Here is a 144179-nt window from a genome sequence, read left to right on the forward strand (position 1 = left end):
GACTAGTGCCTTCCAGTCTTCAAACCCCAAAGCATTCCCTGCATACACAACATCAAACATGGCAGACCAAAGAGCTACAAAATACCAGAACTCCACCACCCATGAAATCCAAATTTAATCAGGAGGAAAACAAACTTGGCAAACCAAGTGTATGACAGCAAGTGTTCACTGAAGTCCCCCAAAGACCCAGCAAAAAGGCTCTGATAACTTAAGATAGTAAGATAAGAATGAACGTCTCTGAAGAATAGCATCACTAGATCATTATAATGCATTCTGAGATTTCATTTAGCATCTCAAAAGTAAATCTGTGATGAGTGGAATTACCATGCACTGTTATTGGTTACATGACCAAATCCAGTTGAACTAAACCTGCCATTGATGACAGTGCATGGTGATCTCATCCATCACGGGATTAAAGTCCTCATGTCTCCCAACAACACAAAAAGGTTTTACTGAACTCTAGTTTTAATTAAAGGGCATTTTTATGTTTCAAAGTGAAAACTTTACTGTCTGGAAATGTCCATGATGACAGGAAAGAAATTAACACACAAGAATAAATAAAATGTTAGTGTAGATAATCTACATACCTCTTCAGCTAACCTCATGATCAGAGAGCAAAGATGTATCAGCAGTATAGGAAAGAAGGTAAATCATATAAATAATTCAGTTATACCTTTATCAAAATAATACACTTTTATAAATGACATTTCTGTAAATTTCTGTAACATGTATGAACTATTTTTCTAATCACTAGTAATTTATTATTGTGGAGGCAAACAATGAGGTAGCTAACTTTAAAACTGCCTGCTCAGTAAATACAGGTACCAGACTAATTCAGATATGTACTGTTTTTCATTATTTTTCTGTTGTATTTCTCAGTTCTTGTTTGGTATACACTCACCTAAAGGATTATTAAGAACACCATACTAATACGGTGTTTGACCCCCTTTCGCCTTCAGAACTGCCTTAATTCTACGTGGCATTGATTCAACAAGGTGCTGAAAGCATTCTTTAGAAATGTTGGCCCATATTGATAGGATAGCATCTTGCAGTTGATGGAGATTTGTGGGATGCACATCCAGGGCACAAAGCTCCCATTCCACCACATCCCAAAGATGCTCTATTGGGTTGAGATCTGGTGACTGTGGGGGCCATTGTAGTACAGTGAACTCATTGTCATGTTCAAGAAACCAATTTGAAATGATTCGAGCTTTGTGACATGGTGCATTATCCTGCTGGAAGTAGCCATCAGAGGATGGGTACATGGTGGTCATAAAGGGATGGACATGGTCAGAAACAATGCTCAGGTAGGCCGTGGCATTTAAACGATGCCCAATTGGCACTAAGGGGCCTAAAGTGTGCCAAGAAAACATCCCCCACACCATTACACCACCACCACCAGCTTGCACAGTGGTAACAAGGCATGATGGATCCATGTTCTCATTCTGTTTATGCCAAATTCTGACTACCATTTGAATGTCTCAACAGAAATCAAGACTCATCAGACCAGGCAACATTTTTCCAGTCTTCAACTGTCGAATTTTGGTGAGCTCGTGCAAATGGTAGCCTCTTTTTCCTATTTGTAGTGGAGATGAGTGGTACCCGGTGGGGTCTTCTGCTGTTGTAGCCCATCCGCCTCAAGGTTGTGTGTGTTGTGGCTTCACAAATGCTTTGCTGCATACCTCGGTTGTAACGAGTTGTTATTTCAGTCAAAGTTGCTCTTCTATCAGCTTGAATCAGTCGGCCCATTCTCCTCTGACCTCTAGCATCAACAAGGCATTTTCGCCCACAGGACTGCCGCATACTGTACTGGATGTTTTTCCCTTTGCACACCATTCTTTGTAAACCCTAGAAATGGTTGTGCGTGAAAATCCCAGTAACTGAGCAGATTGTGAAATACTCAGACCGGCCCGTCTGGCACCAACAACCATGCCACGCTCAAAATTGCTTAAATCACCTTTCTTTCCCATTCTGACATTCAGTTTGGAGTTCAGGAGATTGTCTTGACCAGGACCACACCCCTAAATGCATTGAAGCAACTGCCATGTGATTGGTTGATTAGATAATTGCATTAATGAGAAATTGAACAGGTGTTCCTAATAATCCTTTAGGTGAGTGTAGCTAGCACCCAGCCATACTCTTTGTGCTCTGTCAAAGATCAATAAGCCCTTTTTTGATTACCCTTTGTCCAACTAAAAGAGTTCTCTACAGTCGTTTAAATGAGAAACTAAATGGAGATCTTGATTCACTCTGATCAAAATACCTTAAAGCCATATTCAGTAAAATGAAGGTACAGTAGTTGAATTACCCACCGTACAGTAATTTGTTAAAGGATCCTCTGTATTGTGATATATATATAATAATGAGGATGACGAAAATAATAATAATTATAATTATTATTAAAACAACTGGGATCCAGCAGCTACGCACAGGAAAACCCAATACCCAAACTCCCCAAGAAAAACTAAAAAGAAAAACTCAAATGGGAATACTTTTAAACACATTTCCTACTTTGCTACAGATTTAAATGTCAAATTATCTCATATACATAATATCGTATATTGTATTATATACATAATACGTTATCATAATAACGTATACTTTTTTATCACCATTTCGTTTAATTTTTGAAATCACATGTCCAGCGTGGCATATAAGGTGGGTCACTCTGTCGTGTTGCCGGTCAGAAATAAAATAATTTGACATGTTAAAAATTCTACAATAACAACACTTGTTAGCCAGCGAGTTCTCACGTACGCAGACACAATAGACCACGATTGACCTGCATAGGTGATATCGCTTGTCGCAACTTGAAAACTGTTGATAAAAGTTTTCTCGTTTCACTGCACTGCTTGTATTTGTGTTTGTTGGCAATACATCTGCCCTCTCCTGGTCTGGTGGAATATCACTGCTGTGTGCATGCACCCACCGCAACCATCCGTATCCGCAGCCAAACGCTGTATGAATACAAGCTGTCGGGCGCAGGGGCTTCGCTAGCCAGTCTCTACATTGGGTCCTGTGAATCCTAGGGATCTGTGGACTGCACAGGCGAAGAGCCATGAAGAACATCATGAAAGCTGCAGAAAAGGCTTCACGTTGGCTCTGGTTGAGGAGGGGGGATGCGTGGCGTAGTGTGCTACCGGGACACAAGTCGGGGCCTGATCACCCCCGGCTGGGTCACCCGGGTGAGGGTGTCTGATGTAAGACCCGAAACATCCCGTGACCCTGGTTACATCACTGAAGATGTGTCCAGGTTCTACTGCGAGGTGTATTTCAGTACTAACTTTTGTATTTGGATTTATGCCTACAGTATTTTTTGACCATGCAATGGCCAGTTGATAGATTTGAGAGGAATTTCTTTGCTTAAAGAGCTCAATGTGTTATTTATTATCGATTTTCTTCTTGAAATGTCAGTAATAAATTTATCTGGATAGTAAGACTTGATCTGTAGCGTTATTTATCAAAGTTCCTCCAGAACTCAGACAAAATGTGCTGGTCTTGAGCATAAAATTCCTGTCTGAAAATTAACCCGACTCCGTATCTGCAGGCAAGTACGATACAAGAGGATGCAGTGTCAGCGCGTGTCTGTATATTGAGGCTTTTGTGGAGACTTAAGGTTTAATTGTCTATTATTCATGGCTGATATTTTAGCCGAATTCCTCGGAAAAGTCATTTTTCAGCAGAAAATAAAAATCCCCGTAGAGACAGAAATGCAGCTTCCTTTCTCCAACGTTGACCGCCAGATGGCAGCAAAAACAATAAAAGGGATTATGTCCCTACGTCACTGGGAATTTCCAGCAAGGAAGTCGGGCTTTTTAACAAAACACTGAAGGAACATACTTTCCTACACTGCCCTATGCTGATAGAAGAAAAAAGGCTGTTGTTTTCCTAGCGCGACTTTCCGATATCTATTTAATAACTTATTTAGTCTGTTTTTTTTTCTTTAAAGCGAGAGCCGAAAAGTGACAAGCGCGGCGGCTTTGACGACACCGAGGGCGACCTTATAACTTCGCTGTTAGTTTGGAGCGCAGTTGTCATCCGATAAACCTGGACGGAGTGTGATCCGAAAAGAAGGTAAGGCCTGTCTTATCGGCCATCGGATATTTTTTTCCCCCCATTATGATCGATCCTTTCCCATCTGTGCTGTTCATGTGAGGCTAGAAAATAGGTAGAAAAACTGCCTGCTCTCCCCGTACCCTTGGCCTTTTCCCACACGAAATGCGTGTTTTGGTGTGTTTTTAAAGGAGGAAACAAAGTAACCGATGCGCTACTTTGCAAAACGGAAGTACGTTAAGGTAAACCAAAAGTAGTTAAGAACCCTGCTTAATTATCAGTCACGATGATCATCGGCTGCCCGCCCCTGTGTAAACATTACTGCACAATTTCAGTATATTTTTCATGTAATCACCTGCGCATACACCAATTGTGATTATGCTGGAGTGATTAAACGAAATGCCGTGTACACTTTTTAAGAACTTTAGTGACCCAATGAAGTATATTACTCGTGTGATAATTATTCCTTGCATAATGCATCAGCCGTTTCATCCGCGTTGCGCGTTGTTTTCCGCCAACTTACGTGGACGTTTTGTGTACATTTTAGTTGTTTGTTTAGACTCTGTAAAAGCTATCAAAAAAAGATCGCACTTCTTTTTCTTGATCCGTTTATCAGCTTTACATATAGTAAGTGGACCAGGTGTCCATGCATGACTCAAGTGTACTTAGTACATAATAAAGACGAATCTAATGGTGCGGACATGCGATTGGACGTGCTATCTGACAGCCTCGAGTTAAAATATTAATAAAAACCTTTTTTTGTTAGACATGGCCGAGGACGACCCCTACCTCCAAGAACAGGTAAACTCCACACAAAAGACCCCAAAAAATCAGTACGATGTAATCTGAGAGTCTAACATGTGAATCCTTATAATTGAAACTATATGCTTCTATCATTTACCACACACACACAGACGCTAATGGTTCAGTTTAATGAGGAATGAATGAGTTTCACAACACTTCACTGAATGTCTTAGAAATATTAATGTAATCAATACCATAATATCACAGAGGAGTGACATTATGGAGCTGGATGTTCTGCCCATGTCATACAAGTTTCCTTCAGGTTTCTCTTGTCCAAAGACATGGTGATTGGCTAATTAGGATAATTGTTGTCTCTAAATTGACTGTTTTGTTTGACTATGTGTGTGTGTGTGTGTGTGTGTGTGTCCTGCAATGGACTGGCCACCTATCCAGGGTGTACCTCAACTTTGTGCCCTGTGCAGCCTGGGAGACGGTCTTGTGAACCTAGAGAATGGATGGATGGATGGATGGGTGGAATATCAGTACCAGGAATACCACTGTGTGAATGTCAGGAAGTACACAAACAATGATGGATCCTGGGAGAGTTTGACGCTTAGACATCTGCGATCCACATTTTTAATGCTAAATGCTCGGTGTTAAAACAATGATGCTTTCTTGTGTCAATATCTTTGGCTGAGTCGTTTAATTACACTCACAGTTGGACCGATTCCCAGAGATGAGTACAGTCTTCTAGGGTTTGACAGCACAAATGAAAGTGATCTGTCCGTGGGCTCCCCTTCTGAATGCACCACTATAAATGTGCTCCTTTTCGCCCTTGTTTGCCTCGCTTGGTATAAGATCACAAGCAAAGGAATGCAGAACACACACCTGGTGAAATGGTAAAGTCACATCTATACCTTAGATCAAGATTTCAGTTGCATTTTTCATTAGCATTATGAGGTCTGAGAGCTGTTATTTGTCTGTCTCCCCCTCACCTCTCTGTAACTGGGGACTGTAATACTGACATCTCCACCTGTTGTTTTTTATTTTTAGTTTTTAGATATTGACCAGTTTCCACATTGGATGGGAGATGCCCTGAACAATTTCACTCCCATGTCACACACCAACTCATCTAGGATAGGTGAGTACAGCTCACTGGTCTGATGTCTGATTTTTTTTTAGCCTGGAATTGCAGCTTGGAGTTAATTCCTATGATGTATGGGTTTGAGTTTGAAGAACATGAACATTCTTGAACTTTTTTAGAAGTTCACACTTAGTGTCAGGTGAGACTGGAAAAAAAAGCTGAGTGACTGACTTATATTTGAAATTCTAAAATTAAGCTTAATTGTCTGTCTTTCTCGCCAAATTCAGTTTGTGCTACTGAATTTTGAACTTTATTCTCAGCTATAATATAAAATTTTAATGTGGGTGTGGATGATGTAACATAGTAAGTTCTTTACGTTGATATTTAAATACACCATTCCTTGCAATTTGTTTCCACTATGCAGAGCTAAGGCTTTGCCTGCTATGTTTTCAGTGGGCAAACGCGCGCGTACACACACGCACATGCACAGAGCAAACAAGAACTGTATGTATGACATTATTACACTATGACATCACAAAACTATGGGGAACCTATTTCGGTTACTCTCTGCCCCCTCCTACCCAGCTCTCACTTCTCTATTTTCCCCTCCTACTCCCTCCCTCGCATGTTCCCCAGCTTAAAAAAAAAGGGAGCCAGTCAATTAGATGAAGGATCAGTGGTTTAGGAAATTAGGAGAACCTGCATTCATAAACCAGATGGCAGTTCCTGCCACAGATTGGTGATCTTTCATTTGATTAAGCCAGGAGGGCAGTGACAGTATCCACTGTGATTTCTGAAGAAAGTGAAACGAGTAATTAAGACACAGTCTGCGACTGTGGGAAAGCCCATGTAAAGTCTGCATGCTTTTCACAGGTAAATCTGACACGGCCTTGAGATAAAGTGATCAGTGTTTTGTGGGCGCAGTAGCTGCGTGACTGGTTGGCTTGCTGAGGGTTACGGGCATGAGGGCCTTTATTGCAGCGTTCTTGGTGTGCGCACACTTCCTGTTAGGAGTTGCAATCCGGCCGAGTTGTTTTGAACACTTCCTGAATTGCCGCCTGCAGAAGGTGCTGGGTGTCATCGGGCCGGGCGAGTCTGCATCCTCTAATAACGGTGACAGCTTGTTGAGGCTCTCTATTACTTTGCCAGATGTGTTCAAAGTGTAGTCATTCCCTCACATTGCTGCGTTTGCCCTGAGATTTGAAAGTCCACACTTAGGTTGTTTCCAGGAGTATGTTTAACTACACCAGCAAGCACCTATGTAGTAAACACAGACATGCATGCTTTCATGACACTCAGTTCCCATTTCCTGCCCTGAGGGTTTTTAGCTGCAGGAATTTCCCGTCACCTCCGCCCGGGAAGATTTGTACAATTCCACCTTTCTTCAGAAATGTAATGCTGCTGTGTCTGGTTATGCACTTATGTACCAATGGCCTCTTAAGCCTTGTTGTAATTTTTCTTTATCGCAGCAGATGGACCTTTCCTTCAAATCATGGAGCAGCCGAAACAGGTATGCCGAGATGCATTTCAGTGTGGCATGTCTCTCTCATCACCTGTAGTCTTTGTATTATTCCATGAAGAAGATGCAATTTTTTTAGTTTGACTGCTTTTTTTGAAGCTTATGTTAGCATTAAGGAGATAATTAATGAACATGTGTACCCTGAAAAATGATTCTCATAAACACTGAGCTAAGGGGCTGCTCTCCTTTTTTCTACCCTTTGCCAAGATGGCGCTAATCCGTAGTGGTTATTTAACTAGAATGTTCTGCCCCCTACAGAGGGGTTTCCGTTTCCGCTATGGCTGTGAAGGGCCATCCCATGGGGGTCTCCCGGGGGCCTCCAGTGAGAGGAACAGGAGGTCCTACCCCCAAGTGAAGGTGAGTTTTCTAGTTGTTGATGTGCATTCTCTCCCTAGAGATACAAAATAGCTATCTGGCCTTGTTTGTTTGAGCTGCCTTTTGAGACAAGACTAATAAATTCATATTCTTGAATCTTTACTGATAGTGTACAACTATGCAGGTGGTGTGTGGCTCAGTGGGCTAAGCCTCTGTGCCTGTGATTAGAAGGTCACCGGTTCATGCCTGGCCTCAGCAGAATAGCCACATGTCCAGGTACCCTTGCTTGCTCTTGTCTCTGTGTGTCTCTTGGAGAGCAGGATGGGGTTTGTGAAAAGAGGATTCCCATGGGGATCAATAAGTTCTAACCTATTATTGATTCTATTGTAATCTGTCAGGGTCTGTATGATTACAGTTTGGATGTTCTTCCCATGTCTGCGGAATACCTCTCAGTATTTCGGTTGGTGTCTATAAATGGTCTATAGTGTGTGTGGGTTTGTGTGCTTTTACTGAAAGATGAATGAAAGTGTATTGGAAGGCCTTAGAATCCTAGTTCAAGGAGATAAGAATAAGTTAGTTTGAAAAAACCAGCTACTAGTAACAGTTATTTGGACTGTTATTGCAAAACCTGGATTGCAGGAAATATATCTTATTGTGATGGACTAAACTGGGGGAACTGGTTTGGCGTTATAACAGTACAGTAGGCCACTTTGCATATGATGAAAGGCTTTGAATATACATGTCTGCTTTTTATGCGTGGACAGTTTGGAGAATACACTGGAAAACTGACAACTGCCTTTTCAGGTCTTTGCACGTGCCTGTGTGTTTTTTTTAAACCTGTTTTAAAGATGTCTGACAGTTTCACACTTAAGAATAATGTAGTAAGGAGGAAAAAAGGACAAGCTGAATATGTACTAATTAGTAAAGAAGTCTCATTGATGCTGTTGCATTTTTTGATTGGTATACAGCTGGGAGAGGAATTAATGTTGGCATTTCAAGTGAGTGGGTGAAGTTCATGAAGTGATTAGATGTGGATTAGCTTTTTGAAGTAAAATATGAGAAATTCAATTGGGCATATATTTATATGGTAACTGGAAAGTGAAACTTACCTTTGTCATAACTTGTTGCATTTCTAGAAATTTTGTCCATTTATTAGAAATAGGAGTCACGTCATTATTTTGCTTGCTGTTTTGGGAATACCCCATTTTGGTTTCAAGCTTAAATTTTATTTTATCAGGCTGCAATTTCCATAGTAGTTGATTTTATTTATTTTATATAAAACATCCCTAATTTTCTCAGAAATCTGATTGTTAATGTGTTAGTGTTGTTGTTAATTATGGGCCACGGTCAGGCTTTCATAGACCAACACTTATACAAATTCTTTAACATACAAAATTTTCCAGTAAAAATTGCAGATGTCTAAAATTTGAGTAGGCTAGTTGGATCTAAGCAAATGTAAATGATTTCCCAGTACTTTAAAGATCAAGTAAAGACTCTTGACCCTTGAAGAATGCACCATGTGTTACTCAGCAGTACTGAGAAACCTGTCCTCTGAGAATTAGTTAAAATTTAAAGTTGAATAGCAGCCTGATCTGAAGAGGAAGATGGCTATGAGGGCTCTGAGGGCAGATAAGGAGGCATTTATTAGATGAATCTGTGAGCAGGTGACACACCATCTGTGGTTTAGTGACCCACGTCCTGCTTACAGAGGAATCTAAGCATTACGCACATCTGAATCTGTTCCTTGGAGACTTGCAGTCCGGATGGGTGATGGAATGGTCCTTACGGATGACACTGCAGTTGTGACCTGTTGGGCCAGCTACTTTAAGCAGTTGTTTAAAGCTGACCCTCCAGCTAGGACATTGGGCTGGTCCTCCAATCAGCTCACTGAGATTGCATGGGTGGTGAATCAGCTGGGAGTAGGGAAGGCCCCAGGGATCTGTAGTATCCAGGGTGAACTTCTCCAGGCTGGTGGTAAGGCTGTCCTCCTGGCATTGCAGGCAATCTTTGCTTCCCTTTGGGTGTCAGGCGTCATCCCAGCTGACTGGAAAATGGGACTTGTAGTCCTTATCTGGAAAGGGAAGGGTGATCGCCTGGATTGCGGTAACTAAAGGGGGATAACACTGCTTTCAGTACTGGGTAAGGTCCTTCCTAGGGTCATCCTTAACAGGGTCCGTGATCAGTCTGGTTTTACACCTAAGTAGTCTACCATCGACTATATTCTTGCACTTAGGGTTCTCATCAAGCACAAGCGCGAATATCGGCAGAAGTTCTTTGCAGCTTTTGTCGATTTTTCTAAAGCATTTGACTCAGTTGATCGAGTTGCCCTGTGAGACATCCTGAGACTTCGCTGGATCCCCCAGAAGTTGTTGGACGTCATGGCTGGCCTGTACACTGGTACTGTGAGTGCTGTCCAGAGTGGAGGGAGAACCTCCGCGTTCTGCCCAGTTGATTCTGGGGTTCTTGCTCCTACTTTGTTCAGTGCTTGCATGGACTGGGCAGTGTTGTGGGATCCAGCAGCTGTGGGGCATCCGTTGGTGAAGAAAGATTTAATGATCGTGGCTTTGCAGATGATGCTGTGATCTTAGCGGAGCTCTGTCTTAGCGGTGTCAATGGAGGTTCTGATCCGGGCTCTTTGAGTGAGGAGTCTGAGTGTCTGGGATTGCGAGTGTCCTGGAAAAAGACCAAGATCCAGGCATTTAATGACTTCTTAGGCACAGCCATCAGTAGTGTGTCTGTCTGCGGGGAGAATGTCGACCTTGTTGAGAGATTTACCTACTTCAGCAGCGACATTCAGGTCTCTGATGACTCTTCCTATGAAGTCAGCAGACGGATTGGGAAAGCATGGGGGGTCATGAGGTTGCTGGAAAGGGGTCTGGGGTGCTCCCAATTATCTTTGCAAGAGGACAAAGGTCTAAGTCTTTAGAGTCCTGGTGCTCCCACTCTTGCTGTATGGCTGTGAGACTTGGACGCTGTCCAGTTAGCTGAGACGAAGACTGGACTCCTTTGGTACTGTGTCTCTTCAGAGAATTTTTGGCTGCCACTGGTTTGACTTTGTGTCGAATGAGCGGTTGCTAGAGGAGTCCCGAATAAGGCACATTACCTGCATTGTGAGTGAGTGTCAGTTACGGCACTACGGCCATGTTGCGCGTTTCCCTGAGGGTGATCCTGCTTGTAGGATCCTCATTGCTGAGGTCCCGGGCGGCTGGACCAGGCCAAGGGGACGCCCACGTAACACCTGGCTGTGGCAGATGCTCATTTCCGGAGTGTGTCTGCCTAGGGGTCACCAGCCGGGATCCCAAGGAGTTTCACCATGTGGTGGGTGCAGCAACGTACTGGATCAGCGCATGTTCCTCAACCTGACCTGACCCGACCCTGACCATTGTTTTAACTTTGAGTTACAACGAAACTTTCTTCAAACCAATCATTTAGGTACATTTTCTCTCTTTTGCTCGTCACATTCTCTTGTAATTACTTACCTTTGACATTTCACTTTCTTAGAAAGAATCAGTGAAAATCAATTGGCCAGTATTTTCCAATAATAATTCTGCTTTATTGAGTCTTTATTTGATATTGACACCGTATTTGAGAGGGTTGAGCTGGAGGTAAGTTTTTGCTGTACTGCCTTTTGCTAAATGCCGCTTTGGGAATTTCCTCTTGTTACCGCTGCCTCTAACAGGAAGCGGCGAGTGAGGCGGATGGTTTCTCGACTCGGGGCGCCTCCAGGCTTGACATTTTGTGTTTGGGGTGTAACGAAGTCCTTTTCACCATGTCCTATGCGTCTCCCCACTATATTTCACATATGCATTTCTGGCTATTGTCAAACAGTGGATATGAGCGGAAATCCAAAGGGCCTCAACTGAAAAGTGCAAACTTGTAGTTATAGGATAGCCGTTTCTCTTGTGCTGATTTTAAGCTCTGTTATTTTATTGCATCAGCAGGTCATGGGCATGTCATTGGTTGTCTCACAACAAACCTTTAGTAGGAGCTTCTCTAATCAGACCTCTTCAGCATTGCATTTTGGGAAGTGAGAAGTCGTATAGGCTCTGTTCTATTTCATCTACCAAAAAGCATTGTTTTGATCTGTATCTAACAGCGTACATGGGGGAAGCTCTTTAGGCCAGGTGGTCATTCGCAAGAAGATTAAACAGCACTTTACAAAAGGTTTTCATGTAAGAGGAACATAAAGGAACCTCAAAGTGCATAGGCACTTTTGGTCACCACAGTGACGATTTTGAGGTTCTTGCAAAACAAATATTCAAACTTTATGTTCAGAAGCTTAGGAAGTCACGCTGTTTTCTAGCTTTACTGTCAAAGCTCTCTGCATGTAAAAGTAGGCATTGCTCTCTGGTTGTTCCTGGAGTTGTGGCAGCATGATGCTGTTCTCCAGGTTTGTTTAGATTTGGGGATGAGGGAGAGAGGGGGTGTTTAATAACCTAGTAACACTAAGTACTGGTGGTTTTTGGAGGGGCTTCCATTAAGAATGGGACCCTTATCAGCAATTAATTGAAGCCATTGAGATGATTGAAAGTCCTGAAAGTCTCCAAGTTTATGTGTCTGTATTTCAGATCTGTAACTACCAGGGGCCGGCCCGAGTGGTGGTGCAGCTGGTGACCTCCTCCTCAGAGCCCCATCTCCATGCCCACAGCTTGGTGGGTAAACAGTGTGAAAAGGGCATCTGCATTGCTGACCTGGCACCCAAAGACTCCAGCATCAGGTGATCTCCAGTTTGTCCTACTTTCTCCACCTGCGGATTGCTCACCAATCGCTAACTGTCCCGTATCCTTGCCTTGGTAATCATGCTGCAGTTTCCCTAATCTGGGGATACTCCATGTGACAAAGAAGAATGTGAGCAAGACACTGGAGGAGAGGATGACCGAAGCCTACAGGATGGGCTATAATTATGGAGTAGTCATCCACCCCGAGATCGACAACCAACAAGGCGAGGTCCGCGTCCCCAGGGAGCTCACAGGTCTGCCCACTCATGTCCGGCCATCTGAGTCAGCGTAGTGCTGGGGTGATGAACCTTCAGCCCAAGCTCTGGGTTTTTTCAGGGCACCCTTTTGTTTGTTGTTCCACCTTCTCCTTTGTGTCATCTGGTATGATCCCAAAGCTTAGGGTTGTATATGAATGTCATTCTCAGATTACCAGCGGCGGCTCATTGGCAGTGCAGCTGCATCCCAGGCCAAGGAGATGGACCTGAGTGTTGTGCGTCTCATGTTCACTGCTTTCCTGCCTGACAGCGACGGTGGCTACTCCCGTCGACTGGACCCTGTCATCTCCGACCCAATCTACGACAGCAGTGAGTGTCCCTACCTCCCATGGCTTGTCCCCAAACACAAACACCTGCCATGAGGCACCACAGAGCCAGTGAGCTCTCCCGCCACGGTTCATGAGGTTCTCTTTATACCCCAATTCCCCCGTGGTGGCTGTCCGGACCTCCGAGCTCCAAGTTTGTGGCAGGAAAGGAACTGTGTTGTGCACTAAGTAAGAAACAGCTATGGATGTCAGCCTTTGATATGAGATGCAGATAAATGAAACCACCATCAGTCCATGCATTGGCTTCCTTCCACCCTTCTATGCGTGCAAACACCTCCGCACCAAATTTCCTTTGCCGGATCTTCTTGCTTGAGGCCTAAACTGGGGCTCCACTTTCAATTTCATTTCCCTCTCCTCTTGCCCTCTCTTCTGGTAGCTTGCCCTCCTTCTCTTTCTTTTTCATGATTGCTTGACTGACCTTTAAACAAATGGTCTGTGTTTATTTTTACTTATTTTTTACTAAGTGCTGTGTTGGAAGAAATGTGCTTAGTAGATGTTGTGGACCAACTAAAGTTGGCAAGTCTTGTTTTGGCTTTGTGATGTTGTGTTATTTCTTTAGAAGATGCATTTGTGTTATTTCTGTTATGTGAGCATGCAGTGTTGTGAATTAGGACTTGCTGTATCTATACTGGGGAAAAAAGGTTTCTGAAACCCTACTTAATATCCATTTGCACAGTTCATCTTGTATTGTGCGTTGAAAGAAAAATTCTGGCTTGAGGTGAGAGCTAAAGAAGGTTAAGCTTTGGTTTTGTTAAGAACTATAGCTGTAAGCATACTATCGATCATGGTAGCCAACTTTAGTCAGCTGGCTGGAGTGAGACTTTCAATTTGAGACAAGTTAATATTATATAGGGTTTGCAAACTACCGCTATACTTTTGATGTAGCTAATTTTAGGTTTATAATGGAATAATATAGATTTGCTGTAAGGTTTCGTGCCAGAGCATGAAAGTCTGAAAGCCTGAGTATCATACCTGATGTGTGAGAGTTGGCGCCCCTGTTCTCAATGAACCAGTTAATCTAGATTGTTTTGGTAGGATGCCAAGCTGTCAACATGGATTTTAAGCTGCTTAAGATGTTGTTGAGAGGGGTGGACTGGCTCAAGATATTAGCTGTAACAAGTGTTCAGGGTGGGCTGAAAGATGTGAGGAACGTGGTGGTCTGATGAGAACCTCAAACATCCCCCTGTGTCTCTTTCACCTGGCAGAAGCCCCCAACGCCTCCAACCTGAAGATTGTGCGGATGGATCGCACGGCGGGCTGTGTGACGGGAGGCGAGGAGGTCTACCTGCTGTGCGACAAGGTGCAGAAAGGTGCGGGAACTTACACATGCAGTTGGTCCACTACAGTGTGGGCCCCTTTTTTAACACCTATTGTAAACTGAGCCTCCATTTATAATAGTTTGTTCTGACTGAGGTTGTGTGCCTTCATCTGGGTTCATGTCTGCAGAAATTAGATTTTAAGACCAGTTATTATCTTTTGTAAGTGAATCTGAGTGTTATATAACAGAGAAGCATCACATCTCCAGGTGACTGGATTTGTATACCTTGGAATTGTGCTGATGTGCACACCATGAGGGTCGAAGATTCCCTTAATAGTGACACGCTGAGAGTATGATGCGATTGGAGTGGTGGGGGCGGGGGGAAGGTGCTCTGTCTCACCCCCTGTAAAAGCCCTTGCCCTGCAGCCCTGGGAATTCCCCTTTGGTTTCATAAAAGTACACAGGAGATGAAACTCAGCACTGCTTTTTCTGCCAAGCGCTCGTGAGTGGGTGTGAATCGAAGAGGAGTTTTATCTTCAGCCGCGGAACTTTCTCCGCGCCAGACGGCGTGCCTCTGCAGGATGCTGTACAACAGGAAATCTCAGGCCCCCGTGCAGCCGAGGCTGACCATGCTTTTCCTCTGACCTGCATGGTGGCGGCTGATTGGAAGCCCAAGACTCCTCTTCTCAAATGAGAAGCGTCGCTGACCACACACTGTATGGCCAATCAGAGAGTGAGCCTCAACTTTTGTTGTCAGAGGCCCAGAAAATGTGACTAACCTGATGTGAGGTGTTTGCAAAGGCAGTGTCAGTGCGGCCAATATTGAAAAGCAGGCATGAGACCCTGGTTTGGCGAGATATTGTGGTATGAGATATGGCTTGCAGCAATATCTGCGTTAAATGTAGAAAAACCACAGAAACTAAGCAAACCGTTTTTTTTAAATTTAGTATTGATATGATGCAAAGGTGCCCCCCCCCCTGCCACCCCTGTGAAGTAATGGGTCTTCTCTTCTTCTGTCTTCTCTGACAGATGACATCCAGGTACGCTTCTATGAAGACAGCGATACAGGCAGGGTGTGGGAGGCTTTCGGGGACTTCTCCCCCACGGACGTCCATCGGCAGGTGAGTGGTACCCGTCATGAGGTTGTTGTCATTGGGCAGTCTAACCCATACTTATGCCTCATTGGTTTAACCCAATCCACTGACCAACGGTGATACCTTAGCAACAAGAACTTATCATTCTGCCTGTCTCATCAGCCCCTGCTCAAATGGCTCCTCTCTCAGCCCTGACTCAAACACTGATCACATACAGCAGTGATTCCCGACCCAGTCCTCAGCGACCCCCAGCCAGTCCACATTTTTGGTTCCTCCCAGCTTCCAGCCAATAAAGAACAAAAATATGGACTGTCTGGGCTTCCCCAAGTACTGGGTTAGGAAACACTGACATACGGGACATTAAACTATACCTCTGCAATGTTACCATCAGTTATCCATGTTATTCCGTAGTACAGGGCTGCTCATTCCTGCTCCTGGAGATCTACCATTCTGCAGAGCCTAGCTTCAGCATAGCTGTCTCTAATACTGAGGTGCTACTGAAGGGCCTGATTATCTGTATCAGGCGTGTTAAATTAGGGCTGTACCTAAGTTCTGCAGGCTGGTAGCTCTCCAGGAGCAGGATTGGGCTACTATTTTGTGATTTTATACAGTAGATGTATTGCTTAGCTCAAGCATAAAGCAACAGAACAATTGTAGCTTTTTTCCATGCTTCAGACCTTGGAGGTCCCAGAATGCTTAAGAAAAATTAACTGATATTAAAAACAAAGAACATGCATATTACAGTCCTGCAGAATATATTGATACGAATAATTGATACGATTTGGAATAATGAAATGGAATGTGTGATGTGTGATTTCTATACTGTTTTTCATGGTAAACAGCAAGTGGAGTATTATCAAGTAACAAGATTTCAGTCATCCGATCCATCTGAACATTCAATTCAGTGTATTTTTCTACAGTGCCTTACGCAATGCAGTTGCCCCAAGGCACTTAACAAGTGTTTGGCAATACATTATTAGTAGCAACATACTAAATGGTTTAGAAAGGAAAAAGGGGAAAAAAGCTAAACAGTACAGAGAAAAACAAACACCCCCCCGGACATATTGACGTTATCGATCCTTCTAATTTCAGGTTGCACACTGATAGCATAGTATAAGTCGGCCCCCTTCTCAGGCGTTTGGGTCTTTTGAATTTTCAGCCAGTTTCCAATGTGAAGTGATGTTTCTTGTACGAATATCTGTGCTCGCTCCAGTTCGCCATCGTGTTCAAGACCCCCAAATACCGTGACCTCAACCTGCAGAAGCCCATCTCAGTGTTCGTGCAGCTCAAGAGGAAGTCCGACAATGAGACGAGCGAGCCGAAGCCCTTCACCTACCACCCGCAGGTCATCGGTAAGCGTTCCTCCTTATTCCGTGGTACCAATGGGCCGTATCCCACTGTCCCATTCCCTCTGTTTTCCACATCTGCTGTGACCCTGAACTGCATAAGCAGCTCTTGGACCTCGTTTTCACCAACACGGAACTGGTGCTGGTGCCGGTGCTGGGTTGGTTCTGGCTTGGTGCCTTTTGAGAACCAGCCTGCGTTTCCACCGATGTCAAAAAAGAACGGAACAGAAATGTTACGTAGGCGGGACAGAAAGTAAAGCTTAATCTGTATTTTGTTTTTTGGATTTATTTTGCCGAACCAAAAAAAAAAAAGTTTTATGAGTATGACTCGCTGTGCCGTGTCTCTATTGGATGTAGCCACTTTAGTCTCCTCAAAGGCTCCCCGTCTGTGTGTGTGACTTTATTCTTGCTCAATGTTTTACCGCTGTCCTTTTAAGGATCACACAAGAAAAGAGTTTGCTAAAAACTAAACTTTTCAGTCCGCCTCATGATCTCTTTGCGACTCGAATACCACAATATTTTATTTATTCAACCTGCTACATATTTATATTTTAAATCTAGCCAGCAAATTGATCCTTCGTTTTTTACAGAATAATAAAAAAAAAAAAAACATGCAACATTGCATCATTTGTGTGTTTTGGTGCGAGTGAATATTTTACGTAAAATATCTTGTTTTCAACAAATACAATACATACTGTTTTATGCTATCTTATGACGTTTTGTCTCCGTAATGGCCTCCCTGTCTGTGTGTGTCAGTTTCTTCTCACTTGCTGTATTACTGCTGTCCTTGCAAGGATCGCCCAGTAATGCTGAAAACTGCTAAAAACTGAACTTTGCAATCCGCCTCATGATCTCTTCGCCACTCAAACACCACCATTTATTTGACCTGTGACATATTTGTACTTATTAAATCTGGCCAGCACATTGATCTTTCGTTTTTCGATGTAACCTTATTCCGCTAACAAGCTGGCAAGTTGTTTCACTGCCAGCACCAGTATTATTAGACTAACTATATCGGTTATGGATTGAATTTTCCCAAGTATATGGACGGTTTGGATTCCATAGCCTGTCCCACTTTCGTTGACATTATAGTGCCAAATTCTGAGCCCAACTTTTCTGTGGTGCTGTGCTGGAGCCTTCTTTATGGCCCAGGGCCATTCATTTGCTGTGGAAATGCATGGGAAAAAGTCCCAGATTGGGAAAATGTCCAGCATCAGCACCGGCACTGCATTGGTGGAAACAAGGCTTTGGATATCAGGGTGGATGGGGTTGGTGTCACCTAGTGCAGCAACCCGTGGTATCAACTCCCCCCAATCTACATCATCCCTTGCCAAACCATGCAGAATCCTTTTTTTTTCCCTTTTCCAAATGTTACTTGTAAATCATACTTCAGTGAATGTAATGGCAATAGTAGTGACATAATCAGCTAGCAAGATTAAAATTACGCAGTTTACATCTTTAAATTACAATACCATATGCACAACCTAAATCTCTAAATATATATGCGTTTACATAGTTTCATGTGGTTAAAGTGAAAATTAGGTAAGATCAGAATTTGAAGCAAAAACATTTAAGAACTACATCAAAATGATGTTCATTTGAACGTTTACCTTACTGTTACATTACATACATTAATGGATTAGGTTAGGTCAATAACGGCTCAAATAATGTAGAAGTTGAAGATAAATACATATGGAAATATTGTCATATATTATGTTATTGTCATAAATGAAGTAATACTATAAAACACACAAGTATTTCAACATTTAACAAACATCTCGACTATATCAGAAGTTTGCTTTCCTGGCCTTCAAACTTCTGAATCACTTCATCGAAATCAATGTCTTTTGCCAGCTCACTTTCCCCCACTTCATGTTTTAAACTATCAATTTCTCAATCTAGTTGTCAGTGTTAAATAGCCAGTAGTTGTTATCCATTTGAGTTTTTATTATCAATGTTAATCACAGCTTTAGTGCCGGCACTAGAACAAACAGACGGGCAACAAAGGGTATGTGGAGTGACCACGCATATAGGGCTGAGCGATATGCACCAAAACCATGCTTTGGTGTATTTTTGTGACGCTTGTGCAAACGTTGCGTGGCTTCAGTGGTTCATCGGCTGAAGGTACAGTACAGTACCGTATGTAGCTACTTTTATTAGTGTATAATTATTATTATGGACTGAATTATTAGTTTTCCGACTTACCTACAAATTTAAACTTGAACACAGACTCAGGAATCTGATCTCGTTTGTAACCTGGAGACTACAGAGTATCCTTCCCTGTTTGCAAATGTACAACTATTCAGTATCTTAGACATTTTCATTTTTCATTTATTTATTTATTTTTTACCTGTGAGCCTGTTGTCAATGTTTTAAAATGAAATGACCCTAAGTAACAATGACTCCTCAACTTTTGCCTTCATCAGCTTCCCTGTGTGACACTAACTGAATTGATTTGATTTTACCTATGGATTCTGGGAGTCACGTCTCTTGTGTTGTTTACACCCGGGAAGATACGCCTACTGTTAGTTTCTTTAATCTTTATAACCCTAATTTTAACACACAGTAAAAGTATATCAAGATAAAGGGTCATCCTATATCTATAAAATGTATTGATATACTGCAAAAGATATATTGCCTAGCCCAAGGCGAGGGTAAAAGTTATAGAATAGTATGTGATCTAGTTGCAAATTGTTTACATGTTTAAATATAAAACTTCTTAGATTATATGAATGCTAAATTTACAAAATAGTTTTGTAAAATCTTTTTACATTGAATTACAACATTATTAGTAACTGAGCAGAAAGTGGGGAAATTTGCCAGTTCAGGTATCAGTTAATACACAGTCATTTTGGTGTCACCCCCCGCCCGGTGTAACCTGGTGCAGTCCACACCCTCCGCACCCCCCTAGTGATGCCAGTACGGTGAGAGTAGGCAACGTATTTACAAGGACACCTGTTGGTCACTCAGCACAGACAATGAGGCTGAGAAAGCCCTCTGCAGGGTATTCAGAGTCTCAGGACACACACACACACACACACACACACACACAGGGCCTGTATGTGATTCAAACTCACAACGTTGATGGTGCGAGACCAGAAAGGTTTTTAAATTGATGCATCTCATTTTTTTTAGGACATTACTAAGAATCATGGTGGTTGCTGTGGTTTTTAGATGACAGATAAACATTTGGTACTTGTTGGTGCTGTGCCTTCATAAATGTCATTCTCCATCCACTCCATTCAGTACCATCCACTCTCTCTGCATAAAACTCCCTGATTGCTCTTCCTGTCCACATGTGCAGACAAAGAGGAGGTGCAGCGGAAGAGGCAGAAAACGCTGCCCAACTTCCAGGACTATGGACCCCCAGGCCCAGGAGGAAGCGGGGGCATGTATAGAGGTGGCGGGGGTGGCCCGGCCACCGGAGGGGGCCCTGGCACAGAAGGTATGTATATATTGAGGGGGCACTAGCGAATGTCATTTGGGAGTTACTTAATTGATCATCTAGTAGAAATTTAATATAAAGCAACATTTAAAGATAGTGGTCAGCTTTGAATCTCAGGGGATCAACCTGAAAAGATATGCAGACGTGTCACACTTGCCCTTGCATTGTAGGCCACTATTACCCAGGCTATGGCATGTATGGAGGCAGTGCCTATGGGGGCGGATACTCCTTCCCACATGGAAGCGGAGGGACGGGGATGAAGCACAGTGAGTCCCCTACTGGTGGAAGGAAGAAATGCAGGCGAGGGAGGGTGACTTCTCTAGGACTCCCTGGGAGGATGCTTGGTCCCTTAAAAATCTCTTGCTTTGTCAGATCTGTAACCAGGACTACAACACCATTAGGTATATTTTGTGTGCCAGAACATACAGGGAGACACACCCATTCCCGGTGTACTGACTGTCACCTCCTGAACATACAGGGAGACACACCCATTCCCGGTGTACTGACTGTCACCTCCTGAACATACTGGGAGACACACCCATTCCCGGTGTACTGACTGTCACCTCCTGAACATACTGGGAGACACACCCATTCCCGGTGTACTGACTGTCACCTCCTGAACATACTGGGAGACACACCCATTCCCGGTGTACTGACTGTCACCTCCTGAACATACAGGGAGACACACCCATTCCCGGTGTACTGACTGTCACCTCCTGAACATACTGGGAGACACACCCATTCCTGGTGTACTGACTGTCACCTCCTGAACATACAGGGAGACACACCCATTCCCGGTGTACTGACTGTCACCTCCTGAACATACTGGGAGACACACCCATTCCCGGTGTACTGACTGTCACCTCCTGAACATACAGGGAGACGCACCCATTCCCGGTGTACTGACTGTCACCTCCTGAACATACAGGGAGACGCACCCATTCCCGGTGTACTGACTGTCACCTCCTGAACATACAGGGAGACGCACCCATTCCCGGTGTACTGACTGTCACCTCCTGAACATACAGGGAGACACACCCATTCCCGGTGTACTGACTGTCACCTCCTGAACATACAGGGAGACACACCCATTCCTGGTGTACTGACTGTCACCTCCTGTGCCAGCCTCTCAGGGCCCCGGTGACTGTGACCTCCAGGATGAGGACATTGATGGTGACAGCAACCCTGTAGCCGGAGGAGAGGTGTGCCAGCGTCAGGCAGCTGAGGGTGAAACACTCGAGGCATCGTCCCCTGATCTGGGTCCATGTGATGCCTCACAAGGGAATGCGGGTGGTGAGTAACCCACAGAAAACATCCAGTTACCATAGTATTCTTTGCAGTATTTCTCAGTAAGAACAGTATCCCTTAGCTGAGGTCAGACGGTAGGGCACAAGGCACTATAGGGGCCATAGTAACATTGGTATATCCCCAGGGTTTGTAGTGGAAGACCAGTTGGTGGTGCTAGCGCAGAGGCAGGCTGAAGCCCTGTTCCAGTATGCTGCCAGCGGTGATGTCCGCATGCTACTGGCCCTGCAGCGCCCCCTGATGACCACCCAAGATGAGAACGGGGACACGTAAGCCACTCTCCATACTCAAACTTGTCCTCAGAGGGAATCTATTTATATTGTAATGATGGCTCATTGATCTAGGGGCATGATTCTCGCTTTGTGTACAAGAGGTGCTTGGTTCAAATCCCGAATGAGCCAATAGCTCAGTTGGTTAGTAGAGGATTAATTCTTGGACGGGTGGCGATATGTCACTCAGTCAGTTAGGATGCTGTTCCTTTGATCGGAAGGTTGCTGGTTCGAATCCCAGGGTCAGCAGAGTGATTTTACCAGTGGATCATTGAGTGAGATGCTTAACCCCCAATTTCTCCAGAGACTGTCTGACCCTGCTTTCTCAGTAGTGCGTCACTTTTTTGGTAATAAAAGGGATCATACTAATGGGAGAAATAAGGATTTAAAATACTTGGTGAGCAGGATTACCATACTAGTCTCAATGTGAAACAAAAATACAACCACTGAGGAATGACCTTGATTCTTAAAAAGAGAGGTTCAGTGACCACTACTCCATTAGCGGCTAACATTAGTCCCACCCATCTTCAGAAGTAATAGGGAGTCTGTGAAGTTAATGAATGTGATCATAAAGTTATGGTCTGGTAGTGAAGGGCTTCTCCCTCTGGCAGAGGTCTGCACTTGGGCGTGATCCACAGCCGGACGTGGGCAGTGCGCAGCTTGGCCCAGGTCATTTCCGCACTACCCGGGGAGGATGTGATCAACATGAGGAATGACCTATACCAGGTACCACATGCTTTCAGTGGGCAGAGGTTGTGGGGTCATATCCCAGAAAGAGCAGCAGCGTAGATCCCTTGGGTTGCTTTCCCCTTTCTCTCAGGGCAGCGTCAGTCATTGGACTTATGTCTTTCAGACACCCCTTCACTTGGCTGTCATTACCCAGCAAGAGGAGGCGGTGGAGGCGTTGCTGGAGGCCGGGGCAGATGCCAGCCTCACAGATCACCACGGAAACATGGCCTTGCACCTGGCCGCCCAGCAAGGTGACGGGAAGATCCTCGGGCTGCTCCTGCGGCACCCAGACTCGGCGAAGCTTGTCGATCAGCCCAACACTGCAGGTATGCACGGGGCGTGGCCTGCACACGGGGCGTGGCCTGCACACGGGGCGTGGCCTGCACACGGGGCGTGGCCTGCACACGGGGCGTGGCTTGCACACGGGGCGTGGCCTGCACACAGGGCGTGGCCTACACTTAAATAAAACACTCTGAACTAATTCCATGGTGTCCCCTCAGGGCTGTGTGCCATCCATCTGGCAGTGTTAGCGAACAGCCTGGCATCCCTGCGCCACCTGCTGGAGAGCGAGGCATCAGCCGACACACAGGAGCTAAGCAGTGGCCGCAGTGCACTGCACCTGACCGCTGAGCTGGACAATGTCTCGCTCGCTGGCTGCCTACTGCTAGAGGTGCCCAAGGCTGCGTTACGGGGAGGAGGGATGGAGGGGGTTGGCTTTGTGCAATCTGGGAAAGGTGGACAGTTCCCCATAGGGCGGTGTTACTCAACCCAGTCCTCAGGGATGCTGAGATGGCCCACATTTTTACTTCCTCCCAGCTCCCAGCACACCTGTACCAGGTATTCGGTATTCTTGTTTGGTTAAGTGCTGGCAGGGATCAAAAATGTGGGTCATCTAGGGGTCCCTGGGGACTGGATTGAGAAACACTGGAGATGCTGTGTAGTAGAGGCTAAACTAGCTTGGTGAATCTCCAAAACATCACTCACTTGGAGAGCCTTAATAAATGGACAAAAGCTTTTTTAGACACTTTGGGTGATAAGCTACCAGTAAAAAGTTATGGTGAGAGTAACCTCATAATTCCTGCCGTCTGCCCCACCTACAGGGCAATGCACATGTGGACTTGTGCACCTACAATGGCTCCACCCCCCTCCACATTGCTGCGGGGCGTGGCTCAGTCAAGCTGACTGCTCTCCTCATGGCTGCGGGTGAGTGCGCCACTAAAGCTCAGCCTAGCTACACTAATGCCCAGTTGACTCCTTAATAGCTGTTTGTTTGTAGTGTACAAGTGAGGCAAATAGCACATCACATTGGACCAAAGTGTCTGCTAAATGAAATAAATATAAAAGTATTTTCCATTTCACTTAAAAAGGCTTTATTTAAACAGACTGAATACCCATGCTGTGGGTGGGACCTAAGGGTGAGACCTGCTGATTCACGCCACTGGTGGATACAAGCTTATTGGCTATTCTGTCACTCTGAAATGTAGCACACAATCATGAGTAGTTCACCCTGCTAATGTCACTGGTTCCACCCCAATACCTCCTGGAACCGGATGTCTCTCCCTTCTCTCAGATATGCACGTTGACCAAAGTAGCGCTCGCTGAGGTAACCCGCCTTCCTTTTGGCGTCTAGGAGCAGACCCTCACAGGCAGAACTACGAGCCCCTGTACGACAGTGACGACGAGCAGAGCCCCAGCAAGGAGGATGAGGATGATGGTTACGTCCCAGGGACGAGCCCGTTTGACGTGGCGGCCAGCGCTGAGGTCGGTACTCCCAGGGAGTCATGACTCTGACAGCAGCCTTGTTTCCTCACACATTTTACAGTATTATCCTTCTTTAACGGCCTTAGGTGGAGTTACCACTTTACTAAAAATTCCTTTTAGAAATCAGTAAAGTTCCGCCAGAGGCCTTTAGATTTTTCATCAAAAGACAATCTTAAGCATCATTTTAAGATGTAGTGTTTTAATAGTTATTTATGACGTTTTTACCTTTTTGGTTCTTTATTCTAATACCCTTTTGTACTTTTGTTATGAATATAACTGCAGTTACTAGCATGGCATTAAGAATCAACATAATCAGTCAATCCCCACATATTTTGCCCCAGTAGCATCTGGTACCTCTTCCCCACAGGTATATGACATCCTGAACGGCAAGCAGTACCAACCAATCAGCATCCCGGCTGCTGTGCCCCTACAAGGTAAACTGGAATCGGCACGTTATGGGCTGCAGGGGGGGGGATTAAGGGATTAGCTGTCCTGAAATATAGGCCTAGGGCCACAGCACAGATGAGGGGCCCTGAGCTGCTTCAATGGTTAAACTTATAAATCTGCACAATCAATTCACCAGCACCCTGCTTAGCAAGTTTAACCACCGGCACCTTTAACATGCCGATCAGTGAATTACTGATTTTGCATTGCTTTTAATTCCCTCTCGTTTCTCTTCTGGCACAAAAAGTGGCTGTGGGGAGCCTCCTAGCCATGACAGCTAAGGGCCCCTCGAAGTTAACCTGCCCCTGATTGGCTGTGGTGCTACAGAAAATTGCTGGTGATCTCCACCATTCCTGTGGTTCTGCTGAATGTTATATTGAGCAGAATGAGCTGTTTCTGTATAGCACTGCAGCATTGTTCTGCTTGTGTGGTTTGAAGGTGTGGGGGTGGAGCTCGGTCTAATGCTCAAAACTGTGTCCTAAAGGGGACCTGAAGAGGCTGAGTGACGACACCAAGCAGGCACTGTGTCGTGCCCTGGAGCAGCCCACGCAGACCTGGGAGAGCCTGGCCCAAGCCCTGGGTCTGGGAGTGCTCAATACTGCCTTCCGCTTGAGTCCTTCCCCTGCACGCACGCTGCTGGACAGCTACGAGGTATGGAGTGCTCTCACTGCTATGCTCCGCCCCCCGCCCCGTCACAGCTGTCCTATCACCATGCTCCCACACACCACGCCCCCTGGTATCAAACACCCTTTCGAGGCTGTGCTGGTACTTTTTTGCTGGTTACTGCGCACATGGCTTGCATCTTTTGCTGTCGTCACCCAAGTTAAATTTCCAGTTATAGCTTTGCGTTCGCATTTGGAACCACGACAAACGGACGCATCTCAGTATTGTAGCATTGTAGCTGTCCATCACATATACATTACTGTATATACACCATACTACAAGTTACATATAGACCGTGAATCATCATGCGCTGGCAGTGCTGCCCATTCTCCTGCACCTGTTATGCTAACAAGTGGTACACCCCCAACATTCTTCTACGTCCGCTTTTAGGTATCTCTCGATCAGTGTATATTATTGACTGTGGACCTCAGATGTAAATGCGATCAAACGTTACTCAATCAGGCTTGACATAAGACTATATTTACCCTCTTAATCACCTCATTGATGTGACTTCTCTGTCCATGGTGGTATCGGTGTGTTGCTCACTTGTTCTCTGAAAATGACTGTTCCAGGTGGCTATATGAATATAAAAGTCCTCATATTTATTTGATCATTTGTGAGCCCACCAAAATGGAAATTGTGATTCTGTTTATAGGAAAATATGGCCTTTTATTTTCCACCTTTTTGAGATGCAAATGTGTGCTGTTGAAACTTGTCATTTGGGTATAGGGCCTGTCTTCATAGAAATGAATCATCTTTCGCAGATTTTGGCTCTCATATCTGCTGTGATGAGGTGATGTTTGTATGAGGCATTCAGACACAGAGTAATAACCACTTTTATGTTCTTGTATTGAAGCCTGAAGTTGCTGGAGAGTAAAATTCCCAGCCTTTTGATTGTCTGGCTTCTTGGCTTTTGTGCATCTTTCTGGCCTGATTTACATTAATTAATATGTCATGTCAGAAAATGGCTGCCTGTCCTCGTTATCCACCTGCCCAAAAACAAAGTGAATACTTTTGGAGGTACAGCCAGGGAGGTTTCTTTGCACCTGTCCCAGTCACTGATAAGTGCCCGGCCTCAGTCACATGTCCCTGGGATATTCGTGAACGTGTACCAGGCTGGTGAACGCTTACCCTCAGTGTACCTGCTAACAGGTGTCCGGTGGTACAGTGAAGGAGTTAGCAGGGGCCCTGAGACAGGTGGACAGCAGCAGTGCTCTGGACATCCTACAGAGGGCGCTGTGTGAAGACGCGCTGTGCTCACACTTGCAGGAGCAGACCTCAGGTAAAGCTACGTTGTGAGCCCTGACCGCTTGTCTGTTCTTTCAGCAAGGTTGATATTCCCCCGGTGAAAATCAAATTCCCCCACCCACATGCCAAAATGTGCGCTGTAACTCCACATGACTGATGAAAAAAAGGTCCATTATAATGTTAAAAGGTAATGACATCATTCCTCAGAAATGAACCTAAGCGTCATGTGGCTCCTTCCGTCTCCAACAATGAAGGTAGTATTCCCTGTCCAGTCAAGCACAGTTTTGGGTTTTCCTGGAGTTTTATGGCAGTGAAGTATCCGTCGGTGTGGTTGTTTTCTTTTTTAACTGTTAAGGTCAAATACCTTGCAGTGTTTTCTTGATAAGCAAAGCAGGGAATTCCCAGGGAAAAGGGTCAGAAACTGCAAGCTGACAGACATGAGCGCCAGTCAAATTCCCCTCAGAAAGTGGCCACTTCTGCTTTTAAATCCGTACAGTGAAAAGTTAGTGGAGGGTGTGCCGTTCCGTCTCTACCTCCCCCCCCTCCCGAAATGTTAAAGGGCTCAGCGCCATTTCCGGTTCTCCAAAGTGGAACCGAGAGCAAGTGAGAGTGCTTCACTCGTAACGTCTGACATTAAAAGGTTTCGTTACGTAACCCAATACAGAGGGTGGTTTCGTTACGTAATCAGATACTCAGTCGTCACAACTGGAAAACCGCGATGGGGGAACTTCTAAAGCTCTGTTTTCTTTGGGAATCAGTAGTTTTTGATACTAAAAAATCTCTTAGGTCTGAGTTTTTTCCAGTCTGGTGACACTGTAGCCATAAAAAGCCTCTGATTTACATTTCTATATGCGCTTTTAATAAAATATGGTGTGCAGCTTTGTAACTTTTCCATACCCAATATTTTTCTGTACCTAACTGTTACACAAAGACTATCTGTGGATAATACAGATTTTTCTGCTCTTGAACTTCTTTACAGTCCCTGCGGTTCCCCAGGGAACCCATGTGTTAGTTGTCCTGTTTCATTCACTTACTACGATAAACCATGTGACCATGTCACCCCCCCCCCCGCCCCACAGGTGCGCCCCAGTGTGTGCTCGGTGGGCCAGAGGAGAGCACTACGTGTGACAGCGGGGTGGAGACATCCTTCATGAAGTCGAGTCTCAGCCTGGTGGGCTCGCTGTGCGGCCCTCCTGGCTGCTCTGACAACCCTGCCCATTGGTGCATCACACAGGTTGAACTGTAATCGCTCCAAGCCCTGCAACCCAATTGCCACGTCCCCTACCACGGTCTCCTTGGCCTATCGGGGATCCCCGTGGCGTGACAGTTTCAGTGTCACAGACAGGTCTCCCTCAGACCAAAGAAACATGCAGATGTTATTTCACACACTTTGAGTTCTGTTTCGCCTAGAAGTGGCGGTCATTACTGACGTTTACTAAGTCGGCTGCAATATTGACACGTAAGCAGAAGTAGTAGAGAAATTCTTTCATGGTGTCAAACTTAGCTAAGAGAGAGACAGGGGGACATATGTCAGTCCCACACTCCACAGGAAGTCGTCATATGTTGAGTGCGTATCCATTCCTTCATGTTTAGTCAGGTACCTGACATTTAGGCCCCTGGAATAAAAGGATAGAATGGTTTCTTTTAAAGCTACTCTGTCTCAGCCATGTTTTGTATAAAACTCCAAAGAGGCTCAGAGACTGCTCTCAGGTTAGAGTAAATTGCTCCCCCCCCCCCTTGGGATTGTGATATTTTACATTCAGTATAATAGTGTGGGGTGGGGCTCAGCTATGAAGCAATGTAGTATCGGCAGCGATGGACCTGGTCACCAACCTTGATTGGTCATGAAAGACAAGGAGTCCTCCCATGTGGCCAGAGCACCACACCTCAAATGTCAATCCTTTTAAATATCACCTTTTTCCTAATGAAACAGACCTACTGCTGATTAAAGGCAGAAGGGCATAAACTCCTGTTTCACCAAGTGAATGTTTGCTACTATTATCCATTTTGTGCTTGTAATTGTGTGTCCCCTGGAGTCTGTCAATCCATTGTGAATCTTTGTTTTTCTTTGTGTAAAATTGCCTTTGTGCTCTTGTAGTTGCAACTGACTTTTAAAAGTAGTGTGGTGTTTAAAGATAAGGTACATTTACTTAAGCTACATATCCAGACTTAAATGCTTTCCACTTTGGAAATATGCAAATGAGTATGTAAATTAAGATGGCTGTACACTTGTCTCTGAGGAAACAAAACAGCGCAGTACAACTAAACGTTGAAGCATATTTATTGCAAAGTACTCTGTGTTGAATAGAGGTTTTCCAGAATTAGAAAAACATCAGCACCTTTGCTAAAGGGAAACCGTCCCTCATGCATGTCTGGAATGTTACTACTTACAGCACTTATGGTCCCTGTCATATAGAAATTTGATGTGCCCTGCACTAACAGCCAAATGTTTTATGTACCAAATTCATTTTGTTCTATATAAACTCGACTAAAAGCTACTTTATTTTGTTTGCTTTTATTTGGCATGACTGTAATACTTTTTATAATAAAATTTTGTAAAGTGCTTTGGACATTCATTACTATATTTTCCAGTCATTATCCACACCAGGCACATTGTAAAATTACTGCAGAATATGTACCACAAATTACTGGGGGATGCTTGTTGTGTACAATTGTTTCCCAACCGCTTGTTCCAAGGCAACATTTGATTTAGTTGCACAGACATTCATTCAGTATAAGGATTTCCCGATAAGACCAAGAAGGGAGTTCAATTTAAATGGATTAATTTCAAAGAAAATTGGCGAGATGATCATGGTGCACCACTTGTGGGGGTCAGTACACACCCCTCAGGGAGGAGACCGTCAGCACCTGGGAAAGCTGAGCAACGCTTGTGGGAGCCCAGGGGTAGAACTGCACTGACCGGCTCTTGGTGACCATTAAGAAACCATTCGAGTCAAATCGTCCGGGAATGTCACCCACGTCCAGCCACAGGAAGGGGGCGATGGCCGAGGTCTGGATGGTAACCGTGAAGGTGTTTCCGTCTTGCTGGACCTTTGTCTGGCAGAGAGCAGCGAAAGACACCCAATTCATTAGGAGAAATGGCTTGAATTTCCTGTAAATGAGACTTAAGGGAATCAGCCGTCGAATGTCGTAAAACAGTAATGCATGGAATTCTTAACAAAAACCAAAGATCCACATTACTGTGAGTTTCTATTTTCACTTTTACATGCTTTAAATAGATCTTACTAATACAACAGTTGTGCCATTAACCCTCAGGAGTCTGAGGCCTGTCAGCCACTTTCGGATTAGTCTGACATACCTTGACATTTTAAAATATTTCACCTCTCTAAAAAACATTTATCCCAAAGTGTTACATTTGCTTTTATTCAGACAAACTCGGCACCAATAATCTGAGACCACTTAGAATGTTATTCTATTTTTTGTTAAAATCAACTTTAAACATACTTTTCAAAAACCTATTTTCAGACATGCTGAGAAATTGTAAAAAATCACATTATAGACATTTCTAGGTAAGACTTTTGAGCTCTGAAGCTTATAGACACGGGTTGGCTACACATAGGTGAAAGAGACATTCTGATATTTTATGTGGTTTGATTACTAAAGTGTTAGCACTTTAGAGTGACACTCTTTTTCTCAGTCAGTGGCCTTCAAAATGAATATTGATGAGGTAGGTGTCCCCACACCTGTAGTAGTTTGCATACTGTCAAAGGCCCATCAGTCTGGAATGTCACTGGACCCCACACCCATCACTTTGTAAAGGTAGTTTGAAACGCAAGAAAAGTAGCAACAATAAAAATCCTTTTCACAGTTTATTGGTAGATGAAATAAAAAATGAAAAACTGAGCAGTCGCTATAGAAAGCGATAAATATGATGCAGTGACTATGCAGAGTTAAAGGAAATGAAATAATTCACTATTATTAAGAACACAACACAAGAACACAAGAAATTTACAAACGAGAGGAGGCCATTCGGCCCATCAAGCTCGTTTGGGGAGAACTTAGCTAATATCTCAGAGTTGTTAAAATCTTATCTAGCTCTGATTTAAAGGAACCCATGGTTTTAGCTTCCACTACAATAGCAGGAAGACTATTCCATACTCTGACTACACGCTGTGTAAAGAAGTGCTTCCTCAAATTTGTTTTAAAATGTTCTCCCGCTAATTTCCACTTATGGCCACGAGTTCTAGTATTTAGACTAATATTGAAATAGTCATTTGGCTGAACAGCATCCAGACCCGTTAGAATCTTATAGACCTGAATCATATCCCCCCTTAGTCTCCTTTGCTCAAGGCTGAACAGATTCAGTTCCGCTAACCTCTCCTCGTAAGACATTCCTCTAAGACCAGGAATCATTCTCGTAGCTCTTCGTTGCACCTTTTCTAAGGCAGCAATGTCCTTCTTGAGGTATGGTGACCAAACCTGCACACAGTATTCTAGGTGGGGTCTTACCAAGGAATTATATAAGTGTAACATCACCTCCCTTGACTTAAACTCCACACATCTAGAGATATAACCCAACATTCTGTTCGCCTTTTTTATTGCTTCCCCACATTGGCGAGAGTGGGACATGGAAGCATCAACATACATACCGAGATCTTTCTCGTAATCAGCTACCTTTATTTCAGTGGAACCCATAAAATATCTGTACTGTATATTTCTGCTCCCTGCATGGATTACCTTACATTTATCTGTGTTAAATTTCATCTGCCAAGTATCAGCCCATTCGCTAATTAAATCCAGATCCCGTTGAAGCCTCTCTGCTGCTAGATTAGTATCTGCTACCCCGCCCACCTTAGTGTCGTCTGCAAATTTAACCAGTTTACTGTATGTATTCGTGTCAATATCATTAATGTAAATTAGGAACAATAGTGGTCCTAAAATTGAACCCTGCGGTACCCCACTATAAACGGAGGCCCACTGTGACATAGTGCCTCTAATAACTACTCGCTGCTTCCTATCAGTTAGCCAGTTTTTGATCCAAGCTGCCACAGTTCCTAAAATTCCTGCAGCTTTAAGCTTTAACAAGAGCCGTTTGTGGGGGACAACATCAAAGGCTTTCTGGAAATCTAAGTAAATCACATCATAGGCCTTTTTGTGATCAATTTCACTTGTAGCTTCCTCAAAGAACTCAAGCAGATTCGTTAAGCAGGATCTACCTCTCCTAAATCCATGTTGGCTATCCTTTATAATGTTATTTGCATCTAGGTAATCTACCATTTTCACTTGAATTATAGCTTCCATTATTTTTCCAGTAATGCTAGTTAAACTGATTGGCCTATAGTTTGCTGGATTACTTCTATCCCCTTTTTTGAATATGGGTGTTATATTAGCATGCTTCCAATCTGATGGTACCACACCCGCAGATAACGATTTCTGGAATATTAAAGTCAAAGGTTGGCTAATAATATCCCTCATCTCTTTCAAGACTAAAGGTAAGATGCCATCAGGCCCCTGCGATTTATTTATTTTGAGTTTAGCTAGGCTTAGTATCACATCAACCTCAGTTATACATATATTGGTCATAGACGATGCTGTATTCGTATTAATTGGTGGTAAATTACTTGTGTTCTCTATTGTGAACACCCTTGAAAAATAATCATTAAACTCGTTTACCATATCAATTTCGTTATCAATTATAAGGCCCTTACTATCCTGCAAATTAGTGATTTCAGCTTTTAGTGCTCTCTTGGAGTTAAAATATTGGAAGAAACCTTTACTGTCATGCTTAGCCTCCAATGCAATTTTTCTTTCCATGAAATGATGGTAGCCAGTTCCCCATATACTCTCTCTTCCAGGAAATTCTTTAAAGAATAATGTGAACTCCTGACAGCTCCTTTTGCGAGAACTGCTGTGAGTTGTTCTTGTCATGTGAATTTCCTACAGATACCCAGTTTTTACCTGTACACCTCACTCTGACTCACCATTAGTGTGAGGGTGACAGCAAGTGTGACAGTGTCCTTCGATGAACCAACAACCCATTTGCGGTGGACTCAGCATTAGCCTTTGGGGTAGCATTGGTATCACTAAAACCTTAAATATCTACTTATTGAAAGCTGATTACAACAAGAAACTATCAATTATGGGGGGAGGCTGTAGTTCAAGGGCAGAGGAGGAGGGCCGGCAGGAAATGGCAGGACACTCACTGTGATGTCAGGCTTCTGTAGCCCCTGGGCCTCCTTGGGGGAGCTCAGGAGGAGGTGGTTCATGGGGCCAAGCTGGCGCCCAGCCTCCTCAAGATGGAACGTTAGCAGGCAGGTTTGCACGGTGCAATTTGCGCAGTTTGCCAACAGCTCCTTAAGTGGCGTTTTGTACAGGGGAAGAGCTGTTCCTCCGCTCACTGGCGCCGCCCCAGAGGTCACAGTGCACACCGGCTCCAAGCTGCTCCACTGGTACACTGTGATCTGACAGACACCATTATGTTATCTATGAAGATACAAGGTATCCTCCACCACTTTTACATGCGAGTGCTCTACATTTACCCCAAAGACCTACCACCGCGCTAAGAGTTTTGTTATTGTTCAGGTCCGACACGGCATAGATCAGCAGATTGCCCTGGTCCTGGAAGCCCACCGGCAGCACAGGAGCAAAGAAATCTTTGGCAAAGTAGTGCAGCATCTTCCACTTCCCCCCAAACTCTGAGGAAACAGAAAGAGTCATCTTCCACTGAAGTGCACAAACCCCTGATGTAACGTGTCCATCTGTTCTGAATCCATCAGCGAAGAAACTGGAGAATTCCACATGCAGTGTGAAAATGCTGCCATCTGCTGGCCAGTCTCTGTGAGGTACCACTCTAGATGTACTAAAGTGCTGTTATTTTTCTCAGACGTGTTAAAATGTATGCATTTTATAACTGGAAACGGACGCATTGGGTGAAAGCACTAACCAATAGAGGCCCAGGAGGGGCCTTGCCAAATGTCATTGAGTTGCCAGTAGAGGGCGCCCATCGTATGGCCCTGGCCTTCGATGATCTCACTTCGACTCCGGCGGTAGAACTCTGTCTGAGCTTTCACACACTGCGCCTGCATCACCTGTAAGCAAACGTGGAGAGACACACTGTCCTGTGACTCTAGACATCCCAACATACAGTTGGACCTCCTTAAAGCCATAGAAGAGTTAACATATTTACAATATTTGGACTCAGATTCAAATGGCCTCAAATATAAATTACTACATCATATTACACAAACACTTCAGATTCCTAATAAGAAAAAACTTAAATGATTATAAAAAAAAAATAAAAATCAGGCAATCACTCTAGCAGAGGGGTAAACACATGATGATTAATTATTCAGTCATATGTAAATAAACTGAAGCAGTTCACAGCTGAATTCAGGGAAAACCTCACATGCAAGAACTAAGAAGAACTAAGGATATTCTGTTCATGGTTACAATTTCCTTTCCATCAAGGCAGATGTATAGGGGAATTTCAGGTGATTACCTGACAAAGACTGATCTGAGATATACAAAAAGTACTAATTGATTTCATAGAAACGGAAATAGTGTTAAGAACAAACACAGACATACAGACGGATCAGTGTTTAGCCACAAACTAAACATCTTGGTGTCTTGCATATACAATACAATAGTAATATTGATTTCTTTCTTCTATGCCATTTTGCTGCCTGTGAGACACACAGACACATTCATGCGAGAGCAAGCTTGGGGAGTCACAGCACAGGGTCAGCCAGTTAGCACTGCCCTAGGAGCAACTGGGGGTTAAGGGCCTTGCTCACAGGCATCTGCTGGCCATGGGATTTGATCTGGCAACCTTCTGATCACAGGCACAAAGTCCTATCCCTCTGAGCCACATTCCGGCCCACCTGACCACCAAACTGCAATGAGTGGATGTTACAATTAGGTCGTTACTTGTGCACAGGTGCTTCACCTCTACCTGTGTGAGGTAGAGCGTGTCTCTATACTCCTGTAAGGGATGGGGAGATTGGGGTAGGTGAAAATGCAGAGCCGCCTGCAGCAGCATCTCCATGTTGCCAGCCAGGTGGTGCTGACGATGGGAGGAGAAGAGGCTGCTGTATCTCCAGTCTTCAGGCACGGAGACCTGCATTGGGGACAGTTAACAGTTAAATGTCTAAGGGTATGAGCTCCTACGTCCACCCAAATGCTTCCACTCAGTTTAAAAAAAATCAGCCATTACTAACCTCACTGACACTATACCAGGGGAGCTCCTAAATAGGTAACATTTTTAATAGCTAGTATGCTATTTAGGCGTGAATGTTACTGTTAAAAACTTTTTTTTGAAGTATGGAGGTTTTATTTTTAAAATATAATACAGTAAATCATTCATGGTCCGAGACACTCACTGGCCTGTCAATCACTGACACATTGCATACATTATTCAGTGTTAAAAAACACTTAAGTATAACAACTCCACAGACATTCTTAACCCAAGTTTACACACTCAAAATTTTGACCTTTCTGACAACGAAAAAGTAATGTCTAAAAATATGTTACAGCTGCAGACGACTCATTTCTCTGCTTATGTTCATCTCGCGTGTCAAGAATTAGGAGAGAGAAAAAAAACGTCAGGATTTACGCTTCATAATAGCTTCACTTTATAACTGCCATTAAGGACAAAACAGGCAACTAGTTAATGTGGGCTGATGCTGCCTTTATCAAGCCAACCACACTGCAAGTAGTAGTAGTAATAATAATGATATTTTATTATTTTTATATTATTAACAACAATAATCCATCCATCCATCCATCCATCCATCTTCCAACCCGCTTATCCTTCTGGGTCGTGGGGGGTCTGGAGCCTATCCCGGAAGCTACGGGCACGAGGCAGGGATCAACCCAGGATGGGGGGCCAGTCCATCGCAGGGCACACTCACACATGCACACCTATGGGCAATTCAGTAGCACCAATTAGCCTCAACATGTCTTTGTACCGTCGGGGGGTACCCGGAGTGTCCAGAGGAAACCCGACGACATGGGGAGAACATGCAAAGTCCACACACATGTAACCCAGAATCGAACCTGGGTCCCAGAGGTGTGAGGCAACAGTGCTAACCACTGCACCACCATGCCGCCCACAACAACAACAATAAGTGTAATTTATATAATGCCGTCGGGGGGGTTTACCTTCATCAGTGTAGACAGAGACGGCCAGGACTGGAAGCCGTACTCAGAGGCCAAGCGCGTCCGTGGGAAGTTCCTCCAATCCCAGCAGTCGGCTAAGTAGTTGTAATAGTGGGTGTCCCCGTAGTGGGTGTCGTACGGATTCTGTGCCACCCAGCCTTCCTTCTCTGACTCTGCCCCGTTGGTGGGGCTGGAGGTGAGGAAGGGGCGGGTCCGATCCACCTGATAAACAGACAGCCTTCTTCAGATGCGGATCGCTGCCAGAGATTTTCACAGCTAACCTGCATTTGTACTCATGATGGCAGATCTGGCTCCATTTCAAACCCTCTGAGGTTTCCTGTGGCGACGATGCTATGCGCCGATAAAGCTCTACAGCATGCAGGTGCTGGTAGCTTCAGAGGAAGGACGAGTCCAATAAAACAAGCGCCTACCAAAACATCACCTGAAAGGGTCAGTGACTCACTCTGAGGACGATGCTGCGGATGTTGTCCACATAGAGGGAGGTGTAATCCTTCACGTACTGCGGCTGCTCTGACTGGGGTATTCCGAACCAGTTGGTTGCGATCGCCGCCTCATTCTCGTTATTACCGCTCCACACGATGATAGAGGGATGGGATTTCAACCTCCTCAGCTGGCACACAAAACACAACCGTAACAACACACGATGCCTTCAAACCAACAGACAGCAAATCAACAAGGCATCACTCATAGATAAAATATGTCCTGTAAGTATTTATTAACTCGGACAATATCAACAGATGAAGACAAGTCATTACATATAACACTGGAAACAACCATCATTTTGATGATCATGTGGTTGAACAACTTCTCCTAGTTATTCTTAGGGTCCTTTTTGCTGAAACTGTAAATAACTACACTGAGGATGACAACATCCATAATTCAGCCGGAAAGCAGAATGCATAAGCTCCAGCTCTTCAACCTTAAGAGAACTCACCTGCCTTCTGTTCATGCCGCACATAAGGGTGGGTAATAAGGCAAAAACATCATATCACAATTTTTTCCAGGTAGGATCATGATCCGTGATCTTATGATGATTCTTTTTCTTGTTGATTATTTTGCAAGTTACAACCAGTACAACCAAACTAATTCCCCCATTTTTTTAAATATAGCCCTGAAGCCTTAGTTACAAAACCTAAAATAAGGACTGTAACCGATGTTGAATTCTTTTTAGCTCCATGCAGCTACATTACACCGAGAATGTTTTACATGTTGTGCATTTATGCTGGGATGAGGGAGTGAAAGTGAGAGAGGACAAAATCCAAAGCGCTGTCTACTTGGTAGTACCACTTTATCGGTGTGTCAAAATGGAGAACTTTAGATGCGTGTGTAGAACTGCAAATGGTAGAATGTGCACTGCAGCATGACACTAATGATCTCTCCGTAAAGGTAGATCATGGAGATATTTTAATCATTCACGATCTAGTATCGCCAAATTGCACTTTCACACATGTTGGAAATATGGATACTGATACTCAGTGCCCTCATTTCTCATCTGTAACATCCAGCAAGGCAAGTTTTAGGGCAGTGTATGACTCAGTAGGTTAGGACTCTGCCAGTTACGGGATTTGAACCAGTGACCTTCTCATCACGGGCACTAACCTACAGAGTGATGTCACTATCGGGTCCTTGAGCAAGGCCAGTTGCCCATCTGCTCTAGAGACTGGCTAATCCCTTAAAATAAAAATGAATAATTAACAGATGCACAGATGAAATTGAATTCTTCAAGCTCATCCTGGACAGGGTGGCACTTTATGAACCATAATAAAAAAATACATTCAGAAAATTAATACTGGAATAATAAGCATTAATTCATATGAACTTTCCTTATGTATCTGTTGATACTACACACTTGTCTTACAAGCGAAGGGGTATAGTGCTTAAGGGCTTGCTGGTGATCTCTAGGTTGCCAGATCAGTCCCACAAGAGGCCCTGAAAAAGTTTCTTAACCTTATATATGTGCTGCCAAGTTTTTTTTTCTTTTTTTATGAAGATACAAGGTACAACAACAACACAGCTGAAAGTAAAATGCGGAATGTGGCCCTTTCCATGGCCTTAACTGGGCAGATTCTGCCCTGCATCTTGTGGCCGGCTGAGAAACACTGGTGAGCCTCGATACTTGATCCCGCTCACCTGGTGAGTCACTTCCTCTCTCACGGTCTCCATGAAGTCTGACTCTGTGGGGTACAGCGCACATGCGAACATGAAGTCCTGCCAGATCTGGAGGGCAGAAGCACAGGACCAGAGGACAACATTTCTCAAACAACACTATCCACTCTATTGTAACAATAAGTGTGTTCATCCATATGTTTCACGATATAGAAATTAGACTATTGAAATTTCCTTCCCCTTAACATTTAAGAATATTTTTTACTTAATATGAATCATGATTTTCATTATTTCATAAAAATGTATTCACAAGAAAGACCTCTAACACCTGCATTAATGCATCAAAATGTCATTTTTTCTTAAAGCTGGGACTATCAACATTGGAAAGGTGCTCAAGCTTCCCTAGAGATGCATCTAATTGAAACTAAAAGCTGTCAAAGCTAACAGAAAAACATTTGATTATAAATAACATTTGACAAGCAATCCTTCTGTCAAGTAAAAAATTGTGGCTGAATAATTTCCCCGACTTTCTTTGCATTGGTACTGTTTGTTGTTTATTGTTTGATATTGGTCTATTGTCAGAATGAGTTTTTACATAGTAAACCAGTAATTTCTTTCAGGATTACCAAAGTATGTATGTATGTGTGTCTGTGTGTGTCTATTAGTGTTGTCAAAATTAGTGAAAGTACCGAAAGCATCAATTCTGTTTCAATACTCATTTTTCATGGCAGGAATTCCACAGCCTGGCCATTGGGCGCACATCTAGACCTGAGTGCAGCTTCACACGCCGGGTGTCACTAAGATGGCGCACACCTAGACCTGAGTGCAGCTTCACACGCCGGGTGTCACCAAGATGGCGCACACCTAGACCTGAGTGCAGCTTCACACGCCGGGTGTCACTAAGATGGCGCACACCTAGACCTGAGTGCAGCTTCACACGCCGGGTGTCACTAAGATGGCGCACACCTAGACCTGAGTGCAGCTTCACACGCCGGGTGTCACTAAGATGGCGCACACCTAGACCTGAGTGCAGCTTCACACGCCGGGTGTCGCTAAGATGGCGCACACCTAGACCTGAGTGCAGCTTCACACGCCGGGTGTCGCTAAGATGGCGCACACCTAGACCTGAGTGCAGCCTCACACGCCGGGTGTCGCTAAGATGGCGCACACCTAGACCTGAGTGCAGCTTCACACGCCGGGTGTCGCTAAGATGGCGCACATCTAGACCTGAGTGCAGCTTCACACGCCGGGTGTCGCTAAGATGGCGCACACCTAGACCTGAGTGAAGCTTCACACGCCGGGTGTCGCTAAGATGGCGCACACCTAGACCTGAGTGAAGCTTCACACGCCGGGTGTCGCTAAGATGGCGCACACCTAGACCTGAGTGCAGCTTCACACGCTGGGTGTCACTAAGATGGCGCACACCTAGACCTGAGTGCAGCTTCACACGCCAGGTGTCGCTAAGATGGCGCACACCTAGACCTGAGTGAAGCTTCACACGCCAGGTGTCACTAAGATGACTCGTTCAGAAGCATCAGAGCTTTCACCACTGCGCTTAATCAATAGGGTGCATCTGGAAACTCCTAGGCTTTGTGCCAAATGAAGGCAGTAAACTACAGAACATACGCAAGCCTGCATGCACCGCACGGGGCAAACGCAGTTGGAGTAGAGGTGTGACGTGTATTTTTTCCCCACAGGATAAAACATTTTTTGCAGTTGGTTAGACATGAATGGTATATGATCGGCATATTGAGGTCATGTTGATTAGTGTCGATCATTCGGATACAAACTTTCACAGACATGCAATTGTTAGAAGTGTTTGTGCTTTGAAACACAGGATTAAGAAGGCATACAAAAGTGATGTATGTTTGTTCTATTATGCATTATTATAATAAAGATTTAATCTAATTATAAAGTGTTTTTTTTTATTGCTCAAAATCGCTGAACGCAATTACAATGGCTACTACGATACATAATATTACGCTTTGACTGACAATGCAGTTATTTTTTACATGTGACAGGAGTGGACAAAAGGTTGTAAAGTATTTGTGACAAACAAAATTGCCATAAAAATTTTTTTTTTGAGTTACATTCTATATTGTGCGAAGTATGGAAAAACAGCATCAAATTTTAATACTTTTCTTGGTATCTTATCACAGTTTGCAATTTTGGTATCATGACAACACTTGTTTGTATATGTCTATGTATGGATCTATCCATCCATCATGCACTGTATACACTCACCTAAAGGATTATTAGGAACACCTGTTCAATTTCTCATTAATGCAATTATCTAATCAACCAATCACATGGCAGTTGCTTCAATGCATTTAGGGGTGTGGTCCTGGTCAAGACAATCTCCTGAACTCCAAACTGAATGTCAGAATGGGAAAGAAAGGTGATTTAAGCAATTTTGAGCGTGGCATGGTTGTTGGTGCCAGACGGGCCGGTCTGAGTATTTCACAATCTGCTCAGTTACTGGGATTTTCATGCACAACCATTTCTAGGGTTTACAAAGAATGGTGTGCAAAGGGAAAAACATCCAGTATGTGGCAGTCCTGTGGGCGAAAATGCCTTGTTGATGCTAGAGGTCAGAGGAGAATGGGCCGACTGATTCAAGCTGATAGAAGAGCAACTTTGACTGAAATAACCACTCGTTACAACCGAGGTATGCAGCAAAGCATTTGTGAAGCCACAACACGCACAACCTTGAGGCGGATGGGCTACAACTGCAGAAGACCCCACCGGGTACCACTCATCTCCACTACAAATAGGAAAAAGAGGCTACAATTTGGACAGTTGAAGACTGGAAAAATGTTGCCTGGTCTGATGAGTCTCAATTTCTGTTGAGACATTCAAATGGTAGAGTCAGAATTTGGCCTAAAGAGAATGAGAACATGGATCCATCATGCCTTGTTACCACTGTGCAGGCTGGTGGTGGTGGTGTAATGGTGTGGGGGATGTTTTCTTGGCACACTTTAGGCCCCTTAGTGCCAATTGGGCATCGTTTAAATGCCACGGCCTACCTGAGCATTGTTTCTGACCATGTCCATCCCTTTATGACCACCATGTACCCATCCTCTGATGGCTACTTCCAGCAGGATAATGCGCCATGTCACAAAGCTCGAATCATTTCAAATTGGTTTCTTGAACATGACAATGAGTTCACTGTACTAAAATGGCCCCCACAGTCACCAGATCTCAACCCAATAGAGCATATTTGGGATGTGGTGGAACGGGAGCTTCGTGCCCTGGATGTGCATCCCACAAATCTCCATCAACTGCAAGATGCTATCCTATCAATATGGGCCAACATTTCTAAAGAATGCTTTCAGCACCTTGTTGAATCAATGCCACGTAGAATTAAGGCAGTTCTGAAGGCGAAAGGGGGTCAAACACCGTATTAGTATGGTGTTCCTAATAATCCTTTAGGTGAGTGTACATCTTAGTTCAGGAAAAGACTGTATGAACTGTGGATTGTAATTCACCCAAGATTCTTCGAAGGAAAATAAGCAGGTATTACCATGAGCCCAAGCTCATCGCAGATGCTGTAAAATTGGTCTTGCTCGTAAATGCCACCTCCCCACACTCTCAGGGTGTTCATGTTGGCATCCACGGCCGACTGGAGTAGGTTCTTCAGCCTACAGAGGACACAGGACGCCTTTGTAAGGGTCACACCTCGAGGCTGCATTGCTGCTACAGGGGAACCTCCATGAAAATTAGAGGATGTCAGTTTGGCAGAACTAAATGGGATGAATCAGTAGAAGAACTGTGGTCCACCATCAGACCAAGAGGTCAGCAAAAGGCCAGGACTGATATGCTGCAGCAGGAAACACACGGCAGGACTAGGTCTCACGTTTCAGGCGTGACCTGATCCTGGAATGAGTGGGCTGGGATCCAGTTGGAGCCTTTGAGGAAGACTGGCCTCCCGTTGATCTGGAAGTAGAAGCTCATGCCGGGGGATCCAGGGATTGGTTTCTGGATCAGCTCTACGGTTCGAAAATATACCTACAGACGTGGAGACAAACATACAGCAAGCCAATTTTTTTGGGCCAGTGTGTGACTCCGTAGGTTAGGACTCTGTGCCGTGACGGGAAGGTCACTGGTTTAGATCCCGTGGCTGGCAGAGTGATGTCACTATTGGGTCCTTTAGCAAGGCCAGATGCCCATCTGCTCTAGGGACTGGCTGACCCTACTTTCTCAACTGTACACAGCTTAATATATGTAAAGAAATGAGTAACAAAAGGAACCAGGATGCTATAAATATAGCAAAAACAAAAATAGTCCTTTTCTAAAGGATTTTTAAAACTATGGAGATTCTATTCAGTGGTAAATGTAACTGTAGCTCCCACAATCCTCCTTGGATGGGATTGCTCCTTTGAAAAAACATAAATTTAGGCCCGAGTGGCAGGATATCCGTTAGCATGAAGACATCACTTTAAATGGTGTGAGCATCACTCAATGTGGAAATTCATCTCTATAGTCACAATAGGTTTTTTCATTCTGGGTGGTGTTCATTTGCAAAGGCAGATTCTTGCTTGGTTACAGGGCTTACTAGCACTATTAATAAACAGGAATAAATATATAACTATTTGGACCTTTGTAATTTGTTTTTTTTTGTCTGTTTCTAATCCATGAAAAACAGTGGTGTGTGACATATTTCAGAGATATCTCAACAGCAGTAGAAATGCAAATTTTGCTTAAAAACAAGAAAACACTGCAATATTTGATACTTGTTGCCTTAAACACTAGACAGCAGTCATGCAATTATTTTATTCGTTTACACAGCTGAGTATTTCTTACTTGCAGGTTAAAGTGATCTGCTAAATAGCAAAAGCCCTAGCAACAGCAGAGCATCACTGGCTAACTTATGTCCCCCCGCCCCATCCAGGATGATGCTACAAGAAGGGGGTCTTCCACCACAAGCCAACTTCAACACAGCACCACGTTCAGTCTGCTCTGCCAAGGCACTTTTCCCCGGGAAGCTTATCAGCAAGAGAGATTTGGAGACAAATTCAACTAAAATATTGGTAGTGACAGGAAATTGCAGAAAACCAGAAATTTCGTAACCAGAGCGGCGGGGTCAGCCTATACCAAGCCGATCTGTATACTGATCCCAAATGTCCTCCTTGAACATCTGTATCTATGGGTTTATTTGTAACCCACTAACTCTACAAGAGCTGTGCTGCATTGGCACATTGCAAGCATCAGGTAAAATGATCAGAGAATATTAGGGAATGGCTGAGAAGACAGACCTGAGTGACCGTGTCCAAGACGAGTCCCCCATCTAGCATCATCTGCACGTTCATTTGGTACCGGTTCTGTTTTCCATATCCGGCGGGCCACCAAAGGTCCACTGGGGAACTCTACAATGGAGAAAACAAGGCTTTACAATGCTTTTGAATGTATTCATAATGCCGATGCTCTCAAACATCACTGACATGGCAACTAACAAACAAAAACATCCATCGACTCTAGAAGCCAGCATGGCAAGCCCAGGTCACACTCTCCACAAGTGTAACACGTCCTTATTCCCAGCTGATCTTGTGCCTAGTTGACTCCTTGTGTGATTTTCAGCATTTGCTTTTATCCACAAGCGGTAAGACCTCTCAAGAGCCACACTTAATCAATCAGCAACTGCACACAAACATACATACTCACCATCTCTCTCACATCTTTATCACTAACCCTTGCATATTTGCACCCACTATCACAGTGTTGTGTTATTTGTACTTTTGTCTTGTTTATTGTTATTTCTATAGTTGTAAATTATCATATTTTATTATATTCGGAAGGTGGCACATTGGTGCAGTGGTTAGCACTGTCGCCTCACAGCTCTCGGACGAGGGTTCACGTGCCAGCCATGGCTCCGCCAGTGGAGTCTGCATGTTCTTCCTGTGTTGTCGTGGGGCTTCTTCCAGGTCCTTGGGTTTCCCCCACATTCCAAAAACATGCTGAGGCTAATTGGAGTTGTCAAACTGCCCATAGGTCTGCATGTGTGAGTGAATGGTATGCGAGTGTGCCCTGTGATGGGTTGGCGCCACATCCTGGGCTGTTCCCTGCCTTGTGCCCTGTGATGGGTTGGCGCCCCATCCTGGGCTGTTCCCTGCCTTGTGCCCTGTGATGGGTTGGCGCCCCATCCTGGGCTGTTCCCTGCCTTGTGCCCTGTGATGGGTTGGCGCCACATCCTGGGCTGTTCCCTGCCTTGTGCCCTGTGATGGGTTGGCGCCCCATCCTGGGCTGTTCCCTGCCTTGTGCCCTGTGATGGGTTGGCGCCACATCCTGGGCTGTTCCCTGCCTTGTCCCCTGTGATGGGTTGGCGCCCCATCCTGGGCTGTTCCCTGCCTTGTGCCCTGTGATGGTTTGGCGCCCCCTTTTGGGCTGTTCCCTGCCTTGTGCCCTGTGATGGGTTGGCGCCCCATCCTGGGCTGTTCCCTGCCTTGTGCCCTGTGATGGGTTGGCGCCACATCCTGGGCTGTTCCCTGCCTTGTCCCCTGTGATGGGTTGGCACCCCATCCTGGGCTGTTCCCTGCCTTGTGCCCTGTGATGGTTTGGCGCCCCCTTTTGGGCTGTTCCCTGTCTTGTGCCCTGTGATGGGTTGGCGCCCCATCCTGGGCTGTTCCCTGCCTTGTGCCCTGTGATGGGTTGGCGCCACATCCTGGGCTGTTCCCTGCCTTGTCCCCTGTGATGGGTTGGCACCCCATCCTGGGCTGTTCCCTGCCTTGTCCCCTGTGATGGGTTGGCACCCCATCCTGGGCTGTTCCCTGCCTTGTGCCCTGTGATGGTTTGGCGCCCCCTTTTGGGCTGTTCCCTGCCTTGCACTTGTAGCCTCTGGGATAGGTGCCAAACCCCCCAGAAAATACATTGATATTACACTCTGTAAATTTAAATATTTCCCTAATTTTAAGAACCTGCCAGAATAAGCATTTCACTATGTTGTACAAATGTGACAAACTTTGAACACTGCTTTGAAAACAAATGCAAATGTAATGATACGCAAGATCTTCTTACAGTGCTTCATGGCTTCTGCTAGGATGTAACGGCTTATCTTAGTGCAGGGCTATTCAACTCAGGCCCTTGATTCCAAATCCAGGCCTAGTTTTCAGTTCTCCCAGGTAGTTAGTTTAATAATTACTGATTCTGATTGGTCAGAGGCTTCACATCCGGCTCACAGGTGAAGGAAGGCTGGAAAATCAGCAGGGCTCGGCCCTTGAGGACCGTGAGTTGAATAGCCCTGTCTTAGTGTGTTCCCAACAAACATATAATACACAAACATGGCAGTAAGAGCTTTTGTGTAGCAGTGAGCTAAACGTTAATCGCTGCTTCACATCTGCGAAACAATCTTAGCACAATCGTAGGCTTTGGATGGGTGTTACACCGGAAGACTGGGAAGATTTGGAAAAGGCTAAGTATGAGCAATGTGTCAAGCTCAGAATCCATTGGGAATTTTTCAGCTCGTGGCCCCCAGGTCTGAGAACAGCAGCAGACATACAGACAGCACACATCAACACCGAGAGCCCCCCCTCACATGAAGGGACCCCCTCCCACCTTGTTTACATGGAGGATGAATGTGTTATTACTCTGTCCAGGGGGTAGCGATGCCTGGAAGGTTTGCTGCGTAGCTAAATCAGCAAGGGCCAGCTTCACGTATCCCTCGACAGCCATTACGGTATCGAAGACCAGCTCCACCTCCACACTCCACAGGGAGGAGCTGGAGTCTGAAAAGTGTGTAGGAGAAGCAGGAAGGAAACAACCACACAGGAGCATATTAAGTCTCCCATCTTCTCCTAGACCAGAGGTAGGTAACCCTGATCGAGGAGAGCTGGAATCCAGCAGGTTTTCCATCCTACACCGGCACTCCAGGATTTGAGCTGCCTAACCCTGCTGAAGACTGCCACAAACCAGCTTAAGAACAATTAGAGAGAAATTGAAACCCATGACATTAGAGTGAACCAGTTAACCCAGTTCCTGTTAAATACATCCATGAAGTCAAAACATCACATAACAATCAAGCTTCTGAAGTAGCCATACTTCTCCAAATCTCAGCTATAATGAACCAATGGCACTGAACTAAGCGGTGAAAGACAACTGGAAGTGTTGACATTGCACAAGCGATGAGAGACCAGGTCCCCATGAGGGTTGGGGGGGGCATACCAAATGCTGGGGCAGCAGAGAGATAGAGCAGCCGCAGAATATCGTAGGACTCTAGCCGAACATCCCTCCAGATTCCTTGAGTGGGAAAAGATGGGCCCCAATCCCAGCTGAAGGAGCTCTGTGCCTGGAAGAGAAGCATACATACACATCTACTGATGCGGCTTCTCGTTCACTCAGTGAAGTGTTTTTTAGCGGACTGCGCGTACACGACAATTGTGTGCATAATTATTTATTTTACCCCTTTTTTTAAGCAGTGGCCCAAGATGCAGGGCAGGGGAAACTCTAAATGCAGTAACTTTGCTCAGCAGCGGCGCTAAAAACAGGAGTACAGTCATCAGCAGCGCTCTGCCTTTAGCCAAGTGCGGACCCCAGGAGATCACTGTCCAAAAATAACCAGCTGCCTGTGCTTTTAACTCAGACTAATTACGCAGTTTTCCTGTAGGCCAGCATTGCCGTCACATCCACTGTGACTCCCTTCCCTTGGGAAACGGGGAGGGCTTTAAACATGGAGCGGTCCCGCAACCGTTTCGGCAACGTTATGGGAACATTGCGTGCCTGCGGCCAACAGTACAGATGGCCCTGCTTGCTCATTTGCATTAACGGTCTCATCTCACGCCACCGATTCCTTCTTGACGCATGACCCATTCAGGTTGTTTCTTAAACAACCTGAATGGCCATTCCTGCTCAAAAATGTGCTTCTTAATGACACACGATGGTGAACCTTCAACTACTACAGGATAGGAAGCGTTTCAAAGCTACTCATTTCAGGCATGGACCAGTAAGCAAAATGGCCGTTTGTCGTCAAGAAGTATTACACAGATAAATCCCAACACAATTTCTTGCCAAAGGAAATGAAAATAATGTATAATACAGTAAGAAAAATGAGGTAAAAATATGCCATGTAGCGATGAAAGGTGCATAATTTACTGCAGAAAGAACTACACAGTGATAACCGCAAAAGAGAAATAGATAAATATAGAATAGATTAATCATTGTGCATTGCAGACCCCTGGGGAAAAGCCACGCCTAGTCACAGGGTTCCTGGCACAGGGAAAGAGGCATAAGGGCACCTTCACCAGGCTTCATTCTGCCTGAGCCCTTAATGATGCAGTCTTTACAGCTTCCGACTGGGCGAGCTTGCAGTCTTTACAGCTTCCGACTGGGCGAGCTTGCAGTCTTTACAGCTTCCGACTGGGTGAACTTGCAGTCTTTACAGCTTCCGACTGGGCGGGCTTGTAGTCTTTACAGCTTCTGACTGTAAAGCTGTCATTCAGAGAAAAGTCTCTGGGCGGGGCTTACCTTACGGATGAAGTTGACGTGACACTCGCCCTTCTGCACGGGTGGGGGGCAGGCGGGGGGCACTTTGTATGTGGTATGGGCCTGGCTGCGGCGTGCCGAGTAGCCCACTGCAGAAACCAGGTCAACCACCAGCACGTTGTCGCCTTGCCTCAGCGTCATGCTGACGTCAAAGTCCTGCAAAGAAATATCCCATGTCTTATATGAGCTGTTGGGGGAAGGGCAGACCTGCCAGTGACCTCATAACTTACATATCTGCGGAACATGTTGTCTGTTGTCCCCACGATAACATCATTGAGGGAGATAGTCGACACAGTGTCCACGCCATCAAACACCAAACTAACCCTCTGCTTTTGCCTGAAAAGAAGAAGAAAAAAAAAGACATTATCTCTGTGGCAGATGGTGCTAAATCATTCATTTCCTCTGGTAAAACTGGCAGAAGAACAACACTTTTAATAATAGGCCTGCGACATGCACGAAACCTATTGCTGAGAGCCAACAGCAGACTTAAAATGCTCTCTTCAAAAGGCTTTGTTCATGCACCAATAAAATATATCTAAAGTCTGACAGTAGATGAGGTTATTATATATGTTGCACTTAAACTAAACAACCACTGTTGTCCTTTTGATGACGTCTGATAACCTGAGTGCCAAGTAATTAGAAGACCATGGAGCGTGCAAAAGTCACATGAAAACCACACAAGGACATTCTGTGTAAGCACGTGAGTGGTGTCACGCTCACTTAACAAGCCACGACGGACCCATCTCAGCCTGACATATGACTGGGGTGGACAGGGTGGACGGGGTGGACGGGAGGGGGGGGTGAAGATGAATATTCTTTGGATATGGGGGATGTTTCCTTCAGAAAATTGATAACACAGATCAGAATGTGATTACCAGTAATGCAAGATAAATGGTATCTGGTAATAAAGTAAATAGAACTTTGTGATCTCAGTGTCTTCAGTTAATCACCATAGTTATGAGGTGTTAACTAAAGAATACAGATAAAATAAGAAGCAGCCTACAATCATCTTGCTGGGCAGATTAGAACCTTATTCGATCAGCTGCATGAAATGAGGCAATGGCACTTCACTTGGCCCTCAGACCTTGTGTTTGACACATGTGCAGTAAGTGGTTAGAAGTAATGACCAATATACCGTACTTAACAGCGGTTTAATGGTTAAGGAGGCAAGGTGAAAGTGGCTCTTTACCTGGTCCCCCGGGGCACAGAAAAAGTAGTGGTATAGGTCCAGTTATCGAGTGAAATCCACCTGTAGGCCAAGTCATTGAGCCTGTAGTAGGGGTCCTGAGAGAGAAAGCACAGTGTGCGAGAGGTGGGCGTCATGAAAAGGCTGAATAACATTATCAATATGCAATTCGGTTGGGAATCTCAAAAAAAGAAACATATGACAAAATGCAGCACGTTTTTCAATGAAAAAATGCTCTTTTATTTGCTTGCAACTTTGAGGCAACCAATACTTTTTTACATTATTTTATGGTAAATTATGCATTTGAAGATAACAGAAATATCCTGATGTAATTGCACCAGGCAGCTATGTCTGTTACCAAGTTATTCAGACTACAAAACATCATAATTTCTCAAGCTTGGTTTAACTGTATCGTCAACCCACTAATTAGTGGTATCTTGGCTAATTACTTTTGTGCAATAAATTGCATTAGTAATTACCTATATCTATTTATTTAATCACATCAAGGCCTGCAACAGAAAAAAAAAAAAAATTCCGTAATGACAGTAAATTTTAATCCATAAATTCCTCTTCACTGTTAGCATGACAGGACTTTCACATCTGGCTGTACATGTACTGTGGAAGTTTCTTGGTAGACAACTCGATTCAAAATTAGGTACATGGCTTTAAAAAGTTACATATTTTTACACTTGGGTATACAACAGCATATTCCATTTCAATGATAACAAAATGAAATCTAAGACCATAAAAACCAAAACCTGCAATCAGACTTTCAGGGTTGCCAACTTTGGTCAGCTGGCTGGCCTGAGATTTTCAATAAGAGACAAGTCTGCACATATGCACACGCATTTAAATGTATGTAACAGATTTATTGCCTTGAAAAATTGTTTGTAGGGTTTGCAAAATTAGCTGATGTAGCTGTAGGTTTATAATGGAATAATAAAGGAATAATAATAGAATAATATAGATTTGCCGTGAGATTGCTCGCGTGACAATCAGACAGCGTGAGTGTCACGCCAGATGCGTGAGAGCTGGCAGCCCCGCTTAAAGTAATTAAATTTAGATCAAGTGTGGAAAGCTGAAAAACACAAGGGTTTTTCACCACGGTTAAGTTAGCCTTCAGTTTTCTAGCTTCAGTAACTTTTCACGGAAGTAAGGTGGGGCGTTTTTAGTGATAAAATCCTGTTGTCCAGTCCACAGACAACGATGCACACCGATTATTTTTTCGCTTCAAACCATTTCGTGATTTCTGCAAAATCGTGTTAATAGCTAATAAAATAGGTCCTGTCAGCTGTAATGACATGGTCGGTTAGCATTTTGGGCTCATGGCAACTGTTGCACACCTCTTTGTTTCCCAGATTGCTTTACGTATGATTTTTAATTAATTTTTTAATGTTCGAATGTATCCGTATAATGTGCAATGGGACAATACATGAATGGGTTAATAACTTTAAAACTAGACGAGACAGGCACATCTAGTGAAGTGTGCTTTGATCAGTGGACTACATATTAATGCTAATGTATTAAATGTGACGAAACACGTAATCAAGCAATTCAGCTGCGATACATTTGCTTTGTCCCACGGTGCACTGCCTAATTCACACTTCACAACTTACTTATGGATAAATTTGTGTTATCAATTAATTGTCAATATGTATGAAATGGAGCAATGGCATGTAATATGGATACGATGTAATAATTAATAACTGCTAGACAGAACGTGATCTTGAAAATCCAAGGGGTGTGCATTGTCCCCCAGACTCCACTGATAAAGCACACACACAATTGGACATGGCTGTCCCATTTTGTTTCAGAGCTATTGCCCCTTTAGTGTGTTGCCCCATTGCACTTTAAGTGGATGCAATATAATAACAAATAACTATTACAGACAAAAATAATCTGAAAAGGCAAGGGGTGTGCATTGTTCCCTGTAGTTCACTGATCAAAGCACACTGAAAACTAGTAATAACACGGTGGTCCAGACAATCCAGGCGGAAAGTTTTGGATTTGAATGCAGGATCGGGACAGCCAGGGGGAAGCTAACCTACCTGAATTAGTCCCTGTCTGAGGAGTGCGGAGTGCACGCAGCCGGGAACGTCTGCAGCGAGTGACAGTGACCCGTTTGAGTTCCGTAGCCCCCATTTCCCACTCAAGAGACGGGACTCGGACCTGGACGTTTCCACTTGCCTACGTGAAATGCACAAACTCCAAACGCACACTAAAATCGACAGTCCTTTCCAGAACGCCTTCATATCAGGATCAGTAAATAAAAGAAGGCACGCCAGATCTGTTACACTACGTTTCCTGCATTGAACAAAGTTATACCCGAGGCAGAACCAGACTTAAAAGACGCTGTCATGTTTTTTTTTTTTGCAATCGGCGTTTCTTTTCGCGCTACTTCCGACTTCATATCATCAGGTGACGAGTCAGGTGATCACCGCTCACGCGCACAGCTGCCCATGTGATTTCTAGCCACACCCCCTACGAAAGCACCCTGCACGCCGGTTCCGCCTTTGCAGATCTTTCCGTGTCTTTTTCTTTTATTTGTGTAGGGTTCCGCCACGAATTCGTTTTGTTTCATGTTGGCATTTGCTTTCTACAGTCGGAATGCTTTCTGTGTATATTTACGTCCCACCCCCCAGTATCCTCTTTTTTGAAAACCAAAATATGGTCACCCTATTTACTGTAGCATTGCTACTCAACAAGTTTATTATACCGAAAGGTGATATATTCGTGTTAGAGTCTGGATGAAGTAGCACAGTGACTGCTTCAAAACTACTGCTCAGCCATAGCGCCACGAGTGGTTTCTCTGTGTAATCAGCCTCTTAATGATCTTATAATATATCGTAGCAGAATGTGATCTGAATCAGCATTTCTCAAATCTGACCTCACTCTCCTGCAGTGTGTGCGGGTAGCAGTGGACTTGGAGTCTGTCCCAGGAAGCAAACGGTCCAAGGTGGGGGACGTCCTAGATGGGATGAGAGAACACTGCATGGCATCCACACTCATGAACCATGGACACCTTAAATCAGTGTCTCAACCCGGTGCGTAGGGGACCCCCCAGGTAGACCATGTTTTTGCTCCCTCCAGTTCCCAGGGAGAAAAAAAGACTGTTTGGGGATTCCTGAAAACTGGTTTAAGAAACACTATTTGAGACACACCAAATCTCTTAGAGAGTCTTTGGACTTTGCAAGGAAACCAGGAAACCCCGTAGGGATACTGGAGGTCTGACCCCAGCAGATCAGCATGCAGCCCTTAGGAGCACTTAAACTCACAGCTGGTGCACTAACCTATCCAAAAGACACGGGGAACACATGCATACAACACAGCTTGCAATTACCTGGGTTAAGAACTGTCGACCTTATGCATAATGCAAAAGGTACATTAACTTTTCATAGGATCTCTGAGTTCAAACATCATTAACTTATATTCTGTTGAATGCATTGATTCCTCTGAATTAATCTCCATCACCTACTGTGGGTATAATCCAACGTACATGGAAAAATACCCAGATCCTTACAAAGCCTCCTTCCCACCAAACAAGAAAACCCACTAAGCAATATTTGTGAGTGATACAGGCAAATGTTACCCATATAGTTCATACATACCCATCCTATTTTTACATCAGTAGTAAACACCAACTGTTATGTACAAGAGAATACAAATTAACAGACTAATACAGTTTTATTGAAAAGTACACCAGACAGCCAGGTAGCGGTTTATACAACTTTATTGAGGGGGAGAGAGGGGAAAAAACTATTTTAAAATAATCTAGCAGAGCCATTAGCCAATCAATCATCCTCAGAGCCTTGAGTCTTTCAGTGCTACAAGAAAAAAAAAGTTATGGGAGATTGATTAACTAATAGCTCCCGATTTCTAAAAACAAGGGGAAAACACAAATGAAATTACACAAAAGAAACTCCAGGGGAACTGATGTATTCAACCTCCCACCCACCCCCACAACTCCATCATCGGCAGAACATAAATCGGTTATCTCTTTATCAACATGCATAAAATACAGAGTTATAACCTTATGCCTTCCAACCAGCTGCTGCTTTACACTCTGCAGAAGTTAGCCATCCACATTGCCGGTTACGAGCATAAAATACATTTTTTCTAACGCTATTAGAAAAAGCTGTGAAAAACATGGATGCCATCCCAGCAATGAGGTGATCCTGAAGGGAGAGCTGGCAGCAAATGGGGCATCCTTGACGGTGTTGGCATCTTCAGCACGCAGTAGTGCTGGGGCTTCGTTTATGTCTCATAACCAAGCGGCTATAAGGATATGTCGGCATTGACACGCACTCCATGATGAGCTCACCAACGTGGGCACTTTTAATGAGATCTACATTTGAAAAACTCAAGGCAAGATGGTCTTGTCCAAGCCAGAGTCCTTGTAAGAGCGTGTGACAATGAAGGGGCACGAAAAGAGAAGGGGGGTGGGGGGGGGGTTTAAAAAAAAAAAAGGTCTGGAACAGGACAGCAGCCAAATAACTGAAAGGAAACCAGTAATTTAAAGTTTATTCCAGCTAATGTGTTCAGTTTTCAGATGTCCACAGAGCAGCATCACATTGCATACTTCTGAGTCCATTCCCGCGCTATTCTGTTGTACCTGTGTAAAGACAAAGACATTAACTTAGGGAGGACAGACTCATGCGTCTACATGGCAGACGGAGTGACGCAACTGTGTTTATAAAGGTCAGTATAGGAAACATCAAAGCAGGGCCGCACAAAGTTAAGGGGGCAGAACTCACCATTCACAAGAGCAGGATTATGTATGATAAATTCGCTTAAAATTTCTCTGTGCATGTTTTACATTACCCCATTAAATTTACTCTACCTTGGACTACAATGAAAAATAAATCTGAAATTAACTCTTAAAAAAGAACAAATAGATACTCCTCCCTTCACATTTACTCTTCACACCACGATTGACCAAAACTGCAGCTATAATGTTTGTGACCACTTGTCACTTAAAGTTGTCACTCACTCTTACAACACAGCCAAACCTTGTGAGGAGCCGGACCCCATATTCCTAAGAATGAATATTTTCCCTTATTAGCAATAAAAACATTTTCTCAGACTTTTTGCACGTTACTATACAGAGGAATATGAGGGCTTGTTATTTTGTTTCTGGGGGGCAGGCGGGGGGCACTTTGTATGTGGTATGGGCCTGGCTGCGGCGTGCCGAGTAGCCCACTGCAGAAACCAGGTCAACCACCAGCACGTTGTCGCCTTGCCTCAGCGTCATGCTGACGTCAAAGTCCTGCAAAGAAATATCCCATGTCTTATATGAGCTGTTGGGGGAAGGGCAGACCTGCCAGTGACCTCATAACTTACATATCTGCGGAACATGTTGTCTGTTGTCCCCACGATAACATCATTGAGGGAGATAGTCGACACAGTGTCCACGCCATCAAACACCAAACTAACCCTCTGCTTTTGCCTGAAAAGAAGAAGAAAAAAAAAGACATTATCTCTGTGGCAGATGGTGCTAAATCATTCATTTCCTCTGGTAAAACTGGCAGAAGAACAACACTTTTAATAATAGGCCTGCGACATGCACGAAACCTATTGCTGAGAGCCAACAGCAGACTTAAAATGCTCTCTTCAAAAGGCTTTGTTCATGCACCAATAAAATATATCTAAAGTCTGACAGTAGATGAGGTTATTATATATGTTGCACTTAAACTAAACAACCACTGTTGTCCTTTTGATGACGTCTGATAACCTGAGTGCCAAGTAATTAGAAGACCATGGAGCGTGCAAAAGTCACATGAAAACCACACAAGGACATTCTGTGTAAGCACGTGAGTGGTGTCACGCTCACTTAACAAGCCACGACGGACCCATCTCAGCCTGACATATGACTGGGGTGGACAGGGTGGACGGGGTGGACGGGAGGGGGGGGTGAAGATGAATATTCTTTGGATATGGGGGATGTTTCCTTCAGAAAATTGATAACACAGATCAGAATGTGATTACCAGTAATGCAAGATAAATGGTATCTGGTAATAAAGTAAATAGAACTTTGTGATCTCAGTGTCTTCAGTTAATCACCATAGTTATGAGGTGTTAACTAAAGAATACAGATAAAATAAGAAGCAGCCTACAATCATCTTGCTGGGCAGATTAGAACCTTATTCGATCAGCTGCATGAAATGAGGCAATGGCACTTCACTTGGCCCTCAGACCTTGTGTTTGACACATGTGCAGTAAGTGGTTAGAAGTAATGACCAATATACCGTACTTAACAGCGGTTTAATGGTTAAGGAGGCAAGGTGAAAGTGGCTCTTTACCTGGTCCCCCGGGGCACAGAAAAAGTAGTGGTATAGGTCCAGTTATCGAGTGAAATCCACCTGTAGGCCAAGTCATTGAGCCTGTAGTAGGGGTCCTGAGAGAGAAAGCACAGTGTGCGAGAGGTGGGCGTCATGAAAAGGCTGAATAACATTATCAATATGCAATTCGGTTGGGAATCTCAAAAAAAGAAACATATGACAAAATGCAGCACGTTTTTCAATGAAAAAATGCTCTTTTATTTGCTTGCAACTTTGAGGCAACCAATACTTTTTTACATTATTTTATGGTAAATTATGCATTTGAAGATAACAGAAATATCCTGATGTAATTGCACCAGGCAGCTATGTCTGTTACCAAGTTATTCAGACTACAAAACATCATAATTTCTCAAGCTTGGTTTAACTGTATCGTCAACCCACTAATTAGTGGTATCTTGGCTAATTACTTTTGTGCAATAAATTGCATTAGTAATTACCTATATCTATTTATTTAATCACATCAAGGCCTGCAACAGAAAAAAAAAAAAAATTCCGTAATGACAGTAAATTTTAATCCATAAATTCCTCTTCACTGTTAGCATGACAGGACTTTCACATCTGGCTGTACATGTACTGTGGAAGTTTCTTGGTAGACAACTCGATTCAAAATTAGGTACATGGCTTTAAAAAGTTACATATTTTTACACTTGGGTATACAACAGCATATTCCATTTCAATGATAACAAAATGAAATCTAAGACCATAAAAACCAAAACCTGCAATCAGACTTTCAGGGTTGCCAACTTTGGTCAGCTGGCTGGCCTGAGATTTTCAATAAGAGACAAGTCTGCACATATGCACACGCATTTAAATGTATGTAACAGATTTATTGCCTTGAAAAATTGTTTGTAGGGTTTGCAAAATTAGCTGATGTAGCTGTAGGTTTATAATGGAATAATAAAGGAATAATAATAGAATAATATAGATTTGCCGTGAGATTGCTCGCGTGACAATCAGACAGCGTGAGTGTCACGCCAGATGCGTGAGAGCTGGCAGCCCCGCTTAAAGTAATTAAATTTAGATCAAGTGTGGAAAGCTGAAAAACACAAGGGTTTTTCACCACGGTTAAGTTAGCCTTCAGTTTTCTAGCTTCAGTAACTTTTCACGGAAGTAAGGTGGGGCGTTTTTAGTGATAAAATCCTGTTGTCCAGTCCACAGACAACGATGCACACCGATTATTTTTTCGCTTCAAACCATTTCGTGATTTCTGCAAAATCGTGTTAATAGCTAATAAAATAGGTCCTGTCAGCTGTAATGACATGGTCGGTTAGCATTTTGGGCTCATGGCAACTGTTGCACACCTCTTTGTTTCCCAGATTGCTTTACGTATGATTTTTAATTAATTTTTTAATGTTCGAATGTATCCGTATAATGTGCAATGGGACAATACATGAATGGGTTAATAACTTTAAAACTAGACGAGACAGGCACATCTAGTGAAGTGTGCTTTGATCAGTGGACTACATATTAATGCTAATGTATTAAATGTGACGAAACACGTAATCAAGCAATTCAGCTGCGATACATTTGCTTTGTCCCACGGTGCACTGCCTAATTCACACTTCACAACTTACTTATGGATAAATTTGTGTTATCAATTAATTGTCAATATGTATGAAATGGAGCAATGGCATGTAATATGGATACGATGTAATAATTAATAACTGCTAGACAGAACGTGATCTTGAAAATCCAAGGGGTGTGCATTGTCCCCCAGACTCCACTGATAAAGCACACACACAATTGGACATGGCTGTCCCATTTTGTTTCAGAGCTATTGCCCCTTTAGTGTGTTGCCCCATTGCACTTTAAGTGGATGCAATATAATAACAAATAACTATTACAGACAAAAATAATCTGAAAAGGCAAGGGGTGTGCATTGTTCCCTGTAGTTCACTGATCAAAGCACACTGAAAACTAGTAATAACACGGTGGTCCAGACAATCCAGGCGGAAAGTTTTGGATTTGAATGCAGGATCGGGACAGCCAGGGGGAAGCTAACCTACCTGAATTAGTCCCTGTCTGAGGAGTGCGGAGTGCACGCAGCCGGGAACGTCTGCAGCGAGTGACAGTGACCCGTTTGAGTTCCGTAGCCCCCATTTCCCACTCAAGAGACGGGACTCGGACCTGGACGTTTCCACTTGCCTACGTGAAATGCACAAACTCCAAACGCACACTAAAATCGACAGTCCTTTCCAGAACGCCTTCATATCAGGATCAGTAAATAAAAGAAGGCACGCCAGATCTGTTACACTACGTTTCCTGCATTGAACAAAGTTATACCCGAGGCAGAACCAGACTTAAAAGACGCTGTCATGTTTTTTTTTTTTGCAATCGGCGTTTCTTTTCGCGCTACTTCCGACTTCATATCATCAGGTGACGAGTCAGGTGATCACCGCTCACGCGCACAGCTGCCCATGTGATTTCTAGCCACACCCCCTACGAAAGCACCCTGCACGCCGGTTCCGCCTTTGCAGATCTTTCCGTGTCTTTTTCTTTTATTTGTGTAGGGTTCCGCCACGAATTCGTTTTGTTTCATGTTGGCATTTGCTTTCTACAGTCGGAATGCTTTCTGTGTATATTTACGTCCCACCCCCCAGTATCCTCTTTTTTGAAAACCAAAATATGGTCACCCTATTTACTGTAGCATTGCTACTCAACAAGTTTATTATACCGAAAGGTGATATATTCGTGTTAGAGTCTGGATGAAGTAGCACAGTGACTGCTTCAAAACTACTGCTCAGCCATAGCGCCACGAGTGGTTTCTCTGTGTAATCAGCCTCTTAATGATCTTATAATATATCGTAGCAGAATGTGATCTGAATCAGCATTTCTCAAATCTGACCTCACTCTCCTGCAGTGTGTGCGGGTAGCAGTGGACTTGGAGTCTGTCCCAGGAAGCAAACGGTCCAAGGTGGGGGACGTCCTAGATGGGATGAGAGAACACTGCATGGCATCCACACTCATGAACCATGGACACCTTAAATCAGTGTCTCAACCCGGTGCGTAGGGGACCCCCCAGGTAGACCATGTTTTTGCTCCCTCCAGTTCCCAGGGAGAAAAAAAGACTGTTTGGGGATTCCTGAAAACTGGTTTAAGAAACACTATTTGAGACACACCAAATCTCTTAGAGAGTCTTTGGACTTTGCAAGGAAACCAGGAAACCCCGTAGGGATACTGGAGGTCTGACCCCAGCAGATCAGCATGCAGCCCTTAGGAGCACTTAAACTCACAGCTGGTGCACTAACCTATCCAAAAGACACGGGGAACACATGCATACAACACAGCTTGCAATTACCTGGGTTAAGAACTGTCGACCTTATGCATAATGCAAAAGGTACATTAACTTTTCATAGGATCTCTGAGTTCAAACATCATTAACTTATATTCTGTTGAATGCATTGATTCCTCTGAATTAATCTCCATCACCTACTGTGGGTATAATCCAACGTACATGGAAAAATACCCAGATCCTTACAAAGCCTCCTTCCCACCAAACAAGAAAACCCACTAAGCAATATTTGTGAGTGATACAGGCAAATGTTACCCATATAGTTCATACATACCCATCCTATTTTTACATCAGTAGTAAACACCAACTGTTATGTACAAGAGAATACAAATTAACAGACTAATACAGTTTTATTGAAAAGTACACCAGACAGCCAGGTAGCGGTTTATACAACTTTATTGAGGGGGAGAGAGGGGAAAAAACTATTTTAAAATAATCTAGCAGAGCCATTAGCCAATCAATCATCCTCAGAGCCTTGAGTCTTTCAGTGCTACAAGAAAAAAAAAGTTATGGGAGATTGATTAACTAATAGCTCCCGATTTCTAAAAACAAGGGGAAAACACAAATGAAATTACACAAAAGAAACTCCAGGGGAACTGATGTATTCAACCTCCCACCCACCCCCACAACTCCATCATCGGCAGAACATAAATCGGTTATCTCTTTATCAACATGCATAAAATACAGAGTTATAACCTTATGCCTTCCAACCAGCTGCTGCTTTACACTCTGCAGAAGTTAGCCATCCACATTGCCGGTTACGAGCATAAAATACATTTTTTCTAACGCTATTAGAAAAAGCTGTGAAAAACATGGATGCCATCCCAGCAATGAGGTGATCCTGAAGGGAGAGCTGGCAGCAAATGGGGCATCCTTGACGGTGTTGGCATCTTCAGCACGCAGTAGTGCTGGGGCTTCGTTTATGTCTCATAACCAAGCGGCTATAAGGATATGTCGGCATTGACACGCACTCCATGATGAGCTCACCAACGTGGGCACTTTTAATGAGATCTACATTTGAAAAACTCAAGGCAAGATGGTCTTGTCCAAGCCAGAGTCCTTGTAAGAGCGTGTGACAATGAAGGGGCACGAAAAGAGAAGGGGGGTGGGGGGGGGGTTTAAAAAAAAAAAAGGTCTGGAACAGGACAGCAGCCAAATAACTGAAAGGAAACCAGTAATTTAAAGTTTATTCCAGCTAATGTGTTCAGTTTTCAGATGTCCACAGAGCAGCATCACATTGCATACTTCTGAGTCCATTCCCGCGCTATTCTGTTGTACCTGTGTAAAGACAAAGACATTAACTTAGGGAGGACAGACTCATGCGTCTACATGGCAGACGGAGTGACGCAACTGTGTTTATAAAGGTCAGTATAGGAAACATCAAAGCAGGGCCGCACAAAGTTAAGGGGGCAGAACTCACCATTCACAAGAGCAGGATTATGTATGATAAATTCGCTTAAAATTTCTCTGTGCATGTTTTACATTACCCCATTAAATTTACTCTACCTTGGACTACAATGAAAAATAAATCTGAAATTAACTCTTAAAAAAGAACAAATAGATACTCCTCCCTTCACATTTACTCTTCACACCACGATTGACCAAAACTGCAGCTATAATGTTTGTGACCACTTGTCACTTAAAGTTGTCACTCACTCTTACAACACAGCCAAACCTTGTGAGGAGCCGGACCCCATATTCCTAAGAATGAATATTTTCCCTTATTAGCAATAAAAACATTTTCTCAGACTTTTTGCACGTTACTATACAGAGGAATATGAGGGCTTGTTATTTTGTTTCTGACACAGACCAGACAGTGGTCAATCAACTGGGGAAAAACTGACTGAACTGTATAATTAGTCCCTCCTGCAAATTCTAATTGAATACGACACCCTGTAGGACAGAGAGAAAGGAGATTCAGAAACTGCAGCTGGTACACCTAAAATGCTCTCCTACTACAAGCTTTAAGGTATGTTATGCACTTATTATTTGTTGCGGGCAAGGAGATTTGAACACCTGTCTTTGATCTTTGGAAACCAACCAATCACTTAATTGTGATCCAATCCATCAAGTACCGTAAATCATTTTCAACTAACATGATTGCCAGATGCTGGAGCCTCTCTTGTCCCATGGCAGACCTCAAGTGTGAATCCATGTTAATACACCAATCATTGACAGCTTTAAATACTGACAAGAATTTTTATGACTGCTCAAAAGATTAACAAAGGAAACATCCATTGACAATATATTTATTTATTTTATTTTTTTTAAAAACCCCACTGTATCCTACGAGGGCAGCACCTTTAAGGGTAAAAATTCTCAGCCTAACTACATCTAGTAGTTTGACAATTTTTGTAGTCACCAACAATCCTTTTAAGTTACCCAATACAGGACTGCAGGACTCCAGCAGCTTAGTGTGGACAGTTGAAATGTGCAGGTCGAGCTCACTAAACATTATGTCCGATAAAGGAATCACGGGATTTTCACACCACAAGTTGCTGGCTGCCCCACAAGACTCTTCAGTGACATCCAGCTCTTCATGCATTTCTGCCTCTGCCTAATACTCAAACATTCTTGCAGCTGTCATCAGGATATTTCCCATTCAATGCATCTTCCAAAGCTTCAGGAAACTTTATTGCTTGACCAAAATCGGCAGTCTGCTTCTGAACACCCCTTGTAGATTGTAGGCTTTGGGGTATGGACTACAGACTAGAACATTTGTTCAGGCACGTGTTCAGGTCCCCTGCTACTGGAGAGCCGACGCTGGACAAATGCTGCAGGGCAGCAGGTTGACTGTTTCTTATTGGGATCCCCAAATGTAGCTGACATACCCCACGTGGAGATGCACAGGTTCAGATGGCTGTATACCAAGCAGTCCTTGAATCTGCGATTTTCAGGTGATTCCAGCAAGTAAAAAAAAAATCCCTAGGCTCAGGTACCAAGTTGGCGGTAACCGTGTGACAGAACCATGTCTATCTGGCATTTACATTACAGTGGACACACATTGCCTCAGGGTTGGTTCTGAAGCAGGTTTGGACAGGTCCTATGGCCCCGGTCATTACAGTGGCACCATCACAGGCCTGAACAACATGACAAAGCCATGTAAACAAGTTGTTTTGGATCTCACCAGATACTTTCCGCTGTAAAACCCTTTAGCCATGTCATTACCAGCAAACACTAATTGTACGTTTGGTGCAAAGACAGCCAAGTCTCCGTTTCTCTCTCTAGCCTCATCTGCCTTTACTGCAAACGTGTGATGCTCTCGGTCCACGAACAATGCCTGCAGTCACTTCTTGAGTACAGCACTCGATCAATTCATTGTCAGAAGATGTAGAGCGGTAGATGCTGTGGGGTAGAGCTAGAAAATTAGAGAAAAATCAAAGTCCACTTCCTTGCGGCCTCAGAGTAGGACTCGTTTATGTAAGAATGCTGTAGTAGCTAAAATGTGGTTTAAGTACTCTCAAAGTAGTCTAACCAAGTTGACCAAGCTCAATCAAAAATTCCCATTTGAGTTAAAGTACTGGACACAGATTAATTTACTTCTGTCCTTTATCTTTGTCTTTCAAGTCATAATCTGAATCTTTTTCAAGCCTTTAAGGCTCCTGAACACTTCTGCTCCTGCCACTTCCTGTACCAGCTGCTCTCACTCCTTTTCCCCGTGTCTGCTCTTCTCTCTCTTCACTGCTGCTTCTCCTCTCACTCCTGCTCCCTGCTCAGTTTCCGACTGTACTCTCCCAGCTGTCATGAGGAAACATTAAAATGAGAGAAACTGAAAAATTGACCATTTCACATACAAGAGAAATTCCTTCTAATACACTCATTTTGTTTTTGCAACAGTTCATGCTAGCTGGACAGGTATAGATCTGATTACCCCCTATAAAATATTTGTGTATGCACATCTTTGTGGAGCCCAATCAACATTGGCTACAACGTCCAAGGTTCAAGCAAGCATAAGTCATCTGAGTAAGCTTAGGGGGATAGTGGGAAATTGTGGGAAATGTGGTGGTCATATGCTAGTGAATATGTGCGGTGCAAATCTGAGCAGTTTAACTTAAGTCAGGCTTTTTTCTGAATAAAGGGGGGCACAACAACCTTCTATGATCACGTTGCAGCACTAGAATCCTTAAATCACATTCCCTGAATCAATCAATAACAAGATGGCATTCCTGGAAGATTATCCCTGCCTCAAATTGTACACTGTGCACTTGGAGTTACTACTTGTCATTGTCATTCTACATTAGCATCTGATCTACTAAACCAGAAGTGGCAAATCTGATCCATGGAGTGCCGCTGTGGGTGTGGGTTCTTGGGATGACCTCTTAAATCAGCAAATAAAGCAGTAGTTCTCAACCATAGTCCTGGGGACCCAATGTGATTGGCTGATTGAGAGGCCATCCCAAAAACCTGCACCCACAGCAGCAGTCAATGGATCAGGTTCACCACTCCTGTCCTAAGCCATAAATGCAACTTGCGACAAACTCATGTTTGCTTGGGACAATTCGGAAACATGCATACTATATACTAAATTTCAAATGCAGATACAGAAAAAGAAACATTTTATACAAACTCACTCTCCCAGCCTCTGCTAGCAGTCCATAGTTCACACTGGGATACATTTGGCCACATAGCATAAAATCAGAGCGTTCTTGATCAATTAATCCATCCTTATTCCAACTGTTAGTGCCCTACGATGCCTCTCAGTCAGGAGAGGTAACAATGGTGGGAAACACCAGGAATGAGACGGCAGTCCACCTCAGAGTACATACACACAGAGAGCCATAAACCATGACCCATTTAGAGAAGGTAAACAGCACAACAGTCTTTGGACTGTGGGAGGAAACCCACGCAAGACAGCATGCAAACACTAGTGCTGTTCCAAACGATTATTCTTTAAACGATTAATCTAGCTGTTTTTCCTTTTTTTGATTATTCGACTAATCTAACAACTAATTTTTCGATTAATCTGATAAAATTTATTGATAAGCAATTATTTAAGTTAGTCATTTAATACAACAATTCACCCTCTCCCCCACACACAAATCTGAAATTCTCATTAAAATTTCATTTTATTAAAACATTTCTTAAACATTAGACCATTAACAAAAAAGGCAAATCTTGAGATTAAATAGGATTGCTATGTTAGACTGAAGTTAAAAATCACTGCAATCAAATTTCTAAAATATATAATGTAATTATGTCCATAGACAATACATCCACAGATAAAATTAAAGTAGAATGGGATAAAGAATTGGGGATTGAATTGTCTGATGAAACGTGGAAGAAAGCACTTAGAATAGTAAACTGAACTACATCATGTGCCCGGTTGGGCTTAATTCAATTTAAAATTTACCCACCGTGTCTGCTACACCAAAGCCAGACTTTCCAAAATATACTCTAACTTAGAAGAAACCTGTGACAGGTGTCACTTAACCAAGGGTGACTTTGTTCATATGTTTTGGTCATGTTATAAACTGGGAGGCTTTTGGGAATTTGTATTCAAAATTGTAAATGAGGTATTTGAGCTGGACATAAAACCTACTGCTGAAATAGCTTCATTTGGAATACCAGGAGATGGAACAGTGTTGACGGATACAGCTCAAATGCTTTCTCTTTTGCCTCTCTTCTTGCACGAAGAATGATATTTTTGGAATGGAAGTCCACACAGCCACCACTTGCATCAGTGTGGCTCTGGGATCTAATATCCTTTTTAAAATTAGAGGCTCAAGTAAAAAATTTACTAAAAACTGGGTACCCATGATTACCCTTTTTGAAAAAATGAAAACTCTTCCCCCTAACTAACTAATTGATAAATAAGAAATTGAATACAATCTGCAACTGACCATTGATCCTTGGTACTGCTTGCCCACAGCAGCACATTCAAATCTGTAAGCCCAATACTCATAATTATAATACTAAATTAATTTCTCCTTATGTTAGGTAATTATTTTTTGTACCTTTTGTATTATGTTATTGTTTAAAGTTCAAATTAAGTTGAGGGAAATCACTGCAATAAGTTTTTACTTAATTCAGTACACCAATTTGACTTTAATGTTTATATAGATGCTAAAACATGGAATGATTTCACAACTAGATAAACATGTTTTTAACAAACACTAGCAAAGGTAGCTTATAGTTAAGCTTACTTCAGTGAGCAAGGAACGATTTAGTTTACAGTGTGTAAGAGTAGTCGTAAGCGATAGTTTGTCTCGCTCTTGCATGACAGAATAAGTAAACAGAAAATATAAAACGGCTGAAACAGCATCATTAACGTCAGCTACAGTAGAGGTGCAGAAATGGTGTCATAACTGAAGTTTTTCCAAACTCTGGAAAACCACGTGCGAGTCTTTTTGCCGCATGATTCTCCAGAGGCTCTGGAGCTCTGCTGGGAGACGCAGCCATGTTGCCTCGTGCGCGGGGTGGGGAGGGTCGGCGGCAAATTCCTTTTTGCAGGGTGGTCTCATTAATATTAGGAGATGTCTCATTAATATTTATGAGAGGAGTGCTACATGATTGGCCAGTGCATGCCTTACAAAATAGCGCGGCACTGCCGGCACCGGCGATATTAGACAAAACTATCAGATTTCAGTCTATAATTGATATAGTTTTAAAAGTGCCAGCAGTGAAACAACTAGCCAGCTTATTAGCGGAATAACTTTGTATTGTAAATGAAAACCATGCCGCAGGTCCAATAAATAAAATATTATAGTGGTGAAGAGATCATCAGGTGGCCAGTAAAGTTCAATTATTAGCAGACTGTTGTATTGCGCGATTATTAAAAGGACATCGTTAACGTGCTACCGAGGGGGTTTTACACAACGCGTTGACACAAATTCCACGTCGGCACATTTTTAGAATTGACATTGTTGATTAAGTCGAATAATCGTCCCAGCCCTAATTTGAATAATTTATTAATAACTGGTAAATACCTCATTACTGCAGCTCTAGAAAATTCATGTGCAGTTTATATTCTGACTGCGCCAGTACAACTCATCTCACAAGGATCACACTCCTAACACAAGTAAACAGAAAAGATGGCAGGTACGAGTCAAAACAGTCCTCTAGTACTGCTTGAGAGCGGCCAAAAAGCTCAGAATCATTGGAGAATTTTTAAAAAGTTGGTAGCAGTACTGTGCAAAAACTGAACATCCAATAAAAAAAAAAATCAGCTGAATATTCAAATATAAAAATATGTAATAGCTGCAGTGCTACATAACTGAACAAATAGATTTAAGCATGGCATTTGAGTCAGGTCTTTAGTCATATCCTCACAAAAGAAGTAAATAAGTTAAGACCCCATGTTAATTTATGCAACCATGGTCATATACAAAACAGAGTGCTCATTAGATGGGGAGTTTAACCAGGAAAGGGGAAATGTTAAAATTGCTTTATTCAACTGGCATATAGAAAGATTAAGAAATAGCACCTAATTCAACTAAAACACAGCCATTAAAATCAAAATTAGAAGTTGTTTCCACAAAACAACTACATATCACCATTGCGCAAAAAAAATCTGGCACTTTAATTGTAACCATAAAACACTGAACAGAAACACTGCAAATTCACCTCTGTTCCATGATTAGCCTCAGTACGTTTTCCCCACAAACCATGCAAGCATTTGTTTTCAGAGCTTCATACAAAATCTTTAAACACTTAAGGCCTCATCCTGTAATATAATGAATAGGAAACACTGCAGAGATTCAAAGGCAGATTGTCATCCTAAGCCACTCCAAACATGCATTGCATGTAATCACCCCCTTTTTACAATACCACTGGTAGAACAAAAAAGCAACAATCATTCAAAAATAAGCCTTCACACTTATTTCAATTATTGTATCACAGATGCTTTTATCAAAAGACACTTCATTCATACAGCTGGATTTTTTGTTGAGTAATCAGGTTACATTCTTTGCTTGAGGGTACATCAACAGGCGACTTCCTGGAAGTTGACCCGGCAAGTCATGTTATGAACGAGCCTCTTTAAGCATCATGCTACCTGCTGTTTGTTTGGAGGCCAAGAGCGAAGGGGGTTAGTCTGGAGCAGTGCTGCACAGGCTAAAATCCATGGCACATTCCCCCCATGTCACTGTGCACGGTGCTCAGACTCTTACCCTACAGCATGGCATACTTCTCTGTCCACTCTCGCGCTAGCCTATTATACCTAATGAGGTGACACGTTCCTGTGTTAAGCTGAGCACCTAGCCAACAGGTAACGTTAAAATCAAACCACATTACCATCAACTGGAACAGTACAAGCATTGAAATACCTGGTTACAACATCATAAGTGCCTGAATGTTGAGTGACTTCTGCTCAAAGGACGGGAATGGGTAAAAGCCAGCTTACTTTTCGTTATCTGTCTTGTAGATGCGTGCAATCTCTGGCACTAGAGGGTCATCTGGGTTTGGATCACACAGCAGTGAACAAATGGACAAAAGAACTGCAAGAGAATGCAAATGTCAACACATTAGTATTACTGCTCCATCATGCAGCAGAATCAAAAGCAAACATTACAAAGCTGACTGTGCTAGTACACTAAAGAGGAAATATTTTTGCTCTACTGTTCCTCCCTCTGACCTTACACATTACTTAAAATATTTAAAAAGACCTCCCTGAAGGCTGGATAAAGTGACAACTGCAGCTCCCAATGCAGAAAGAATGCTACCGCTTAAATCAAGCAAATACTCATGGCATGCGTCCGTGTACATAATTAGGGCTGCCGCAATTAGTTGATGTAGTTAATGACGTTGATGCTGAAAATGCAACCACATCAATATTTTAAAATCTACACATCGTTTTAAAAAATTAATTTTAATTAAATTACCTTTTTGATTTCTAGAACACTTCAGTTCATTGTGACAAATGATTTCCTTCAATATTACTACGCAGTTGTGGAAGAATTTCAAATGATCACAAAACAAAAAGGTAGTTTTACACGGTGCGATGTTCCGGCACTAGCACTCTACATGAGCACCTGAAGAGGAAACACAGAGGTGCTATTCTGGATGTCGGACAGCCAGAAAAGGAAAAACCACCTTAAAATGTTGTCTATTCATGTTTATTAAATTACCATTAGCATCGAGCCTTGTAGCTACTAAATACACTTAAGCCATAAAGTCATCTGCCTGTTACCTTAGAATTTCCATTGAATAAGTGTTTGAGAAAATGTTTAGGCTAAAATCTAGGCTTATTCGGCACTGATTGATGGTGCCAGTATGTGTTCATGTGTGTTAGGCTTTTTGGGAACCAGTGTTATTGTAAACTAAAACGAAAAAGGACACAAAATTTTAAAAATTTGTGAAATTAAATAAAAAATGCAAATTATATTTACAAAAGCGCAATTCAGACTTTAAACTGCAGAATGTACCACCACACTTTCGTTATCCACAATATCTCCTCTTTTACAAGATGTTGCAACCGTTGAGCTGTCCCTCTCTTCACCAGGACTTGCTTCTTATTGCTTCCATAATTTACCAAAACAGTAGCATGTGGCGTGCTCTGGTAACTGAATTTAATGTATATAAGGATATGCCAAATTTATGCAGATTACTAACTTATGGGCATCACAGTATGCTCCTCGTTAATATTTTAGGAGTACTTCTAAAAAAGCCAGCTCCATTATCTAAAGCCTTGCAGTGACAATTTTATTTTGACAAACTAACTTAAATGAAATGATCAATTTGATTTTCTGGAAGAAAATTTATCCTTTAGATTAATTGACCAATCAGTAAAATAACTGATAGAATTAATTGACAGAAAAATAGTCGCTAGTGGCAGCCCTATACGTAATTAAATTTAACATAGAAGAGGCACTAAACGTGAACAGCCACAGGTGGTTATGAAATCAGCCCAATTTAAACTAGACGACTCTGCTGGGTTCATCGCGTTAGGCAGCAGTAATTACGGGAAGGCTGGATCGATACTCTGATAGCTCTTACCTTTAGAAATAGTTAGTGCTGGAGACCATTGTGATCTTAATATATCAAGGCAGATACTGCCATTACTGTTAATGTTTGGATGATAAATTCTTGTGGTAAATGCCACCTACAAAAGGAGAGAAAAGGCTCTTTAGATTTACACAAGCAGACTTTATTGTATGATTTGAGCTAAAAAAACTCCTTCGATACACTGAGAAGTAAGGGTGGGCAATATGTCTAAAGTCAAAATATCTCAGTTTTGTAATGTTAAACAGTAATGTCAATGAACCATGTAAAAAGGTAAATTAACAAGCTTTTTGTTCTAGGTCTAATTACTAAGTTGAGATCCACTGAGACAGATAATTGACAAAAAATGAGATATACAGACAGCACAGAGATGTTATGCAGGCCAGAACTGCCGTTTCACATTGATTTGTTTTTGTAGTATTAATGTTGCACCCTCTGCGCAGGCAGGCATCATGTGATGTTCTGTCATAATAATAGTCTTAAATGGTGCACTTGTAACTGGGCATTCATTGGAAGCTCAGCTTAGCTGCACTTGTGCCTCAGCAGCATGCGTGTTTGTAATGCGCCAGCTGCCTTACTTGTATGTTGTTTTGGACAAAAGTGTCTGCTAAGTAAAAGTAAATGTAGTAAATGTCTTGCAATACCTCTGAAATATATATTGTGGATAGAATTGTAACTGGTTACTATAAAATATCACCATATCACCCACCAATACTGAAAAGCTCAGTGTTTATATCAAAGTAAGATTCTGCTGAGGTTACAGCGAGCAGCTTTTAGCTAAGGGCTTCTTATCCTCTATGAAGGAGCTCACAGCATAATCCACAGCACCTGAAAAAGTGCCCTTGGCATCACGCTGGTATGGGATCAGAAGTTGACAGATCAACACTGCTTTCACAGGATTACATGACACAGTGGCCTCTCCGAACGGCTCCACAGATTTCTCGCTGGCAGTAAAATGTAAGCTTTTGTTCTTTCACAAGTCAGAAACGAAACAAATACAGGGCCTTGAGATAACATCCTCCGAAGCTCATCCTAGGTCTACCTTCACGAGGAACGCTAAGGGCTCAGTATGGAAGGTTCATACTTGGGGTTAGCAATCCACAGAAGAATTGAAATGAGTGACAAGCCGCTTACCTTAGGGGGTTTGAAGGGGTAGTCTGTGGGGAAGTGAATAGTCAAAAAGAAAACACCACCCTGGTATGGACTGTCATTCTGTGGAAGAATGAACAAGTATCAAATTCCACCCAAACACAATGATAATCTCTGGACATGCAAGTGGAGGATGGATTTAAATACTCACAGGTCCCATGATTGTTGCCTGCCAGTGAAACACTATAATGGGGGGAGGGGGAAAATTAGGTTGTTTTCAGCAGGAATCTTTCAGAGAAGAGGGAACGTTGTGGGACTTACTATCATCTCCGACAGGGCCTGCGGAACACTGTGCGGGGGGGTCGCGTGCCAAGTCGTTCAGCTCCTGTAGGCAATGAAAGAAATGAGGAGTAAGACCTCAGCTTGAAGATGAGGTTTAGTTCAACATATTTGCATTTGCTGAAGCCAGAAACAGTGTTAACACTGAATTAGTACTCAAGGAAAAAAACCCAGGTGAGAACCAGAATTATATACTTAGCAGTTCAGAAGTTATAGCTATCCAATTAAAAAACAAACACAAAATCGTTGTCCAGCTGAAATTACTCAAAACAACCCTGGTGATAACAGACCAAGACTAATCAACTCATCTGAATACACTAAAGCATTGTTCTGCAATTGTGAAAAAAAGCAGTAACACACGTCGAGTAAAACAAATAATGCATAGTCATATTTTCAGTTAGTCCATAACTTTTACACAGATAACTAGAAAACATGGGAGCATATTGAACGCAGATGCTGAGTGTTTCCCCTACCATTATATTAGGGGGGTGCCCCACCCCCACAACGGCACCTCCTGCCCTCTCCTTGAACATCAAGTTAATTTTATTTTGTATATAGCGCCAGATTACAACAGAAGTCATTTAAGGTTATCATTCCTATAGAATAGGTCTATACATCGTCCGTTTTTGAAACTAAATAGCCTTATGTTATTTATCTTATCTACACAACAGCTTGTTATTTTTGTCTCTACACGGTCGTGCTCCTCTGCTTTCTGTATCGTGCATGGCGGAGTTCCGCCCCGATGCGCACACACAGGTGAGCACACTCCCACCAGCAGAGAGAGAGCGCGAGTCGGAAAATATGTCGGTCAACCACCTGAAAAGCAGACAAAAATATCTGCGTTTTTTAAACGCTCCCAGGGTGGTGAAGATGGCAACACTCGCTCTCAGAAAAGCCCAGAAAGATACACTGCAGTGACAGAAGCTGCACACTTTGTGGATAATTGTCATAAAAAGAAATGTTCTGATGTTTAGTTCAGTTGTTATATTGATGGCTGCTATTAAAAGAAATACAAACACCATAAATCCTGTCGGTGTCCGTCTGCCCCCCCACCCCCCAAAGCTGTAAATCTAGGGGAAACACTGGATGCTTATTAATGAATCTGAGGTGTTTCAGTTTATACCCCATCATACACAAAGATGTTGGGCAGAACCAGCTGCCCATAATTTCAGCTACCATGCTGAGTCGAAATCTCAGTGACTTTCACAGAAGGGTGACTGAGGCCCATTAGGCAGGAACTCTATATATTAAGACTGCTCCATGTTGTACACTTCCATGAGGAAGTGCCACAGTGGAGTTGCTCTCCCGGATGTGCAGGAAAGGCCCCAGGTGAGGCCTAATAGTGTACCCTTAACACAACAAACCTTTCAAATGGTTCAACATGCAAGATAAAACAGATGAGTAATGCAATCAGCTTATTTATCAGCAAATAATTAAAAGTGTGGACAAATTTATCAAGAACTTCACATAGATTTTAACAGTAAAGGACACGCACGCTGAGAAGTAACGCAAAAGCCCATCAATGAACTGTACTTTTAGGAGTAAAATTGTGCAAGTGTTTGCAGAATAGATGATACAGTGGCACAGAGGATAGCACTATTACCAGAATTGGGAGTTAGAATCCCACTCATGGTCTGTGTGTGGGGAGTTGGCATAATCTCCCTAAGTTATGCTGGGCTTTCTCCTTGCAATTAGGCTAATGGGTATCTCTACATGTGCGTGTATGTGCCCTGTGATGACTGGAATAGCCCAGGTTGTACCCCAGGCCAGCTCTGCTTGGGAAAGGCTGCACCCATCCCCCTCCCCAGACCAGGATAAGAGCCAGGAAGATGGATGCTGACGTAAATATAGGATATGACCACAACAGAGACCACAGCTGAGTCTGCCTCAGAGACATATGGCCTGTTTCCGCACCACTCCCCATAAGATGTCACTCTTTGGGGTGCTGGGAGGCCAGCAGGGTAGGGATCTGTGCTTGCGTCGGGAAGTTCATGGGTTCAAATCCCATGGCTGGCAGAGTGATCACACTACTGTTGGGGGCTTTAGCAAGGCCCTTAGTCCCAAACTGTGCCAGGGATGTCAGCCCTCCATCACCAAGCTTTCGATAAGTATCTGCTAAATATATGCAACAAATGGGGGGGGGAAGCATTGGATAATGTCAATCAAGATTAGAGGTGGGCAATAAATCGATTTTATCGATTAATTCGAATTTACAGTTCAGGACGATGTGGTTTTATGAAAATCGATATTACTTATTTTACACACAAGCGGCAAAAGCGGAACTAATGCGACGCACCGTTCTTCACGGGTACATTAGCGCGGCGCACCTAAACACTGTTTAAAAACTGTTGCAACCCAAGGAAGCTGCACAACAAATTTATTCCAGCACCTCAAGCAGAGGCACACTGCGGAGTGGAAGAAGTGCAGCTCCCAGCGAAATGAAAACACTCGCAGCACCAGCACAACATCCAAAGTTAAGCAAGCAACCGTCCCTGACACGTTTTTGAACTGTGTGCCATATGATAAGAATGGGGCACGGTGGAAGGCGATAAACGCTGTCGTGATGTATATTGCAAAAGACATGATGCCCATACATACTGTACGTGGAAAAGGGGGGATTCATTAACATGCTAAAAGTTTTTACAAGTTTCTAAAAGTGTTTACAATGGCGTGGTCTGCCATCTCACTTACAAGCATCTTTTTTGGCTTGTCAGATTGCACTTAGTTAAAGTAAAGTTAAAACTTGTTTTGAACCATTTGTCATCTGTAGTTTGATTTTGAGTAGGGGAGGGGAAAATCGATTAAAATCAAAAATCTGAGATTTTATTTTTAGGACTAGAGCTGGGCGATATGTAAGGGATAATGTACAGGCAGCCGGTAATTATCGCAGAAATAAGCCCCGACAGTGTGATCAGGACCCGACGCGAAGCGGAGTGTCTTGTATCACACTGAAGGGGCTTATTTCGCGATAACTACCGGCTGCCTGTACATTATCCCGCTTATTACACGGCTACTTGCCACATAAGGAAAAAAAACTGGACATGAATATGAATTTGAAACATTTTATTGGCATATTTGTTTTAAATTAACATTTTTAAACGGTAATCTTTGTTGGCGCGGAGGGATTTTAAACATACAAGTAGTACCGGCTATGCGTTATTACTTTGGAGCTGTTATTATTTGAAAAGAACGAACCTGCAAATGTCTCAACTGACCAATCAGAATCAAGCATTCCAGAGAGCCGTGTAATAAGGCAAGATAAGTTATCTTGGCCCCACTCTCCAGAAGGCACACAGTGTATAGGCTCAAGCCCTTCTTTCATCCTGTATGGTAAAGGGTTCGACTGGTTCTTATGTGAAACGCATGCTCCTGCCTTGAATAGGGCCATTCTCAAGTGCGTATGAAACAGATTAACTACAAAAACGCAAACCATATAAACTAGAGGTGGATGATATAATTTGAGACTGCTTGCAACTGTATCAATGATAAGCTTTTCAGAGTTTATTGCAAGAATCGTGATACAGCACTACAATATTATGAGAACAGAACAAACCAGCAAGCGACTATCACATGATGCCTGCATGTTCGGACACTGCAATTGTACAACAAAAACAGACCGATGTAAAACAAAGCAATTTCAGTCTGCGTATAATCTCAGTGCTGTCTGTATATCTCACTTCTTTGTTACTTATCAATCAAGTGGATCTCAACTTAATGACTAAACCTAGAAAAAAAAAATTAATTGATATTTTCAAAAGTTAGCTAACCTGTCAAAAAAAATTAAAAAATATTACAAATATTATAAGAAAATATTACAATTTCCTCATAAGAGTAATTTAAGATCAGGAAAAGGCATGAGAAAATTGTAAAATATGTCCTTTCTCAGCTTCTGTAATACAATCAGACTGCTAAAAATACTGCACTTCTGTCACACAGTAAACACAAGGTCCATGGAAGTGTCAGCTACACTAACAAAAACAGTGTGATGAGGAAGAATTGGTTAAAAAAAAAAAAAAGGTTCCGCTGTAATTGTGTGGAAATTGGTCCATGTTGGATTTTGCACATCCAATCTACTGTAATTTGCAAAGGTGCAGTTCATACAATAGATGGTAACAACAAACCTTTTCAACCACCTGAAATGCAAGCACCCCAAACAAGCCGAATATCTGGTTATGAGAAAATAATGTTATAATTATATAAGCAATGTTCCCTGCAAGAATAGAATCACTGGGTAAGTGGTTAAATGATCATCATTACTAGGATTGTATTCCAATTTGGTTAGTTCTGGAATAAAAAAAAAAAAAAAGTGATTTCTCTCATGGATCATGATTTAAAGAAAAAATATTGTGATATGCCATTTCGGTCACATTGCCCACCGTTATATATCATGCATCGTGGCTGTCCCATGTTGAAATTTCTCATAAAGGGGACGTCGGTCTTAAAGTCTGACGTGCTAATTGATTTTGTCGCCATAACTTTGTAACACTGTTTGCATAGAGGCTTATGGCTTTTTTTTTTTTTTTTTTTAAACTAAAGCAGCTTGCAAAGTGCCTTCAACTGCAGCATATGATATGTTTGGCCAACTTGGTATGTGTGTGTTAACCAGCGCGAATGCATTCAGCGGCTATTGTGTGTGTGCGTGCGTGCGCTGTAGTGGTGCTGTGTGAAGTGTGGCGAATGAGGCGAAAACCGCACTGTTGGTATCAATAATGGTGAAAATGAATATCTAATCAGATACTAATTTTTAATATCGATTAGTATCTGAGAATCGATTTTTTTGGGTCCAGCGTCAGCTATATCTTCCGTTTCTGATCTTTCGCGGTACGGCAGTGAAAAAGATCCCCCGTTAAACAGTTTCTAGCTGTGCCACATTCCGAACGTTGCGTAGGCTATTTAAACCAGTATTGCGGTATAAGAAAATTTCATATCATAACAATAATAAAAAATGGTTTTCGGTATGAACAGGTTTACCGCCCAACATCACGAGTGTCACGAGTCCCATAATTCTGCATTCTCTTTAAAGGGCGTTTTTCCACCGCAACAGGTACCTTACTTTTAGTACTTTAAGGTGTTGGTTTTCCACTGGCATAAAAATGGTACCAGCACTGAATGGCATCACAACATGAAGCAGGATATTTTGCACTGAATTCGAAAAATGGCTATAGTATATTACAGGCTAGACTATGTGCGATATTAATACCAACATCGCATGTTGTACACATGCAATTCTTACTTCACCAGTCAAATAGATTAAGATCAGGCTTTTTCTTAGTTTCAATTCTATACAGACATTATAGTGCAGAGAGTTTAAGTTTTGCTAAAGCATTTTTACTCTGTGAAAGGGGGGGGGGGGGGGGGGGGTTTACCAGATCTTTCAATAACGTGCTGTCCTGGTACATTATACAAAATAATTTTCTTTTTATGCTATCCTGATCTCTGTCCATGTTTGGCACAATCATGTTTTGTTACGTTTCGTTTTGCAGTTTGAGTGCAATGAATGTTTAAATCTGAGGAATTTTTTTTACAGATAATTAATCTCAATTCTAAGGAAATTTTATTATTATTATTATTGTGCAGCCCTGGTGATGATCGTGCATACGCCATATACTTCCCGATTATATCGAGATGTGGTATTGTGCAGCCAAATCCGAGGGGGTAACAATTTACACCCCTGCTGTACATACATGCACACATGAACAAGATACAACATAGCTTGCCATTAAAGTTTCTTTAGTCAACATGGTTTGCGTGTATGGCCTCTTGAAAAGAACTATGAGTTTCAAAAGCAACTATATTGATTGATGCGTTTGACACCCCCAACCACACACACGTAAATGCAATACAACCACAACCATACAAACCAAACAATGCTTGAGTGATGAGAAGCCAATCTGTAGTACCAAAATACCAAACATCCTACATTAAGTGGGGAAGTTGGTTCTAGTGTAGTGGAAAGCAGCTCCATAACAATGATTGCAGCTGCTTCTGGCAGCTTTGTCATGCTGCACAGCATGATATAAAACAGCTTCTTAAATGTTACACTGGGCAGCACTACAAGTTTTAATTAAAAACACCATCAGGGACATTTTGTCCTCCAAAATTTATGATACATTTTGCAGCTAACATTCCAAATAAGTACTGTGCAGTGGATAACAATATTAATTTAGAGAGGTATTTTGTGAAACCCAAAAACTAAAGCATGTGATTGTTTAGATAGCATTAAAATTGCTTTGCTACAAAACACTCACTGATTAACCTGGTGCAGTACAACTGTGGAACGTTCTGAATTTGTACATCATAGAAGTATAGAATTCTACAGCAGATTGTCAGAGACCACAAGTGACTGAAATAACATTCTAGCAAAACTGATAAAACTAGACAGACTGAGCATAGGCGCTTTCACACTCAAGTTCTGGAACCTGGGCCTGGTTTACAAGTCCCTGGGCTGCCTTGACCTGGAACTTTTGCAGCTCCTGGCCACTTACATGTGTCGTTTTCACACCACACAGGAGCTGGGACCTATATGCTAAATAAGCATGGCCAATGCAAAAAAAATGGTAGGTTAAACTTAACTAACAAAACTATTTATTGTTTTGGTGTGGTGTGTAGTTTCATATGAAATTGTTATTTCTTAGTTATTTGGGGTATCAAGTGATCAAAACAGAAAACAGCCTTATATTTAAATTTTACTTTTATGACCAGAAGCAGGTTCATGATTCCTATTAAATCTGGCGAGCAAATCAATATTTGTTTTTCCTCATAATGATAAAAAAAGGATGTAATGTAATCCTGCCAGCACCACAGATATTACACAACAGTATACTGGCTAGTATGGCTGTGCGATATGGCATAAACTTCATATTGCGGTATAATTTGAACCATAGACGGTAGACTGTATATATTGCGGTATATGATTTGATCTGTAAATTTCAATGTAACTGTTTTTGAAAGGGTAACATATGTCCATAGCAAAGGCATTGCAGCAGGAAGTTGCATAATAAACAGGTAACACATTTCAAAGTAGTCATAAACATAGAATATTTATTGTGCAAATCTGCAATTATAGAAAAAATATGAAAACGTTTCAAGTAACTTCACTGGTTTTATCTTATATTAAAAACACAGGTTGGTTCTGTAAACTTTATAGGTAAGCAGAAAACAAGACAGAACTACACTCACTTAAAGGATTATTAGGAACACCATACTAATACGGTGTTTGACCCCCTTTCGCCTTCAGAACTGCCTTAATTCTACGTGGCATTGATTCAACAAGGTGCTGAAAGCATTCTTTAGAAATGTTGGCCCATATTGATAGGATAGCATCTTGCAGTTGATGGAGATTTGTGGGATGCACATCCAGGGCAAGAAGCTCCCGTTCCACCACATCCCAAAGATGCTCTATTGGGTTGAGATCTGGTGACTGTGGGGGCCATTTTAGTACAGTGAACTCATTGTCATGTTCAAGAAACCAATTTGAAATGATTCGAGCTTTGTGACATGGTGCATTATCCTGCTGGAAGTAGCCATCAGAGGATGGGTACATGGTGGTCATAAAGGGATGGACATGGTCAGAAACAATGCTCAGGTAGGCCGTGGCATTTAAACGATGCCCAATTGGCACTAAGTGGCCTAAAGCGTGCCAAGAAAACATCCCCCACACCATTACACCACCACCACCAGCCTGCACAGTGGTAACAAGGCATGATGGATCCATGTTCTCATTCTGTTTACGCCAAATTCTGACTCTACCATTTGAATGTCTCAACAGAAATCGAGACTCATCAGACAAGGCAACATTTTTCCAGTCTTCAACTGTCCAATTTTGGTGAGCTCGTGCAAATTGTAGCCTCTTTTTCCTATTTGTAGTGGAGATGAGTGGTACCCGGTGGGGTCTTCTGCTGTCGTAGCCCATGCTGTTGTGCGTGTTGTGGCTTCACAAATGCTTTGCTGCATACCTCGGTTGTAACGAGTGGTTATTTCAGTCAAAGTTGCTCTTCTATCAGCTTGAATCAGTCGGCCCATTCTCCTCTGACCTCTAGCATAGGGTGACCAGATAATCCATGTCAGGGAGGACACTTTGAGCTACTTCAGGTTTTACAAACTACTTTCAAATTGAAAGGCTCCTGTGCTCGGCTAATTAGTTCAGCTCTTCTTGTGCTTTGACTGGTTTATTTCCTTGACTGAAAGACTCATCCAGCTGTTTCACATTAACATTAGTGACACATGCATGATTATAGGAGACTGACCAATCAGCACACAGCAAGAACTCAGTGCTCAAGTGAAATCCAGGTCCGTTTAATTGAAATGGTAATTTACAATTCCTGTCCTAGCTCAGAGTGTCCTCCCTGACATGGATTATCTGGTCACCCTACTCTAGCATCAACAAGGCATTTTCGCCCACAGGACTGCCGCATACTGGATGTTTTTCCCTTTGCACACCATTCTTTGTAAACCCTAGAAATGGTTGTGCGTGAAAATCCCAGTAACTGAGCAGATTGTGAAATACTCAGACCGGCCCGTCTGGCACCAACAACCATGCCACGCTCAAAATTGCTTAAATCACCTTTCTTTCCCATTCTGACATTCAGTTTGGAGTTCAGGAGATTGTCTTGACCAGGACCACACCCCTAAATGCATTGAAGCAACTGCCATGTGATTGGTTGATTAGATAATTGCATTAATGAGAAATTGAACAGGTGTTCCTAATAATCCTTTAGGTGAGTGTAGACTAGTGTCATAACTCCATCTATATTAGTATGACCATCTCTCCCATAAAGGTCCTGCCAGGCAGAGTCCTGCACAGGTTCGGGTACCCGACGGGTGACCCAGAAATTTTGTTGAAATGGGTGAAAAATATTCTACCGTGTCGGATACGGATTCGGGTCGGGTCGGACACAGGAGAGCTAAATTGCGGTTTTCAAAACATCATGTGCCAACAAAAAATACCCCAGGGCTATATTTTAGTGACAAAATCCCTGTATTCAAGGTGATAAAACGTAAAATCCATATCAATTTATGCCTGCACGCACATTCCCAGAAATCTCTTCCACTTTCATTTTCAAAAAATGCATGCAATCTCCTCCAGTTGTTTGAAATGGATGCTGAAGTAGTCAGCTGAGGCCATCAACTGTGGACGATATCCTTTTTTTTTTTTTTACACAGTAATATAAAGTACTGCACCAAATGCTAGTTTTCGCCTTCACGTAGGAATTCCAATTGGGTAATCAAAGGGAAATGGACAGTGCACGTAGGTAGCCTATAAAACCCAATACTGTGCAGGGTAGCCTAATGTACATTTTATATATTATTAGTTTTATTAACACATTTAATTGTAAGCTGGTAAGGCTATGTCTGGGCATGGCAATATCAAACACTATTTGAGTTTGGAGGTAGGCTACTACCATTTGTTTTGCTTATTATTAGGCTGTTATTTTGTCTAATTTTTAATCTAACTGATTTTCATTCAGGTGCGGGTCGGGTGTCGGTATTTATTTATATTGTATTTATATGTATTTATTTCTGTCGGATAACAGTTCGGATACGGGTTTAAGTATGACGGGTATGGTTTGTCAAAATCAGACCAATGCAGGACTCTGCTGCCGGGTGCAGCAATAATCATATAAACAATTTTCATATAAATCATATAAATAATAAATTTGACTTCATTACGTCATTTTTGCGGGCGAGGAGCGGAAATTTCTGCGGTAGGGCGGTATAATCAAAATCTCTCCCATTGGCCAAATTTATATCGTATACCGTTTATACCGCCCAGTACTACTGGCTAGTGACTGAATTTTCCAGTGCAGAAATATAGAGTTGCAAGCCAAAAAATGGATTAATGGATGCATGTAATTGGAGTACAAAAATATTCCATCTGTATAATTTTGCTCCTTCACATCTATTTTTCTGCACTTCCACAAAACTTCCAAGTTAGTGCTGGTGCTTGTGGTCAATCAATCAGCAATCTATGGCTGGAAGTGTGTCCCAAGTAGTTTGTGTTTGAACGAAGAGTACCTAGTCTGGTGTATGAACCAAGTCCCTCATGATCTTTTGTCTTTTGACCAGGAAGAACACAATAATCCAACACATCAGCACAAACCATCCTAAGCGGAGACCAGCATCCCCAATTGTCACTGTAAGGCATTTTACCACCACAGGAACTTTTTTTCAGAAACCAAGAATGGACACTTTCACATTGTTTCACAAGTTCCAGAACCTGGTTCCAAATTCCTGGACGGCCGCGACCAGGAACCTTTGTTAGTCCCAGCCACTTTTGTGTAACTTTTATGCCAAATAAGCCATAAAACAAATAAGTACTGGTGCTTATGGTCTACCAATCAGCACATTATTGCTGAAAGCCCTACCCCAGTACTTCGTGGCCAAACACAAAATAAATAATTATTATTATAGTGATCCCCCGCCTATCACGGAAGTTGCGTTCCAGACCCATCAGCAATAGGTGAAAATAGGCGATATAGAAAGATCATATAAATATTTTTTTTTTATTAGTTTAAGCATTAAAATACCCCTCCCAAATGCTTTAAACTCATGTAAACTTATTAAAACACACTTTGTAAACACATATCATACTTGAATGTCAGGCTAAGGATATGAGTAACATAATAATAATAATAATAATAATAATAATAATAATAATACTATGTAATGTATACACACACACACACACACACACACACATCGCAGAGAACTGTGATGCATTGGGGGAATATCCAAGATATAGTGGGGGATCGCTGTATATAACAATAATAAGACACTTTATCAATCCCTGTGGGGACACTATTCCTACTGTAGATGAGAGCAAGCTGGCCTTGAAGGGCAGCCACCTGTTGTGGCACCCAGGGACCTGGAGGTTAAGGGCCTTGCTCTCCACAGCCTGGATGTCACAGTGCAGGGTTCCTGGTTAAAGAGAAAAGATGTTCTGGTTGGGGGGGGGGGCAATCATTTGGCGTGAAACCGCCCATTCCCACGACAGGAACTTGGCCCGATTGTAGTTCCTGAACCTTTTAGTTGCCAGTGGGGTACATTTTTAGTACTTCAATACTTTGCGGTGGAACTTGAAACACTCTTGTCGACTGGTTATGCAAATAGCCTGCCTCTCAAACACAATACAACCACAGTCTTGAAAACAATTGCAAACTCAAAGAAGAACGATAAGAGAAAATAAAATTATTACTATTTATTATTATTATTATTATTATAATTATTAATACTAATAATTAAATAGATGTATGGACAAATTAAGTAACCCAAGCTTTAACTAAGGTAAACTTTAAACAGACTATATATATAATTAATATTGTACACCTTGATAATTTTTCCTATGACAGAGTACAAATGTTTTAGCGAGAAACCCCCTGTGCTATAATGTCTGTACAAACTTTAAAGTAAGAAATAGCCTGATCTTAGTCTAGCTGAATGGCAAAGAAAGAATTGCACATGCATAACATGAGATGTTGGTATTAATATCGCACATCAACCAGCCCTATAATATACAGCCATTTTTAAAATTCCATACAAAATACCTCACCTGGTGCTGTGATGTCATTCAGTGCCGGTTCCGGTTTATACACCAGTGTAAAACCAACACCTTGAAGTACCATACTTTTGGTATTGTTACTTTTTGTACCAAAAGTAAGGTACCTGGTGATGTGGGAAAGCGCCCTTTAAAGAAAATGCCGAATTATGGAACACTTGAGACTCTCTGGGGAAAAGTAGGAGTGCTTGTTTTGATCCAGTTGATGTAATACAATTCAGAAGAACCACTGTAATTTAGAAATGAGATCGTATAGAGAGGTGTGAATTAGTGTCGCAACAATTCGAGTAATTCGAATAATTCGATTACAAAAAATCCTCGATGCAAATTCTTTGCTTCAATGTTTCGTGTAATCCTCACGACTATGTACCGCTTAGTGATCAGCGTGTTTTACTCGGAGGATTATTACTGTTGCAGTGTGCTTATGCTGTATTACGTGTAGCAGGTTTGATTTGTTGGCGCGTTGGAGGAAGACAGGGAAAATAGCGAGGAAATTCAGAGTAAAAGACGAAAAATGTCTAAAGTTTGGGGCCATTTCAAACAGAACAAAAGCGAAAATACTGTACAGTGTGTCCATTGTAAAAAATAATTAGCTTACCACAATAGCACAACGTTAATGATTCAACATCTCAACAGAAGGCACCCAGTCTATGCATCCATTCCACAGAGCGGAACCAAAACAAGGTAAGCACAAGCGTTTCACAGTTGCGGCTAAAGAAAGACCTGCGATAGAAACATATTTAAGGGAATAAGTGAGAATAAAAAAGTATACCAAGATTCAGCCCACGCAGCCCCTATTTTTCCTCAACAAAAACACTGATACAGTGATACAGTGAAAATGATGCTGTCGTAATTTAATTAACTTGGAGCTGGAGCCGGTTTATACACTAACAGCAAAGAGGCGGTTCTGTTACAGAGATGGTGAACTCAGGTGGAGTGAAGGAAAACAACAGCAGTGCTAGTAATCACTACTAAAGCTTTACTGGTAAAGAGCTGGCGAGAGTCCTTAATCAAACCAGTTGTTCAACAAGCTGAAAGGTGAAGAAAAGAGATGTTTTCAGCTGCTCCCATCCACCGCCATTTGTCTTCCACAGCGGCAAGGCTACAGTAAAGCTATACAAGTTAAAATAGAAGCTGTTTGTATGCAGACAAACTATTAGCTTAGTCTGACACAATATTTAAATTTGGTAACTTGCAGCAGGCTGACAGCAGCCGTCACACTTTGTCGCAGTGATACCTGCAGCATGCAGGGGTGAATCTAAAGAGGAGCATGGGGTGTACTCAACTAGATCTATTTCAAGGCTTTAGTAATATTATTTTGGAGATTTAGATTAATATGAATAATATTACATAATTATAATGATATAAATAACATAATATAAATATTATATAAAAAATTACCCACCCCCCTTCCCCAACAGCCTTGGGCCAGTAAAACTCTGAGACACTGAATTATCCAACTGCCACATGCTCCTTTAAAGGCTTACACACACACACACACACACACACACACACTCTCTCTCATTCTCTAACACACTTAAACACACACACACACTGTCACTCACCTTCACTTACACACACATGAACATGCACACATCATTCCTACCTCATCCAGGAGATACAATCCTGACAGAACTTTTTTATGCCTCCTATAAAATATACAAGAATACAGAGAGTAAAGGCCATTTTAATTTATGCCTTAGTTTAGGATATATGTATACCTTGTTTCAATAATTTTATTTGACATTATTTTATTTATTTTTGCATTTAAGAAAGTGTTTTCTTTAAAAAAAAAAATGCACTAAAAGAGTTTAATTCTTTTGTCAGTTGTTGTATGGAGCTATTGTTCAGTTTAAGAGACCTGTCTTTTTTTGAATAGTTACTATTGCTCTTTAATTAAACAAAAGTATTTCTTATCCGATTACTCGATTGGAATAAATCGATAGAATACTCGATTACTAAAATAATCGATAGCTGCAGCCCCAGTGTGAATTGAGATCATATTATTTTATTTTTTTTACGATTAATTGTACTACAGATTAGGAACTTCTAAGTGGGGTATATTAGGAGTGGGGGAAAAATATTGATTTTATGATTAATCACGATCCTGGATTTGACAATTGGAGATCGATTCACAAAATCCCAAAACTGATCTAGTTAATTTCTACCTTGGACTATGAAAATATTTTTGCTGAATTTTACTTACATTGGTTCTCATCATATAGGTGGTGCTACTTCTCTCTGTCATATGAATTGAATTGAATTGTGAGCTCAGAGTTGATTCCCAGACAATACCCATATGTTCCTCAAATAAAATTATTAGAATTTAAGTTACAGCCCTTCTGAAACATGGCACATCAGTTTTGGACTTGACTGGTTTTTTTCCCCCCCCAGCTACTCTTTTCAATCAGAATTTATTTTTGTGCTCTCAAAGAAAGAGGTTGGTTTTAAGTAACTATATCCATATGTTCCTCAAACTAGATTTTGGTATACAACTCTTTGGCCTTTCTTCACATTTTTCAGAATTTATCTCTAGTGACTCTACATTTGTAAATTTCTGTATCATTTAGAGGTTTTTAGACATCTCTCAATTCGGTGAGCTGCTATATACCATTTCATATCTAATTCCAATCAAACTGACACACAGTCAGAATCAAATCAAATCGTTCACATGTAGATCAGAATCAAATTGGGACATCTGTGCCAATATCCGGCACCAGAGCTTATGGTGATAAACTCTGCTGATTGGTTGACTACAAGCACCAGCCCTAATTAGAAAGTTATGTGGATGTGCAGGTTAGAGAGGTAGAAGTACTGGAGAAGTAACTGAGCAGACATATTTTTGCATCTCAATTGCAAAAATCATCCTTGCAATCCCATATTTGCATGAATTTGACTGTTAACATACTTCTAATATCACTGGTGCTGGTAGTGAAGCTTGCCTGTGCTTATTAGCAGAATAAACATTGTTTTTTATTCTGTGGAAAACTAAAGATCGCCCTGCTGGCTAGATTGAATAATGAATTATAAATGCTGCTAGCCGTATAAATGTTTTGTCATGATATTTTCAAACCACACAAGTGAACCCCCCAAGTAACAATTAATGCTTGTTCATTGTCCATTGTTTTGAGGTGGTAGAGAAGTTCTGTATGACATTACACGCAAAGTTTGACCAATGAGCTTTCTGCGGTGCACCTAAAATATTACTAATGTGCATAAATTCAGCAAATCCTTATGTTTAATAAATGTGTGGGACAATAAACTGCAAAGAGTGCTGCCCTAACAGTCATCTTTTTTACCTTGCTGATCCACAATATTCCCCCTTTGAAAAGATGTTATGGCTACTCAGCTGTTCCTTTCTTCACCGCCACTTCAGTGTTCATCACTTCCATGACTTACCAAAACAGTAGCATGTGGTGCGCTCTGCTAACCGAATTTAATACGAATAACGATACACCGAATTCATACAAATGACTAACTTTTGGCCATTACAATACACATCTCATTAATATTTTAGGTGTACTACTACACTGCTTACCAAACTCTGGGCTTAAGTAAACGTCCATACAGTACAGAAAAGCTGGCATCCAGACAATGATTATTGCACATGCACCACGTAATCGCGAGTCCATCGCCATGGGATATTGTGCAGCCCTAGACAGAAAGACACTAATACTAATTAGAAAAAAACACTGACTGCAGCACATAATTGGAGACATACAAAAGAAGCACTCTCTAACAACAGTATTAATGTAACACAATGAGAAATTAAGATTATTTTCCAACTAAAAAATTTAGGATGTCCAAGTTCTATTCAATGTACCTAAGAGGACACACACATCATGGTTCATTTAAAAATTCCACCTTGAATCCACCTGTGAACCTTGAATGACATGGGCTTGACTTCTCCACACCTGACAGTTTTTTGCAGGGTGGGATCTCCTTTTAAAAGTACCAATGGACAAAGTACAATAGACAAAAAAAAAAAAACAAAATCCACCGAAGATATTCAAAATGTTAATTTTTACTTCCTAACCATATATGCCTTGACATTAAGTGGTGTTAAAATGACTCAATTCCAAAATGCGTTATGATGCGGGCACTGATGATGTGACAGCACATAATTGATTATGACCACATAACGTCGCTTGTTGATTTTAGGGCTACGGCTGGACAATAAAGATCTATAGTTCAAAAGAACTTCCTTATAGTAACCAGCACCATATCGTGGAAACATCACATTGAATTCTGGGAGAGCAGAGCTAGCACAAAATGACAGATGGAGGTAACAGCCAAGAAAAAGTGATTAAAAACTCAGTATTTTGAAAGAGGACATATGGACACATTTCAAAACTTATGAATTTAGGGGGAAGTATGAACTGGGCAGGACACACACATTGTGTAAAGTATCATGTGTACATCAAATGCCTTGGAAATACCACTAACTTGAAGAACCACATCAGCCGCTTTCCCTCTGAGAAGCTAATGCCTGCCACCATAAAGAAAACAGTGTTCCCAGCTCGCCAAGAATTGATGAGATGCTGTCAATTTTGCCGCCCAATTCAGAAAAGGAAGAATAAAAATAATAATTTAAAAAAAAAAGTGACCAAATCTGTGGTTGGATCTTCGGCCTTATTCAGTCTAGGAGAATGCCAGGATTCACCACCAACTGATAACGCTTGAGTCACAGTATAAGCTCCCTTCACAAAAATAATACCTGCACTCTACAACAAAACCAAAGCCCAGGTAATAGTGTGAATAAGCCAAGCTAGTGGAGTAGCCATGTGATGCTTGGAATTCTGTTGCGACTGAGTATTATGTAACAATAACAGCACATTTTGTTAGCTAGGAATGGTAGATTTTATCACATGTTCTGCAAACAAGAGACGTTCATGAGTCTCACATGGGTTGCTCATCTGTCAGGGCCACTGTCTCATGGGGTGGACGAATGGCAGCTAGCAGAGAAAGATGTAGCGCTAGTGACAGATGATGCGTCTAATATGATCATAGCCGCTTCAGTTGGAAGTGTCCCGTGCCGCTACTTGAAAACCTTTTTGTAGAATACAGCACTGCAGGAGGTTTTTTTTTTGAGAATTTACCATCTTCACACAACAGAAAAGCTAGGTCTATAATATTTCACTTTACAATTTAATGGAAGACATTTCTTTAAACATTTGATATTATGAACAAGTACACTATATCATATAAATGAGGTGTTTCAGACTCATTGTAATGTTTGCCACATTCAGCAAGTGCCCTGTTTTACAACATAAAACGAAGTCACTAGAAGCTGCAGCTAGAGCAGACAAGCATTTGTTTTGTTTTTCAGCACAAAAGTGGCCTTAAAGTTCTATTGAAAAAAACATTTTTGTAGATTACGCCTGTAATGCACTGCAGAAGAACTTTGATGCTACAACTGGTAGTTATGCCTATAGCTCTGATAACATTTAAATATTGGCCAGCAATATCGTGCAACCTTTAGACATCTTGACATTTAATGAATATCGCCTGTTATCAATATATTAATGGAGATCCATAATGCTTTGCTCCTTAAAATAATTTTGTAAAAAACACCTGACCACCCAATGAGAGCTTTAGTTTCCCCCCCCCAACAATAAGCATTAGATTTTGTCTGTGGAAATTTCACCCGAAGACTGACCTGATGAGTAGTCAAGTCAGGTGTGTTGGCTGGGAAATTAGGTGAAATACTGATTTGGGCATCCTCTCCAAAGGCAGTATTAATTTTACATCAGAGATTGTACAGGAGGAATTAAGAACATCTACAAAGTCCAGGCACAAACTGCCTTATGAATATTGGTAAACACCAAATAAAAAAAAAAACACAGAATGAGCAAATGCCATCTAAACACACCTACACGTTGAACATTAGGTCTTATATAATCAAGTCAGGAAGTAGCACATCTTTAACAGCCTGCTAGTCCAAGTTTACAAAATTAACAGCAGGTATTTCTCTCCCAGTAGCCATTTTGCTTAAGGCAGGGAAAATTTAAGTGAAAGAAGTGTTTCAGAGGCTTCCAGCAAACTAAGCCCAAAGGGAAAAATAGATTTGGATGTCTGGGACTGAAAGCTACATCTGAAAGCTATTCCATGCAGTAGCTACAGAATGAAAAATTCAACTAGAGAACACACTGCCACAATAAATGTTACTGGAATAACATTTTACCAGCTGCCCTGGTAAGAAACCACTCATCTGTACTTATAACCCATCAGGCTATTATAGGAAATGCTGTCACGGGAAGAGAAATTAGACAAAGGGGAACAGCAGGCCTCTCAGTGGTCTTGACACCTTCCAGGACTGATCAGGGAACCGGGCACTGCAAAGGCACAGCAGGATGGCTGAACGGGGTAGAGCAGCCTAGGGACTGAGTATTGGCAAGAACAGATGATGCAGCCAAGGGAGACCATAGCTTTGCTACCCCAGCGGGCATGTTCAGTCAATTTCATTCATTTTTATTAGTACAATCCATGCATGCCACAGGAGCAATCCAGCGTACCTGACAAAGAGACAAACTAATGTGCCTCTGAGCAACTTGAACTAAAAGGAATTTTATGCAAAACTGAAACTAAATATACGAACCTAAATTACTTAGTCACAAGTTTTGTTCTGACTTAACATGTGCAAATATAAAATGTAAGGACTAGACTCAAATGGACTAGACTGACAGAACTTTCTAGTTTTTGATTTATTCAGGGTTTTCACTTCCGAAGAAACAAGTGAAACTGAATACCTGAAAACTACTTCCTTCCAGGACATTTCATAACAGACAGATTCTTGTGATAATGTAAGGAAAGCCTTGTTTATCACAAAGGTGGGGACTTGCTATGCCAAATTTATACTATTCGTAATGTAGAGCTACCAGCAAGAAAGGGCCTGGGCTAAACAAAAGTAAGTTCTATTTTCAGGTGTGTCTTCTGGGCGTCATGGAGAAAGAAGGTGACGTCATCCACTCAAAGAGCGGCAGCATGGCTAATAAGATGCCCTCTATGTTCATGGAGCTCCTGCTCTAAGCAGGACAGTACAGGAACACTTGGAGGAAGTGTAGATACTGTAGTAATCCACTGTAGGAGCTAGAAGAATGATCCACATCCTTCCAGAAAAATGCAGATGATACATTTGGAAGCGGAGATGGAAAGTTCAGGTCCAAAAAGTACACAAAGGTACACAGGTAAATTATTTTATTATTATTATTATTTATTATTACAAATCCAGATTTGTAATAACAGGTTGAGTATAAAGAGTATAAAGCTGGTTGGTTGAACCAAAGCCCCAGTCAGGATTTGTACTTTCTGCACCTGAACTTTCCACATTTGTTCTGCAGTCTTACTTCAAACCAATATCAAGCCAACAACTTTGCACTTTCCACAACCTATTTAAAAGTAAAAACCATTCCGAATTTAAAGGTACTCTGCAAGAACTCACTTTAAATAATTGTAGGATGAACAGTGAAATAAGTGAATTTTCCAACTATTTCTGGCTGAGGGTTGAAAATATGCTCCAGGGACTTGGATGTAATTCTCAGGTAATTCTCATGTGCTATGACAGTTGGGGGAAAATACATTTTTAAAGACTACAACATTGTAATAAACTGTTCCACAAAAAACTAATTCAGAATGCTTCCTAGTTGTTTTGTCTCATTAGCAAGTCATTTTATCTAATAAAATAACAAAATGGACAACTGCCAATGACAATATGTAGAAACTATCCTTTAAGTGTCCATGAAAAGCTAATGCATATTTGTTAACAGAAAACACAAAATGTTACAGAAATAGAAGACACACCTTGATATCATGCTGTAAGGTCAATAAATACAGAACTTAGCTCAAAGTCTTCATTTCATAATACATTAAGCTTTATTCTAGGGACTGTACTACTACATTTCCTGATATCTCAGTGACATACTTTTTGAAGGGTAATTGCCATTATCTAACTAAAAGGGAACTAAAGTGGAATATATGACACAGCGCACACTAACAAGGAGAATTGTGCTGGATTCACCAGGTTAGATTACAAATAGTTGATGACGGAGTGCTTTGTGCAGGTGAAAACTACAAGCCCAAAATAGTTTGAAACAGGGACTCAGTACACTACTCCAAATTACCACAATCATTTCAATTTCACTTATGAGTTTCTAAAATATACAGGGCAAGGTCAATTTCATAACCTTGGAAAAATATATTTCAAAATAAAATACCTGTTTAGGCTAAACATCCATGCCAAGCTACTGGACCCTAACTGAGAGAAAGGGAAATATATTGTTTCTTGAACAGCCTGGCACTGCTAGCCAAAAAGGCTAAGACAGCAAAGCACAGCTCCAGTATGACTAATGACTGAAATAGCCTGTCACGTTTAACATTTCAGAACCATGTACGGTAGGACAGGACCTAAGAAAAGAGAATTATCCCATCAAACACTGCATTTTCGTTGCGCCGGCACAATGACATTTCTTCAATCTTGAAATCTAGATGCGCCAAAAGTAACACTGCTAAACCGAAAAATTCAATCGTGAATATGAATACATCTAACACAAAAACTGTCAAAAATAGATTGAGTGATGATTTACCGTGTTGACATCCCTATGGTAATCGCACACAAATGCAGGAATAAGCAACCAACATCCATCTTTCTCCTCATGAATGTCTCAAAATTAGGAAACTAAAAAATACTCGACAAAGGTTAATGTAAGAGTTAAACTATGAACTCTCAACGTACCCTATAACATTCCGGAGAATATTAAGTGCTCTTACTGACCTGAGATCAAGTAAAGTTCAAGCGCAAGAACAACCAGAATCTTACAAAAATAACAGTTCGTTAATATTTAATGTATTATTTAAAAAGAATGCAGTTACCAAAATACCACTACAAATCCGACTGGACTACTGATCCATTTATCCACCCCAATAACTTCCTTCATCAAACTAGTAAGTAAAAGCGTGTTATCAAGTCAAATTTATTGACTGTAAATTACAGAAACCACTGAATGACTTAATAGGTGGTGTTCAGATGAGGGTGTATAATCTGGGACCGGTAGAGTTAGTCTGATGAGCCTCGTCAAGTCGTCCAGTTTACCAGGAATAAACTACCCCTTACACTGACCCCTGTCCCGGGTTCAGATTAACCGACAGATCCAAGTTTAACATACAGATGGTAAATTAAGTAACACACACACACACACACACACCAAAGACCCATCTAACGAAAAGCCGGTCGGCCGTCAACTTCCCATACATTCCGCCATAATTCACACATTTCGAGCCGCTGGATACGTAACACACAGGCGAGCTGAACTGAGGCGTCAAACCAGCCCCAAAGCCCCCAGAACCGGCCCGAGCCTCCCAACCGGCGAAGCGCAGGCCGGCAACGGACAAAACCCAGCCGACGCCGGCAAAGATACAGCAGAGTGAAATTAAATCCGACACCTTCATACCGAATGTATCTCAAACTTCGGAAAAAAATTAAAAAGCGGTTCGCCAAAGCGCCCATGAGGCCACTAACCTTGTGGATTCGTTTCAGCGCCATTCCTTCTCCGTGTGTGGCTTTCAGGAGAGCTAGCGAGCTAAATCGCTTAAAAACAAGATAACTAAACGTCGTGTTTATCCCCCTCAACAGACGGCGACCGTAAGAACAACGAAGACGTATAAAACTAGATGTCCAGACAAGCTCCCTTATATGTATTTCTGCCTTTTTCAAACAGTCTTCCTCCGGTCCAAATGAGGACTAGCCAACGCTGCTGCCGGCGCGCCGTCCCTCTACTGCTATCTGCTCGCTCCCGCGGAGTTGCACAAGATGTCCGCGACTGCCGGGACTACACACCCAATGCGAAGCGGGCGGGTCTCTCTGGTGTATCACTCCGCCCACGCCGCGCTACAGTAAGCGGCGCCCTGAGATTGCGCACGAGGGGCGGTGGGCGTGGCCGGTAGTGTCATTTACGGCGCTGCGCGTTATTCATTTCCTTCCCGCATGTTACACTGTTATTGGCACGGCCGCTGCTGACTACTAACATCACAAACTAGATAAGTATGTAGGGAACTTAAACTTCCAAAATCATTCATTAGTAGGTCACTGATTTATTATTATTATTATTAGTTGTTTATTTATAATATTTTTTTATTTAAGAGCATGTCCCATTTAGGCCTTGCATTGCTTAGTACGTTCTGCTTGCTCGTCTGTACTTTGTATGTTTTTCTTGTTATATCTTGAACTGAGGACTGTCTCCTCAAAACTAGCTCAAAAATCTTGTGACTGACTACCTCAGCAGAACTCGCAATCATACCTGCTCTCTTGTACAAATTGCGCACAGTTCTATGTATTTCAGATCTGTATATATTTTCCATATTGTATAAAGATCAATTTGTGTTTTTGCACTATTTATTCTATTTTATACACTTAATCATTCCCTGTATGCACCAATCCCAATGAGACATATTCTTAATACTGTACATATGCATATAGCTGACCAAACAAATGATTCTGATTCTGCCGCTGGCGAAAATACATTTCTGCATCTCCCGGTTTTGCGTAAAGTTCCTTGTTGAAAAAGGAATTTTAAAAAAAGAAAACTCTATACATTTGTTTTAACTTTCATTTTCGATTCATGCTAACTTAAGTTGTCCTCGTTTGAGCCCGAGTCACTCGTTCAGGTTTAACTGGGATACCTGGAAATTTAGAAAATGAGATATACATTGTAGATGTGCTGTGTGCAGTAAGTGAAAACATGCTTCTATGGAACAAAGGCCTTTATACATATAAAACACATTGATTGCCTCTTTCACATACACACTACAACTCTATCTGCTGAGAGAAAGTATATAACCATTCTTTTGCTTCTACATTATAAAAAGCAATAATATTTCTTTTGTTTAAAGTATATAGTTTGTAATTTGTCCACCTAACCATTCCTATGCACACAAACACTCACAAAAATAAATCTCACATTGCACAAATCCAATCAATCATTACAGTTTGATCACCATAAAAATCACCACAGTCACTCAAGTACATTATCAAGCATTAGAACATTGCTTAATCTCAATAATATAATGTAATTAGGAGGAATATCCTGTTTACGCTGGTGAGTGTATTCTTTGTGCACTCTAATGTCTTTGGTCACACGATGACCTGCTCTTAATCTTCATAAATTCAGAATAAGGTACAGCAACAGTTTCCTCTTGTGTAAAATTAGCAAGCGTCTTGCCTCAGGTGTCCATAGCAATGCGCCACCTGCTGTCCTTAAATATACTGTTTATAAACCCTGTGACCATTGTGTGGCTCTTTCAATTGGCTATTTTTATAATTGTACTTTTAACTTTCATGTCTTGTGTGTCAATGAAGCCATTCTTGCAACAAAATAGGGTTGGATTCAACACAGGTAGGGACCAAATCAGCCCAGAAGCACATGTCCTGCTAAACACACATAGTACTCCCACAATATTGATAAGAACATGTCCATACTATCCACACCCAGATCTATTCCCATGTATTCCTGGCTCTCTCAATGTATCATTTTTTCAGTTTAAATTTTTGCATCTTAATGAAGTCACTCATTAATTTTATGTATTCTGTCTGTCTCTTAGTAACACACCACATTTATACTTATTTATACTTATGAAGTATAGATAAGGAATGGTGTGTGAGGTGTGCGAGGATGGTGTGTGAGTGAATGGTGTGTGAGTGTGCCCTGCGATGGGTTGGTGCCCCATCCTGGGTTATTCCCTGCCTTGCACCTATAACCTCCGGGACAGGCTCCGGACTCTCCGCAACCCTGACCAGGATAAGCGGTAACAGAAAATGGATGGGAGGGAAGCATAGATAAATGGTTATCATTCAGTAGAACAGAACAAAATGGTGACTGGTTCAAGACCGAGTTGCCAATCACGTGGTATAGACTAATATGTGTTTCGATGCATCCAATGTCATTGTTGTTTTTTTTTCATTGTTTTGTTTTATCTATGGCATCAGTGAAAATGCACCGTAAAACATTAAACTTTAGTTACATCATCCCTTCATGGGAAAATGCTGTGTAGAGATATATGTTGCATCAGGGTTTTAACAGAATTAAGTAAAAGCAGGCTGTACTGTCATTTGGAGATTGTTTGGGAAACTCAGCAAGAATGCTTGGTGTAGTCTGGAAATTAAATGTACCGTTCAGAGTACAGCATTGCTCAGAGACTTTATAACAGGAAATTGACATGTTTTATGATCCTATGTCAAAGCTACGGTCTAGCTATTTAATTTCTGCCACATTGCCTGGGGCCCAATCCAGAGTGAAGTGTTGGACCAAATAACCAGCTGTGAATATGACACACACTTTCAGTATTGCAGAACTCTGGGGGTCAGAGAAGCACATAACATAAGTAGAATCTAAAGGTCATGGTGAATTTAACCCAAAAAGAACAGGGCATGAAGCAGGGGGTACCAAGGATACACATGATGCACCTGGGATATTTGGTGACCCCCCAGTGCATAAAGTGGGCCAGAACCACATGTACAGAGAAAACAACAAAGACCCTAGAACAGAGCCTTGTGGGACCCCACATGTAATTCTGACTCACTCCGAGATAAAATATGTTGTGTATAAAGAATGATCTGTCTGCAAAATACATCTGAAAACAATTATAGAACTAGGGCATGTCTGAAAACAAACCTAAAAATACAGCAGCAGCACGTATCTCTAGTGCAGCTGCAGATTTAATTAAAAATGCCCTTTCAGTCAAAATACACATTCTACTTCTAGACACAGGAGGAAGATAAATCAGACAGTGTATAGTATCATATACACACAGCCTTAGGAACATGTACATTAAATGAGGAGAACCTCCCAGTGTAAGTCACTAACATGCCCTTTTTCTTTGTTGCCCTGCCAGCCTCATATATATTTCTTATAACAGGCCATTGTATTTGTATTATATTAATGAATGTGTGTAGTTTCACTAACCTGGTGCTCTATTTTAAATATAATCAAACATTATATGTGTCTTTTACAGTTTTTCATTCGTAGCTACGGTGTGATCTCACTATGAAAAATACTTTCTCCATTGGTTATACACTACCAGTCAAAGATTTTTTGCACACCACAGGTTTTTACCACTTTTCCATTTATTTCATAAACTGCAATTTTTTTTATTCTTGTTAAGCATTGGAAAGTTGAGTCAACAAGTATAAAGGAAAATATAAGTCAAATAAATCAAGTTTCCTTTATTACATGGAAAGAGTATGTAACAGTGCATGTCTGACATCCTACTAACTGGTTGTGTGATGATGGCACAGTCAAATTCTAGTTAACTGTTTCATCCTATGAAACAGAGCAGTATTTAATGCCCCTTTGTCAGTTTCTGCCCCCTAGTTGTCTCTGGTAGAATTGTGGTATGTATGTTACTACATTCATGAGGCATATCATGCTGAACACGTTTTGGCATAATGATGTTAAAATGCCCATTTATAGTTTTTTCATTCAACTAGGTTTAATATCTTCTGATACACACAGTGGCCATGAAACCCTAAACCCAGTAACTCAACCCAGAAAAAGCATTTAGCCTATTTGATTTTCTCTGACACCGAATGTTACTAGATCTCCCCACAACAGACAGGAAGATGGATGGATGGATGTTACCTGATCATCAATTAGAGTGAAATATTAGACAAATGAAATAGCAGACACATTCAATACCTGTGTATTTAGTAAAGAAAGTTACACAGCATCCGTTTGAAGGAGTACCTGCCCCAGCTTAATAACTAATAACTTGTACATAACTTGTACATTAACCATCAATGACTGCTACATTTCCTTTAATTATTAGTAACGGTAATAGTATATGACCGTAGGTATGGCATCCATTTTATATATATATATATATATATATATATATATATATATATATATATATATATATATATATATATATATATATATATATATATATATATATATATATATATATACACACATATATATACACATATATATACACACACACACACACACACACACACACACACCTAAAGGATTATTAGGAACACCTGTTCAATTTCTCATTAATGCAATTATCTAATCAACCAATCACATGGCAGTTGCTTCAATGCATTTAGGGGTGTGGTCCTGGTCAAGACAATCTCCTGAACTCCAAACTGAATGTCAGAATGGGAAAGAAAGGTGATTTAAGCAATTTTGAGCGTGGCATGGTTGTTGGTGCCAGACGGGCCGGTCTGAGTATTTCACAATCTGCTCAGTTACTGGGATTTTCACGCACAACCATTTCTAGGGTTTACAAAGAATGGTGTGCAAAGGGAAAAACATCCAGTATGCGGCAGTCCTGTGGGCGAAAATGCCTTGTTGATGCTAGAGGTCAGAGGAGAATGGTCCGACTGATTCAAGCTGATAGAAGAGCAACTTTGGCTGAAATAACCACTCGTTACAACCGAGGTATGCAGCAAAGCATTTGTGAAGCCACAACACACACAACCTTGAGGCGGATGGGCTACAACAGCAGAAGACCCCACCGGGTACCACTCATCTCCACTACAAATAGGAAAAAGAGGCTACAATTTGCACGAGCTCACCAAAATTAGACAGTTGAAGACTGGAAAAATGTTGCCTGGTCTGATGAGTCTCGATTTCTGGTGAGACATTCAAATGGTAGAGTCAGAATTTGGCGTAAACAGAATGAGAACATGGATCCATCATGCCTTGTTACCACTGTGCAGGCTGGTGGTGGTGGTGTAATGGTGTGGGGGATGTTTTCTTGGCACACTTTAGGCCCCTTAGTGCCAATTGGGCATCGTTTAAATGCCACGGCCTACCTGAGCATTGTTTCTGACCATGTCCATCCCTTTATGACCACCATGTAGACCACCATGTTTTTAGAACTGTGACCTTAAATGCCTACTTTCTGTAAGCTGTTAAGGTCTTAACGACCATTCCACAGGTGCATGTTCATTAACTGATTATGGTTAATTGAATGCTGGAAGGAAAGGCTGTTTTACTGATTGACTTTTCTATCAGATCTCAAAAGGGATGTGTAATTTTTTGTGTTTTGGAGTCTATTCAAAACCTTGGGAATTGTCTTCCCAAATTGCTTGCATAGCAAGACAACTGGCCAACAGGTTGTAAAGTCCCCAACTATTGACTGATAAAGTACAGAAAGGAATAAAGTGTCAAATGTGCAACCATTGTTGATGAAGCCTTGTAATTACAGTTGATCGGTGAGGTCAGTAACAAGAATACTTTGGAGAAATATTTCAATCAAACAATCAGGCAGCGAAGAACATAAAATACTCGATTCAAAGGTGCTAGGAGCTGGGAGGGATATAATGGGCTGGTTGAGGGTCCCTGAGGACTGGGTTGAGAAAGTGATTTAAAGTGTCAGTCTTTATTATATAAATGGTTATGTGCTAATCCTGTCTTTGGATTTTAAGCCTCAATATTTAAAACACAATTTAGTCCATATTATCGGCCTTCACAGTACATTACACAATGAGTTTTCCTAGTTCAGTTCACTGTGTATGCTTCCAGTCCTATCATATTACACTAAATATATTTGAGCACCATAAGTTGGCTTAGGCCAAAAAATATATAGTATATCCAAGTGAAAATGGTGTTTGTTAATCATAACGTTAACTAAAGGCTTGATTAATGAATTATCAAACACAAATAATAGCTCTCAACCAATGTGTTTGGCTTAATTCAATATAAATAATATGCATTCGATCAACAGCTCAATCAAAGTTATTTGAAAACTGAACTGGAACGGAAGCTATTGTACACACTGAATGTCACGTTTAGGATTTGCAGCCCACATACCGATGTAATGTCAATTTTCTCAATAAGTTATCATAGTATTTTGAACTTCCAACTCTCAGGAGATAAGGCAAAAAAAAAGGGAGGGGGGGGGGGGGGGGTTAGGCTTCTACCACCTGCACACATCCCTGCCAAGCACACACACAGAAAGACCACGCGGGCTGCTATGGTTGTACTGTTTATAGTCATAGGATTTTTTTTTCCTTTTTTTGTAGTACATCACAGTTCTGAGACGGCAAGCTCCACTTCACCCGAGGTTTCCTTGGTAATATTTGTGCTTTTAAAGGCAGACTTGTACCAAACATACCAAAATCAATCATTCATAAGTCCAACAAAAAATGGATGCATAACACCCAGAGAGCATACAACATACTACATCTAAACTAAGAATTGGCTTTGGAAAAACAAAAAATATAGCATTTAACAAAACTCAAAAATTAAAAGAATGCTACTATATCTTATTGCAATCTGGAAAAAAAATGAAACGCAATGATCCTATTAATTTGTTTTTAAAGACTTGATTAAATGTAGAACAATGTTGAACAAAATGTAAAAAAAGTCACAATGGCAAAATAAGGAACGTAGAAAAGATCACGGATACAGATTAATCAAACAGTACCAATCTGAATTTATATGCTATGTAAAAGTGGCTTAGTTCTACAGCATGTCCAAAATTGTATTTAGTTTGTTCAGGACTGTTTCAAGTAAACCATGATTGGTGGTATCTTCACTATTATATATACCTAGGGAATTTCCCCATTTCTCTGAGCAACACAAATGTCTGGACAAATTGGCCAGATATAAGTAAAGTTTTAATGAGTAAAGGCAACACATTCAAAGACTCTGTCCTGTACAAAAGGCATTCGTGTTTGGGATGTTGGCTGGAGCTTCCACTGGTTGCTATGAGGCACTGCTGCACTCTGGGCTCACCCCTTTGCTGGTGCCCCCATCATTAGGTCTCACAGACGGGCCCGCAGAGCCTCTGGCAGTGAATCGTCCTTGGCTGTCGATGACAATCAAGGTGCCACCCTCAAGGGTACTCTTTTGAGCCAAAACCTGATCGGTCTTCTCATCATGGAGTGGCTCACTCAAATCAAGGCCATCATGACCAGCTTCCACCAGAGAACCTCTTCTTTCCCATCCATCCTCTTCATTTTTTTGGCTGTTGAAGGACCTTGATAATCCATCAGGCCTGTTTTTCAGGGTCTCAGAGAAGCGACTTCCCTCTGGCTGTATCCCACCTGCCATTTCGACAGGATGCATGCCAGGTACACCTAGACCACTTCTGCCATCCAGGAAGGCATCCTCGCAGGATTTCCTCAACGGTTCTACACTCAAGCCCCCTGTGACAGGCAATTCTCCTGAGTCAGTAAAACCCACAATGTCTTCACTATGGCTGAGGCAGAGATCCGAAGATAATTTTTTAGGGTCACATGATACTTCCTGGTCACCCAAAGTATTGAGGTCTTCTCCCCTTGTACCAACTTCCTCTGGCAGCTGATTCATAGAACACTGGGGAGCCTGCTCTGGACCAACTGTTGCCCTAGAAGCTTGATTTTCAAGGTCATGTGCTGGACATGCCCCATTCCTACTCTCCGCTGGGGTAGCTGGGGCTTCATCCTCTGGCTGGGCCTTGCCCGTAGATGGGGAAGACATGGTGGGTTTGATAGGTTGATGGCACATTGGGCAGGTCTCCTGGACGTACAACCACTTGCGCAGACAATTTCCATGGAAGAAGTGGCCACAGTGTGTGACCACGGCAGAATTCATCTCCTGGGTAAACAAGATGTCGGATATATAGCCAAGAGAGAACATACGTGCAAATAAAATACATTTCTAATAAATTAACTCATACTAAACATATAGGGCAATATAACTTCCATCCATCCACTTTTGTACCTGCTTGATCCTGAATTAGGGGGGTCTGGAGCCTATCCTGGAAGGTACATGCCAAGGCAGGGAATAACCCAGGTTGGGATGCCAATCCATCGCCAATCAAACAAACAAACACGCACACACACACACAGGCAATTTGGTAAATCCAATCAACCTCATGTTTTTGGACTGAGGGGGGGAAAGTAGAGTACGCAGAGGAAACTCCACAATGACACAGGGAGAGCAAGTATACTCCGCACACATGGAGCCATGACGGAGACTCGAACTCCCGGACCCAGATCTCAAAAGGGATATGTAATTTTTTGTGTTTTGTTCTTTTCCCTTTCCTTCTAAACAAGCCCAGACCCCAACACCCATCTTGCCTCAGGCTCATTTGTCCTTAATGAATGTCTGAATTCTCTATTTCCCCATTTTCCACCAAAACAACTTTTGGAATTTCACCATTCCCCTTGTTACCTGCACTTGTACCCATCCCTGTACCTTTGAAAAGCAAAGCCACCTGCACAGTAACATACTAGCCAAAACCCCTGACCCTTGACCCCCCCACTGACCTGGAAGCAGATGGCGCAAACGTCATTGAGGTGGCGCAGCTGCTCCGCAGAAGCCCGGGGCAGGGAGTTGATCTTCTTGGCAGCCTCCCGGCGTAGCAGGAAGCTCCTCCAGCCAGACTGGGCGCGCAGCCAGACGTTGAAGTAGGAGTGGATGATGATGACGGAGGCACCCATCCAGCTCCATTCGCCGAACAGCGACTCCCAGGTGCCGTAGCCGACCACGCACAGCGCTACCAGGAACTCCAGAACGCGGCTCACCGCGTTCACGCAGTAAATGATCTCGTCCAGGCTCTCGATTGGGTCCTGCCGCACCAGCTCCACCATGAAGAGCGAGTAGATCAGCAGGGTACCAGTCACCTGGGTGGATGGAGAGTACTGTCCGTTACTCACTGTCCATATACAGCTCCCGCTTCCCCATGTGGGTCATTCCATGTCAAATCATCACACTTTCAGACGTCATCGGCACGGATTTTAACGAAACTTGGCATGCTGATTTGGTCACATGAGTAACTCATGAAACTGAAATTGGGCGTGTCTTGGATCAATATTGAGGGAGATTTAAGCGAACAAGGTTTTAACTTTTTTGGGGGGGGACTATGACATTGACTGGCTATATTTACCTTAATATAAGCTGCACAGAAATGGTCCTCATATTGTTTTAAAGCTATTGTCCAGCTCTATAGATTGAACAAATAATATACCATCCCCATATGAATAATTACTATTTAATAACTGATTAAAATATTTAAACAACAAAAAAAAACAACCTATATTTCAAAATTGATCGATTTTTTACTAAATCTAGCTTTCACTTAAATCTCCCTCAATATTGATCCAAGACACGCCCAATTTCAGTTTCATGAGTTACTCTTTAGAATTTACTCGTCTCTTGGGAATTAGGCTAAAATGTCAGAATCCCTTTCATTTGTGAGAGTACAGTACTGTATAATGTACCATGTACTTTATTATTACTGTATCTAATGTTGGTACTGTGTGTAATTTATCTATTACACTTTCCCATACGTATGGATATGAAAATCGTGTTATATTTGGGGTCCAACGATGGTTGGTTATTATCTGCAGTTTAGCTATCTACGTTGGTCTTAGAACATGTCACCCACGGATATGGGGGACTATAGCTAGAAATCATTCTACAGATACAGATATAAATTATTAATCCACAAAGGACAAGTTAAATATTAAATAAAGTTGACCATAAAAGATGACAATATAACATTCTCTTATGCAAAATGAACACTTCAGGTTTGGTCACTCTGCACCTATCACATCGTTCTTCAACACGGAGGTTTCCTCCCCTACCTGTAGGGAGGTCAGCATGCAGCTGGACACCAGGATAAGCAGCCAAAAGTCCATATGGAAGAACTGCGAAATCTTATAAGCCATGAACCCCGGGAAGATTAATAAGAAGAGACACATGCTGAGGCCTCTGAAATGCCGCCAGAAGCTCCTGTGGGTGGAAACAGAAGTGGACAATGTTAATCAGCAGAGCCCGTCCACCACAAAAGCCCCGCCCTTCTAGTTCCCCATCACTTAGTGTGCTGATGTGAGTTTTTTTACCTGTTTCGAGATGCTCCCAAGGCTAATATGATGGGGTCGGTGATCTCTATCATGGACTGCAGGGTGGAAGTGACCACGATGAAGAGGATGATGCTGAGGAGGAAGGTACGCTGTAACACCTGCATGTCCAGGAGGCCGGTCTGGAGGGCTAACAGGAGTAGGGTCACCCCCTCTGTCACACCTCTGAGAGAGCAATTGAAAATGAAGCCAAATGCATAAAACAAGGACCACATGAGTATGGAACATATGAAGCAAATATATTTAAAAAACGCCAACACACATGCCAAATGTGCCTACATTTCTGTTAAAGGACTACCCACTTATATCTCTTTCATTCTAATTAAATGTAATTCCAAAACCATTTAAGAGAGATAAGATAAAAATACTATATATATTTTTTTTAAATGATTTACTTTTCAGTTATTTTCTTTTTTTGGGATCATATCCTGACATCCATTTTTAGTTAATATATAATGATTAATAACTAATTTCTTTGAGGACATTCCAGACAGGCAGGCAGACACCTGCTCACCTGTGCATGACGTTCTCATTCTGCACGGCTGCGTAGCCCCCCAGGTAGAACTTGCAGAGGTTTAGCAGGCCCAGCGCCAGGTAGGACACCACGAAGGTGAGGCCCAGCAGGGAGTAGGGTGTGGCACAGCATTCGGAGACGCTGCCATGAACACAGCGGTCTAAATCAAGCTGCTCGAAGACCCACCCGCTGATCACACCGGAAACGTTATCTCCCTAGCTTAACTCAAGGAATCTCCATAAAACAGTGACTTCCACCCCTTGTGCTTGCAAGCCTCAGCCTGTGCTGATTTTCAGTCCAAATCACACATTAATTAGGCTCAGTTGAGCTGCTGATTAGTCTGGAATCTCTATCGTCAGAGGGGGCATCTTGGGTGGGATGCCAGTCCATCCCAGGGTGTGCATTCACACCAGCAAATTTATGGACACCCATATCTTTGCAGGAAGGAATCCACAAACACAGAGGAGCATGCAAACTTGCAAAGTAACAGAGAAACAAGGCATATTAATCAGTCTGGGAGCTGTGAGAATCCAGCGCTAAACAATGAACACTGAATGAATTGCATTATTAACTCACGCAATTAACTAATTAACTGAAGTCTTATCCCCCACCCATTTGCTTCTGTTTATGTAACACAATGTTTAAGATGATCAATATCATTAAACATTAACATTTCAATCACATATTTTAGCAAAGATCTTAGCTGCACCAAAAACCAGCATTACATAGTGGGCCATGAAAACCAGGTAGGGCTGCACGATTAATTGGTTTTAAATTGCGATCTGGATTCATCATCCCTATGCCACCTCATTATTCCATGACACCGATTCTGCTGTGTTTGCATTAGTGGGGTGATCCATTGCATTAAACCAAGCATTCCCCTTTTCTCTCTAAGCTGTATCAACATATGAAGTGACAGTCCCATTTCAGTAATGATTTTAATATTTGTTCCATTTTCATAAAGACAATGTGAAGTGCTAATAATAAGCAACAACAATAATACTACAGAGAGAAATATTGTTCAAGAATTGTGAGAAAAAAAATCTCAATTTCAATTGTGAATGCATTATTTTAAAAATTTATTTTATCCATAGTAGTGCAGCCCTGTGACCAGGGTTCAAAAATACTAATTACAGTAACCAGTAGATAGTGGATTCAAGCCCAGCCCCAAAGGTTCATCATTTTCCCTATCAGTGACTCCCTAGCTGACAGCAGGGGACCATGTCTCATGCTGTATGATGCCATAAAAGGATTGAAGTTAATAATTTAGTCAACAGGAAAAAGTTGCAAAAACACACTATGTGGAGAAATAAAGGTATAAATCTACCACAGCAATAAAAAAAACGATATTTATTCAGTTAAGACCATCTAATTTGCATTTAACACATAAATGATCAATTTTACCAATGACTGGTTGCATCATACACAGATGCTCCATTTCAGGCAGTTTGGCTTCCTGTGCTTAGACACACTGCCCATATCTGTCGGTCCACTGCATTCTGAATACTGTAGCAGTTGTACATTACTAATGTCTTTGGAATGACCTGTATCTCATATTGGACCGAAAGGGCACTCAACCAGAACTCAATCACTGCGTCTTTCTGAAAGACACTTAAAAGTTAGGATATAAGTGTTTGAAAGTTTGGTGCAGGTTTGTGCTGTAGGATAAAAATATCAGTATGACATACATTAGTATTTATTGTATCCACTGGGTCTAACAGAATGTAAAGAATTAGACTGAACATTTAAAAAAACATTTAAAAGTTATTATAAATATTACAAATATTGTCCACATTTAATGTAACAAAACAATGCAATAATTTCTGTAAGCCAAGATCTCAAAAGTAGAATATAATTTGGCATCTGAGGCGCTGAGTAATGCTTAAACTGTGGGGTTATGAAAAAGACTGCTTCACTTTGCTGGTGAATGTAGCACATGCAAACGTAATAAGAGCATTGGGCCTCACCTGGTAAGCAACACAAACAGCACCCCCTGGTGGCTGACAAAGTTATTGCTGGCTGTGGCATACGTGTATATCTGGACTAGGAACAGCACAAACCAGAAGACGCTGAAGAGCGTAGGAACAGCAAACTGGTTCCACAGGGAGATTCCCACAGCAAGCAGCCTGTACAGTTCAATTGCCTGTACAGGAGGAGAGGGGAAAAAGCAAAGAAGCAGGAAAGTCAGAAGAGATACTCGTATCTTAGCATAAAACACGACCGGCTGGAAGTGGGCACAGGAAATCTGTAGTGTCACAATTTCAGTTTCTTACCTTAGCTTGCCTCTAGTGAAAAGCAAGTTACTTCCCCCAAAATTTATAGAACTAAATATGTATATGTTACAGATTCCACAGCACAGAGTGTTCTTTAGATTATTTTGCTGAGGCAGACTTGAAGAGACATCCTTCAGGTCATGAAATACAGGCAGTCCTCAGGTTACAAACGAGTCTATATTTAAGTCAATTTTGTAGGTAGGTTGGAAAAACAGTAATACAGTACAAACCACTGAAGCCACACAATGTTTTTCACAAGCATCACAAAGCAGTGCGTGCTTTCCTTATCATGAAGCATTATATTTAACCCAAGTTTTAATATAATAGTCCTTATGGCAGTCCGTTCATAAGTACAAGTTCTTAACCTGGGATTGCCTGAATGACACTATATTCTATCCCAATACTAGACAATACAGTAATGTAGAGCGATCTTAAAAAAAAAAAAACTTTATCATAAATCTGACAAAATCCAGGGGTACTGCAATTGTAACATGACCCTCTGCTATTCATGCAACTCCTTGGTGGTCTATCAGTGTGAGTCAAAGGCCATGTTCACACCTCCAGCTGCTGGAACTCCCTGTACAACGTCTGAGCCAGGTGATAGGGCACAAAAAAGTTGGAGAGGAGGAAGATGGCTGCCTCAATGCCCGTGAGGACCATGGCGAAGGAGCTGACTGTAACCAGTGTGGAGTGGGACACAGTGCACAGCCGTGCCAGCAGAGGGAGTAGGTGAGCAGAGAAGAGCCACACCTGCCTGGTCCTCATGAGGAAGGCACACAGTGTGCTCAGGATGATCTGGCCTAGAAAGAGAGGCACAGACTGCATGAAATTTGGAGACACATACAATAGACAGGGAAAAAAAAATTGGCGGGCAGAAAAACATTGCACAAAACAGGAAACACCTGTTAAGTGATGCATGAACTTTAAACACATTGCACAAGGAGAAAAGTTAAGTGTGGCAATTTCTTCCATCCATCTTCCATAATTGTTATCCATTACAGGTTCACAATGAAAGGCTAGGGTACAATGCACAGCATATGCCAAGGAACACTAAGGGCAATTTACAGTAACCAATTCACCTTACTGCATTTCTTTAGAAAACAGAGAATCCTCGGGAAAACCAGTGCAACATGGGGAGAACTTCAGGCCTCCCTGCGGTGTGATTCGAACCCCAGCTCTGTAGGTGTTAGGCTACCACTAAGTCACCATAGCACCCTTAATGTGACAGTAACAATTACATAGTTATAAAATAATTTAACTATGCAAGTTCCATCCAGTGTACATGTGAAAATGTGTCTGTAATAATAGGCAAATTGCAGCCCAATTTAAAAAGGTACTTTCAAATACCACATGGTCAAATGTCATTTCAGGTAGGCAGGTAACCAAAAGAAACCAATGCACACATCTCTTTATCTTAGTAGTAGCTTTTCATTAACTTGAGAGAGAGAGAGAGAGAGATGACCTACTTGTGAGTGCGGTGACAAAACGGTTGAAAGCCAAAGAATCAAGATAGACAGCACCATCGTACCCATATTGCACCTCTCCACGCACATAATCTCTGGGTATAAGGGAAAAGGGAAGCGCCATTGTATCTCAATGAGAAACATACATATAATCAACAATGCTGTACAGAACAATTTACACCAGTATTACTGTAAAGATGTAAAGTACAGCCTCACTCTTAGAATCAACTATTTTTTTTCTCTTAAGAATGAGGGAGATTGTCAATAAAACCACCATGAAAAATATATAACATACAGCACAGCAAGGGCATATAATAAAACAAACCAAGTAACTGAAAAACAAACAATTAACAGACTTACAAATCCGTTTGACATGATATAATAGTAGCAAGTTTCTAATTTAAAAAAAGTACCCCACTTGTCTTATGTGATGCCACACATGGCCTACTGCACTGACTGTGTGCTGGTATGGAGGCGTTTTGTCCGTAGTTGAACAGTTACTCGTATGCATTAACCAGCACATCATGCTGGAGAAAAGAATCGCATTTAATGTAGATGTACAACCTCCATCCCTGCATGCGGGTGTGAAACCAAGGAGGAACTCAGAACCAGGGGCCATCGCTTCCCACCTGGAGATCTGGTGTCCCATGTAGAGCAGCAGGGCTGTCAGGACATACAGGTAAAGCCCCACTATGTGCCTCAGGGGGAGGGCCAGCAGCACCACGCTGATCAGGTGGCCTGCGGGTGACATCAGCGTCATGGTGATTTAGTGAGCAGAACCATGCATGCAGACAGCACATGGAATTCCCTTTCATCCTCCAAGCGTCCATCCAGCTGGCGGTGACATGTAGGCCTGGAGCCTAAGCCAGACAGCATACGGAGCAAGGATAACATACAACCTCCAGACACAGCTTTGGGATAGGCAACAGAGCTACCTACTGAACCCCCAGATGCAAGAAGTACAAGCATGGTAAAAGACAAACAATGAACCCTCATCAGCCTAAAACAGCTGAAACATGCATTTGTGAAGACTTCCATTTGCCAATAATTATTAACAAAAAATCTCGCTATTTGTTAGCATAAACAGAGAAAATATCTTCTTTTCTACAAAATGGATTTTTAAAGAAGCTTAAAAGCAAAGAAGGTGGTCTCTTCTTGTTTGCCATACTTATATTTCTACATTTATTCTGCACAGATGTAACAAAGTACTACACCTGTACATATAAAATACTGGACAACATTCCCTGAAAGCAGCTGCTTTAAGTAAGAGTACACTTACCGACATAATACATATTCCACACCACATATTTGTATTTAAACAGCATGTCTTCGTTTCTGGCCCTGAGGTGCTCCGTGAAGCTGTCCATATCACATTTGTACAGCAGGTCCAGCACCAAGATGCTGGGCACCCTTAGTGCGACGTTTGCGATATCCTCCAGACGGGGCATTTCGTAGAAGTTAATGATCGCTGCCTAAGCCGGCTGCCAAGCTCACGCTTCACATCATTAGGTTGTTCATGTAAATCTGGGTTTGTCCAGGCGATGAAAGACTGGCTTATAAGTAATCCCCACGGACGCGTCCTTTTTTACGATTCCTCTTGCCGGGTCTCCGGAGCACCAGCATTTTCACTTGGCGCAAAAACAGTACGGAGTGTAAAATTTCCAGCCCAAAAGGAAGTGGCTGTATTCAGCATAAGACTCATCATATACTGGACAAAACTACTGCTTAAGAAAAAAACATCCCATTCAAAACACCTCCATGTATATTAAGTCATACTCGATTTTCGTCATTACAAATACAGCCACGCGTGGAAATGTCTAAAAAAAATTACGGAACATTATATCACAGTCTCCCCCGACTTTAGTTTCATTTGTTAATTCAGGGTTTCTCTGTACACGTACACATAAACAAGGATTGTGTTAAGCAGTTATCTTAACACTCCCAGCCCAGACAACACAGCGATCAGACGACTAATGCTAAAATAAACAGAATGATCAAATTGTAAACGTTTTAAGCGTTAAAGCCACCATGTTTAGCTTTAAGAGCCATTATGGTATTGGTAAACTCTGACCCCACTACAGTGTTGGGGTTATCTAATTAGGAAAAAAACATAAAATATTCAGAGCGAAACTAGCAAGTTGCGACAAATGATAAGTGTTACCAGTGGTGTTTCCCACATAAAAAAAAAAATCCAGGTAATAACCATATGAACGGGAATAACTCGGCGATAAACTGCCATCCGCAAGGCCACCTTCCGGAAATGACGTCTGAAGTTTTCCAGCAGCTTATTGGTCTTACGGATACTTATCGGCGATTTGCTGCGTATGTTCACGTGACCCTTACAGCTGCACGGTAACTTTCTCCATGAATCGTCATTCTGTATGACTGATTTTTGACTCCCCTTGGTTTTATGAAACGGATACATCCGTTCTACAAAATGGATTTTTAAAGAAGCTTAAAAGCAAAGAAGGTGGTCTCTTCTTGTTTGCCATACTTATATTTCTACATTTATTCTGCACAGATGTAACAAAGTACTACACCTGTACATATAAAATACTGGACAACATTCCCTGAAAGCAGCTGCTTTAAGTAAGAGTACACTTACCGACATAATACATATTCCACACCAAGCTTGACTTAATGACTTAATGGCTGTAGAGGGTTTGTTATAGGGCACCTAATGTAGCTGTAGAGGAAAGCAGAATATTATATGATGATATCAGGATTATGAGTAATAAAAATGATGTGGTGGTTATGGGTGATTTTAATTTACCTGGGATACAGTGGGACACAGTCTCTGGCTCTTCTGTAAATGAACTTGAGATGGTGGAATTAGTACAGGATTGTTTTTTTACTCAGTTTGTTAATACTCCTACCAGGGGAGAAGCCCTTCTTGATCTCGTTTTTTGTAATAACCAGGATAGGATTGGAAAATTAGAGGTTTTAGACCCATTGTACGGTAGTGATCATAACATGGTTAAATTCGAGGTTAATTTTAGTGTCCGAAGAGCAAAGTCTAAATTAAAAGTATACAATGTTAGGAAGGCTAACTTTAATGGTATGAGACGGAAATTAGAAACTGTAAACTGGACAAAGTTAAATAGCAAAACAGTTGAAGAGGCATGGGAATTTTTCAAAAGCACATTGTTGCAAGTGCAAGAGGACTTCATACCTGTTTCCAGCAAAACTAAATCTAGGAAACGACAACCAAGGTGGTTTACTAAGGAAATTAAGAATAAAGTCAGGAGGAAAAGGGCTCTGTTCCACAACTGGAAAATAACTAATGATTTCAAAATCAAGCAGGAGTATCTAAGTCTACAGGCAGAGTTAAAAAATGACATTAGGCTATCAAAGAGGGATGTAGAAAGAAAAATTGCATTGGAGGCTAAGCATGACAGTAAAAGTTTCTTCCAATATTTTAACTCCAAGAGAGCACTAAAAGCTGAAATCACTAATTTGCAGGATAGTAAGGGCCTTATAATTGATAACGAAATTGATATGGTAAACGAGTTTAATGATTATTTTTCAAGGGTGTTCACAATAGAGAACACAAGTAACTTACCACCAATTAATACGAATACAGCATCGTCTATGACCAATATATGTATAACTGAGGTTGATGTGATACTAAGCCTAGCTAAACTCAAAATAAATAAATCGCAGGGGCCTGATGGCATCTTACCTTTAGTCTTGAAAGAGATGAGGGATATTATTAGCCAACCTTTGACTTTAATATTCCAGAAATCGTTATCTGCGGGTGTGGTACCATCAGATTGGAAGCATGCTAATATAACACCCATATTCAAAAAAGGGGATAGAAGTAATCCAGCAAACTATAGGCCAATCAGTTTAACTAGCATTACTGGAAAAATAATGGAAGCTATAATTCAAGTGAAAATGGTAGATTACCTAGATGCAAATAACATTATAAAGGATAGCCAACATGGATTTAGGAGAGGTAGATCCTGCTTAACGAATCTGCTTGAGTTCTTTGAGGAAGCTACAAGTGAAATTGATCACAAAAAGGCCTATGATGTGATTTACTTAGATTTCCAGAAAGCCTTTGATGTTGTCCCCCACAAACGGCTCTTGTTAAAGCTTAAAGCTGCAGGAATTTTAGGAACTGTGGCAGCTTGGATCAAAAACTGGCTAACTGATAGGAAGCAGCGAGTAGTTATTAGAGGCACTATGTCACAGTGGGCCTCCGTTTATAGTGGGGTACCGCAGGGTTCAATTTTAGGACCACTATTGTTCCTAATTTACATTAATGATATTGACACGAATACATACAGTAAACTGGTTAAATTTGCAGACGACACTAAGGTGGGCGGGGTAGCAGATACTAATCTAGCAGCAGAGAGGCTTCAACGGGATCTGGATTTAATTAGCGAATGGGCTGATACCTGGCAGATGAAATTTAACACAGATAAATGCAAGGTAATCCATGCAGGGAGCAGAAATATACAGTACAGATATTTTATGTGTTCCACTGAAATAAAGGTAGCTGATTACGAGAAAGATCTCGGTATGTATGTTGATGCTTCCATGTCCCACTCTCGTCAATGTGGGGAAGCAATAAAAAAGGCGAACAGAATGTTGGGTTATATCTCTAGATGTGTGGAGTTTAAGTCAAGGGAGGTGATGTTACACTTATATAATTCCTTGGTAAGACCCCACCTAGAATACTGTGTGCAGGTTTGGTCACCATACCTCAAGAAGGACATTGCTGCCTTAGAAAAGGTGCAACGAAGAGCTACGAGAATGATTCCTGGTCTTAGAGGAATGTCTTACGAGGAGAGGTTAACAGAACTGAATCTGTTCAGCCTTGAGCAAAGGAGACTAAGGGGGGATATGATTCAGGTCTATAAGATTCTAACGGGTCTGGATGCTATTCAGCCAAATGACTATTTCAATATTAGTCTAAATACTAGAACTCGTGGCCATAAGTGGAAATTAGCGGGAGAACATTTTAAAACAAATTTGAGGAAGCACTTCTTTACACAGCGTGTAGTCAGAGTATGGAATAGTCTTCCTGCTATTGTAGTGGAAGCTAAAACCATGGGTTCCTTTAAATCAGAGCTAGATAAGATTTTAACAACTCTGAGCTATTAGCTAAGTTCTCCCCAAACGAGCTTGATGGGCCGAATGGCCTCCTCTCGTTTGTAAATTTCTTATGTTCTTATGTTCTTATGCTACACCGCAATTTTTTTGACTCAAGATACACTTTTCAGCACTAGGGAATTAAAACCTGGGAACATATCATTTACAGGGTTGTCAACTTTGGTCAACTGGCTGGAGTGAGATTTTTAATCACATACATATGCACACACAATTACATATATATAACAGACCTTTTATTACCTTTGCAAATTTGCAAATTACCCCTACATTTTCATGTAGCTAATTTTAGTTTTATAATGGAATAACATTGTAGCGCTGGGCAGACCGAGGGATTGCGAGAGCAGCAAAGGACGAGGAAACTTGCTTGCCAGGGAAATCACGCTCTTTAATTGCAGTCCTTACCAGGACTATAACAGGCACCTAATGAGTACCAAACCCAAATACAGTGGTACCTCGGTTCTCGAACTTAATCCGTTCCGGACTCCGGATCAAATCCTAAAAAGTTCGAGTTCTGATCTAATTTTTCCCATAAGAAATAATGGAAAACCAATTAATTGGTTCCTGGCCCCCCAAAATTACACCTAAATATGTTTTTTTTTTTTTGTTTTAAACACAAAATGAACAAGAAGAGCATTTTTTTCTTAATGACTTCCAAAACGATAAAGATCTTATCCCAACATTACCCCTGTCCTGCCCCGATCGTCCGCTCCTTCCGTGTGCCACGCCCCCTCGTTAACCTCGTGTGGGATCCTCATGTGATCAGCTGTTTCTGGTTGTTGTCATTAGTCCTATGTATTAAGTCCGCGTTTCAGTTTGTTTCCCCAGTCCGGTCACTGGGTGCATTCGACCTGCTTACAGCGCTGGCTTAAAGCATTTCTGATCCTGACGCAATGCATTACGACCTCTCACCCGGCTGCACAAACTGGAACCGCCTCCATGACGACACACCTTTGCCCTTATTGGCTGAAGAGTTTAGTTACACGCATGACGTTTGTATCCCAGGCAGTTCCGATGCGTAATCTGCTATTTCTCACGAGTATCACGTAAAGCAGTGAGAACTGGTTTTCAGTTAATTTACCTGGTAAAATAAAGTTTAAAATAAATTACATAAATGCTCTAATAGTACATGTAAGTTAGTGGTTTATTTATTGTTAGTTACTGTAATGTTGCGCTGCTTTATTTGGTTAATTGTCCAGTCTGTGAAGAAGGCATTCAAGTAAGAATTGCATTGTAGTATGACTCATTTCCTGGCGCGTACAATTTATATTAGGTCAGTGTTCATGGTTCGACTTCTGATATTCAGATCGAGTTCTAGGTCAAACTGATTTGTTCGACTTTTAAGAAATTCGAGTTCTAGTGAGTTTGAGAACCGAGGTACCACTGTACAACATAAGAAACAGAGTTATCAGATGCCGAACACACACGGTAGGAGATTTATACACAGCTAAGGATATGTGAGGATCAGTCAGGGTTCATATAACACACAGGCAAACATACACGCCACAATCGGGACCACAAGTATACTAACTATAATTACAATAACAACAGTACGAAGGCTATTTACAGTTTCTCACGGGGCATGTTGGGATGTTCACACCCCGCCAGCACAATACGGCCCCTTCCTCAGAGGTTGACTGTCCCGGTGACCACCCTTCTTTTTACGTGGCTTAGGAGGATCAGGCAGCACTTCCTGGGGGTCCACCTGGCCAGGGAACACCACTCCCAAGGACTCCCACAACCAGGACCTCTTCTCCGGGGACAGCCAGTACACAGGGCAGCTGGATACTGTTGGCAGTGTGACCTCCTCCTGGCCCTAGCCCTTCTTCTTACCCCGCTTAGTGGGGCTCTGATGTTGTGCAGCAGGTTGGTCCTGCCACGGGGCCTCCTGCTCACCGGGTTGGGCGGCCCTGCACAGCTGCTCCTTCTCCAGGTGGGTAGCCTCTCACAGGAGTGCCAAGCAAGCTTCCTCCTCCCGCTGCTTGTTGAGGTCCTTTGTGAGTTGGACCTCCATAGTGGGGCATGCCTGTTCACGGTCCTGCATCTCAATCTCCACCTCCTGCTGCTTGTGGCACTTCTGGGCCAGTTGGGTTTCTAAGCCTTGACACGCCTCCTCCTGGCCGAGCAGCGCAGTCTCACGGACCTGCTTAGTGGTCACGCTCCTACTCCCAGCTGGCCAGCTCGCTGCACAGCCGCTCCAGCTCCTTCCACTCCTGGTCCATGGACTCCTGCAGCTGCTCCCAGTCCTGCTGGTCCTGCTCCTGCTTGTCACCCAGCTCGTGGTGCTTCTGGGCTAGTTGGGCCTTCCAGCTGTGGCAGACCTCCTCACACTTGAGCAGAACAGCCTTGTCACAGCTGGCGTTTGAAGAGGTCAGGGTTTGCCGAGGTACCCACCTTTCTCGTTCACCGGCATCGTCTCAGACAAGAATCTGACAGACCTGCAAAAATAGCTTCAGGGTGCACTGTACAGGTCCTGTGCATCTTGGATAGAGCGGAGGGTGTCTTCCTCGCTCCAGTGTCCTCTGCTTATCTGCTGGTGGCTCTGGTGCAGGCTTCCAGGGAGTGGCATATCCAATGCCCTTCTCTCCTACAGTACCAGCAGACAAGCTTTGTATCCCTCATCATCCTCCTTGCATGCCGCTGCTACTCAGCCGCCTTGAGGTCCGGCAAGCTGGAGCATGCGTGCCAGATGATGTTGTAAAGCACCTGCTCCAGGAGCGCCAGCATGAGTCATGGAGCCTTTTGATGGTCCATGGGCTGTGCTGCTAGTCCTGGTCATGAAGAAGGGAGGGTCATGGCATTTATGCATGGACTACCAGTGCCTGAACAGAAGAACTCATACTCACTATCCAGGACTGATGATGCATTGGAACATAATGCAGGTGTGATGTGGTTTATCTCTTTGTGGAACTGGCTCCAGATGCCCGACCCAAAACCGCGTTCACCATTGGTTTAGGGCTTTGGCATTGCTAGGTAATGCTATTCAGCCTGTGCAGTGCACCAGACAATTCTGAGAAGGTAATGGTGTGAGTCCTGGCCCACAGAATCAGTGCATCATCTACCTGGGCAACCTGTTTACTGAAGTTGCCGACTTTGTCCGCCACGCAGGCCAATGCCTTAATCCCTGAAAATGTTTCCTTCTGCAGGGGAAGATAAAATTCCTGGGCCTCGTGGTGGGCATAGCAGTGAGCTCAGGAAAGATCATGATGGTGAAGGACTGGCCTACCCTGTGAAGCATCACTGAACACCATAACTTCTTCAGTCTTGCCTCATATTATCAGCAGTTCATGAAGGACTTAACTGGAACCACCCAGCAATGAAGGACTTGGCAGAGTGTTGTCCCAGGTGGGGCCTCAGGGCAGAACGGTGGTGGCCTGCTTGAGCCGAACATTGAGTCACCCTGAAAGACATTATTGTGTTACCTGTTATGAACTCTTGGCCATGATCCAGGTCTGCTACCATTTCCACCCCTACCTCTGTGGAAGGCACTTCTAGCTGCACATAGGCCATATGTCCCTGGTTGCTGACCTTCCATAACCCTAATAGACAGCTTGAATAATAGCTGGATGTCCTCCAGGGGAATCACTTTGAGGTCCAGCACAAGCCAATCGGGTTCCATGGCAATTCTGATACTCTCATCATCCCTGCAAGATGAATGAATTGACAAATATAGCTAGAGCTGGGCCATGGCAGTGGCAGTGCAGGTGACCATTGGTGGTTACAGATTGGAGGCTGTTTACCACTAAACGATACACATGGAGCAGAAGAATGACACGGTGCTGGCTCGAGTCAGGGGTTAGCTGTAGGTGCGGAGGTAGCCAAAGTAGAGGACGGTCTCTGCCTTCAAGTTGGAGACTAAGGTCCGCTATTCACAGCAGGGGGGGGGGGGGGGGGGGTTAGGAGGACGTTAAGAAGCATGATGGGCTGATATACCAGTGCTGGTGGTTCCTGGATGGTGAAAGGCACCTGTTCCAGCTGCTGGTGCCCTGAATCTCCATCCCACAGTCACGAGGGGCACTTTGGAGTGGAAAAACATTGGGGAAGCTACAGTGGCCTCTCTATTGGCCTGGTTGCAGACAGGAGGATTCATGCACTGCTTTAACGTCTGTACTGGCAAGATGGGCTAAACCACCAGTCCCAAGCACCAATGCAACAGTACCAGGTAGAGGAACCCATGGAGAGGGCTGGGGTAGACGTCCTGAGCACTTTCCTTGACTAGTGACCATAGTCAAGAAGCCATATCGGTGCCAGAACTGCACAGTGACCAGGGGTGGAACATCGAGGCTCAGGTGTTTGGCAAGGTCTGCAAGCAGCTGACCATTGTGAAGACGCACAGCAGTCATCTACATCCATAAAGAGATTGGTAGAGCAGTCCAACCACATGCTCAGCATACAGCTTGCCATCCTGGTCAACACCCATCAGCGTGACTGGGATCATACCTTGCTTTTGGTCCTATAGGCATATTTGGTATGAGTGCCAGACAAAATCCTGTTAAATTTCATACCATTTTATCTCAAAGTCTGAGTCAAGACCAAGTAAAAATTCACCTGAGTACATGACAAGAGCAAGTCCATTCATTCAGGTATGTGGATCGAGACCAGACTGGAGTCCAAGTCTGGACTCAAGAAGGCACAGAGTGAGAAATTCATGGTTGGTAACAATCACTCTGGCCATTTTTTGCCTCTTTCATGTGACTTACTTATTGCAAACCTTCTTCTTTGGTGTTCTTCTAATAAATAAAGACCACAGAGAGTGACAGTTTGTTTTATTACTTCAGTAAGGTGTTCTTTTTTCTGACTTGTGACATTGTCATGTGTTACATAGTATGTGACTTTGACTTATGTTATATTGATCTGAGGTAGTGTACAGTATTTTTATGTTTTATGAGAAATCAAAAAAAGAAGAAAAAAAAACACATTACAATAATGAATAATGGCGATGGACAAGGCGGTGTTGCAGTGGTTAGCACTGCCGCCTCACACCTCTGGGATCAGTGCTTGAGTCTTCACCTTGGGTCTATTTGTGTGCAGTTGGCATGTTCTCCCAGTCCAAAAACATACTAAGGTGGATTGGAGTTACCAAATCGTCTGTGTGTGTGTGTGTGTTTGTTTGTGCACTAAGCTTCCTTCTCACACACCCAGAATGACTTAGCAGAGCAGCCTTTATCATTCCAGCTCTTTATGGGGTTTGTTCCTGCATTGTTATGTGCACAGTCCTCCTCACCAACGTTATTAGGTTCCCCATCCCTCCAGAAACTGAACAACAAACCAAAATAAATATTATTAATAACAAAAATAACAATCATCATTATTTACATAAGTTACTTAAGGACAACTCCTGCTCCTACCATTGATTTGGCTATATTCAACTAAATACACTGAACAAAAATATAAACACAACACTCTTGTTTTTGCTCCCATTTTTCATGAGCTGAACTCAAACATCGGAAAATTTTTCTACATACACAAAAGACCCATTTCTCTCAAATATTGTTCACAAATCTGTCTAAATCTGTGTTAGTGAGCACTTCTCCTTTGCCAAGACAATCCATCCCACCTCACAGGTGTGGCATGTCAAGGTGCTGATTAGACAGCATCAATATTGCACAGGTGTGCCTTAGACTGCCCACAATAAAAGGCCACTCTGAAATGTGCAGTTTTGCTTTATGTGGGGGGGGGGGTGGTGGGGCAAAAAACCAGTCAGTATCTGGTGTGGCCACCATTTGCCTCACGCAGGGCAACACATCTCCGTTGCATAGAGTTGATCAGGTTGTTGATTGTGGCCTGTGGAATGTTGGTCCACTCCTCTTCAATAGCTGTGCGAAGTTGCTGAATATTGGCAGGAACTGGAACACGCTGTCGTATACGCCGATCCAGAGCATCCCAAACATGCTCAATGGGTGACATGTCTGGTGAGTATGCTGGCCATGCAAGAACTGGGATGTTTTCAGCTTCCAAGAATTGTGTACAGATCCTTGCAATATGGGGCCGTGCGTTATCATGCTGCAGCATGAGGTGATGGTCGTGGATGAATGGCACAACAATGGGCCTCAGGATCTCGTCACGGTACCTCTGTGCATTCAAAATGCCATCAATAAAATGCATCTGTGTTCGTTGTCCATAACATACGCCTGCCCATACCAGAACCCCACCGCCACCATGGGCCACTCAATCCACAACGTTGACATCAGCAAACCACTCACCCACACGACGCCACACGCTGTCTGCCATCTGCCCTAAACAGTGAAAACCGGGACTCATCTGTGAACAGAACGCCTCTCCAACGTGCCAAACACAATCGAATGTGAGTGCTTGCCCACTCAAGTCGGTTACGACGACGAACTGCAGTCAGGTCCAGACCCCGATGAGGATGACGAGCATGCAGATGAGCTTCCCTGAGACGGTTTCTGACAGTTTGTGCAGAAATTCTTTGGTTATGCAAACCGATTGTTGCTGCAGCTGTCCGGGTGGCTGGTCTCAGGCGATCCTGGAGGTGAACATGCTGGATGTGAAGGTCCTGGGCTGGTGTGGTTACACGTGGTCTGCGGTTGTGAGGCTGGTTGGATGTACTGCCAAATTCTCTGAAACGCTTTTGGAGATGGCTTATGGTAGAAAAATGAACATTCATTTCATGGGCAATAGCTCTGGTAGACATTCCTGAAGTCAGCATGCCAATTGCATGCTCCCTCAAAGGTTGCGACATCTGTGGCATTGTGCTGTTTGATCAAACTGCACATTTCAGGGTGGCCTTTTATTGTGGGCAGTCTAAGGCACACCTGTGCAATATTGATGCTGTCCAATCAGCACCTTGATATGCCACACCTGTGAGGTGGGATGGATTATCTTGGCAAAGGAGAAGTGCTCACTAACACAGATTTAGACAGATTTGTGAACAATATTTGAGAGAAATGGGTATTTTGTGTATGTAGAAAAGTTTTCCGATGTTTGAGTTCAGCTCATGAAAAATGGTAGCAAAAACATATATGTTGCGTTTATATTTTTGTTCAGTGTAGAAAATTAAAATCAATAGGAGAAGTGTATTACTTGATGTCATTCTGTTTTAAGATATTAATTTACAATTTGCAGTCATGTGCGTCTATAAGTATCCTTACGTAAAAATATTTTATTAACAGAACCAGTAAAATTTCTCTTACCTTGTGGTCAGTGGTGTCCCATCCACCCATTTCCAGGTTCCTTCACGTTCTCTATCTGTCAGACCGATCCAGGCATCCGTATGAAGAATAATATCCTTAAGTGGAATAATTAAAATGTGAACATGAAAACATTAACTTAATTTTCCTACTATTATATTTTCTTAAACCAGCATAGAATCAGGTGAGGACAATCACTGTAAGACATAGCTCCTGTCCGCCGCCTCCGCACCGACAAGCACACCCCCCTTCAACGCTCCACTGCACCTCATTCCCCTGATTACTTAGTCCTGTATAACCGGTCCTGTGTCCTCAGTGTCAGGAAGTGTCTCTGTGGGTATTTACTGAGTGCTTCAGCAGCCCCCTGGTCTTCCTTGAGTGTTCACATTTCCTTTTGTTTTTCTTGTGTCCATGTGACCTCTGACCCTGCCCAGACAGCATCATCTCTGGTCCCTCTCTCAGTGTCAGAGTGTGCCTCTGCCTCCAGCATCTGCACGTGTGCCTGCTTTTCCCTGCACCCCTGGCGTAGATGTATTGGCTTTTTGACTTCCGACTACGTCTCCCATCTTTCGTTCCTGAACTTGTGTTTGCTCTGCATTTGGATCCCTGATCCCCCAGGTCCTGGCATTACTATTATGAAGTGTACAGATCAGTCCTTTCACTCTTTCTCTGTCCTCTATATGAGCTTATGTAGTGGGAGAAAACATTTTAATGGAACATTCAACAATAAGTTACAATAATCAAGGATGTACATTGTTAACCATATATTTAGGCATTGGAATCAATATCATTTCTTGGGAAGGAGCCCCTGCCATTTCTCCAGATAATTATTTAGTTCCTCTTTTAGCAGCTTGTAGTTTCTCATTACTGTTCTTTGTGATTTATTTGCTAAAGTTGTAAAATACTACAGTTTCCATGATGCAGATGTATCACTTGGTTCTACTTTCCTCTCCCACCTGTTCCTGTCGACTGTTGATGACAATCAGATCTGCTCCTCTATTTTTACAGTCCTGTCGGCTTTCCTGCCAGGTTTTTTTCTCAGTGGAGATGCAATACAACCGTGTCTCAAACCTTGTCCATCCCTTGGGACAGAACTGTACTGAAGGAAAAGAGAAATTGAGTGTCAGCTCTATGTGTGACTCCTGGGCCGGTTTGCATAAAACTTCTCAGAGTAAAATTTCACTCTTAAATGCGTCACAACTCTAAGAGTGACGTGATTTTGCTCCTACTCCCAGACTTAAGAATAAGTGCCATGCATAAACATTCTTAAGTGTTAAGACTTGGTCTCAGAAAAATTATTTGAGAGCTGAAGAGGACTCCTAAACCAGTTAGGAGTTGCACGATGGCAGCAGCACTACGCGCACGAAGACGGAGACCTCACACTTTCCGAGAAAGAAAGGACGTACTGCAGACGTACGACAATAATTAATTGATAAAAAGGTACATGCTCAATCATGAGGGCATTCTTTTTGTTACCAACCTAATTAGGAACCGGATACAATCTCCTACGTCACCTAAAAAAATGCACTTACAGTTGAACTGAATGTGATAATGATGCTACGTTTTTGGCAACTGGAAAAATATAGTAATAATCATAATAATAATAATTATTATTTTATTTTAAACAAGCAGCGTAGCCCACTAGTGGCCGGGGCGGGACTAGAGGAGGTACAGCTCACGTATCGAGAAGGGTCTGGCTGCAGATCTCCACCAGGAGGATCTCCACTAGAGGGACGGAAACACGTGATCTCCACAACCGAGTCCGGACATGACGTTATGCAAACATGCCATGCAGTGTTGCCAACTTAGCGACTTTGTCGCTATATTTAGCGAGTTTTTAGACCTCTTTGGTGACTCGTTTTCAAAAAAGCGACTAGCGACAAATCTAGTGACTTTTTCTAGTGTTATTGGAGACTTTTGGAGACTCTGACGTGGAAGCACGTATCGTTCTTACTCTCCTTACTGAGTAGCGGGTGCTACCGTGGGCCCCCGTCCCGTCCCAAAGCATTCACAGGCGGACAGTCCTCACGCAGCAGCCCCGCCCAGCTGCAGTCAGAGCAGGAGATGTTCACCTTTCTGCGTCCAGACTGCAAATGAATTGTGCATGCGTGAAGCCACCACTGGCTGATCCTGCCCTGGCTTATTGCCAAAAACTCCGCCAAGTATGACAGTTTTTAAGAATTAGTAATTCCGCCAGAGTGTCTCTTTCGGGTCACTTTTGCCGGTCCCAAGCCCGGATATAGGAAGAGGGTTGGAATTATGATATAAAAAAACAAGAATCGACAGAAGAAAGTTAATTTGTAGTTCTAAACGTATTTAGGGTGTTTCTTAACCACCTTTTGTCTTTTGACATTATTCCTCTCTCCTACAGCGTCCATTATAATAATATGCACATTATGCAAATTAGGTGATGGCGTCATTTAGCGACTTTTGGGACAACCAATAGCGACATTCTTTGCTGAGGAGTTGGCAACAGTGATGCCATGGAGGTGGTACCAGATATCACATAATCCTTACACACAGCCCGGACGTTAACTCGACCGAACAGAATTCGAGTCTTTTAAAGAATATACTTATTATTTTGGTGATCGATTTAAACTCAGTGCTTGAAGTAGGAAAAAATAAGTACAGGAACTCTAATTTTCCGACATTTGACATTTGTGCGGTGAAAAAAAAATCCAGTCTTTAGGATGTGTTGGTTCAAAAACTATTTTAATTGAATCATTCTTCCAAGCAATAACCTATAGGCATAGGCTACTTTTTTCTAATTCACAAATGGAATACTGAAAAACATTAACACAACATGTAGTCTTTTATCGGTATTGTGATATTGTCTATTCTCGGGCCACTGTCGCTGCGTCGGATCAGTTTCAGTAAGTACCGGAATGCAGAAAAAAGTGGCGGAACCCAAAAGACGAAAATACAGAAGTTCCGGAACTGCGTTCCGCTGTGTTCCGGCCCACTTCAAGCACTGTTTAAACTATATTATTAACACTGGAAACTGACGTTAATAATGTATTTTAATTCTACAAGAAGGGACGTTAATAGCATATGTTCATTTTCGTATTTCGGTACGTGTGAAATTCTCACTTTAATACGGAGCCCCCTAAGTCCCATAGGGTGATTTTCTTTTTAAATCGTTAGCGCACAAGTTATTTTCTTGTGCTCACAAGTTATTCTGTGTGCACAAGATAATTTACTCTGAGAGTAATATGAAAACTATATGTCTACCAAAACTATATGTCTCGACGTCTAAACAAATCGAACTGGAGAGACATTCATTTACAGTCAACAAGTAACACCATGAACTCATTTTCCATTTTTTTAATGCTGCAAACTGTTTCTTTGGCATTAAGGCTGAATTATACAGTCCGTGTGTATGGTCGCGACAGAGGTGAAGCGACATGAATTCATGTGACATGACAATACTTTTTCTTCGGTCATTATCGGTAATCATAATAATACACTATGATAAACAGGTACAGTAAATACAATAAATAGGTGTAAGTAATATCAAAAACTGTTAGTTGAACTATTATTGCACGCAGGCTATATTTTGTTCATCTTAATATTGTTGACACTGATGTTTGGTTCGGTTGCATCAAGACATACTATGTTTGTCACTTTACTCGGTTTGTTGATTTGTTCGCCTCACCAAGTTCCCCTAACATTTCTTGTCATTACTGACACCTATTTATTGTATTTATTGTACCTGTTTATACCTGTTTTATTATTAACTACCGATAATGAAAGAAAAAAAAGTATTGTTCATGGCGCGACCATTCACACGGACTGTATACCTCAGTCTTAATGTCAAAGTAGTGCGTAGCAGCGTTGTATTTACTCCTTCCAGTAATATTAATTACAAGGCTGTTGTATTTTATTGTACCCTTATGCCAGGTCTAGCAATTAACGTAGTATATAAACCTCTTACAACATGACAGCTATACGCAGCTAACCTGTTCCTTCCAAATAATAACTTGTGCGCACACGATAAAAAAATCACTCTATGGGACTTAAGGGACTTTTGATATGAAAAATATCGAACTTCTTAACTTCAAAGGGAAGAAAGTGCAATTAACAGACCTTTAAAGCATGACTTGAGACATGACATAAAATGTCCCAATAGCTCATTCAACCACACAAGTAACCTTGTGGAGGTTTTACCAGTATACCTCTACAGCTGCTTGCATTAAAGTTTTAAAGGTTTTAGCCTAAATATTAATGTACCCATTTGCACAAGTGTCACGATCCGCTCCGTTCGATCCCGATGTGTGCCACGCCCACCTCGTTACCTCGTGTGATTCCCTGATTGTTCTCACCTGTGGCTCGTTACCCGTAGCTTGTCTTTTGTATTTAGTCCTTGTCTCAGTCAGTCTACCCAGATCCGTCATTGTAGTGTCACGTTGGACGTTCAATGTTTGCCCGGATCCCTCAATAAACCCCGTTTGTCTGTCTTTACGGCTCTGCTCGCCTGCTTTCCGGCTCGCTTGCCCCGCACCCTGACAGAATGACGGATCTCCGAGACAACTCACCGCAGCAAGCCGAAAGCCAGCGGATCGGCTTGCTGCAAGAGGTGATTTACTGGCTGTCCCAACCCGAGGTCCAGGAGGACCTGGATGCAGCTGCCGCCACTTTGCCAGCGGCACCGCCTGTCCTGCCTGACCCGCCTGTCCGGCTTGACCCGCCTGCCCAGCCTGCGGCAACGCCCGAGATGCCCCCCGAGGCGCCCCCTGCTGGCCACATGATGGCGGCGCCCGCCAAGGCGCCCCCTGCTGGCCGCGTGATGGCGACGCCCGCTGAGGCGCCCCCTGCTGGCCAGGAACTGAGGGTGCCTGCTGCAGCTCCGCCCGAGGGCCTGGCTTCGCCTCCGCCTGCAGCGGAGGAAGCCGCTCTGCCCGTAGCGCCCCCTGCTGGTCGCACGCCCGAGGTACCTGCCGAGGCACCCCCTGCTGGTCGCACGCCCGAGGTACCTGCCGAGGCGCCCCCTGCTGGTCGCACGCCCGATGTACCTGCCGCGGCGCATTCTGTTGGCCACGTGACTGCGGCGCCCGCCGCGGCGCATTCTGTTGGCCACGTGACTGCGGCGCCCGCCGAGGCGCCCCCTGCTGGCCACACGCCCAAGATGCCTGCCAAGGCGCCCCCTGCTGGCCAAGTGATGGCGGCGCCCGCCGAGGCGCCGGCGGCCATGCCTGAGGCCGCCTCTCTTGTCCTGCCCACGGCCATGTCTGAGGCCGCCTCTCCTGTCCTGCCCGTAGCCCTGCCTGAGGCCACCTCTCCTGTACGGCCCAGCCAGCCCGGCTCCTCTGTCTTTCCCATCCAGCCCGGCTCGCCCGTCCTGACTGCGGCTCCGGCTGCACTGCCTGCCGCCGCACCCGCGGCTCTGGCTGCACCACCTGTGGCCACGCCTGTTGCCTCATTGGAGGCCCTGACTCCAGTTCCCCAAGCCCTGGTCCCAGTCCCTGAGGAGGTCCCAGACATTCCAACCACTGCTCCTTCCTCCCTGGAAGGCGAGGAGCTCGAGAGGGACCCCTCGGGGACCTCCCTCATGACTCCCTCGCCCTTGCTTTGGCGAGGCCGACAACCCCCGGGATCCTGCCTTTCCGTGTCTCGTAAGGGGAGGGGACACAAACGTCGGGCCTGGGTCCCGCCCGCCCTGCCCCCTGGCTCGCCCGTGCGTCCCCTGGCTGTGGCTCAGTGGCTGCCTGCAGGTCCTGCGGCGCCGGTTTGGCTTTCGCCTCCGGGTCCCCCTCCGGTGCCTCGTCGCCCACCTGCGGTCCCTCCGTCGGCCACCTCCGGGCCCCCCTGCTCCAGCTGGGCGTCGGACGGCACCTTCCCTGGCTCCGGCTGCACCTTCTCCTGCCGCGGCTTCCCCCTTCTGCCTGCCTGCACCGTTGTTCCCTCCTGCTCCCTCCTCGTTTCCTTTGTCGGTCCCTCCGTCTGTCTCCTTGCCCCCTGTGTGGTCCCCTCCGGCTCCGGCCTCCCGTCCGCCTGCGGCTGCCTTCCCCCGCCCGCCTGGGTTCCCTCGGGCTCCCCTTTCTCCTCTGTCCGTTCCTGTCTGGTCTCCCCTGTCTGCTCCTGGTCCCTTCGTCCCTCTGTGCCTCCCGTGTTCACTCCTGGCCCGCGTTTCCTGTTCTGTCGCGTCCTGTCTTTCGGTTGGTCTTTGTTCCAGTTCTGTGTCTCTGTCCTGTTTCCCTGGTCTCGTTGATGGTTTTGTTCTTATTTTCCAGGACCTGTTTCCCCGGTTTGGTCTCCTTCATCGCCTCCCTTTGGGGCACGCCTTTGGGGGGGGGGTTCTGTCACGATCCGCTCCGTTCGAGCCCGATGTGTGCCACGCCAACCTCGTTACCTCGTGATTCCCTGATTGTTCTCACCTGTGGCTCGTTACCCGTAGCTTGTCTTTTGTATTTAGTCCTTGTCTCAGTCAGTCTACCCAGATCCGTCATTGTAGTGTCACGTTGGACGTTCGATGTTTGCCCGGATCCCTCAATAAACCCCGTTTGTCTGTCTTTACGGCTCTGCTCGCCTGCTTTCTGGCTCGCTTGCCCCGCACCCTGACAACAAGGTTGGAATAGTAACAGCTTTATTATTATATAAACATATAAATATATAATATGAACAATTGCATAAATAACTAGAGACGCATTTCCGCAAAAATTGTAGGAGGAGCGTCTACAAAAAGTGAGTGGAGTAAAAAAATAAGAATAAATTAGGAAACCAACAAACAAAACTCATTCTACTTTGAACTATTTTTATTACAATGATATGATTATTAAAACAAAGTTATTAAAAATTAACTTTAAATATAAAGACTATAGTGATGTGCACTGCGGCAAAAAAAACATAGCGTTGACCCGGAGGTGCTGATTATCAACACAGTTTTTAAGAAAGTGTTCCATATCTTTTTTGTACTGAAACGCAAAACGAAAGGGATCGAGGTCAATCATCAATCAATCAATCAATCAACGTTTATTTATATAGCACTTTACAGCAACCTAAGTTGAACCAAAGTGCTTCACAGAAATAAAATAACAATGAAATAACCTTAATAATAAAAACAAAGAAACATATTATTGCAACCAAATAAATGCACAATATACATGAAAATACATGAAGGTCATCCAGATCATCATTCTGTTTTAGTCTGTCAAGTGCTTTCTGGCAGTTCAGGTGTTGCATTCGTCCAAAACCGGCTGTGAATTAGCATCCCATATATATGTGCATCAAAAATAGTGTATATATAATTAATAAGAATAATTGTCATGTACAGTAAAAATTATTTAATTTCACAACACATGCAACATTTGTAACAGAGCTGCCTAGTTCACTAAAGCTAAACAGATTCGGAACTAAAATATTTATAAAAAAAAATCTTTTTCAGTAGCAAAATCTGTATGGCATTAATTAGAAACTACGAACTATCGAACAGGGGATTGAGTTTGCAGACACAGTCTAAGCTTCAGTAACCAATTTAAAGCTAAATTTGGAGAAAAAAAAATCACCGTTCGAATGCTACCGTTGTTGCTTCTTCTACCCACTTTTTTCTTTCGACAAAGCTAAACACTCTCCCACTGACCAGTCCTGGCTGTGCGTGGAGATCATGTGATATCTGGTACTGCCTGTCACTACCGAAAATGTTACACCTACCGAAAATGTAACTTCCTCTACTACGCATGCTCACGCTTGCGACTTCTGGAAGGAGGTGTGCTATTTTTACGGCATCGCGTCACATGTCATCTTCTGTTGATTTTTGATGAGAATGTCGACAGCGAGAGGAAAAAGAAGATTTAACCGGATAATGATGGAATCCTTCGACTTTAAAAGATTTTATTTCGCATAGGCCTTTAATGCCCAATGTGCTTCAGAAGGAGCAACGTAAAATGAGTATGGCCATAAATTTTACAGTCAAAGGTGACATTACTTTAATGTTACCATTATGTACTACTCCCAGTTCGATGTGCTGTGAAGTTACTTAAACTAAGCCTGCTTTTTTCTCCTTAGTCATTTCTTTTCTTAATTATATCAGTGTAATTACCACACACTCCTGTTTTGTGGTGCTAAATGAAGCAAATTATATTTGTTTCTGACAGATGACCGATTGTTTTATCTTGGGCTAAAACGCACAACATAAACATAGTTTATGTTGTGCAAATAAAAGTTCTTAACTATTATTTTGGTGTGATTTTTTTTTTAGAAAATGCTGTACATATATCACAGCCCCTTGATAAGCAATATGGGTACACAAGATTGATATACACCCAAATTTTATTATGTTTTCTAAAGAAAAGGCATCTATTCAGCAATACCATTGGGAAAAACCTTATGCAAGATTACTGTCAGGCACTAAAAGCAACATGCACACAGATGCAAATATTACAATCGGCAAAGCAATATGGTTTAAATACACAATAAAGTGATGGCTGAACTACAAATATACACATCAATGACCCATCTCACAATACGTGACCAATGAATGATGATACACGACGTCCACGCCCTGATTCACGCCATCACGGTCTGCCGCAAAATGTGAATACATGCGCAGTATTGGGCCTGTGGAAGTGTACATTACGCATGCGTAATAAAGAAGTGCCAGAAAATGTTGTTTTGTGGACGCATGCGTGATGAATGTGCGCATGCGTAGTAGCGGAAGATACATTTTCGGTAGGTGTAACATTTTCGGTAGTGACACTGCCTCCATGGCGTAAGTTTGCTTAACGTCATGTCCGGACTCGCTTGTGGAGGTCACGTGTTTCCGTCCCTCTAGTGGAGATCTTCCTGGTGGAGATCTGCAGCCAGATGCTCTTGCATGTATCTCTTGCCTGTGCCAGAAGTGTGGGATTCAACGTGCATTGTAGTGCTATTTGTGTGCCGTGCCCTAACCAGGATGTTGCGTGGTGTGAGATCCACTGTGTGATAACGTGTGTCGATACGTGCTTGGAGGGGTTGGTGTGCTATGGGGAGAGAGCTGGGTAGAACCCTTTGTGTGAAGCCAGACCCAACCCGATAGGTCGCTGCATGAATTGTATTTAATAAAACAATTTTTGCAATTGTAGTTGACGTCCTGTGGTGATCTACTTCTCCCTTACAGCCTCTGATGCTATTTTAGGTTTATTATATCTACAACAACAAGGGTCATGATTTCTGGTAGGAGACATTACTGTCAGATTTTTCAAATGTATTTTTCTGGCACTATAATCACCACAGAAATAATGCCTTTCACTGTCATTATATTCAAGAGAAGACCGACATTTCTATGACCCATGTCTCCAAATGTAGGTAACTCCCAGCAGGACAACCTAGATGGATAGATAGCAACAAAGTACCACTAAAACATAATTTTTTTCAGTTTTGGGGTGAACTTATATTTTACTCACTTTGCTTTTTTCTGTCATTTTCAGTGTAGGTGCTGTACTTCATTTGCAGCTGTTCTTTCTCTGCAGTGCAGGTGCTGTAGCTGGTTTGCAGCTCGAGTTTCTCACTGTAATTGGAGGTGAGATATGAAGAGATCTGAGCCATTTCAGCTTTGTTCTTCTTAGCTTCTTCTCTGAGTCCATTATCTGTAAAAAAGGAGAGAGAATCACACTACTGTTAGTGACATGTAAGCCATTGTAAGTAACATTTTACTCCATCCCTTCTACTTACCTCATGAATTACAACACAATTTTTCACTTTGGGTTACTTTCATACGCAAGCCAACGCATCAGCTGCTCTTCAGCTGATTGTTGTTGTAACACAGAAAATAGACTGAATCTGTCCAGATGCCCCCAAATTTATCCTTGGAGACTATAATCATTGGAAATTAAATGAGACTCTGAGGACATATGAACAGTAAGTGGCTTGTGCCACCACACATAAGAACAATACAATTGACCTTTGTTATGAATCTGTGAATGGAGCTTACAAATCCTTGCCCATGCTTTCCTTCGTTGCTTCCTATCATGAAAGTGTATATCTTATGCCTGTGTACAAACCCTTTACTGTGGTGGGCGGTCACAACAGAGGAGACAGACCACAGACCAGTGTCCAGCTGATTTAATATTCCAGCCAGAAAGAAGCAGTGTTAAAGGGGGCAGACGAAGTCATGGTCGTGAGGCAGGTAGGACAGGCAGGAGAAGGCAGGTGGATGGAACAGGTGAGGCAGGCAGGGCAGGCGGAACAGCAGGGCAGGACACAGCAGACAGGGTGATCATGGAAGACAGTAGACAGAAAACCGCTCAGTATGGCACATTAGAACAATGGCAACAATACTTTGCAATGAGCCTGGGTCTTAGACAGCTTTATGAAGTGGGGCGATTAGCTGACGATTGCCTGCCAGTGCTCGGTCCCGCCCTCGTGGGCGTGACATTTACATGCCTGGAGCAGAAGGTGAGAACTGTAAAAATTTGGTCTGAGGACAGTGTCTTCTCTCTTCAGGTATGCTTTGATTGTACGGATTGATACTGTTTTTATGATGCTTGTGATGACATTTACGAATCATCAAACTTGGTTTCTTCATGCATCCCATTCTGTGTCAACTCAGTCATTCCAACTAAAAAGGTGGTTATTCTCCCTACTAACAAACCTTGGGTAACTGAAGAGCTTAAATCATTGAACAACAGGAAGAAAAGATTTTTTGTCTGGGGATCCTCTGGAGAAGAAAGCTGTCTCCAGAGAAGTGAAAAATGAAATTTGGAAACCCAAAACGAAGTATAGGAAGAATATTCAAATGCAGTAGTAGTTCTGATATTAGAGCAGCTTGGCAAGTAATTAAATCAGTGGTATCCATCAGTCAAAATACTGGTGAGTCTAGTAAATTCACTAGTGTAAATGGTGTGGATGATGCTGACTTAGCAAATGCTTTTAACTCTTTTTCTTGCTTTGAAAGGTCCAATTTCTTATATAATGTCTCCATGCTGAGAGAGTCTCTCGTTCCTCTTGTTCCTCCAAATGATATTGTGAAATCTCAGGATTGTGTCTCAGCTCTTTTTAAAAGGATAAACATTAGAAAAGCTGCTGGCCCCAATGCCATTTGTGGGCTCACTTTGCACTACTGTGCTGATCAGCTCAGTGAGGTCTTTACTAAAATCTTCCCGATGTGTGCTGAGAGTGTCCAGATACCTACTTTAAGGAAATCGTCCATCATAATACCCATTCCAAAGACTAGCAGGTCTTAGTTAATGGACACGTCCAATGTCATAGTTTCAAATACAGGTTCACCCCAGGATTGTGTCCTGTCCCCCTGCATGCTCTTTATTATGTACACAAACAGCTGCAGCATATCTCAAGAGAACAGCTTGTTAAGTTTTCTGATGGCACTCTTACGGTGGCCGATAAGGGCAAATCAAATTAACTTTTCAGAAAACAAAATTACAAAAGTCAAGACAAATTAACAAAGCCAAGCAAAAACGAACACACTTACAAGTGCCCAAACAAATTTACAAGTGCGGAAACAAATGTACAAGTTCCAAAATAAATATACATGCGACGAAACAAATTTACGAGATGAGAACTCTTGTAAGTGTGAGGGCACTTTTAAGTGTGTTCGTTTTTGCTTGGCTTTGTTAATTTGTCTTGACTTTTGTAATTTTGTTTTCTGAAAAGTTAATTTCATTTGCCCTTATCGGCCACCGTACACTCTACCCTATTGTCTCTACTTCAGAGATCAGAGTCAGATCGCAGTCAGGGCCTATCTGCTTTTGTTAAATGTCGTGATGATAATTTCCTTGACCTTAATGTGTCAAAAACTAAGGAATTTATCATTGATTTAAAGAACAACAATGAGAAACCAAAGGCTAGTATCATACATGATGATGAGGTCCAAATTTTTGATGCATACAAGAATCTAGGCAAAGTGTTCGACTCTAAACTCAAGTTTGATGTGAACACACAGTTGATTGTCATATATGGCTAACAAAGTACTCAATATGGAAGCTTAATTCTTTTGTGTCTGTAAAACTATCCTGTGTAACTTCTATCACTCATTTACTGAAAGTCTTTTAACGTTCTCATTTATTTGTGGATTCAATGGGTTGTCTGTGATGGACAAGAATAGTCTAAATGGCACTGTCAAGGTTTGCTCCAAAATTATTGAAGTCCAGCAAAGGGATTTGTGCTCCCTCTGGAAGAAACATGTAATTCAGAAAGCAAAAGGAATTCTTAGTAAACCTGGTCACATTTTGTTCAGTGAATTCACTGTAATGCCCTCAGGTAGGCACTATTATGCTCTCCTCAGGAAAACAAATTGTTATTTCAAGTCCATCATTCCTTCTGCTATCAGGCTGCTTTATGTCGACAGTAGTCATTTTAGATGAAGACTTTGCCCTTTAATCTATAACACTAAAATCTATGACAACATGCATTCTTCTGTTTGATTTTTTCCCTTCTCTCACTCAAACCCAAGGGCATAAGAGTTAGTGCATTGTCTGTGTCCTTGTACTCATACACTGATCTGTTGTCTGTGGCATATTAATGTTTGACTGTTGCTCTGTATTGAGTTTATTTCTGGGATAAATCAAGTTATCTGAATACATTTTAAATTTGTATTTATTCAGAAGAAGCTGTTATGCAAAGCAACATAATTGCAAAATCAAGGTCAGCCAGTCCCTTGAGGAGTCACAGTTAAGGCTCTTGCTCAAGGGCACAATGGTGGCATCACTCTCTCTAGCAGAGAATTTTATCAGCAAGCTTCTGCATCCTGACCTTCTGAGTCAAACATATTCTCCACAAAATACAGCATTATGCCACCCACACTGAGAAAGCTGATGGGGACTATCTATACATTTTCTGTTCAGGGTCACCGGAGCCTATCCTAGAGGCTACAGGCACAAGACAGGGAACAACCCAGGACAGGGCACCAACCTATTGCAGGGCACAGTCACACATGCACACCTACAGAGAATTTGGTAACTCCAGTTACCTTCAGCATGTTTGTGGACTGTGGAGGGACAATGCAGTATCTAAAGGAAGCCCCACAACAACATGGGGGGAACATGCAAACACCACACACATGGAGCAATGACAGTGATTCAAACCCTGGTCCCAGAGATGTGGGGCAACAGTGCTAACCACTGCACCACCATACCACCTGATAGGGACTTGTATTAAAGCATTATTAACAAACTTACTGTAAGCAAACAGCACTATGACAGTCATCAGCAGCAGAAAACACAATATCCCAAGACACACTATAGCCAGTCGGTAGCATCGTCTCCCTGTGGGCTCAGATCCTGAGGGGAAACAAACATGTATTACAGGGAATAATAGGAGAGTAGAAGGAGTTTCAGAGATATTTACATTATGATTTTATTTATCTACCACTTAATTTTACAGTCACTTTTACATAAATTGTCCTACCTCCCTGCTCATAATTAAATGTACATGAAATACTACTGAATACTGGGTCAATAGCAGACAAGACAGGAGTTACTTGTACTGAACTTAAATTTTACTGCACAAACTCACAGTACTCTTATTAATCATTATCTGTGTGTCCATACCTGAATGCTGAGTCCGCTTTGGAGTCTGTTCCCTTTGGCTGGAGGTGTGTTTCGAATATGCTTCAATGATGTCTGCATTACCATAAATATCCTCATGCATGTTAAAGTTTGTACTGATTTGGATCGAATTTTTATCTTTCTTTGGTTGGTATGTGCAGTAGCAAGCTGTACTTGTGCTCCTCTCTGTACTGCTTTGTGATCTGTAATGTGCAGTGCTCAACACTTTGTGGTCTATATGATATTTAAAGCATCATATGTGTGAAGTGAGGTTAATTTCTGTTTCCACTATACTGTACGTTTCTACATACATACTTTTGCAGCATACAGTCAATATAGGCAAAGATAAAATAGCAGCAATGATACTGTTTTGCTGTCTAAACTTTCTTCTAATAAAAAAAAAAAGAAAAATCTTTAACCCCTACAGACATTCGACTAGGCCATTTGTTTGTGGGTGTCACAGTGTACCACTTCTGTTGTTTTGTACCAGGAGATATGCATCACAATATTTCCTTAGCAACAGTCCTACTGAAAATACTAGTTCCAGGTATCGATTTGCTGCATAGTCCACAGTCACTAAGACAAAGTAATGCGTTGCGGCCTGAGTCAGATAGGCATGTCTATTCTTACACATGGGGACTGTGTGTGGCTATCTGGGTTGGGAGTTTGCTGTGCTTATTCTGATTTTGTGTTGCAGCCCCACTTCCTGTTTCTTATTGCCTGCTACTGGTTTATACAGTCTCCTGCACTTGAGTCTGCATCTTCTGCACCTTGTCCTGAAGCCGCCTATCCACTCAGCGGCCCCACTGGTTACCTATATACAGCAGTGAGCACTCTTATGGTCTGAGGGGCCAGTGGGCAGAATGCCTGGCATGGGATGGTTCAGTCTGGACCACCTTATTATGGACTATAAAATAAAGCCAAAAAATGCTCCTAATTTTGAAACCAACAGACCGGTGCCAGACAAAACCAATGTGGTCTCTGCACCCCCCCGAAGTGAACAACACCACACAGTTTTACTTTGTCTTGGACGGTGAACATTCATATTTTAATAATATATATACAGCACACCCGGTCATTTCTAACAGCACATTAGCATGTCGTGGTACACCGGTTGAAAAACTCTGCATTAACACTAGTGAGGTGAACAAAGAAAAGTGTAATGCTGACGGCAATACAAAAGACGAGCTAATCCATCAGCTGAGCACTCAAGTAGCAAGTGTCCTACAGTCAAATGTTACAGCAGCAAAGAAGCCACCAACATCTATACCCTGACTCCAGTGTATCTGCTAATGCCCCAGTAAACTGACCAGACAGTCTAGAAAAGATACTCCATATGGCTGCCCCAACTGCATTGCCAGTAGCCAGTCTAACTGCAATCACTGCTTTGCTTGTAGGGAAGAGGGGCACTGTGCTGTGTCTTGCTTAAAAAGATGGCATGGCAAGGGGACAGCCTGTGTCAACATCACATCGAGTAGCTAAGCTGATTGGAGAGAAATGTTTATTGAACTGTAATATGAGTGGGTATGCTGTGAGTGTTCTTCTAGATTGTGGTATCCCATGGAAACAAAAATACCTCAACAGGAAGTATGCTCTCTGAGTGAGCTTCTGGGGGACAGAGAACTGGAACTCACTGCAGCTAATGGAGAGCCTATTCCATATGATGGGTGGGTAGAACCTTCAACTTGCTTGAAAACGATGATCGAATACATGATTTTAGACATACATCCACGTCACACCACTCCTCCACATAGGGCCTTGGAGGGCGGGGGGAGCTGTGCAGGTCCTGGGTCGGCTGCTTCTGCAGCCCGCAGCTGGACTGCACAGCTCCCTTCCCCTCTATTTTAACTCCACTTTAGACACTTAGGGCTTGGGGGGGGCGATGGGTGTCTTTTCCCCATATGCTCCCCCATATCTCAACGACACCTTAGTTCACACACATGTACACCATCAATGATCAAGGTGGGTGGGGGGCGGTTGGGGGGGGGGCGGGGTGGGGGGTCCTGGGTGTGGCGGGGGTGGCGGGCGCCGGCGGGTGGGCTCGGGGGTGGGGCGGCCGCATCTGTGGGGCGCTGCCGGTCTCCGGCGGGGTGCCCGCTCGCCTGCGATCTGGGGGGGTGGGGAACATCCTCTGGGCCGTCCACTGGGCAAGTCCAGGGCATCTGCTGCCGGACTTCAAAGACGAGCAGGTGTGACTGGGAGTGTGTGTCTGAGTGTGTGTATGAGTGCATGCATGGATCGGTGTGTCTGCATGTTTGTCCTGGTACGGGGAGCACGTGGATGATGGGGCGGTGTGGGTGCGGCAGTGAGGGGACTTGGGGGAGGGAGGGTGCGGGGGCTGGGGAGGGAGGGTTGGGATCTGGGTGGGGGAGGGGGGGTCGGGGTAGCCAGGGGCGGGTGTGCTTGGTGGCTCTCGGGGCGTCCCCCTGGTCCCCCGGGTGGGGGTTCTTGGGGGGGGGCGGGTCTCCCCGGGGCTGGCGGGGCCCCCACGGGGTGTGCGGGTGCTCCGGGCTCCGGGTTCTATCCGTGCCTGCGTGGCCGGCCCCCGGGGGGGGCCGGCGCGCTACCGCCTGTGGCCGTGGGGTTCCTGCCTCGTGCTTGCCGGTGGGGGGCGCCCGGTGCCTCCTTCCCTGCCTTCCTTGGGTGGGCGCGCAGCCTTCCGGTGGCGGGGACCCGGGTACCTGGCCGCTGTGGGGCGGCTGGGTCCGTGACCCGTCGGGGCTCTCCCGGCCGTCTGGGGGCCCCGGGGCGGCGTTGTTGTGGCCTCGCACACACACTGGGAATCATTCCATGTTAACCTGCACACTCATACATACACTCACAACACACAAACATACACACATACACATATGCGTACACACACACATGCACGTACATATGCACACGCACACACATACACTTAGAACGCACACACACATAGACATGCACGCACACGCACACACACGAGCGCCTGGGGCTCTCTTCCCCTATTTTATCCCTCTTTCCCCTTGTCTGGGTGTGTGTGTGTGTGTGTGTGAGAGTGTGTGTGGGGGTTGGTGTGTGGCTTCCACTCCCTCCTCTCGGATGCGGATGCGGGTACGACAATGTTTGGACGGTGTTCCTGGTGGTCTGCTTGTGCCTACTGTATATATTTATTTTCTTTCGTTGGTATTGACGTGTTTGGTTCCAGGAGCGGATACTGGCACAGGCACGGTCCCATGTCGTGGCGGTACCACTGGTTTCTTTGTGTGTATACTGTTTGTGTGTGTCCCTGGATCTTATCTTTCAGATACAGCAGCTGGTGTGATGATACGGTGTAAAGCAGCAAGATGCAGAAGCTGTCCTCATCACTCTTTCCTTTTTTGTTCTATTGTTTGTTATGTATTATTTCTCTTTCCCTGTCTCTCTCTCTCTCTCTCTGACCCCCCTCCTTATTTTATTTTTATTATGCATTTATTTATTTTACTGTCTCTCACCCCTTTCTCTCCTTTCTCACTTTCTCTCTCGATTTTTTTTTCCCACTAACCCCCCCTGTCGGCTCCGGCTTTGTGGCGCATTGACATATAACTGATTAATAAAGAGTATACCTCAAGTAACAAGAGGAGCTTAAATCCGAAGCTCCACTTGTTAAAATAAAAGTGTTGGCACAATAAGGCACCCAGACTAACATCCTGCTTGCTTAACTGCCGACACGACAGGGGGGAAAAAAAAAAGAAAAAAAAAAAAAAGAAAACGATGATCGAAACCTTGCCATTAGAGTACACTTCCTGGTCAGCCATGTGAGCCTTGTGAGCCCAATCTTAGGGCAGGAGGGTGGAATTGAAGTTGTCACTGTTATTGCTATATTGCTGAGAGTGATCATGCAGATTGAATATGACAAAGCTGAAGAAACTATGAACCTTGTACAGACTCTGAAGCCCATTCAGGGCCATATGCTGGTGAGAGTTGGTTGATATGACGTTGTCTTCCATCCGGGCCAGGTTACTTGGATCAAATGTAAGGTCTCTGCTGATTTCACCCCATTTATGGTGTTGTTCAAGGTCAGCTATCCTTACCTGAGACTGGAGCATCTAGATCTTGGCAATGGCCGGTTTAGGCCTGCTACACCAATTGGCCTTATGTTGAAATCTCAGTATGCAACCACACCCAACACAACAATACGTTGGGCAACTTTACAATGTTAGGCAGTATCCAACTAATTCACAAGATAGTGAAAACAGACCAGACAGGAAGCATTGAGGTAAAATGCATATATTTGTATTAGGGGTGTTGAAATATCATGTTAATTTCAATTAATTAATTACACAAAAAATAACTCTGATTAGTTGCATGCTGTGGTGCTGTCATAACAAATTTCTTCTGCCTGTGACGTATCGCTCAGCTGTTAGGCCGATGATGCAATCGCGATGATGCAGTTTCAAGAATCCCCGTAAGTTTCAAGGTACCCCAAAAGTTTCATGTTCACCCTTACCGCAGCAGCAAGTTTGCATCCATAAACTATGTTTACTAATGTGTTTTTTTTAAGTGTCTTTATTAATGATTATATTAATAACTAATTTGCATTTAGCTCGATAATACAACCAACATGTTTTAGTTTATTCATTTATATTTATCTTGATAGCAATATGTTTCATAGTGCACCCTTACCTCTACAGTCTACAGCAAGTTCACGTCAATAAACTACGTTTACAAATGTTTTTTAAGTGTGTTTTTATTCATTATTATTAAAAACTCGTTTGCATTTAGCTTGATAGTACAACCAACATGTTTTATTTGTTTATTAATGAATGTTTATCCGCCTGGGTTACATGTGTGTGGAGTTTGCATGTTCTCCCCATGTTGTCGTGGGGTTTCCTCCAGGTACTCTGGTTTCCCCCCACAGTACAAAGACATGCTGAGGCTAATTGGAGTTACTGAATTGCCCATAGGTGTGCATGTGTGAGTGAATGGAGTGTCAGTGTACCCATCATCCCCCATCCTGGGTTGTTCCCCGCCTCGTGCCTGTAGCTTCCGGGATAGGTTCCACACCCCCCACGACCCAGAAGGATAAGCAGGTTGGAAGATGGATGGATGACAGGGGTGAAAGTAGTTTTCATTTCTTGCCGGTACTACAATCTTTTAATCACTTTATCGTTTTATATCTCTCTTCAGTCGCTCCTGAAAAAAAACTTTAATATTTAAGAATGTTTTGAGTTTGAAGAGTCATTTATTATTTGTCCGAGCTGCAACCACCACTAAGAGCCCACGATCCGGGATCTGGTTAGAAAATCCAACGTCTCAGCGCACCAGTGATGCAAAAATTGATCCAATCACTAAAAAAATATATTTTTTAATAATATTCGGGTCACGGTTTACACATTTTTTATAAAAGACAAAGACTTTATTGACTGAATAACTGCGGAAGATGCAGCGCAAGCTCGAGACTTTAGAGAGGTGACGACTGGGGAGTTCCAAAAACGCACCGACAGAAAGAGCAAAGTAGACATTTGCAGAAATTATTAAAAGCTATTGATCATAGTGCTGGCTTTGTCAACCTTTTAAAAAACAATTGGTACCTTTTAGCCTTCTTTTTAAGCCCAGGCCCTACTGTAATAAAATTTGTAGTGTGAAATCCTCGTATAATGAATTTGAGCGTCCCTGCAGCGCTCCCCTTCAAAGTAGCCTAATATGCGCGTATAGGAAACATTTAAGTCATGACAATAGTTTGTCTGACAGAAAACACCTGTGCAGCGCTCTGTGATGTCGGAATAAACACAAATCACCACAAAAGAGGAACATATTTTTATCGAGGGGATTCTTCACACCAAACGCCCTGCCAAAATCCAACAGAGCGCAAATAAAAGACCTGTCTGCAGCAGATGCGTGCAAGTGCACCACAGACTAATAGCTATTTCGAGTAGCCTAAACGCTATTCTCTTCATCGAATGCATGTCTCAAATTACATTTTGTGGGTAGATGTGTTTTCAACTTAAACTGCGGACGTTACTCATTGTAAATGTGTTTTTTTAGACCGCATAGACCCTCTACTCTTACCACCCTTAGCAAAAAGTAGTTTATTCAAGTGTACTACGAGTATACTTATTTTATACTAAAACTGAAGCAGTATAGCTGAAGTTTACTTTTTATATACTATATTTTATATACTTAAGAATAGTATAGTGAAGTATACCTGACTTATACTGATAAGTATAAAGATAAGTCTAAGACTAAGTACATTAATACTTACACTTGTACTTTAATACTAAAGCTTATACTTTTCTGCCACAAAGTACTAATACTTAGTGTTACGTGTGGCATGTGGGTGCAATACTGCACACTGCCTGTGGGAGTGTTTTCTCTGTATCTCGCTCTCTCTGCCTTTCTTTGTAGGAATGAAGCACCTGGATCCATTCATTTTCCAGGAGAGAAAAGGGGGAACCTGAGGGGGAGGGGGGGTATCTCTCTCACACCTGCCCTGACAGCAGCAGCAGCAGCTTCTGGGGAATTTTTCCCTTTCTTTTTGTAATTTTCTTCTGAACATGATTTAGAGTGTTTGGTTTTATTTTACTTTGTTGTTTCAGTTTGGGTTGGAGATTACTAGTGGTCTAGTTTAAAGGTTTGATTCTTGATTAGTAGGTTGAGTACATTTTTCTTTTAATAGGTAGGGGAATGAGCTGGGTGTGATGGCCCATGGCGTGGCTGGCCCAGTAACTTCCCATCTTTTGTTCTTTTTGGCTGGGATCTCCATCTCCTTTTGTCTGTTTTTCATTACCCTTTAAGTATGGTTAAGTGGTTGGAAATAATAAATGTTAAACCAGAGGTCTTGGCGTCTTTGTTATGTTTCGGGGAGCCTTTGTTTGGTGAGGCCGTAACATTTAGTATATCTTGATCCAAGTACAGAATATGGTCAAGCCATTGACTCATGCTTACATTTAATTTAGCATGATAAAAACATTTTTCACTACACACATTTGCTTTGAGGTATTACCCCTGTTATAAACTTACATGTCATATTGTCAGCGGACGGCAGGGAAGCGAGCCGTGGAAACAGGTGAGAGCAGCCAGGAAGTCAGGCAAACTTGGTTTTATTAACCAAAAGACGGACATCCACGGACAATACAGACAATACAATGACGGAACTGGGGACTACTGACTCAGACGAGGACTAAATACACAAGACAAGCTAGACTTAATAAGACACAGGCGAGCACAATCAGGGTTGAACACGAGGTAATGAGGGGGGCGTGGCACACATCGGGATCGTACGGAGCAGGGTGTGACAGAACCCCCCCCCAAAGGCGCGCACACCGGGCGCGCCAGAGAGGAGGCGACGGACGGGACGAAACCGGGGAACAGGACCTGAAAGACAAAACAGAACGTCAACCAAAACCAGGGAACAGGATGGAGACGCAAAACAAGAACAGGGACGAAAAGAAGGACAGGACCTGACAGAGGACAGGGAAGGCGGACAGACAGATCAAGAAGGGAGACACAGGGGGAACACCCACAGGCGACACGAAAGGGCCAGGAGTGCCAAAAGGAGGAACAAAGGGACCAGAAGGAGAGACAGGCGGGACGAACGGAAAGGGAGGAGGAACAAGGGGAGCACGAGGAAGCCCAGGCGGGCGACGGGCAGCGGCCGGAGGGGCCGCAGGCGGGAGGGAGAAGGGAGCTGAAGGGGACCACCCAGGGGCCAAGGGAACGGGACGAGGGAGTGACAAAGGGGACACGGAGGGAGCAGGAGGGAACACCGGTGCAGGCAGGCAGAAGGGGGAAGCCGCGGCAGGCGGAGGCGCAGCCGGAGCCGGCGAAGGCACCGTCCGACGCCCAGCCGGAGCAGGGGGGCCCGGAGGCGGCCGACACGGACCCGGAGGCGGGACCGAGGACCGGCACCGAGGACCCAGGGGGGGACCCGGCGGCGACCGCCGACCCCGAGCCGGAGGACCCGCAGGCAGCCACCGAGCCACAGCCAGGGGCCGAACGGGCGAGCCAGGGGGCAGGGCGGGCGGGACCCGGGCCCTACGCCTATGTCCCCGTCCCTTGCTAGAGACGGAGAGGCGGGGTCCTGGGGGGCGTCGGCCTTGCCGGGGTAACGGCGAGGGAGTCAGGGCCTCAGGCAGGGCCGCGGGCAGGACGGGAGAGGCGGCTTCAGGCAGGGCCGCGGGCAAGACGGGAGAGGCGGCCTCAGACAGGGCCGCGGGCAGGACGGGAGAGGCGGCCTCAGGCAGGGCCGCGGGCAGGACGGGAGAGGCGGCTTCAGGCAGGGCCGCGGGCAAGACGGGAAAGGCGGCCTCAGGCAGGGCCGCGGGCATGAGTCCAGCAGGGGGCGTCTCGGTGGGCTTGGGTGCAGGCGGAGGCGGCACCGGGACCTCAGCTGCAGCTGCAGGCACCACCAGCACGTGGCCAACAGGGGGCGCCGCAGCAGGCACCACCAGCACGTGGCCAACAGGGGGCGCCGCAGCAGGCACCACCAGCACGTGGCCAACAGGGGGCGCAACCGCGGCGTGCACCTCAGGCAGAGCGGAGGCAGCTGCAGGCGTGCGACCAGCAGGGGTCGCTTGGGCAGGCGCCACGGGTGTCCGGTCAGCAGGGGGCGCCTTGGCGGGCGCCGCCAGCACGCGACCAGGAGGGAGCGCCACGGCGGGCGCCGCCATCACACGGCCAGCAGGGGGCGTAACCGTGGCCACCTCAGGCCGTTCAGGCGCCGGCAGGACGGGCGAGACAGGCAGTTCAAGCGCCAGCAGGACAGGCAAAACGGGCAGCTCAGGTGCCGGCAGGACAGGCAGGACGGGCAGTTCAGGTGCCGGCAGGACGGGCCGTTCAGGTGCCGGCAGGACGGGCAGTTCAGGTGCCGGCAGGACGGGCAGTTCAGGTGCCGGCAGGGGGGGCGCCGCCATCACGCAGCCAGCAGGGGGCGCCGCCATCACGCAGCCAGCAGGGGGCGCCGCCATTACGCAGCCAGCAGGGGGCGCCGCCATCACGCAGCCTGCAGGGGGCACCTCGGCGGGTGCCGCAGCCATTTGGCCAGCAGGGGGCGCCGCAGCAGGCGCCGCCAGCACGCGGCCAGCAGGGGGCACCGCGGCGGGTGCCGCAGCCAGAGTGGTGGCAGCTGCAGGGACTGCAGGCAGAACAGGCGGGTCAGGTGGTGCCGCTGGCATTGCGGCGGAAGCTGCAGCTGGCGGTGCCGCAGGCAGAGCGGCGGCAGCTGCAGCAGGCAGGACAAGCAGGGCAAGCGGGTCAGGCAGGACAGGCGGGTCCGCTGGCAAAGCGGCGGAAGCTGCAGCAGGCGGTGCCGCGGGCAGAGCGGCAGAAGCTGCAGCAGGCAGGAAAGGCAGTGCCGCTGGCAAAGCGGCGGAAGCTGCAGCAGGCGGTGCCGCAGGCAGAGCGGCGGCAGCTGCAGCAGGGAGGACAGGCAGGACGGGCAGGTCGGGCAGTGCTGCTGGCATCGCGGCAGCTGCAGCAGGCGGTGCTGCAGGCAGATCGGCGGCAGCAGCAGGCAGCGCAGCCGCGGGCAGATCGGCGGCGGCAGCAGGCAGCGCAGCCGCGGGCAGATCGGCGGCAGCAGCAGGCAGCGCAGCCGCGGGCAGATCGGCGGCGGCAGCAGGCAGCGCAGCCGCGGGCAGATCGGCGGCGGCAGCAGGCAGCGCAGCCGGCAGGTCCGGATCGAACTGGTCCGGTGCAGGAAGGAGGGGTGCTGAGCGCGTATGCGCCCTCCCTTTCCGCGCTTTAGGGACCCGGGGACTGGCGTCTTTGACAGCGCTGATCCATCTCCCGGGACAGCGCTCTGGCCAAGCATCCCCAGTCTCCAAAGGAGGCAGGTCCTCCGCGTCTTGGGGCTCACCTCTCACCCAGGCGTCCTCCAAGGCAGGGAGAAGGGAGCACGCTCCCAAGAAGAGAGTCGGGGCGGCTTCTTCCGCCTTTCCCCTTCGCCTCTTCTTTCTCCTTCCGGAACCGGTAGGCGGCAGCGGGGTCGCATCAGCGGGTGGCGAACTGTACACCAGCCCGCTGTCATGTTCCACCTGCCTCTGCATGGCTGCAGCCGCTACCTCCCGAAGTTGCTGGAGGTTTTCGCGCACCACGCTCGCTTGGTGCGCGTCGCCGGGTAAAGACAACCCCTCCAGGATATCCCGGCTTCGGTGAGCTAACCGGCGAGCCGCGGGATCCTCCTGGATCTCGGGCTGGGTCAGCCAGTATAGGACCTCTTCTACCAAGCCGAGGTACTCCTCCTCGGCTAGGGGGGATCCTTTCTTGTAGAGTTCCGTCATTCTGTCAGCGGACGGCAGGGAAGCGAGCCGTGGAAACAGGTGAGAGCAGCCAGGAAGTCAGGCAAACTTGGTTTTATTAACCAAAAGACGGACATCCACGGACAATACAGACAATACAATGACGGAACTGGGGACTACTGACTCAGACGAGGACTAAATACACAAGACAAGCTAGACTTAATAAGACACAGGCGAGCACAATCAGGGTTGAACACGAGGTAATGAGGGGGGCGTGGCACACATCGGGATCGTACGGAGCAGGGTGTGACACATATAGTGCTGGAGTTTAAGTTTACAGTAAAAAGTATGTGTGCTCAATTGCATTATCTTTATGTACCTTAAAAACATACACACAAATAGAGAAACATTTGACGACTTTATTGATCACGTTCTAGTCCCTTTCATAAGGGTTTGGCAATGGTGTTATGTACACAGTGTCATCTGTCTCAACAAGAACACATTTTGTTTTAATCACGTCAGGCCACACAGCATTAACAGTTTCAGTTTTTTTAACCTCATATATGAAAGTACTTTGTACATTGATCTGTGAATCTTTACATACAGGCCTGTCTGATTTAGTAAGTACCTCAACTAAAACACAACATAGTTTGGCACATGAACAAAAAGCAGAAATTTGATGTGAACCAAGTCATTAATTAAACAAAATGTACCATCTTTCAAGCACACAGCACTGTTGTATCTCTTCTTTAGTCTGTCATAGATTTGACTGTGATACAGAACTCCATCTACCAAAAAACGGTTGTAAGACCAGAAGCAGTTGCTTAGATTTCCACACAACTTTGCAATGGCAAGCCTATATGACATTTTAATACTTTTTTGCACCGGGGGATGACCAAAACCTCTGACACGTTCATGTAGTATTTTACAATATTCTGTTTTTCTTTGACTAAAGTAAAGTTCTTCAACAAAAGATTGAACCTTTTCATGTTCTGGGTGGATAGTGTTCTTGGCCCTTTCTGACTATTTGTGAGGGGACATACTGTGTTCCATGGAAATAGTTCTTGAGAGTGCCCATATTGGATTCAAATGAAAAGGTTGATGTAGCCCATAATGGCCCCCATTGTTTGACACTTTGAGCAGTGTGTGTTAGCAAGTGTATATTAAAAGTCATGTTGTTTTTCCCATACAGTCTTTGGAACACAATGACAAATTTTTTTAGAGCTAGCTCTGCCATCAGGATGCTTTCAGTCTTTATGGTATCCTGTAATAATGTATATATGCCAAACACTAGTAGGAACAAATGGTTCCAAAATCTTGCAGGGAGTATGCCTTTCAATGTAGGTAGAGAATAGAAAAGGAGAAATGCTCGCCACTCTGAAGCTTTCCAGAACTTCCTTTCAGTCAGTGACCTTGGTGTCCTAGTAATCTCAACAGGTGGTTTGATTTTTACAAGTCGCCTATCAACTTCATCAATCTCTTTACCCATGTACCAGGGGGAATCACTGTTTGTTGTATCAAACCACAGTGTAGAGTTGCCGAGTGACTCCAAGGCACACATTGTGTTGATATTCAGGAATGAAGCCATTTATCATTTGGAAGTGTTGAAGTTGCATTAAAGGAGATGGCCCTTTGACTCCATACACTGGCTCATCAGTTGTACCTGACATTGCATGACTGAAATGATCCCTCTCATTTCTAAGTGGGGGTTCAGGTTGTTCGTATGGATACGATTTACCACCTCTGTGCAAGCAAAAATCACAGCCGTAAAAACCATTGAACTGTTTAGTGTTGCGAAGCAATGGACGAGCCACAGAATCAGAGCCACAGATCAGCACAAACACTTTGGAAACATGACCGTGTCCTTGTCTGTCTTGCCAGTCAATACCTTCAGTCTCTAATAATGAAGCTTCTTTAACAAATGGTGTCAGCAATGTAAACATGGATGGTTTAGTTGGCCCAAACCATAATGCTGACATCAAAATGTGCCTTTTTCTTATTTCTGGTTCCAGTTCAATTATCTGGCATTGAATCGGCCAAATGCTACATTTAGAGCTTTTGAACACTGGTGCACCATCACAATTCCAAATCAGAGTCAAATCATCTTTTCCAAGAACTCCACTGTCACACAATTTTTGATATTCTCCACCAGACTGTATGTCAGTTATAACACCAAAGGATCTACTTTTTTCAGTAAGACTGACATCATGTTCCTGCAGAAGTTGTTTAATCTGTTCATGAAGGGGAATTACAAGAAAGTATAAGCCCTTTTTTAAACTTGTGTTGGCATCAAATACTGTGTTGCAAAAGGTACAATGAGAGGGACAGTGTGCACTAATGCCAAGGTACAGTATGCTAAACATTTTTCACAATAAAAATGAACTTCAGACTGTGTTGAACTTCAAAATTCTTTATGGAAAAGGTAATGTGAGGGTGGAATCAGACCTGGAAACATTATGTTGAACAGTTCCAGTAAATGAGTAAGTGCTTTGCCCGTTAAATTGTTCCGCAGCACATAGGACATCAGCATCAATAAACTTTCTCCCTTTGAAACAGGTGCACCAGGATACAGGGGCTTGTCACCATCTGCTTTGTCTTCACTGCCCTATAGATATAGGAAAAAAGATTTTAAGAAGCATGTATAAATGAGAATGTGCAGCAGAAACCTAAGTAGTAATATCAGTCTAGCATAAAGTATTTTACCCTTATTACAAAATTCACAATTGGTTCATAGCCTAGAAAGTAACTTTCCTAAGGGTTACACAAAATACTGTAATTTACTGAAAATGCAATTTAACCCATGATACTTGTAATGTTTAACCCATTTAGACCTGTAACCTACACATTTTTTACTTCTACAGATACTGTTATTTTGAAACTGCCTAACTTCAGGCTGCCTCACTATGTGCTTCCTCTACTCCACATCACGCAATTATAAAATGTCATGCCTTGACAAAAACTAACATTGTTAGGCAACACACTGTAGCTTCCCCGTGTGATCTAGGCACAGTAGAAATATATATGCTGATTGGATGGGAACAATAGGTACAGTTAGCACATACAGTATATGTATTATTATTATTATTATTATTATTATTATT

General features: G+C 43.2%; 4 protein-coding genes across 8 annotated transcripts; 1 reads left to right on the plus strand and 3 right to left on the minus strand.

Moving 5' to 3' along the window:
• Window positions 1-3778: 3778 nt before the first annotated feature.
• On the plus strand, window positions 3779-29159 carry LOC111833172 (nuclear factor NF-kappa-B p105 subunit). 2 transcript variants are annotated; one of them, XM_023791147.2, is made up of 24 exons: window positions 3779-4074; window positions 4820-4854; window positions 5851-5938; window positions 7351-7391; window positions 7659-7757; window positions 12284-12432; window positions 12524-12687; window positions 12859-13017; window positions 14240-14344; window positions 15322-15413; window positions 16600-16738; window positions 20037-20177; window positions 20348-20443; window positions 21303-21470; window positions 21610-21751; window positions 22363-22477; window positions 22605-22806; window positions 22981-23150; window positions 23581-23683; window positions 24111-24241; window positions 24609-24675; window positions 25170-25336; window positions 26501-26630; window positions 27676-29159. In XM_023791147.2, the coding sequence occupies exons 2-24, from the start codon at window positions 4822-4824 to the stop codon at window positions 27840-27842; spliced, it is 2868 nt and encodes a 955-aa protein (XP_023646915.2). In that variant the 5' UTR covers window positions 3779-4074; window positions 4820-4821; the 3' UTR covers window positions 27843-29159. The 2 variants fall into 2 exon arrangements, with proteins under 2 accessions (XP_023646915.2, XP_023646916.2); XM_023791148.2 differs by having other exon boundaries at window positions 7354-7391.
• LOC140577564 (beta-mannosidase-like) lies at window positions 28860-57223 on the minus strand. Of its 2 annotated transcripts, none has more exons than XM_072706997.1 (17): window positions 56842-57223; window positions 54797-54891; window positions 53838-53943; window positions 47294-47467; window positions 45995-46118; window positions 45389-45558; window positions 43096-43206; window positions 41697-41848; window positions 41364-41481; window positions 37865-37951; window positions 36177-36344; window positions 35717-35935; window positions 34509-34673; window positions 33501-33645; window positions 33110-33252; window positions 32761-33018; window positions 28860-29653 (listed from the first exon to the last, which is right to left on the minus strand). In XM_072706997.1, the coding sequence occupies exons 1-17, from the start codon at window positions 57043-57045 to the stop codon at window positions 29429-29431; spliced, it is 2664 nt and encodes an 887-aa protein (XP_072563098.1). In that variant the 5' UTR covers window positions 57046-57223; the 3' UTR covers window positions 28860-29428. The 2 variants fall into 2 exon arrangements, with proteins under 2 accessions (XP_072563098.1, XP_072563097.1); XM_072706996.1 differs by lacking the exons at window positions 53838-53943; window positions 54797-54891; window positions 56842-57223 and adding exons at window positions 47542-47647; window positions 48501-48595; window positions 50546-50922.
• Window positions 57224-58505: 1282 nt separating this feature from the next.
• Window positions 58506-90884, minus strand: LOC111833177 (ubiquitin-conjugating enzyme E2 D2-like). Of its 3 annotated transcripts, none has more exons than XR_002835694.2 (8): window positions 90563-90884; window positions 69477-69540; window positions 69367-69398; window positions 69201-69278; window positions 68061-68166; window positions 66469-66562; window positions 61762-61865; window positions 58506-59405 (listed from the first exon to the last, which is right to left on the minus strand). XR_002835694.2 is itself a non-coding variant. In XM_023791156.2 (8 exons), exons 1-7 carry the CDS (start codon window positions 90584-90586, stop codon window positions 66237-66239), a joined length of 447 nt encoding a protein of 148 aa, XP_023646924.1. In that variant the 5' UTR covers window positions 90587-90884; the 3' UTR covers window positions 58506-59405; window position 66236. The 3 variants fall into 3 exon arrangements, 2 of the variants coding, with proteins under 2 accessions (XP_023646924.1, XP_023646925.1); XM_023791156.2 differs by lacking the exon at window positions 61762-61865 and adding an exon at window positions 66236-66285; XM_023791157.2 differs by lacking the exon at window positions 61762-61865 and having other exon boundaries at window positions 90563-90882.
• Window positions 90885-97025: 6141 nt separating this feature from the next.
• On the minus strand, window positions 97026-107419 carry LOC111833178 (RING finger protein 145-like). The gene is made up of 11 exons (XM_023791158.2): window positions 107357-107419; window positions 106433-106781; window positions 105783-105891; window positions 105157-105248; window positions 104249-104490; window positions 103385-103560; window positions 101418-101558; window positions 100886-101068; window positions 100628-100775; window positions 99308-99664; window positions 97026-98633 (listed from the first exon to the last, which is right to left on the minus strand). Exons 2-11 carry the CDS (start codon window positions 106599-106601, stop codon window positions 97761-97763), a joined length of 2490 nt encoding a protein of 829 aa, XP_023646926.1. The 5' UTR covers window positions 106602-106781; window positions 107357-107419; the 3' UTR covers window positions 97026-97760.
• Window positions 107420-144179: the final 36760 nt, after the last annotated feature.

Source organism: Paramormyrops kingsleyae, chromosome 25 (assembly GCF_048594095.1).
Source record: "Paramormyrops kingsleyae isolate MSU_618 chromosome 25, PKINGS_0.4, whole genome shotgun sequence".
NCBI classification, from domain to species: domain Eukaryota; kingdom Metazoa; phylum Chordata; class Actinopteri; order Osteoglossiformes; family Mormyridae; genus Paramormyrops; species Paramormyrops kingsleyae.

Excerpts from the sequence above, each read along its gene's own strand:
- LOC111833178 (XM_023791158.2), bottom strand. The coding sequence starts at position 106,601 with ATGCCCCGTCTGGAGGATATCGCAAACGTCGCACTAAGGGTGCCCAGC. Across the intron at positions 104,491-105,156 it reads TTTTGTCACCGCACTCACAA|GCCAGATCATCCTGAGCACA; the intron begins GTAGGTCATCTC and ends CTCTCTTTCTAG. Across the intron at positions 103,561-104,248 it reads GGGAGTTCCAGCAGCTGGAG|GCAATTGAACTGTACAGGCT; the intron begins GTGTGAACATGG and ends CCTCCTGTACAG.
- LOC111833172 (XM_023791147.2), top strand. The coding sequence starts at position 4,822 with ATGGCCGAGGACGACCCCTACCTCCAAGAACAG. Across the intron at positions 24,242-24,608 it reads ACGTGGCGGCCAGCGCTGAG|GTATATGACATCCTGAACGG; the intron begins GTCGGTACTCCC and ends TCTTCCCCACAG. Across the intron at positions 25,337-26,500 it reads CGCTGCTGGACAGCTACGAG|GTGTCCGGTGGTACAGTGAA; the intron begins GTATGGAGTGCT and ends ACCTGCTAACAG.
- LOC140577564 (XM_072706997.1), bottom strand. The coding sequence starts at position 57,045 with ATGAAGGCGTTCTGGAAAGGACTGTCGATTTTAGTGTGCGTTTGGAGT. Across the intron at positions 35,936-36,176 it reads TCCGCAGCATCGTCCTCAGA|GTGGATCGGACCCGCCCCTT; the intron begins GTGAGTCACTGA and ends TCTGTTTATCAG. Across the intron at positions 33,253-33,500 it reads CCCCTCCTGGGCCTCTATTG|AGTTTGGGGGGAAGTGGAAG; the intron begins GTTAGTGCTTTC and ends CTGTTTCCTCAG.
- LOC111833177 (XM_023791156.2), bottom strand. The coding sequence starts at position 90,586 with ATGGCGCTGAAACGAATCCACAAG. Across the intron at positions 69,279-69,366 it reads AGGCAACAATCATGGGACCT|AATGACAGTCCATACCAGGG; the intron begins GTGAGTATTTAA and ends ATTCTTCCACAG. Across the intron at positions 66,286-66,468 it reads TACAAGACAGATAACGAAAA|GTATAATAGGCTAGCGCGAG; the intron begins GTAAGCTGGCTT and ends TCACCTCATTAG.